At 41.9% G+C, this 142,685-nt stretch overlaps 5 protein-coding genes across 9 annotated transcripts; 3 read left to right on the forward strand and 2 right to left on the reverse strand.

The window, feature by feature from the left end:
• Positions 1-13,413: 13,413 nt before the first annotated feature.
• Positions 13,414-36,762, forward strand: DHX32 (DEAH-box helicase 32 (putative)). Its single transcript, XM_054277308.1, has 11 exons — positions 13,414-13,683; positions 16,544-16,734; positions 18,890-19,262; positions 21,705-21,950; positions 24,126-24,225; positions 24,342-24,500; positions 31,499-31,690; positions 33,139-33,288; positions 34,641-34,831; positions 35,653-35,834; positions 36,570-36,762. The coding sequence occupies exons 1-11, from the start codon at positions 13,414-13,416 to the stop codon at positions 36,760-36,762; spliced, it is 2,247 nt and encodes a 748-aa protein (XP_054133283.1).
• A 225-nt stretch (positions 36,763-36,987) lies between these two features.
• BCCIP (BRCA2 and CDKN1A interacting protein) lies at positions 36,988-45,249 on the reverse strand. The gene is made up of 7 exons (XM_054276997.1): positions 44,992-45,249; positions 43,069-43,143; positions 42,507-42,587; positions 41,702-41,794; positions 40,778-40,965; positions 39,442-39,619; positions 36,988-37,352 (listed from the first exon to the last, which is right to left on the reverse strand). The coding sequence occupies exons 1-7, from the start codon at positions 45,127-45,129 to the stop codon at positions 37,182-37,184; spliced, it is 924 nt and encodes a 307-aa protein (XP_054132972.1). The 5' UTR covers positions 45,130-45,249; the 3' UTR covers positions 36,988-37,181.
• A 55-nt stretch (positions 45,250-45,304) lies between these two features.
• UROS (uroporphyrinogen III synthase) lies at positions 45,305-54,676 on the forward strand. 3 transcript variants are annotated; one of them, XM_054277207.1, is made up of 10 exons: positions 45,305-45,531; positions 46,884-46,973; positions 47,711-47,794; positions 48,147-48,243; positions 49,455-49,529; positions 49,995-50,069; positions 52,517-52,600; positions 52,889-52,974; positions 53,514-53,612; positions 54,203-54,676. In XM_054277207.1, exons 2-10 carry the CDS (start codon positions 46,911-46,913, stop codon positions 54,341-54,343), a joined length of 804 nt encoding a protein of 267 aa, XP_054133182.1. In that variant the 5' UTR covers positions 45,305-45,531; positions 46,884-46,910; the 3' UTR covers positions 54,344-54,676. The 3 variants fall into 3 exon arrangements, with proteins under 3 accessions (XP_054133182.1, XP_054133183.1, XP_054133184.1); XM_054277208.1 differs by lacking the exon at positions 49,455-49,529; XM_054277209.1 differs by lacking the exon at positions 47,711-47,794.
• A 1,864-nt stretch (positions 54,677-56,540) lies between these two features.
• EDRF1 (erythroid differentiation regulatory factor 1) lies at positions 56,541-77,597 on the reverse strand. Of its 3 annotated transcripts, none has more exons than XM_054276999.1 (25): positions 77,508-77,597; positions 76,051-76,259; positions 74,568-74,634; positions 73,328-73,453; positions 72,715-72,839; positions 72,213-72,372; positions 70,882-70,983; positions 70,494-70,615; positions 69,654-69,765; positions 68,843-68,990; positions 68,660-68,768; positions 68,240-68,351; positions 67,062-67,322; positions 66,688-66,759; positions 66,426-66,576; positions 64,397-64,585; positions 63,159-63,359; positions 62,592-62,810; positions 62,052-62,275; positions 61,559-61,717; positions 60,964-61,113; positions 60,593-60,746; positions 59,823-59,938; positions 59,084-59,247; positions 56,541-56,722 (listed from the first exon to the last, which is right to left on the reverse strand). In XM_054276999.1, exons 1-25 carry the CDS (start codon positions 77,571-77,573, stop codon positions 56,566-56,568), a joined length of 3,675 nt encoding a protein of 1,224 aa, XP_054132974.1. In that variant the 5' UTR covers positions 77,574-77,597; the 3' UTR covers positions 56,541-56,565. The 3 variants fall into 3 exon arrangements, with proteins under 3 accessions (XP_054132974.1, XP_054132975.1, XP_054132976.1); XM_054277000.1 differs by having other exon boundaries at positions 62,052-62,271; positions 62,588-62,810; XM_054277001.1 differs by lacking the exon at positions 70,882-70,983.
• A 1,561-nt stretch (positions 77,598-79,158) lies between these two features.
• Positions 79,159-83,658, forward strand: TEX36 (testis expressed 36). The gene is made up of 4 exons (XM_054277377.1): positions 79,159-79,225; positions 80,084-80,215; positions 81,881-81,961; positions 83,266-83,658. The coding sequence occupies exons 1-4, from the start codon at positions 79,178-79,180 to the stop codon at positions 83,611-83,613; spliced, it is 609 nt and encodes a 202-aa protein (XP_054133352.1). The 5' UTR covers positions 79,159-79,177; the 3' UTR covers positions 83,614-83,658.
• The last annotated feature ends 59,027 nt before the right edge of the window (positions 83,659-142,685 follow it).

Below are 142,685 nucleotides of genomic sequence, written 5' to 3' on the forward strand. Positions count from 1 at the left end.
AACATCCAGAGCTGTTGATTGGATTTTACATTTTGTAAATGCAAAATATTTAGATTTGACATCTTTATGGTTCTGTTTATCAGCCAGATAAAGGAAATATTAACCCAATATCAACCCAAAGGAAATATTTTCAGGTAAAACCCAGCACTGGAACAGTCCCAGGATGATGTGGAGAGCCCCAAACAGCCACACCACGGATGGAGAGGGGAAATGAGGACAAGGAAGGCTCAAAGAAACAAACTGCAAAAGCAAAATACAAAGAACAAACCTAGAGGCAAGGGCAAAACAAAAGATAAGAACAGAACAAGTGAGCACAGCTGCTGCAAAAATTACTTACAAGCAGGATAAAAGGAAAGGGGATACAGGAGGGAACAAGAGTGGAGAGAAAAGGGAGGAAAGGAGAATAAATCCTTTGTCAAGTTGAAGTTTTGTGTTTCACTCCTGTATTTCCCCGGAAGAGTTTGCAACTCCACTGCAAATGATCAGTCAGAAAAGAGGGAGAAGGGCAAAATCCCAACCCAAAAGTGGAGCTGTGAATGAAAGTAACAGAGAGGCTGTGGAAAATAAAGAGAAATAATGAGGGGTTCTGGAGGAGAGGAAGGAAGGAGATGATGGAGAGACTCTTCCCCAGGTGCACAGTGAAGGACAGATGGAAATCACCCTGGAAGGTGGGAAATTCTGACTTGCTGTAAGAAAACAATTTATTTTACCATGAAGGACAAAAATCTGGAACACAGAGAAGCTCTAAAACTCAACAAGACCTGGAGCTGGATCCATCTGAGCCAAAGGCTGGACCCAGGGACCCCTGAGGGTCCCTTGCAGCCCACAGGAACCTGTGGTTCTACCCCAGAACCCTCTGGAAATCTCCAGAGCTTGGCATCACTCCTAACAAGAAATGAATCTTTCAGCCAGAGGGATTAAATTTGTTTTTCCCTTGGTTTGACACAAGAGATGTGACCTTTCAAAGGAAATGTGATTATTAGATGAAAACAATGAAGCTGGGAGGGTGAAGGTCACATCTCTGTCTCTTGGAATAAATTCTTCATGTACAGTCTGAGCTGCTCAGTCCCAAAGGTGCAGGCAGTGCTACTGCAGGGTGCCCACACCTTTATTTCAGCATTGAAGGCAGTGAATAAATGATGAGTCCAATGGTGGAGACATTCACCAATTAACCAGCAGCAGCTGTTTGTCTTCTTTTCTTAGGGTACAATTGATTAAAATTGCATGCTTCATTGAAACAGAATTCTCTTGTTCTTCACCAAAGGGGGAGAGCAAACTTCTCTTCTGATTTATAGAACATTTTTCCAACTGAATACAAATTAGAAACCTATTCTGCCTTGTTGTTTATAATGTGCAGACATGATTTGAAAAAGCAGAGGTAAAATATTTTGAGTGTTAATCAGACATTGACTGTAACAAAGCCCAGTTGGGGCAAGAAGTTATTTCAGGCTTGAAACATCCTTCTTTTCCTGCTTATTCCATGTGTGGATTTACACAGACCCACACACCATTCATATGGGATTTATGGATATATGAGATATCCACAGCCAAACTATTGAACGTATTCATATGGGATATATGAATATATGAGATATCTACAGCCAAATTATGTAAGGTATTTATATGGGATATATGGATATATGAGATACCTACAGCCAAATTATTTAAGGTATTTATATGGGATATATGGATATATGAGATATCTACAGCCAAATTATGTAAGGTATTTAAGACACGTGCTGGTATGAGATATAAAAGCTCAAATGCAGTTGAAAAGTGTCCAAAGAGGGGCAAAATCTGGTGCAGAGCCCTGAGTCCTTCAGTGCAAAGCAGGGCAGAGATGCATTGACTGAGCTGGAACAGAGGAGATTCATCCCTGCAATCATTTCCCTTCCACTGCAGCCGTGAGCAGGAATTTGTAAAAAAACCCCCAATTTTAGGTTGTGGCAGAGGTGAGGTGATGCCTGGGATGGTCTGAGCAATATGTCCAATATTTCTCAACTAAAAAATCATTTTAGCCAAGCTCTGATTACTTGTGAAGCTGAAGGTTTGTAGCAAATGCATGAAAAAATAAATCTCAGCTTTGCAAGTTCTGCTTCAAAACAAATGAATCTACTTAAGTTTTCCTTATTTCATCTAAGTCTCAAATATTCCATAAAACACCATCAGTTTAAAGTATCTCTACAAACAGATATTCACATTTTAGGAGAGCTCTCCTTCACTGTGGGAAAAACTGCAATTCCAACTTGGAGATTCAATGAAAAAGCTCTTGGTAAAATCTGATTCCTGAAGTCACTGCAGGTGTTACCTAAAAATATGTAAAACTGAAAAACTTGAGAGTGAGCTGGCTGTTTTCAAGCAGATGTTATTCAAGCCTAAGAATGTCTTTTTTGGGGGAGAAAAAAGGCATTTATAACTTTCATTGTCAATGATACTCACATTGTCCTGGTTGCTGAGCATCCCCCAACGCAGAAGTTACTCTGGGTGCCAAACTCCTCCTGTAATTGATCCCATCCCACTGGGCACCTCCAGCACCCTTTGTTCACAACTTCCAAAGTTCTTAAAAACATATCCAAGGCAAAATCTTCACTGACCCATGACTCAGACAGCTGAAAAGAAATGCAAATATAGTCTCACTAAAATATTCTGAGAACATGCACGTCTGTACTTCCACTGCTAGAAACCCGGGATCACAACCATGCTCTTCCTCAAGCCACACAAAATCCAGACTTGCTTCTGCACCTGCTTACCTTGGACAACCAGCAGTTGGCTGAAGAAAAAATGCTATTTTAAATCATTAAAAAAATAAAATAAAGGAAATTAAGTAACATTTTATTCATTATTTTAAGAACTATGTCAGGCAGCACATTGGAGAATTTTACAACTATAATTTAAACAACAGAATATTTTTAGTCCATATTAGTTTACCTGAGTGTTAAAGTAAAATCATATTATTTTCCTCCTGCCTGCTCAGACACACTTCTTTAACTTTTTTTTAAATTTAAACCTATATAAGGAAGCCTTGAATTAGTAATTTCATTATAATTTAAAATCTGGGCTATTTTCTACACAGGGATAACTGGACCATAGTGAGGGATCCTTTAGGGCTGGTGACCTGTGGGACACTCTTGGCTCACAACCTGTAGCACATCCCTGAAAATGAAATTGAAGTTGTTCCTTCAAATATCTCAGAGATTTCAGCACACAGCAAATGATCAGGGATGTCTCTCTAATTTTTTCTCAAACATTTGTTTTATCCCTCAAAAGAAAATCTCCTCAGGTTCTGCCTGGCTGCTCCATCTGTCAAATCCAGGCACCAAAATATTCCAGGATTGGAACTCCAGGATTGTTTGGATGGAATAAATAGAGAGCAGAATGAAAATGCCAATTACAGCAGTGTTTTTCCAGTTTTACCCATGTCCCCAACCAGAGAGATTTCAAATTGGCCCACACAGGAAAAATCTGATTTGTAACATCTCTAACTGGGGCTGGGAATTGGGGGTTCTCAAAGGAAAAATGGCATTTAGAGCCAAAAAAGAGCCATTTTCACAATAAATACCTCATTTGCACATGTGGGTAAAGCAGTATTTGAATATTAGACACCTTTGGAAAACCAACATGTTTTTATTTACACATCATTACAAATTTGAGTAGTAAAATACTTCTAATGCTCTATCAAAAATGAGCAGGTTTTATATTAAAGGGAATATTGATAATAAATAAATAAATATTTCAGTGATTCTGGAGTCCAGCATGGTATACCTGCTATTAAAAAAAAAACCTCATTAAAAAGCATTGCGTTTATTAGACTTCATTGTAATTTATTAGAATTTGTTGTAATTTATTAGAATTTATTGTAGCATTTAGATGTTTTGAATGCTGGGTATAATCAAAGGGGTATTTAGGGAACAAAGATAAGTGGATAAATCCTCAGCAGTGCTGGCACTAATACAGTCTGATCCTGCCACCTAGTGACAAATTTGCCTTGGAAAAATCACAATATTTCCCCAGAAACTGCATTTTCCTGCAGGAAAGCAACCAAAGTGTGGAGCCTTTATAACCAAACTCTGAATTTTGCCACCACTTCGTGTTTAAATCAAAGGACAGGCAAACAGACTCAGGAATTATTTGGAACAGAAGCTAAAAAGTGAAATATTTAAGCATTTAAGTGAATTATTTAAATTATCTATTTACTTATAGAAAATACTGGTTTGGTACAAGTGGCTCTGGAGTTGTCGAGAGCTTATTGTGAGAAGAAATTTTATCTAACTTTACATTTTACCTCTGAAATATGCATTTACAGCAAATAGTCACCATTTCAATCCCTCCCAGCTATAAATTGCTTTACAAATCTGAAGAGAGTTCCACATTAATTTTGCACTTCCATAATATTGGACTCCCTTAGGATGCACCACTGGAGCTCCTGGAATATCAGAATTATTTTCCTTATCAGCCTCTTTATCTGCTTTGGAGCCCAAAGCAGCTGAATATGGGGCTGCAACAATTCTGTAACAACAGGATGTGGTTTGTTGGTGAGTCTTTTCCCTAAAAATAAATAGGTTTTAAAACTAATTTTATAATATATTTTATATATTTAGAAATATTTTATATTTCTAGAAATATTTTAATGTATTTTAGTATATACTTTATATATTATATTTTTATTATATATTTTATTATGTATTATAAATTTTATTATATTTTTATTTGTATATAATATATATGAGAAGATGGATTTTGAACATTGAATAAATTATGTTATTGTTTGATGTAGCCCTTGGAGAACAAACTACACAGAAATACACACAGAAAATATTTTGCATCTATATCTAAGTAACAGAATCAACTTTGCAATTCACTGTTTCGTGGAGGAATTATATTTAAAGTGATTTTATTGAAGAGTTTTATGGTTTTCACACTGAGCAGTCAGCTTTAGTGCAGCCTCTCTTTTTCACTGTAAATCTTTCTGTGCACAGCATAAAAAGATTGATAGGGAAAAGAAATTCAGTAAACTCTGAAATTTCTTTTCATCAAATCTTAGATGCTACAGGCAGGTTTTGGGCTGCTGCATGGATATAAATGTAAAAATAAAAATGAATACAAATATAAAATATAAATATAAAACTATAAATATAGCTACAACTGTAAATATATACATACATGTAGCTTGAGTCACAAAGCAAGAAAATCTAGGAAACAACAAAAAAAAAAGAACAACACAGAAAAAAGACCAAAATTTTGAAATAAGACTTCAGAAGCTCCCCTCTCTTCTTCTAATTTCTTTAAAAGTATATAAAATGAATATTAAAAATTAATAAATAAATACATATTTAAAATCTGGACAAAAGAAACATATTTGGATTATATACTTTTAATTGCTACGGCTACCTTTTATTCTTTTATTTTCTTTAAAAATATGTTTACCTATAAAATATAATAAATAAATGAATACATATATTTAAAATATGGACAAAATTAACATATTTGGATTATATTATATATTCTTAATTGCTGCTTGATTAACCAATAACTGCTCAACTACAAATACTGAATTTCCAGCCTGTACACAAGGAAAATTCATGTAATAAATAAAATAAAACTCAGTTTTACAGACAAACACCAAAAGTGAGGACTGCAAAAATTAGAATAATTATTAATTATTTATTCTATAAAAATTATAATTAATTCAATTAAATAATAAAAATAAAGCAGGAATTTTTCTTAATCAACACATGAAATTATTTTTGTTTTCTTTTAGAGGTGAAGAGAAATTTAAGGGCAGGAGTTACCTTGGCTGTGGAATTACCTAATGGCTGTAGAATTTTTTCCATCCGCTCTGCCCAGGGTGAGAGCCAAAGCTGGGGGGGTCACAGGGGATAACGAGGCTCAGCAGCCCCCAGAGGGCATTAATTAACCAATTCCATGTTCTCTGCCCAGGTGGCACCAATGCCTCCAGCAGGTTTTCATCCCCTCTATGCCAAACTTTCCTTTTCCTGGGCACATTTGAGAGAACACTTTGGTTTTCCTGGTGGAAATTTCATTGCAAAGCCATGAGCAGTGTTTAGAGCAGGGAGAGGTTGGGGTGGGAAGGGACCTTAAATTTCATCTTCTTCCACCCATCAACCTGGCCTTGGGCACTTCCATCACTGCCACCCCCTCTAGGAAACCAAATTCTACCTAAAGCCACTGAAAAATTCAGTATTTCCTGAAGGATTTTCAAATCCGTATTTGTGTGACATAATCCAAGTTCCCCATCCAAAAACCCAAATCCAGGTTTCCAGGAATGGGATTTTATTCTTCCACCCATCAACCTGGCCTTGGGCACTTCCATCACTGCCACCCCCTCTAGGAAACCAAATTCTACCTAAAGCCACTGAAAAATTCAGTATTTCCTGAAGGATTTTCAAATCCGTATTTGTGTGACATAATCCAAGTTCCCCATCCAAAAACCCAAAGCTTATCTGCACTCAGGTTTCCAGGAGTGGGATTTTATTGTTTTAACTATTATTTCTTAAAAGCTTTTCCCCATCACCCCTTGACTTGCATCCCATTTGTCTCCTGTTACTGGTGTTTCATCAAACACTGTTGCTCTTCATTAAGCAGAAAAGCACAACAGAGTGTTTATTAATTGATATATTTTACCTACAGAGAAAGAAACAAACAAAAACCTCCCCTTTATAACTTCCTAGAACCAAACTGTGATTTATGGTCCCACTTGTACAAGGTTGTTCTTAATGATTTATTCAATAAAGGCCATGACTGGAAGTAACTGAAGAGTAGGTGAATTTGAATATTCAACACCTCATCCAAAGCTCATGAAAACCTCTGTAGTCATTAAAAATAAACAACCTCATTTATCCCATCCAATTACAATCCAAAGTGTAAAACAAAATGCACTTACAGAAGGTGAAGATATTTTCTTCCCTCCAAACCCCCCATTTCAGTGGCCCTAAAATGTTTTAAATCTCATTATTTATTATTAAAAGGTTTCAGGTTTCATTCATAACCAGGTTTTGTTCCCATGACCATAAAGCCCCTCCTAACACATTACAAAAGGTTTTAGTGATGCAGTTTGCTTTAGCACAGAAAAAGCAAAATCAAAATTATCTTTCAGGAGACTGAAAGTGAAGGTGAAATAAATGGAGAAGTGGATTCAGAAGAAACAACAGTTACTGGGAATGAAGAAAAAAACAATAAAGCAGAAATTTTTCTTAATCAAGATGTAAAATTATTTTTGCTTTGTTTTAGAGCAGAAATTTAAGCTCAAGAGATGGCTTCTTATCTACCATTTACTTTTTTACTTGCAGCTGAAAACTCTAACAAAGCTTGACCCCACACTAAGGGTTATACTACCTTGATAAAATAAACTGCATTTCCAGAGTTCTTTAATACGTCCCAGACATATTAACAACACTTTCTGAAAGAAAATCTAGGTTGATATAAACCAGATTTTAAAATCTGGTTTGATTTCTATGAATGCAAAGATTCCTGTTTTTTTTTTTTTTTTTAATTAAAATTAGAACTAATTAAAAATTAGTTCTGCATCTGTATTGGAGCAGATTTCCATCCTATTATCTGCACATATCCCAACAGGCAGGGCTGGAACTGGCACAGCACAGCCCTGCCAGCTCACATTGGCTCCCCTGATTTTCTGCCTTGAAGGTAAAAGCCAAAAATGGAGACTGACTTCACTTCTGTCTGCATCAAAACTCTCACTGCCCTGGCCAGGGATGGAATATTGTAATAAAAAAGGTGTCCAAAGGCTCAGGGTGGGATTTTCTGGGTGTTGTGTTGATGGTGACATTGTGACAACAGGTGAACCCAATGGTGACAGTGCCAAATGCACAGAGGGACACTGAGCCAGGGCAGTGTCACATGAGACATCTCCAGTGGCCAAACAAACCAAAATGTTATTTCAGAGCACACTGAGCTGTGCCAGCTCCCTGGGACAGAGAACAGCCCTGGCATCAGCAGCTCACTTCAAACAGTAAAGGTAAAAAATGGCCAAGCCCAGCAGGAACAGTCCATCCTCCTAAAGGCAAAGTGCTCATCCTCCTAAAGGAAAATTCTCCTCCTTCCTAAAGGCAAAGTGCTCATCCTCCGAAAAAAAAAGTTCTTACCCTTCCTAAAGGCATCCTTCCAAAGGCAAAATTCTCCTCCTTCCTAAGGTCAAAGTTCTCACCCTTCCTAAAGTCAAAATGCTCATCCTCCTAAAGGCAAAGTTCTCATCCTTCCTAAAGTCAAAGTTCTCATCCTCCTAAAGACAAAATTCTCATCCTCCTAAAGTCAAAATTCTCATCCTTCCTAAAGGTAAAATTCTCACCCTTCCTAAAGGCAAAGTCCTCATCTTCTTCAAGACAAAATTCTTCTCCTTCCTACAGGCAAAATTCTCATCCTCCGAAAGGCAAAGTTCTCCTCCTTCTCCCCCCATTTTTATTTGCAGCCCTGTCTTGTACAGGATTTGTTTATCAGAAACATCTCTAATGTGTAACATTTTCACATCTCATGCTCCATTAGGTAAGTTATTAAGTTACAAGTTCCTTAAAAGTTAGCATGGATAAAAAACCACTGCTCAGTGAACCTTGTGGGTCCCTTCCAGTTCAGCATATTTTGTGATTCTTTAAGAAATAAAAATCTTTGGAACGTGAGAGAAATCAATAGCATTTGTACTTACAATAAAGGAGCCACAAAATTTTTTTTATATATAATAATAAATAAAATAAATTACCTTTCTGCACGTTTTTCCATTCTGCAGGATCTAAAGCATCAGGAATCCATACCCACAGAGAAAGGAATAAAGCTCAGTGCAGAGGAAGGCAGACACCTGTGCCATAAAAACACTTGGGGGGCGTGTGTAATATATTTTATTGGGCAAATATAAAAAGCAGTCACATCAATCAAAGCCTAAAGAGGCATTTGGAAGACCTTAGAACACAGAAAAATAATTCTGGAGTGCAGAGGCATCTCACTCCAGCATCCATCAGAGCAGCAATGAGCACTCTCAGAGTTCCATGACTGCTGCCAGCAGCTGTAAAGAAAACTGAAGCTATGAATTCCCCAAACAACAGCTGAGCCCTGCTGCTCTCCTCTTTCACTTCCCCCTTTCCCCAAAATCCACAAATTCACCTGCTCAACCCTCCTTTATTTCCCCAAAATCCACAAATTCATATTCCAGGCTGTGAAAATATTTCTGCCTGCACAGAAATCCATCACCACATCAGCAGAACTTTCACAAATACAGTTCCTACTTGTACCAGGAACCTTCCAGAGAATATTTCTCACCAGTTTTTCAAGCAGCTCTCTCAGACAGCCCAATGTCTCTCTACTCCCCACAGTTTTTGTTGCTGCCCCATCAGACATTTTGGCCCCCACCCAAACTCCTCATCCCTCGTTGCTGTCATGTGGAAAAAACTGTACTAATACCATCCTAGCTGACTCTTCATCTCCTTTTAATCCAAATTTAAAATGTTTTTTATTCTCTTCCCAATGAATTATCTTTATTTCTCCCTCCTCCTGCAGCTCTGGAAAGTGTTAACTCGCTAGCACAAATGAATATTGTACTTATGAACTGAAAACAAAGCTGGTCTTGCTTTTCTAAACAACAGAAAGAGAATAGAAAACAGATTAAGATATCCCATTACATTTTAAAAAAAAAGCAACAATAAATTAGAATAAAATCTCATTTAGGCCTCCTATCATCTGTCTTAAGCTGTCTTGGTGTTTAAATTATCCTTAAAGCCATTTTCTGAAACAGCCAAGGAAAAAATGTACTTGCAAAAGGCAGAGAGAGATAGGATAGGAGTTTGCTTTTGATGTCATCATGCAAATGGAGAATAAAAGCCCAGATCTGCTGTAGGGCTGACAGTTCTGTGGGTACTGTCCTAGCCCAGCTCTACAGCAGATAATGAGATAAGCAATGGTTTTATTAAGCAAATGCTGCTGAGGAATATGGTAATACACAAAGAAAACTTGGTTTGAGCTGTCTTTTGTTTCTGATTATGAACACTCAGGGCGTTCAGACAGTGCTCCACACCAAACCAGTCCATCCCAGTCCTTTCCTGGGCTGACCTGGGATTGAATAACACCCCAGCCATGTATATTGGATAAACATGCACAATTTCAGCTCAATTCTCATAGCATTTCCATCCAACACTGGGCAACCACTGAGGTAAAATTAGATATTTATTTCTTTTTTATATCCTGACTTGAAACACTGTTCTGCATCAATCTATCACTGGCTGTCAGTACTTTTAAGAGCACTAATGCAAAATATTTTACCAGACAGCAGGACCTTAAGTGGGAATTAAAACACAATAGAAGTGTGAGACATCTGTGCTGCTGGTATCTCTCTCACTGGTGAAAATTCTCTGCTTTAGTTTTACACTTTGCTCAATAAACTGTAATTTAGTTACAGTATAAGCAAGGTTAAATGCTGCTGTCTGTGGGCCAAGAGAGAAGTAACAGAGTCTTCAAATGAGAGGGGTTTTTTCACATTTATTTGCTGTCTCTTGGCCAGGCACCAAGCTTTCATATTCATAGCAGCATAAAGAGCAACCAAAACAACAACAAGAACTCCTGCTGAGACTATTAAAGTGTCATTTTCAGCAGCAGGACTCCATAAATCACAGAGACATCCTCCCCTCAGGTTCTGCCCTGCAGTCACTGCAGCTGCTTTGCTCACACAGGTGACTGCATCAGCTTTATGTACAAGGAGACCCCTGTCCCATGCCCTGCTTTTAGCTCAGGAAACATCTTCCATGAGGATTTCCTGTGCCAAAATGCAGCTCTCACCCAGCTTTCCCCCTTGCATGCCCAGCCTTGGGCTGTGCACGATGAGCTGCAGCTCCAGCCCAGCCTGGGCTCACAGCCCTGCAACCCAGCGGTCTCAGATCATGGAAAAACAGAGGCTCAGCAGGATCATCCAGTCCCAGGGAATAACTCGGGTGTTTGTCAGGTAAAACACAGCCCTCATCGGGAAAAACACAGTTCAGGTTAATTGCCAGCTCCAGATCTGGAGTGCAGGGGAGACATCAGGTCACAGATCAGCCACACAAAGAGAAAGCGGAAATATCAAAATACACCAGCACACATCTTTGTGTTAAAAGGGAAAATTATCAAAGCCTTCAGGATTAAAATAATTCAAGGTTAGGAGCAGCCCCTCCACTTGCAGCTGCAAAGATGCTGCTCCACATCCCACTGGAGGGATTTGGCATCAAAGAGTCTGGGCTGGGAAATAGGATGGAAGGAGGAACTGCTCTGGACAGCATCTGCTGGTTCTCATTTAACAACAATAAACCCTAATTCTGATGTTAACAGGCAGGATGTCTCACCTTCACATTTCACAGGCTTTATTCACTACATTATAAAGTGAATTTAATCTAAAGCCCCTCTATTTAAACAACATTCTTGGGGTAAGAAAAAATAAGTGACACCCTTAAATTCCCACTGCTATTGCAAAATATTTCTGCTGAAATGGGGGAGGAAAAATGTGGAAGAAAGATCTCTGTAATGCCACTGATAGCACAGATCAAGTTCTTTTAAATCACACACAGAAAATCCTCCTCTCCTGAAAGATTTAATAGCAAAGCTGCAAGGAGTAGCTGTGTATTAAGGAGTCTTTATTAAATATCCAGAATATGTTCTGTGGTATTTATTCCTTTCCTGCAGTGCATTATCATCAGCACTTGCACAATAATATATAATTTATATCAATAGCAAAGTTCTCATTGATATCTTTGAAAGCAGCTTATACCTAATTTACTAAAAGCACTCATCTGCAGAGAGTGTTTTGTTGTTTATTAGAATTAATTAAATCCTTCTGCATTATGTTAAAACACACATCTTGTAAGTCCTTGAAGGCCTGGCTGAAAGGAAAAATAGTTTTACAGGCTCTATTTTAGCAGAGATAAATAAAGTCAATCAGTCAACAACCTAGTCTGTTAAAACATGATCACAAAAGGAAAACTAGTTTCAAAATATTTCATTTTCAAATAGTAAAATGTTCTTCTTGATTTGGTAACATTTTAATCTGCTTTCTTGTATTACACATACCAAAAAGGGATAACAAAAAAAAATTGCTGTGGTATGACAATTCAAATTTGTTCAGTGAACCAGGAATATTGCTGTCCAATTGTCAGTGTTTAGAAGATGAGCCTGCACTGCAAATGAGGAAATCAGAGTGCTACTGCTGCTAAATATGTGAAAAACAAGGAAAATGCAGGATAATAGCAAATCATGTGTTTGCTTCAAGATGTTTTAATATTAATTTTACCCTAAAAAATCCTTAATGTTGTTTTAAGATTACTTTTACCAAAAAAAACCCTTTGTGGGATTGAACTCCCAATCCCCTCCTGACATTTCTGCCTTATTGAGTAATTTGGGGCCCATTTGGCAGAGGCAGAGACCCCAAAGGTAGGGGCTTTGTAACAACAAGCAGGGAGGGATGGAACACAAAATCAGACAAACAGGGTGGATTAGAGGGACCCATGAAGGTCAGAGGAAAAGTGGAATCCAAATGCAGCAGAACAGCCTAACTGAGCATGAAAACTGGACATTATCAGCACCCTGGTGATAACTGCTCTCTGGAGCTAAAATAAAAAGTGTTATTTCATATTTGTCTTACAGCACAGCTCAGCCAAGATTAGGAAGCTATTTTGCTACTTTTGAGTCCTCAGAGTTGGAGTTACTTTACATCAATAATGTTTTTTCTTCCACCACCTTCCAAGGCCACTTCTGGTGTCCTTGAAGAATTATAACTGGGATTTTTTCATGTATTAAGTGTATTTTAACTGCAGCAAAAGCTGCTAAAGCCTCCCAAGACCTCCGGGCTCATCCACAGAGTGCAATAAAAAGAGTTTTTGCTGCTGTGACTCACTGAGCCCAGCACAGAGCATAAAGGCAGAGCCCTGCCCGTGGCTGCAGCACCCAGGGGTGCAGCTTTGTGCAGGGATTATCTCCCACATGCCAGCCCTGCAATCACAGCCAGAGCTCCAGAGCCTCCCCCAGCAGCCACAAAGGTCAGGCTCAGCTGCTGTGCCCAATTATTCCCCAGCCTGGACAAGAGCAAGCACTGGGACTCGTGGGCTGGACTCAATGCTGAACTGCAAAATCTGCTCAGCTTCTCTTTCTGCTTCCATTGCTGCCATTTGGAAGATTTTTGGGTGATTATTTTTTTAAAATGTATTTTCTCCAGGCTCACTGGGGTTGTTAAACCACCCAGAGTGAGACAAGCAGACCACAAAGGCAGCTGGACACCGAGCCTGGACTTTTAAACCCAAGAGCTGTGAAATACTAATCCTGGAGCGAGGAAAAATGGATTTGCTCAGGTTTAGGGGGCCAAAATGATCAATCAGCACACAAAGGACTCCTTCCATCACTAATGTGCTTTTGCTGGGAATAATATATGCAAGAAAAATGGAGTTTTTAACCTTTTCTGCAGAGAACCACTGCTTCTCAGAATTACTCGACGGCAGCGACGGGGATGAAGAGGAAATTCTTGTCTGTGGAGAAGATTTAGAGCTTAATCCTTTTGATGGCTTGCCTTACTCCTCCCGTTACTACAGACTGATGAAGGAGAGAGAAGAGCTTCCAATATGGCAAGAAAAATGTACTTTCATGGAAACTTTGCTTCATAATCAAATTGTGATTGTGTCAGGAGATGCTAAGACTGGCAAGAGCTCCCAGGTCAGTACAACAGACTTGGTTGGGGTTTTTAAATGTACTTTTAGAACATTTAATGAGGTGTGAATTTCAGAGTCACTATAACTATTGTAATCCAAGTATTAAGGCCAGAAAGGGAAAGTGAAATGCAGAAGGTGAATAAAGATTAATGCAGTCAAGTACAGATTTAAAATATATTAAACATTTTAATAACTTTCTTCAAGCACTCAAAAAAAAAAATTGAAGTTACTCTGTGTTTTGGTTCTGGTTAGTGCTGTATCAGGAAAGAAATACAGGGGATTTGTCATAAGAGAAAGTGACAAAACATTCCCAGGGAATGAAGGATTGAAATCAGCAGGGCTGATTCTCAGGGAGAATTAATGGTCTTTCCCCCTCTTCAGCCAGGAGCAAATGTTCTCTCCAACAGCACAAAATTACTTTACAAAACTCCTGTTAAAAGAAACCACTGAAGCCACAATCTCAGCTGAGTCTAAGCTCACAAGTATCAGTCAGACTATGAAATTCTGCTTTACCAATATATAACAAGCCAGGTCTGTTGTCACAGAGAGCAGAAAAAAATTTCAAGTAAGTGCTATCAGCCAAAATACTGTTGTTTATGACTGGGATCAGGAGAAAAATTTCTTGCAGGTAGAGCTGCAGGATAATTACTGTTTCAGGGCATCTCATATATCCTACAGACTTCAATGCTGGACACTTCTAGAGATCACATTTTAAACTAGACACATCACACCTCTCCCTGAAAACTCCTATGTTCCCATAAAAATGATTCACACCCAAATAATTTTTGGAGTGCCAAGTTTTTACCCCTTGTTATTGCCTGTAATTTACACACAAAAAACTTGTGTAATAGTAAACAACTTGCTAAGAAATGTTAGCTTTTACATTGTCGTTTAACAAGGCAAATTTTATGGAACCTTCAATAAGATGTAGCACATTGCTGGTTGGTTTTTAAACATTTCTAGTAATGTGTATAACTATACAGAAATAAATTATATGTGGCTGATGCACCTAGGTTTAGATGTTGATTCAATGAAGGATTTAAAACCTAATACATCCATTAAATAATATTTTTAGTGCAATATTAATTTCTCATAACAACAATACATGGATATTTTCCAGTGCTGCTGTTAGTAAACATATCAACTAAGGAGCTGCTGGGTAAGTTCCTGGAGTGGTTCATCTGTTTGCAGAGTAATTAATCTGAAATGACAGATATTGGCTGTGGCATTTGTCAGTTTGAAATCCAGGGATATGTTCTCCATGGATATGATCCAGCAGGGGCAGGTTTGCTGCTGAGCCAGCCCTGAACACAACTGCACTGACCTCGCTGTGATGCCTCAGGTTCAGCTTTTATATTTTTCGGATTATATTCTGCTTTAGTGTGTGGGTCTGAGCTTCACATCAGGGGATGGTGAGCTCTGCACAGAGCAGGGAGACAAAACAATTCCTGCTCCAGCTGGGCACCAAGGACAAATGATCCAAATCTCAGCCCCAAGAGCACAAACACCGTGGGCTGGAGAGAGAAAAACAAGATGGGACTTCATAATCTAAAGCTGTAATTGAACAATGAACTCCAAGATGCAAATGGAGCAGAACTGACCAAAGTGAGAGACCCTGTGACCTGTTGTCCATTTTGTGGCTATTTTGGGTTGTGCTGCCCAAGGTGGATCTATCTGAGGCCTCTTAATAAATCCCTACTTTATTCTTTAGCTCTGTCCAGCCTCTGCTCTAGGGCAGCCTTCCCAAGGCATCAGCTGCATCCATCAGCTTGCAGTGCCCCTGCTGCCACCTCCTCCCCAGATGCCCCTTCTGCAGCAAATTCCAACCAACTTGAGTCCAGCTGAGTAATTCTCTGTACAAACCTTCTAATCTGTGTTGAAAATTCAAGAGATTCCAAGAGCTGATATGGGTAATTCCCATGCATGGTGCAGGCCCTGTGAGCAGTGAGCTCTCAGCTTGGTTTCGCTGTTCCACGCTGCTGAGAACATTCCAGTTGTTCAGAATTCCAGTCCTGGAATGAGCTCCTAACAGCAATTAGCCTACGGGAAATTAGACTAATAATAATTAGCCCTGTATAATCTAATCAAATACAAACCCCACAGTTTATACACCTCACCCTCTTTAAAATAAACATGTGTTTAGTCCAGAAAATACTTATTAGTCTTGGGATAATGGGATAAATCCATTATCCCAATTTAAAGGATTGGAAAAGGTTATCATTGGCTTTGCAGTATATTCACTTTAATTTTCTTTACTAGGCTCTTTCATAGAATTCACAGAATGACCAGGTTGGAAGAGACCTTCAAGATCAGAGTCCAGCCCAAGCCCAACCCCTCAACTGAACCCTGGCCCCCAGTGCCACATCCAGGCCTTGTTAAACACACCCAGGGATGGGGACTGCACCACCTCCCCAGGCAGCCATTCCAGAACTTTATCACTCTATTTTTCCTGATATCCAGCCTGCATTTCCCTTGAGGCTGTGTGCTCTGGCTGTGTCAGTGCTGCTGGAGAAAGAGTCCAGCCCCAGCTGAGCACAGGCACCTTTCAGGAGCTGTGAGAGTGATGGGGGCAGCCCTGAGTCTCCTTTTCTCCAGGCTGAGCACCCCCAGCTCCTTCAGACGTTCCTCTTTACAAAATAAAAATGACGGGGAAAAAAAGATTAAATTCATGAAGCACTTTTGACAACATTGATTCGCTCAGCTCATAGCTTTGGTTTCCAAAGGAGCTGAGCAGCGTGCTGATGACGGCGGTGCTGTGCTGTCCCCGCAGGTTCCTCAGTGCCGAGCACTGCCGGGCCCTGCAGCCCCGCGGGGGTTCCAAGAGCCCATCCAGCCCTCACCCTGGTGCTGTGCTGTCCCCGCAGGTCCCTCAGTGGTGTGCCGAGCACTGCCTGGCCCTGCAGCCCCGCGGGGCCGTGGTGTGCACGCAGGTGCTGCCCCGGGCCGCCGTGGCGTTGGCCCTGCGTGTGGCCGATCAGATGGAGCTCGGCGTGGGCCATGAGGTGGGGTACTGCGTGCCCTTCGAGAGCTGCTGCGCGCCCGACACCATCCTCAGGTTGGTGCCAATCCCTTGCTTCTGAAAATTTAAAAGTAATAAAATGGTTATAAAAATAGTCATACAATTAGAGTAGTGATAATTCAGACGATTTGAATTAGGACAATATGAGACAATAGAAACAAACAGTTATGAATGTCCGGGTACCTTTTTCTGGGCAGCGTAAGCCCCAAACAGGACCCCCGTTAACAGAGGATTAACCCTTAAAAACAATAACCTGTTGCATATTCATACACCTCATACATGATGCTTAAATTCCATTCAAACACAGGATTCTGTCTGGTCATCGTCAGTTTCTTCCTCATAATCCTAACAGCGTCATCCTGCCCGAGCGAGGCAGGAAGAAGTTCATTTCTCCTGATAATGGAGCAATAAATTCTCGTTCTCTGAAAGATTCAGGTGTCCTGTGGCTGCTATCTCGGAGTCCTTTCTTTAGAAAATAAAGTATCCTACATAGCATAGTTTCTGCTTTAACATTTTGTTATAACCTAAAACTGTATTTAACACATTACTTAAGAGAATTAATACAGCATAACTTTCTAACACAACACATACAATATTAATTTTAATATTTGCAAAAAGCCAGTCATAAAATACACATTTTTCACAGTGCCTTTGGAGGCCTTCGGGACAAGGTGTGGCTGGAGAAGCTGGCAGCACTGCAGATTTTATAAATAAAATCAAAGCTCATTTGCAAAGTTGTAGAATTTTAAAATCACGGTGTATTGAGGTAGAAGGGACCCCACAGGGATCAGCCAGTGCAGCACAGACACCCCAACAATCCCATCCTGGACATCCCTGGAGTGTTGTCCAAACTCCTGGACAACTCCTCAGGGCCATGCCCATTCCCGGCACCCTCTGAGGAAGAACCTTTCCCTAAATCCAACCTGAGCCCCTCCAGCCATTCATTCCCTCAGTCCTGGGCACCCCAAGCTCTGATCAGAGCCTGCCCTGCTCCTTCCCTCACTCACATGGAAGTTTCAGACTGCAATGAATGAGCTCTCTCCTCTCTTCTGCAGAGATTTTGTGATTAATCAATCACTAAAAGGTTTGAAGGAGGCATTCTGGGATAAATCATAGCAGAGATTTAACTGGGCAAGGTTACTGACCATGCAAAACTTCATTAAGCGCCTCAGTCACCTCTTTTTCTTTTCCTCTACTTTTATTTTTTTTTCTATTTTCCAGTTCAGGAGTGTTCATTACGAGAAGAGAACAGGGGATAACTTTTCCCAAAGTAAAGTTTAAATTCAAAAGCAATCAAAAAACATGGCTAGAAGGGGATATATCCATCAACAAGAGGAAAATAGCATTCAGGGGGATTTTTGGGAGATAACAAATGCACTTAATGTAACAAGTACAGGCAGGTGACAGCAGGAACATAGGGATTCAGCTTTTGAGCCTCTCAGAAAGTTATGAGGGTTATTTTCTTTGGTTCCTTAATATGGGAGGCACAAAGTATCATATCTAGACCACAAGTTTTTTTCTCAGCCCCTGGGTTCAAGTGAAGAAGAGGATACTCACCACTTCTGAAAATCAATTTCCACCACTCTTCCTCTTGCCTGTCCTTTGTCTGTGGAGAACTCCTTAAACCTCATCCTGCAGCAGAACTCCCTGCAGCTGCTCCTGTTGAGAGGGAGATGAATCTCTTCCTCTCACACATCAAAACCTGCTTCAAGAATTCCAAGTCCTGCTGAGCAGCACAACAAAAACAATATCCTTTAAAAAACCTGTCAGTAGCAGGGATAGAAGTGAGGAGGGCCTTATGGCATAAATTAATTGCTCATCTTGGTTCTGGCTCTGCCTCAAGTGCATCTTCCTTTCCTTATCCAAAGGGATTTTTCCTAGCTCAGGAATTGTTTATGGCATGTGATGGAAGATGAACAGATGATTTCAGGGCAGGAAGATTTCTGCTTTTGCCTGGAGCATCCTTTCCACCATGGTGCTCTGAGTGTCATTGAATCACATCAGGTTTGTAGCTGCTAAAGGAAGGATTTGAACATGTAACTGAGACTAAAAATACTCCCTGTTCCTATCAAACCAAAAAGAACAAAGCTGCCCCCAAGACACCGAATTAATTTCTTACAATAATAGTCCAAGGCTTTTGGTACTTTTTTGGTACTCTGTTGGTGGAGTGTTGTGTGTGTGTGTGTTGCAGGTACTGCACAGATGAGATGCTGCAGAGGGAGATGATGTCCGCGCCCCTGCTGAGCTGCTACAGCGTCATCGTCCTGGACGACGTGCACCAAAGGACTGTGGCCACAGATGCCCTGCTGGGCCTCCTGAAGGGGGTCCTGGCAGCCAGGGCAGAGCTGAGGCTGGTGCTGCTCACTGCCCCCCACATGAGCAGCGCCCTGCAGGGCTTCTGTGGCGGCGTGCCCGTGCTGCGCGTGCGGGGCAGGCACCGCGCCCAGGCCGTGTTCTCCTGCAGCCCCCACAGGGACCCCTTCCTGCCCGCCCTCAGGCTGCTCCTGGAGATCCACCACGCCAGGGAGAGGGGGGACATCGTCATCTTCCTGGCATCTGAGCAGGTGGGTTGTTCAACTGATGCCTTAAGGTTTAGCTTTCTTGTTTTCCACGTAGGAAATAACTCTGAACTTCATATAAAGTGTTAGCAGTTCACCTCACAGCTCAGTCACACAAAACAATCTTTTTCCAGGCCTAAAAAGTGCAAACAGCAAACTGGGGAGAGCAGTCTGGGAGGATGAGACTTCATAACCTGGAGCTGGAATTGGACAATTAACCCCAGTATGGAAATGGACCAAAACTCATAAAAGTGTGAAAACTTGTGACACGCCGTCCATCTTGGGTCCATCTACATTAGAAATAGAATCAATATTGTCTCCTACATTTAAGCAAAAATAGTGCAGAAAGAATCTTTGATTAAACTCCTGGCTGTCCATTCCAGTCAGATATTCTGAAAGCAACAACATGTCAACATTAACCCCCGTATGGAAATGGAAAAAAACTTATAAAAGTGTGAAAACTCTTGACATGCCGTCCATCTTGGGTGGAGCCTTGGCTGGGCTTCTGTACTGCCCAAGGTGTATCCTGTGAAGGCCTTTAATAAATCCGTGTTTTATTCCTTTAACTCTGTCTAGCCTCTGTCCTAGGTAGCCTCTCTAGGAATCAAACCTGTTCTCTTTCTGATTTTAATCAGAAAATGTGTTTTTTTAATCTGACCCATAAATACCTTGCTAAGGTATTTGTAAGTCAGATTAAAAAACTGCTGTCTTAGTAGCTAAGACAGCAGATGTGCCACCAGGTTTTATAATTTCAGGGTTTTCCTTGAAAGAAGTCATGGCATACATAACACTGTGTTTTATACACATAAAATATCTATATAACACATAAATATTGTGTAGAAAATATCTGTTTTTTCTGTAGGTTTAAAGAAAGGCCACCATCTTTTTGTGTGATGCAAAAAGCTGTAGAAGCAGCACAAGGGCCGGGATTCAACAACCTGTCCCCACAGTTTGTGTTATCCCTGTTGGGTAGGAATGGACACACGGACACAGGTCCAGCCTCATCAGTGCCCTACAGCACAGGGGTGTTTTTACCTTCAGCCTCCCAAGGAGATTTTTCCATTTGGATTCTTCTTCCCAACTGTTGTGTGCACAACAGCAGGAGGGAAATGTCACTCCAGAGGTGTGACAGAAAATCCAGGAATCTGCACAGGCTTGGCCATTCTAAATAGTGACACCTTTCAATCTCTGTAGACAGCAGTGGTTCCCTGAATTCACTGCACCAGCAAGTCCTTTATAGCTGTCAAAGTAACCTCACAATCAAATAAATATTGCAGTATTTGTGATTATTATTATTATTTTCTTGATAATGATCCCCAATCTTCCACTGTGTGTCATTAAATCTGCTTTAGAACAACAGACTCCCCAGGAAATAATGACTTTTCACAGCAAAGATAATTTACCACAAGCTACCCAGGTAGTGTTTGTTGCTTTTTGCTGTTAAAAGAGGGATGGATATGAAACACTTTTAATAATGTCAATAATCAGTTTTAAACCTTATAGACACCAATTTTACAAATGACAAAGTGGTGAATTCTCTGTATTAGTCTCCATATTTACAGTAGATTATGTCAGAGAAAAAACACACTCTCTTTCCACTTCAAAAGTTTCATTTCTGCCTAAAAGGTTTTTTTTTTTGACAGGTAAATTCCCCACAAAACTAGAATAGGAATTTCTTTCTTGCCAAGAAGAGATCACTCATTTTCCTCTCTCTCAATGAACAGAACACTCATTATGAACCAGAACATCCCATGAATTCTTGTTTAACTGTGATTTGAAGTTTCATAGTGGTAATGGCTCACTGTTCCCAAGCACTCAGCTGTCTTTTAAACTAAACAAAAATATGAATTAACCAAGAACATCAGGATTTATGAGCTGCCCTGCTGCCAGCCTTGCTCTTAGATGTCACTCTTGTATCTTTATAACAATTTTTATGGAGCACTTTCAACCTATAACTGCTGGAAATGTGGTGTCGCTCTCAAAGAGAAACTCAGTCTGGCTTTTCAATTTTGCAAAACCTTTGCTAATAAAAATGCTTTTAAAAAAATTCCCTTTCAGACTGAGGAAGGCCATGAATTATTTTTGTATGCCTTTCAAAAAATGGTGCAGAACATAAATGGTTTCTTATTAATCCCCCCAACAAAAAAACACTAGAACAGCAAAAAGCTTTTACAATTCATATCCAACCTCTGGATCTGTGAACTATTTTAAAGGTGATGTTCCATCAGCACAAGTTAGGAACATTTTATTGACTTTATTAAATCTTTATAAGGTTTATTAATCATTGGGGGGAAAAAATTCAAACCTTTACAATAATTACATCTTCTCAAACATAATAATTAAGGCCAAGTAGGGAGGTTTCTACATATTTTGATCATTTTATGTGTTGCAATCGGGCTAAGAATATAACAAATTTGTAAGGAAAAAATGTATTTCTCTTGATTCCAGGAAATTGAAAAAGCTTATCAGATGATCAGACAGGAACAGCCCAATTTAAACCCTGACCTTGGAGAACTCATCCCCATCCCTCTGTACCCCACAAAACAAGACCTGACTCCCAAACTCATTCAAAACAAGCAGAAATGCTGCCAAAAATACAGGAGGAAAGTGTTGCTCACCACCAGCTCTGGAGAACCTCTGGTCTGGACTAAAAACGTGACTTTTGTCATCGATGTGGGTGTGGAGACAAGAAAGGTCAGTGAAGGGAAGCAGAGGCACTTTGTGCAAAATAAACTCTGCAAAAGGGCTTTTCAGGGCAGGGGAGAGGGAGTTGTGCAGCTCAGATTAATGCAAATAATCTCTAGAGGATCATGTGGCTCTCTCTTCTTTCACAGCACAGGTTCTATGATATTTTTAACAGACAAATTAATAGAATTTCAATCATTTTCATGGACATCTCATGTAAAAACCAAGCAAGAAATCACAGTTATTTCCCAAATTCAATCATAAATTGGATTTTTGAAGTTTCTAAAAGCAGATGAACACTTCCAGTTGAAATTGCCACTCATTTGGGCACCAAACCCATGACAGGTTGTTCGCAAAATAAATCTCCCCTGAGTCTGGCCTATCAGTCATGAATCTCTCTTCAGTATTTTATACATAAAGCAAAATAAAATCACTTCTTAGACACCTGTTGGTAGATCTGGTTTAGGAGATTATTCTTATCCCTTATTTAATTATTTAGTCATTGCCCTCACAGGGAATCTCTATTTTTTCAAGCTGCTTGTGCTCCTCCTGGACATGTGCTCCCATCCAAATGCTGCAATTTATCTAATTGCATTAGAAATAATTAGATAAACTAACTAATTTATCTAATTGATTTATTTAATTCATACTTGACCTTTTCCAGTTCATTCTAAGTTTGACCTCATTTTTTTGTTTTCCACCCTGGGAAGGATTAGTGCAGCTGCAAAAAAAATTTAAAAGAAAATTAAAAAAAAAAATCTCGTTTGTTTTATTTCTACAAAACTGAAGTCCTAAGGGATGAGTAACTGTGTAGGAACATGAACTGGAGAGCTGCACCACTACAGGTTTTGTAACTGTCCTGGTTAAAATAAAAATTCCAGTAAGAGGCAAAAGAAACAATGTAATACATTTCCTTTCTATAGTACAAGGTGGAATAACCAAAATTGGAGTTAAGTGTTCCTAACATTTTAGAGCAGGGATCATTAATCCTGATTGGCCTTGCAAGTATTTCAGGGAAAAGCTTGTGAACTACCAGTACTTTTCATTTCCATTGCAAAAATCTGTCATTTTAAAAGGTTTTTAACTGGGAATTATGAACTAACTCAGTCTCAAGGCAGGTTTAAAAAAATTACAGTTTTTTGTGCCAGGAAGAAGAGCCCAAAAGCAGTTTTCAATTAGACCATGCCTATTTCTTAAACTTATTCCTACAACTGCAGTTTTCTTGGATGGCAGAAATTAATTTTACTGCCATGGTCATCTGAAGCCCAAAGTACAATTCAACAAATTTTGTGAATTTAAAATACAAATCAGTGGGAACAAACCAGATCCAACAGTCCTGATGTTTATCAAATCACCTCCATCAGTGATGCAATTTTTACCTTTAATTCAATTCTTTTGTTCAGTCCTGTGATATTCCTCCCTCACCAGTTCAAATTCCCTTCAGCCAAAGCCAGCTGAGCACAGAGGGAGCAGGAAAAGTTCAGTACAGAGCAAAATCCCACCTGATCCTTACAGCTGGGGTAAATCAGCAATTCACCTGCAGGAAAGGAAATTTGTGCCCTGCACTGAAGGATTTTTTTTTTTTTAATTTTTATCATTTTTGTCTGCTTAAAGCAGATAGTGTTGACTCAGAAGGCAGGAGTAGAGAGCTGCCTTATCCTGGCAGTTTTATGTCTTGCTGGACACCACAGGCTTGTGGCCAGAGCAGGGAGTGAATCAGCTCCTCAGCCTAATCCAAATAAAGCATAATTAGGATAACTATAAAACATGGCATCATATATCTCCAATGCAGCCCTCATCTCCTGTAATTTCAGTATTAAGACAAAAATGTGGAGTTAGGGAGCAAAATGCTGTCAGAAAAGGTTGGGATTCTGTCACTGCAAGAAACAAATAATATTTTCTGATGTTTTTCTTGATGATAGCATTTTCTGCTTCAGTAAGGTACTTTTCTTCAGGGGGGAAAAGAAGACATTTATCTCAGAGCACACTTAGAGTGACTTTAGAACATCTGTCAGTTTGTCAGGGTGCTGAGTGCTCTCCTTCCCAAGCTGCTGAAACAAACAGAAATGAAAACTGTTACTACCCTTTCTGTGAAATGACCTAGAGAGAAATTGAGTACAGACCATTCGTATTTTTGCAGCCCTTGTGTACTTGTCTGATGCTTGGTGTCTCTTTCATTTAAAGGTGTACAATCCTAGAATCAGAGCAGACTCTGTTCTAACCCAGCCTATCAGCCAAAGTCAAGCAGAGGTGCATAAACAAATTCTGGGCATGTCTCCATCAGGTAGAAATATTAGCTCAAAATTTCAATCCATTAGCTGAAATTAATTAATACAACCAACGTGGCAACGTGAGGATGAAGCATTTTAAAAAAGGTAATTTTCCTGAATTCTCTTCCAGGGAAAATCTTCTGCTTGTACCCTGAAGAATTTACACACGAGGAAATGAAGGCAGAAATTCCAGCTAAAGTTCAGGAATCCAACCTCACCAGCTTGGTCCTGTTCCTGAAGAGGATGGACATAGCAGGCTTTGCACACTGTGACTTCATCAGCAGCCCAGGTAAGAGGATTCACCAATTTCTCATTTTTTTAATTTTATTATTTTAGAAGTTTTTTCCAGGTTAATTTTACCCTGTCACTCACAGGATTGTTTTTTTTATTTAAAGACTTGTAATAATATCACCCTGCTTTTCCCACTTACCTGCTACAGCAGTTCTCAGCTCAATAGCACTTAGAAAAAAGACCATAAAGTATCTGAATGGAATTGGAATGCTAAAAAAAAAATCAATATTCCAAGTATCTTCTCATCTAGGTTACATATTATTTTCCTGTAACCCACAGAGAAAATTTGTGCCCTGTTGTACAAGGTATTGTACAGATATCCAATGAAATACATTCCTTTAATCAAAAGTTTACAAGCCAAATAAAGCACTGCTGTTACCTGGGGGATGTGTGTGGAGGAAATGAGCTTCCTCCTTATCCTGCAGCATCTCCCACCTCAAATTTACAATGGGCTGTTCCTTAGGGCAATATTCCTTATAAAATAAACCCAAATACACTTTCAATACTAGCCAGGGAAAACACTGAATTTGAGGTAAGAGAATAAAGGAAGTTGCTTTTTTTTTTTTTTTCCCTGACTATAATTGAGGTTTTTTTCTATAGGATATTTTCCTCTGTTCTGGCTTATCACAAACCCCAAATGCCACTGCAGGTTCTTTGAAACCCATTAAAGTGAGGGAAATAGCCCTGATTTCAGCTTTGGGGATTTCTGGCTTCATTCTTGAAAATTTTCCAGAACAAACAGGAAAATTTCTTATATTATCTTGCCTTTCCTCATGCACATACACAAAATTGGAATGATCTCTTCTACGTTATTTACTGTAATTAATCAGTAATAAAGTGCTAATTCTCACTGTTGGATGTTGCAAGAGATGGTTAAGTGGAATTTTAAAGAAAAATTTATTCTATTTTGCCCTTGTGTGTTGTTTAGCAGAAACATGCCTAAAAGAAGTACGAAGAAAACATGGTCAGTCTGATGGTAATTGATTCAAAACCAATGAGAATTGGAGTATTTTGGCCTTGTGTCATCTCCTGTGCTGAACCCACAAAATCTGCATGGAAAATGCTTATGGAACAGTTTGCTCCCACTCAAATTTAAAACATATTTTACTATTTAAAAATATACTAAAACATTTTAATGCTTTTCCTGAATATGAAGAAATTTGGTCTTGAACTGTAGAAGGAATTAGTAGAGTTATATGAGGGAAAGCACTCAGCATTTTTGGACTTAAAGGGGACAGCATTCAGAGAGAATGAAATGCTAAAGGCACATAGGGTTTCACAGATACAGGAATTCTAAGTTTTAGCTGTATTTTTGGATAATGCAGCTGAAGAAAGATGTGTGAAAATTGTGAAGGTATTTGGTGAGTGAAAGAATTGGCTTTACTTGGATGGACATCACATATGACAGAGCTTTTGCTGATTAAATCAAGAGTGTCAGGTGCAGGTACTGAACAGTTTTAGGAATTACTGAATTATTGTCCACTGAGTACAGTGGACAAACTGCTTGAACAAAGGAAAAATCCCACAAACACTGCAGGGGTGCTCTGAAAGGAGAGGAGAAATTCTGCACAATTTCCTTGTTTGCTTCCTGCCTTACACAGTTCAACATTTGAGACACAGCTTTGGTGATCCAGCACAGCTCTTCCTTTAACCAGGACACATCTCACATTGACTTTCTTTGAGCAGACAGGGAACTTTTTTCCTACCAGCACTTGGACTGATCCCTACAGAACCCTCCAGAGATGTGTGCAAAGCTCCCACAGTCAGAACACAGAGTTTGGAGTGCCTGCTGTGAAATTCTCTGAAAGAAACTGGAGCACCCAAGGGATAAATTTGTCAGGGGAGTCGGTTCTTGTGTTGGAACAGCTCACAGAACTCAAAACACATCAGGCTTTCAAGCACACAAACCCAAGGATGGTTTGGGCTGGAAGGGACCTTAAAGATCACCCAGTTCCATCCCTGCCATGGGTTTGGCTCTTCCATGGCTCTTCCCCTCCTCGGAGCTGAGTTCCCTTGGAGCAAAAGGAGTAAAAACATTGCAGCATCCCCTGGGTGCCACAGGCTTCCCCTGCTCTGTTTCTGTCCAACATTCTCACCTTGTCTTGGCAGCTGAAACACAGGGAGGCTTTCGGGGTTTTAGGTGAATTTCTCCTAAACAAAGTCAAGTTTTCACTGAGATAACTGTTGAACAAACAAATCAGAAGGACACTGAAATCCATAGCAAGAAGTTCTTCTCAATCTGTCTCCTGCACATGGAGAACGTGCAGCAGATAAGAGACAAAAAATACATCAGTAAAACATTTTATTTCTGCTCAGCAACAATGTACACAAGGGATTTTTTTTTCTCTGCTGCTCTTTGAGGAGAAATAAAAGCCTGGATTAGGTCTGACTCATTACTGCATTATGAAAGCAACAAACATGTCAGGCTTACAGCTGCTGCATTTAATTCATGCCATAATGGAGAGCAGCAAATGCAGCAGAGCTCGTTCCCCTTTCTGGAATTCATGAGCCAGAGGAAAATGAACCTGGCACTGCAGCTCCAAAGGGCATCAGAGGGATTCCTGTGCCCCTAGAACAGGGATGTGATTACATTCTGATCAGGAAATCAGGATTTCTGTGCCACTAGAACAGGGATGTGATTACATTCTGATAGGAAATCAGGATTCCTGTACCCCTAGAACAGGGTTGTGATTACATTGTGATCAGGAAATCAGGATTTCTGTGCCCCTAGAACAGGGATGTGATTACAAGAACAGGGATGTGATTACACTCTGATCAGGAAATCAGGATTCCTGTACCCCTAGAACAGAGATGTGATTACATTGTGATCAGGAAACCAGGATTCCTGTGCCCCTAGAACAGGGTTGTGATTACACTCTGATCAGGAAATCAGATAGATCTTTGCTGGGGTTTATAAAGGGACAAAAGAATTCCAGTCCCATAGATTGCAGCAAGGTTGAGGACTTTTGTAAATCACTGGAAAATCCTTATTTAAGCTAAGTGAATCATTAGAAAGATGAAGCCATGTAAAATTTCTCTGTGGGATCAAGGGGAAAGCATTTGCAGATTCTGCATTCATTCAGAATTTCCCTAAACAATTTTCAGATTAAAGAATATCAATGGTCATGACCATAACAATTGAGAGCTATGCTTTCACAACCCCCTGGAGAATATATTTCTGGAAAATCGAGAACAACAAGAGTTGTATAAATTTACATAATTCCAAACTGTTTCAGAAAAATTTATTGTTGGCATATTTTCACTGGAGACTGTCAAAGACAGAAACTCAATCCACCACGTAAGCTCTGCTCAGCAGAGATCACTTCAGGGCAGATTTATTATCTTAGATTTACTTGTTAATTCTTTGTTGTATTAAATTCTGGATTTCATCAATTAAATGATGTGTGCAGATGTTTTTCAGTAAATTCTGTCAGGACAGGGCAGGTCAGGCCCTTCCTGGCAGAAAAGCACAGCAGGGACCATCACCAGCCAGGCTGGAGGAGTGATGAAGCAGCATGAGGGGGAATGGAAATACTGCAAAGGATGAGCTTGGGGAGGTAATTTTTAATGATCAACTATCATTTCAAAATAATAGTTATAACTGGTGGCTTCAGAGCAGAACAGACACATAAAAATGATTCAGAAGGTACAGGGGGAAAAGGATAATCAGGACAGAGAAACCTGTGCTTGCAGAAGGAAAATCTTTGCATAATTTGAGGAAAACTTGGCACAGACTCCTCCTTGTTCTCAGTTTGCTGTCCAAGGAGCAGTGTTGGAAAGCAGGAACAGCAAACACCCTTCCCAGGACTGCTCTCCCTGCAGGAGTTACTTTGGCAGTTCTTTCTGCTCTTCAGCCCAACAGAACCTGCAAACCTGGGGTGTGCCAGGCAGAGCATCAGCTCCTTATGTGCAACATCCCTTCACCTGACAGCCATGGCAGCTCTAACTTTTTAAATTATTCCTCTGGAAGTAAAAGATTTATCAAAAAAAGGTATTTTACATCCTCAGCATTTGCAGAGTAGGAGACCAGAACACAGGAGCTGTGGATCTCCAGAGAAGCACAAGAGAGCAGTTAAACAGACTATTAAAATCACAAAATTTAAGTTTCATTCCTATCTTTATTATCCATTTATTACAGACCAAATCCCTAAATCACTTGCTTCCTGAAGCAACAAGGATAATACTTTTTAATTTATTTGCTCACACCTTGAGCACTTGCATTTCAGCCAGCTGGGATGTGGTGCTGAGGACTACAGGTGTAGCTGCCTTTAGAGACAGAATTTACTCTGTTCACTTCAAAGTTACAGAAATACAAAACCAAGAATTTAATTTAAAGTAGCTTGAAACTCTCAGATAAACGATTCCAGTGCTGACAATAACATTAAGTTATGTATTTGCTTTCCTAAGCCTAAGAAGGATCAAAAGCAGGATCTGTATTTACATAAAACTGGTCAGATTTCCTGAAATGAGTCCAGAGCAGCCAAAGAACACGGAGCAGGGAAAGAAAATCTCAGATTGGGAAATACCTTTTAAAATTCCAGAGATGTGACAGCTTCTTGTTGAAAGCCCAGGACACATCTTGAGAGGTTTTTTGAGCTTTGCTGCTGTGAAAGCAGCACTGGAGTCACAAATCCTCGTGGTTCACACCTCAAGGCAGCAGTGGCTGCTGCTGGCAAGAAGCCCTAAAAAGCCCTACTCTGGTTTTTTTCTTTTTGCTTTTTTTACTGTTCCTTCACCTGCTCTAATCCACCTTTACTGTCTTGTCCTTTTTTAGAGCAATAAAACTCCAGGAATATTTTTTTTCTTTTTATTTTTTTTTTCCCAGAACACTCATAGCAAGACAGGGAAGTAATTTGTGCTTATAAATCTCAAGACAACTAACTCTAGGGCATAAAAATGCAAATTACTGATGCCATCAGGGGGTTGAAATTGGCTGCGATATAACCATGTATTTTGTGAGCTCTAGCACAAACTGCTTTGTTGAATTCTGGAAAACAGCTTTCCATGATCTCCTAGTAATTACTGCACATCTGAGTGACCCTTTTACTATCCCTGATTTTCAATCACTGATTTTTATTTCCTGTCACTGACTCATATTCATCATCAGCTGCTACTTCTCATTTCTTTAAAACTACTAAGTATTTTCTTCTCAGATACTTCCATTTTTGCAAGGGCTTATTGTTTATCCCACTAAACCCCATATTTTTTATAATAAATGTCTTCTCTGGATAGAGTTGTACAGACAGAGGGAGGAACTCTGAGACTGAAATGAAGCAGTTTCAAAAGGAATTTGCAGGTTCCTGAGATAATTTGTCTGAAAACTGGGTGGTTTGACCTTAACCAAAGTCACATTAGCAGGTTGAGATGATGGAAAAGAACATGTAAGGGGAATGAATAAATGATTTTCCCCCTTCAGACATAACAGAATGAGGTTAAAAGCAACAGGTGCTTGTTTACTTCCCATTTTACTTTTACTGGTTAATTCCAGAGAGATGGCAATAAACAATTCACTCCCAATGAAGTCAAAACCTGACCTCAAGATTTTCTTGCAGAATGTATGGGGAAAATATGGCTAAATGTGACCAAGCAGCTATTACAGTCTTTTAGTCTTGGTGATGTCATTCCCACTCTTAATGAGTGCAAGAAATTATTTCTGGTCATCTGCTAATGAAGATCCAAGTGCAGATGCACCCCCTGCCTGTGTGGGCAGCTGTGCTTGTGGCTGGATATTTTATTTAGGGATTTTTCCCATTAATGGACAGACTGACAGCAGCTGACAAATGGCCAGTGCAGCTGCCCAGGGCTGGGGGTGAGGCCAAGTCCTGCTGCAGTGGAACTTCTGCCACCAGCTTCAAATTTAACTTGTTTTCCGTAAAACTGAGAAAATATCAAGCAGATCCTTAGGCTGGAGTGAGGAGAAAGTTTCTGCAGTGGTTGGAGAGCAGTTGTGAATGTGAATGAACTGCTAACCCTGACAGATATTGAGCATTCAATATAACCTGGAATCGAAATCTACCTTGGAAAAGAGCTGGGAGGAAAGAACCTTAAAGAACCTTCACACTTCAGGAGTTCCCAAATTTCCACCCATGGTTTTCATGCTCTGGAAACAATTTTTTGGGGTGTAGGCCTGACAATTTCAACTTGAGGGTCCCTTTTTCAACCCTCACAACTGGAGCAACATAAAGCTCTTCTGTGCTTGTTTGACCTCCTTTTATCACCATCAGCTTTCCTTTCAGACCTGCTCAATTCCTGATTTTAAGTGTTGATTTGTTTAATCCTGTCCTCTCAGGACATTTTCTTATTTCCCTCATTATTTTTGCTGCCTCACTGTTCTCACTTCTACCTATGGAGGTTGTAAGGAAGTTAGCACCCACACTAAGGGAAAAGTGAGCATTGAATTTTGTGGAGTGAGAAAGTACAGCCAGTTGTTAGGGAGACATTTGCTTTTATCACATTTCCATTTTTCTTCTGGTATTATGAGAATCTATGTAAAAAAAGTATAATAATTAAAAAGGCAACCAAGAGACCTCCAAATACCTGCAAGAATGAAAGTTATAACTTCTGTAAATATCAGAACATCTCCTCTGGTTAAAAAAGATCTTTCCTAGACCTGTTTTGTATCTCAGCACCCCTCACATGTAACCACCCCTCTTAAAAAAGAATAAACATGAAAAAATCCACCTGAAATCTGCCAATAATGGAAGGAGTTTTGACAGAGTCTAGGGGTATTGAGGATTGTGTCTGAGCTTCTGACAAATATTGTTCTGACATTAAAAGTATCAAAAAAGTGATTTACAGCTTATGATTGTTACCTCTTCTTCCTCCAGAATTTTCTTAGCCTTTGATTCATCCATTACTTTTTGTTCCTAATCACTTATTTTTGTTCAAATAAAAGAAGTATCGTTTTCCCTCAGCTGAAATATTACAATGAGAGTTCAGACATTCATTCCTGTATACCACTCTCAAGAACTGGAATTCTCTTCCCTTTTTCCTTAGCTCCTGAAAGCCTGATGCAGGCTTTGGAAGATCTGGATTATCTGGCAGCACTGGACAACGATGGGAACCTCTCTGAATTTGGGATTATTATGTCAGAATTCCCCCTGGATCCTCAGCTGTCCAAGTCACTGCTGGCTTCCTGTGAATTTGAGTGTGTGGATGAGATGCTCACCATTGCAGCCATGGTCACAGGTACTGCTGGATCAGCTCTCACTGCAGGCCTTGTGCCACCTTCCAAATCTATCCACAAAAGCAATTTTTTGTTACTCACATCCTGCTTATTTCAAGTAAATTAATATATTTGCCTGTTCAAGTTTTAACTGTAAGGATACAATGGAAGCTAAGTAAAGAATTCCCACAGACAAATCCATTTCCAGGCTTCAGCTGCCCATTGGCTTTCTCCCTTTTGTAAGAAACATCCCTTCAAAATGAAACATTCTTATTTTAATCTATATTTGTGACAGATCAGTGCAGCAAAAGAAAGAAAATTCTAATTATAAAACATTGAACTGTTTACCTAGAAAGAATTACTTTGTGATCTTGTCTCTCTGACATAACCTTGGAGTCTTGGGCAGCAAACACATGAACCACAGGCTATCAGTCTGCATGAGTTGTTCTCCTTGTAGGACAACTTTTTATGGCCAAACTGGGTTGATTTTTAACTTGTGATGGTTTTTCTAAAGTACATATAACAAATGTAAATGTTTGAGCATAGGCACAATTCAATTTTAGAAAAGCTCAAAAGACACAAAAGTAAAATGCACTGGAAGCAGAAATTTCAACATAGAAGAGCAAATTAAGGCATTAAATCAAAAGATGTCTTTTTGTAATAAAGAAACCATTTGTTGGATTCTGGTTGCATTAGGTTGTCACATTAGGAAGCTTTTTTGGCATCAGTCTGGGAGAAAACTGCTCTTTTGTATTTGCAATACATATTAACTAAACAATATCATTGCTGCCTCTAGAAATGAAGGGATGGGGCAATTTTCAGGCTAAGAATGATTTACTGCTCAGACAAACATCAGTCTCAGAGTCCCTGAGATTTCAGAGGAGCAGGCATTCTGCCATAGCTCAGAGCAGTCACAAGTTCTTTGTTACAAGGCAATCTAGAACTTTCTAAGCCCATGGACAGCTGCCACAGGGTTTATTTTGCTTTTCTGACCCATCACCTTTACTCACTTCTCCTGCACGGAGGATGCTTTTGTCCAATGGGCTCTGTCTCACAGGCACACATCTGCTTCTGTTCTAACTTCTGAACTCTCAGCTCATTCCATACAGCTGTGCAGTTTCTCACTTACTTCAGGCATATTCTTACTTACAACTATAGAAATAAGAGTTTATGGTTTTTCTGCTTAATATCTGTGTATTTTATTTTTATCAATCCAAGCTTCTTCCAAGGCTGCAGATCAAACCCTTCAGTGTCTGCGGGAGTTTCTGTTTTTCTGATTCCCACAAAACAAGACTGGAAGGACACCCACAAAATGAACGCTTAGTGAATGCAGCAGGTTCAGTTCTTCAGCACCAATCCAATACTGGGGGTTAAATTCAACTGAAGAAGGAAAAACTCAAAAATACCCAAAAATAGTGGAATTTTGTGCATGCACCTCTGTGTTTTCACCACTGGCCTGGTTTTCCCTCAGCTCCCAGCTGCTTCCTGCTCACCCCTCCTGGCACAGAGGAGATCGCTCGGAGCCGCTGGCGCCGCTTCTCCCACCCTGCAGGAGATCACTGCACCCTCATCAACGTCTTCAACGCCTTCAGGGCAGCCACTGCCAGCCCCACACACACAGGCAAGTGTGCCCGAGCCAACATCAGCTGGCTGATGGGAAAAAACAACCCTAAAAATCTGGTGATTGTTTCTAGAATTGCTGGTATGCAGGGAGAAACCTATGGGAGTAGCTATTGCTGATGAATATTAATTTACTAATTAATTCAAAACGTCCTAGGACAGCATCTCTTACCCAACAGGGATCCATAACCACTATTCCAACTGTCCTTTGAAGTGGCACTGTGCAAAGCCAGAATGATGGTTCCTCCGGTAGAAGCACAAAATCCAAGTTTAGGGTGAATAAAAGCTATTGAGGAGGGCTTCAGTTCCCCCAACAGCCCAACAATTCTGGTGGGGTTTTGATAGCTGTGAACTGAAAGGAAAAGTTAAAGGAAAACTGGAAAGTAGTAAATGTGATGGTGTTTGCAGGGGTCTTAGGATGAGGGAAGAGACAAGAATGTTGACTCCATGTTTCAGAAGGCTTGATTTATTATTTTATTATATATATTATATTAAAACTATACTAAAAGAATAGAAGAAAGGATTTCATCAGAAGGGTAACTAAGAATAGAAAAGGAATGGAAATGATAACATGATAACAAAGGCTTGTGACTGACCAAGACAGTCTGGACAGCAGGACTGTGATTGGCCATTAATTAGAAACAACCACATGAGACCAATCCCAGATGCACCTGTTGCATCCCACAGTAGCAGATAACCATTGTTTGCATTTTGTTCCTGAGGCCTCTCAGCTTCTCAGAAGAAAAAAATCCTAAGGAAAGGATTTTTCATAAAACATGTCTGTGACAAGTGAAGTCCACATTTGAGGGAACACAAATAAAAGCCAGGAGACTGCAGAGCAGCAGAAGCTCTTCACTGCATTTTCCCCTGCTCCAGTTCATTTAGCCCCAGTCCAGTGCTCAGACAGCAGAGGGATAAATTTGCCCTCACTGAGTAAAAACCTGGGACAGGGAAGCAGGATTGTCTCCTGTTCATGTGGAATGCTGAAGGGAGCTCCAGGAGCTCCAGTCCTTTACCAGAGTGCAGCATCAGCACTACAGGTGTGATTTGAACTCCATATCCTGGCCTAAATCTACAAGGCCTGAAAAAGAGAATTGCTGCTCATTCTGTGGTAAGCTTTATTCATAACAGAGCAAAGAAGGGATTAGATTGAGGAAGAAATAGCTGCAACTCTATAAAACTAACTGAGGGTATCAAGTATTGCCCACCTCCTTTGTGAGCTGAGCTGTCTGCATGGCTCATTACCAGAACTTTGGACATCTCTGCAGCAGTGCAAGAGCATTTACTGCACAGAGCAGCACCTGTGCAGCAGTGGCATTCTGCTTGAAGCCAAACCATTGTTTTTCCCCACAGAGCTGAGCAGGGAGCAGTGGTGCTGTGAGTGTTTCCTGAGCTGCTCTGCCCTGAGCATGGCAGAGATGATCAGAGCTGAGCTGGTGGAGATCATGAAGCGCATTGAGCTGCCCATCTCAGAACCAGACTTTGGATCAGAAGCAAATCTGCTGAGCATTAAGAAAGCTCTTTTATCTGGTTACTTCATGCATGTAAGGAAAAACTCTGTGGTTTCATGTTCCTGCACTGTTAAATTATGTAGAATGCTTTCAGAAAACTTAAGTTCATTAGTGAAATCTCTTGATTACCATAAAAGCCATTTTTTTTTTTCCCAGTGAATCAAACACTTCTCATTTCAGCCTTTTCTGTGGGGTTCATCTCTCACTGCATGGAGTTCACACTCTCCATAGCAAGAAAAAAACTGCCAATATGCCTTTCACTCAAAGAACTTCACCTCAAAAAAACCTCTTGAAATTGCAATATTCTCTCAGGAATTATCTCCTTTTTGAAGGTGAAAATTGCCTGGAAATAGAGAAATACTTGGATATATTTAGGTGTGCATAGCAGACAGCTTGCCTCATCTCAGGAAGGCACTCGAACTGTAATTGTAAATGTAAACGAGATTGATTTATTCCCACTTGAATCCCCAGGCCTTCCTTCACATCCCTGTGCAGTCTCCACACCAAAATTACCTCTCCCAACTGCAAAATTCATGGCCTGACACTTTGTATTTAAAGTCTATGAAAAGTAAATGTGCTAAAGAATACATGTTTGTATGTCTCCACACAGACCTGCAAAGCCAAACCCAGATAGTTTTGTACTTAGTTGTTGCAGCTTCCTTTCAAACACACAAATGAACATTTTCTTTTAGTCTCATTTCATGGTATCCACTCCCAAGCTTTCCCACACAAGCTTGGGAAGTGGCTCCAGTTGAAAGTATCTGAAGGAAATTTTAATTTCTGGTTAAAATCTAAAAGGCACTGATCAATTAAATAATGGCTAACTCTCCACATTGTTTTTTTTTTTTTTTTAGATTGCTCGTGATGTGGATGGCTCAGGGAACTATTTAATGCTAACACACAAACAAGTGGCCCAGCTCCACCCCTTCTCATCCTATTGCAACACCAGGAGGATTCCAGAGTGGGTTTTGTTCCATGAGTTCAGCATCTCGGAGGGCAATTCCATCAGAGTTGTCTCTGAGATCTCCCCCCACCTGTAAGTGACCTGTGGTGCAACCCTCCTTCACTCCTAAACCCACAAAAATCATCACTTTGGGAGGATAATAAAAATAAAAAGGGAAGATGTGTGATCTCAGGCCCTCTCTATTCTCAGTAGTTGCCACTGTAACTGTAATCAATTGAAAAAGCCACATTATGAGCTGCAAAATTTCTTACAAGGTAAAATATATAGAAAAAAATTTCAAGCAGAGTTCACAGAGCAGTGTACTCACACATGAATCCAGCTGGAAAGGTCTTTGCTCCCTGAAAAGCTATTTTCCAGCAAATCCTTTTATTTAAATATTTTCTGCACCCAGCCAGCTGAATCATGGCCTGTTTATGGATTCAGGCAGAGAGCAGAGTGCTCCTCCTGCAAAAATCTCTTTACACAAAGAATATCCATTTCACTCTCCCATCTTTTCCATTTACCATGTTTATAGGAGAGCTTTTTTCATAATGTTATTGAACCACTCTGCTCCAAAGCAGGGAAATTCCTATTTAATGCAGCCTGCAGCACTGGGAACTGCACTGCAGCTCAAGTGCAGGCTGAGGATTTTCAGTGCTACCAAAAGCACAAACTCCTACTACATCTTGCAGAGAATCTTGGATTCTTGCAGAGTTTTGGGCTTAAATATCAACTTTGTAGCTTCTTTTAGATATGCCTGGAAACTATTGTTCAAATACTTGAAAATTGAATAAAAAGGAATAATGTTTTGTGTGATTTCCTCCCCAGATTTGCAGAGCTGGTACCTCAGTATTATTTCAGCAATCTTCCTCCAAGTGAAAGCAAGGATATTCTGCAGGAAGTGATCAATCACTTGGCACCTGTTTCAGCCACAAAGGAGGAACAGCAAACTGCCAGTGACAGCAAAGAAAATGAGGAATTTCCCCAAACTCCCACTGAGCAGAGATGTGTTATTCAGTGAATTCAGACTGACCCATCACAAACTGGACAATAAATAAAAGCAATATATCCAAACCACATCCCCTCCTTAACCTAGTAATTATTTCAAACTTTTGACATAAATACATTTAACAGAAGAAATAAAGAAAAAGCACTTTTCTTAACAAAAGGAGATGCAGGCATTGCTTTGGAACAAACCCACATGATTTAGCTTTGGTTAAAAACACATTGAGCAGATATTCAGGTTTTCTCTTGACACTGGGTTTTTATTGACTGCTTCATGATGATATCAAAGTAAAATAAGATCCAGTATTTAAAAATATTCATTTGGTGGATATTTTTAGTTGTACAAAACCGTTGACCCAACAGCAGTTCTGCAAATATTCTGAGCTCACAGTCCTGCATGGCTGCTCTGTAAAAACCTGGGGTTTGTAGGGGAGCTCAGAGGGAGAGATAATCTTTGAGTTTTTCCATAATTCCAGGGATTCCATCAGCTGGAACTACAATAACTGTCCTCAGAGGCTTCATGGGCACATCATCAAAGGACCATCTGCCACCCAGACAGGTGTCACTTTCCTCTTGCACAGAGTAGCTGAATTTCAGAAGGGCTTTCTGAACAACAGAAACAAAAGCATTCAGATTAAAATGTTTAATTACCATGAAGATAATTCATCATCCAAACAAAGTGAAAATAATGAATCTATTATGCCCATGCTTATTAAGAATATTTTTTCCCCTCATGAAGTGTCCACCAAAAAGAACAACCAAAAACTCCACTATCTGAAGTATTTTAAACAAATATTATATTTTCACAGAATTCATATCTTTCATATTAAATTCTGTAATGATTGCTACCATTATAGTTTGGGATGAGAGAAATAACCTAGGAGGGAGGGGGAAAAAAGAAAAAATCAATGTTCTGAGGCTCTCCTGCTTTCAGGAGAGCCTCAGAGACTTGAGGCTTCTCTTGAAACTGCCCAAAGTCCTAAAAATTAAGAAATCTGTAAGAATATGAGTAGAAATCAAATATTAAGGGGATGGGCACCAAATGAATCCTGAGGAAAATTTCAGAAAGCTCTTGAAAAGGTTCCAGATGGCTGCAGCAACTGGAAGATCTACTTATGCCTCTCCAAACAGGCAGGTGTCTGGAACGTGCAGCATTTCTTTTCAGGATATAAACCCCATACAGAAAGTCCCTTCTCATCAGCTTTCCTAGACAAAATTCCTGATCTGAAAAATAACCTAATGAATGTTTCAAGTTCTCACACAAGTCAGATGAAGAACTCTGAGCTGAACCATCAAGAAGAACTTACCTGATTCCTTCCCTTTGAAGGAAAATTAAGATCCACTCAATATAACAAGGCTTTAAATCTCATTTTGGATGAATTAGCACACGAACTGAGTGGCTTTGCTCAAGAACAATCTGAGCACCTTTAATCACTTCCAAATCTGGTTCTAAGAGATTTTCTGGTTATAATTTCAAGGAGCAGAATGGAGGCCAGGGCAGTGCCAGGTGCAGGAAAAGGCTGCTCTCAGTTTGATATGCTCCAGGTGCCTCACCACATTTAATGCTGTTTGATGGCAATCTAATTAACATTGTGTGTGGTCAGGGAGGACAGACAGCACTAATTTAACACACACACATTATTAAGTACAGAGAGACATTTCATTTAATACCCTACATAATGTTTAAAATGATTTCTTTAAGCACTGGAAAGACTGTTAAAAATAAAAACATGCTCAGTTTGAGCTGGGAATTACTGGAGTTGTGATGAAAGCACACAATTAGCCTTTAATAATTAACAAAACTGAGATAAATAAATACAAAATGGCCCTTCTACAACACAACACCCATGGACACATGAGCTCCACAGGCTTCTCCCCAGCAGCTTTTCAATAACATTTTACACAGAATTCAGCTTCAGCATTTTCAGCTGCTGTGGCACGAACACAAAAACAAAATCCACAACCTGCTACAACACAATTCCCTACAGCTACCAGTGAATTCCCCCACTTACATTTCTCTCACTCTCAAAAATTAAAATTACAGCCCTATCAGAGCCTCTGTCAGAATGATTCCACACAGGAACCTTTGCCATTAACCACCCCATGCATGTGCAAGTCCTCTGCCCTGCAGGCACTGCCAGAAATGAAAAATAACAGCCTCTTGACAAAGTAATGATATTGTAGAATAGTGGTTTTAAAGCTTTGGGAACAAAAAAAAAGGAGGAAAAAAAGAAGCCATGAAAAATTCTTTGCATTTCAAAGCACATCCTAAATTTAATTTCCTGCATTTTGCCCTCACCTGATCTGGCTTGGGACCAGCAGAATTGTGTGGCCAGGCTGCCTTAGGAAATGGGAAGTTATATTTTCATCTCAGTGTTTCACCACTTTTTATTAATGTACTTGCCCTGAGTAGAATAGAGACAGGAAAGAGAAGCAAGAGCCACCTCTCAGGACCTCCATTAGTTTTTATTCTGAGCATTTTTTGCAAGTAACAGGTACCCAGGAGGGAACAGATAAATCAATACACACAAAGAGCTTGATTGCTCCGCTCTCAACACTACTCCAAAACACTCTTGATTTAATTTCAAAATATTTGTGATCACCTTGATAAAAGCTCCCCTTGAATTTAAGGTGAAACATCTCTTGTTGATGATATGAAGAAAAAGAAGCATTTTGAATTAAATAATGATGTTACCTCATGAAAGAATTCTTCCTCTGCATTTGCAAACATTAATTCCTCCTTTGGCTGATTCTTCCCTTCTTTCCTCTTAGAATTGCTCTTTGTGGCTTCTGCAAAGGTCTTGCTGATAAGGAGGTAATAGTGGCACTTCCCACAGGGTTTGTTTGTCCTCTGTGCCTCAGTCAGCTCCTTCCTGAAGAGGAAGAAACGTTCCCACAACTTAAATCCTAAACAAGCACATAACCAAACCTTGTCATGTGGTGGCATAGAAAGGATACTCAAATTGCAGCCTATTCTTTTATGACACCTCAGAAAATCAATTTTGCAGATGCATTCCTGGTACTTAAACACACTATTTGTACTTTAAACTACAAAAACATGGATGTTTTTCCACAGCTCACAGCATAACCCTTTTTTCCCAGAATCCTGTTCATGGTAGTGTCTGTACAATGATTCTCAGTGCAACTCTCCTTAAAAATGCATCACATTATCACTCCTTGAGGACTGTAAGTGAAAAGACAGAAAATACTCCTGCTCACCCTTGTGTTCAACATGTTGTCACTCCAAAACCTTGAGACAAAGAGGCTGAGATCTGAATTTGAGCTGTGACAACTGCTGAATTGGGGTGACCTCAACCTGACTTCTAATCTGATCTCACATGGGAGGAAAGAAGGCAAAAATGAAAGAAGAAATAAAGATGATCTCCATTCTATTACTGGTGCCTTATCCAACAAAACTGCCTTGTTCCCTGTTCTCAGTGTGACACTAGAATAATGTAATGCTGTGTTTCAGTGGATTCATTTATTTACATTCACCCAGCTTTTGAAACAACCCATGAATTAGCAGAGATCAAGCAGCACTTCACCTGCTTTTTCATTACCTGAAACTAATCAAAACACTGCATATTTACATGGGTCAAAACAAATTCACCTTTTAATCCTTTCCCTCAGCCCAAATCTCCCATTCCTGAGCCAGACATTAACACAGCAACCAAACACCCAAGCTGCTAAAAGAGTCCTCATTTTTAAATCTTCCTAGATCAGATTGAAAATAATCTGCAAAAAAAGGATAAACTGCAACATAGATAGAGCTATTTCTATTTCTAGATAGATAGAACAGCACATGTTCTCAAATTATATTTGCTATAGAATTTGAGAAAGTTTTGTATGTTTATAAAGATATAAAAGTATTTTTAAAATTAACTAATGACCATATATGAGATAATATTTTTTTTTTGTTCATGCTTTACTCATATCTATAGCATCAATTGTCTGAGCACTATATACATAAGAGTTCTGAAAAATATGATGAAAAATACCATTCAGCAAGAAAAAAAAATAAACAAACTTACTGGAGCTGCTGGTGCATGGGCAGAGCAATCTGAGGGGGGACATTGATGAACCTCTCACTCAGGATGAGCCCCACAGGCTTGGTGCTGTCACTGAGGAGTTTGCTGAGCTGCTCCAGCACCTGCTGCTCACAGCTCTGCTCACAGCGCCTCAGGAGCAGCTCTTTGATCTGCTCAGCACACTGGGTGCCCTGCAAGCAAAGGGTGCATTTTATTTACCTGACACAACAGCTGTTTACACAAAAAAACCCCTTGAGTGTCACCTGAGTGTCACCTTGGAGGGAAATTCCTACAGGCCTGGTGGCAATTTCCCTCAGCAGCCCCTAAAGCACTGCACCATTGCTGTGAAATCATTCTCCAGCCTAAAGCTGAGGGCAAACAGAGCTTGTGGAGTGATGGCAACAAGGAACTGCAGCACCACAGCAAAACTCCAAACTGCACAAGATCAAGGGGAGGAACTACAAGAGACTGACAGCTCATTTGTGCTGGAATTACTAGGCTCAGTTTTAACTCCCTGTTCCATTGTCTGCTTCATGTTTGACCCAAAAAGCAAAGCCACTTCAAGTTTTATCACCCCAAAAAGTTAAGCCACTTCAAGTTTTATAACCCCAAAAAGTTAAGCCACTTCAAGTTCTATAACCCCAAAAAGCTAATCCACTTCAAGTTTTATCGCCCCAAAAAGCAAAGCCCCTTCAAGTTTTATAACCCCAAAAAAGCTAATCCACTTCAAGTTTTATCACCCCAAAAAGCAAAGCCACTTCAAGTTTTATAACCCCAAAGAGTTAAGCCACTTCAAGTTTTATCGCCCCAGTCCTCCAGAGTGGAATTCCAAATCCTGTCCAGCTGTCCAGGCTTGTTACACAGGATGCAGTCTCATTTATTACTGATGGTAATATTTATAACCAGATGTTACTGAGGAATACCAACCTTCCTTTCTGTTAAGTTCAAGCAGCTTATAAAACCAAATACTTCATCATCATCATCTTCATCATCAGAACTGTCTTCCTGCACTTCTGCTTGCTGTTGGATGAAAGGAAAAGCAACAACTCATACTGACATTCTATTTCCAGTCTGTAGCAAAAGATGTTTTTCTTTCCAGGTGGTGTCAGCAGATGAAAACCACAGAGGAATCTGTACAAGCACACACTGCACATTGTGCTGCACCACTGGACACCTCAGTGTGCTCAGAGGCAGCTTTAGGGGCCAGGCCATGCATCTGCCACAGCACAGTCCTCTGAAAGGCACTGAAGGTTGATGGCTCACATTTGATAAGCAGCATCTCAGCCCAGGGAATGGCAGTATCTTAAACAAAACCAATTTCCTTCAGTGTCTGATGCAGTAAACCTGGAGTGTCTTGACAAGCACAGAGCAATAAAGCTTTGATAGGGAGGGGACAAAGAGCTGTGTCTTTGTAGGAAAGTCAAAGCTCCTATTTATTATGCAGATGGAGACAAACCTCTCCATTGCATTTTCAGCATTACCACACTGAAATTCAGGGAGGGAAAAGCTTTCTATATGTAAAAATAAACCAGCAATAACAACACATTAAATTAATTCTTTGCCTGAAAGCAGGCATGGAAAATATCAGTTCCCATAGAAAAATTACTCTTAAAGCAGAAAAAGCAAGAAAGCAGACAAATAACAGACAGGATCCCCTTCTGAAATACAGAAATAATGTCATTTTAACAAAGAAAGCATTGTACTTCAGTCACAAATATCATATCTGTCTTACCTTGATAATACTCCCAATATGGTTCTGTTGTATTAATATATCTGTTAATTCAGCAGTGTCAACAGGAGCTTTTAGAAACAACTGGAAGACAGGAAACAAGTATTAAATTTCAGGCACTGAGAGTAACTCCTGGACCACTTAATAGAAAATTAAGTGAGATTTTTATTTATCTTCCTTCATTATGATACTGCAAAAACTAGCAATCAGCTGCTGGAGGTGCTTGCTCCTGCACCTTCCACATGCTGATATTTCCCCACTGGTACCCTCTGGAGTTTGGTATGATCTGAAAGCTGTGGCTGTTCCATCCCTGGAAGTGTCCAAGGGCAGGCTGGAGCAATCTGGGATAGTGGGAGGTGTCCCTAACCGAGTCAGGAGGTGGCACTGGATGGCCTTTAAAGTCCCTTCAGACCCAAACTGATCTGGGATCATCTAATAAAAGGAAGCAAAGTAATATATAAAAGCTATAAACCAACACAGAGAATGTGAAGTGATGCCGTTGCACAACTCCTTAGATATTATTTATAAATGCACTATCAGCCAAGCTGACAAGTAGCCACAGTACCTGCTGTAGTAATTTCTTTATCCCATTATAGTCATTGTCTGATATGGAATGTGCTTCAAATTCAACATTCACCTCCTGTGGAGTAAAACAGAGAATATCACACACACTTGGCAGAGGTTATATCAGAACAAAGCTAAACTGTAAGAAACTTGAAGGCAATAAAGGCAAAGAGCAGAAACAGAACTTATTTCCACCTTGCAGTAATCTCAGCAATTGTTATCATTTCTCCTGTGACCTTTAGAGAACATCTGTGAAAGTAACTTTTTAAAACTGACCCACCAATGGTGTCATGAACAAACCTCTAATGCTTTGCTCCTGCCATCTGGTTCACACAATTACAGCTGTTGTAGCCACAGACTGTTCCTGGAGAGAGGCTGACCCAGGCACTTAAACCCTGGCAACTTCAGCACTGGGGTCTAACACCTCAGCTGCAGATTGCTGCAGACATTTAAATATTTACATCCAAACCCACACTTCTGCTATTTCCCCAAATCCTCCTGGCATCATTAACCCCACTGTGGAACTCTGCAAATGATGAGACCCAAGCACTGCAGCAGCCACAATGGGACCTGCTGCTTCTCCTTCCAGAACAAATGCTGTGTGTCTACCAACATTCTTATTGGTATTCAAAATTAAAAATCACACCTGCCAAGGTTACTCTGCCCACCTTTTCCACTGTTCAAGATCGTTCTACTTTTAATTGCCAGTTTCAACTACACCTCCTGAGTAACCACAACAACTCAGCCTCACTTTTGCCACCATTCAGCCCCAGAACTCTCTCCAATTCCACATAGAGGTCATGGCTTTTGCTGTCCACTGGAAGAACAGTGTTAAAGATCTGTCTGCAAAGTAGAAAACAGGCACACAGTCCCTTGGGAGGCAGCAAAAATCCAGGCTGCCCCTGGATCCCTGCAAGTGCCCAAGGCCAGGTTGGACAGGGCTTGGAAAACCCTGGGACAGTGCAAGGTGGCCCTGCCAAGGCAGGGGGTGAAACTGGATGAGCTTTAATGTCCTTTCCAAACCAAACTATTCTGGGATTCTACAATAAAAGGAAACAAATATATTTGTATAACAATAAACCATAGCAGAAAATAATAAAAGAGCTAATGCTCTGTGCTGACAGCACCATTTCCAAGCAGCCGCCTCCAGCCCCACACCTGAGCAGACACACCAAGAGCCAGGGGGGTGTACAGCTGAGACCTCGGGACCCCAACACTTGGAAAACAGCTAAAAAATCAAAAACTTTCAACAACAACACAGTGAACACACTTTGGATCACTGGCCCACAGGGACGCGTTCCCTGCACTGCCACAGGACACGCACCCAGCACCTGCTGGGCCTGGCAGGGCCCTTCCCCAGTACAGTATTTTCAGGGAACCCCCGATGAGGGGAGAAAAATGAGGCATCTGATTCCATGCTATCAGAAGGCTCATTAATTATTTTATTATACTACATTATTCTATACTATATTACATTACCTCTAAACTGAATTTGCCAAGCACTCAACTCTGCACACACTGCACAGAACTCATGACTGTCACCCTCAGTCCCGACACACACACTCACACACCTGGCCCTGACAGGCCAAGTAAACAAAACACCAAACAAACAATCTCCATATTGCATTCTACTTTAGCACAAACACAGGCACTGCGAACGATAAGAATTGTTTTTCCTTTCTCTGAGGTTCAGCGAATGGGAAACCCAGAAATATTCTTGGGAAGAATTGTGCCTTGGTTTTCTCCGTGAAGAGAAACGTGGCGACCCCCGAACATCCCCTGACACCCTTCCCAATCCCTTCCTGAACATCCCCTGACAGTCCCTACCCGAATATCCCCTGACAAAATCCCTTCCCAATCCCTTCCCCAGCACCCCCTGCCAACCCCAGCCGCGCCGGGGCCATGCGGGGCCGGTCCCGCTCACCTCCGCGATGGGCTCGTCCGAGTCGGAGCACGCCGAGCTCTCGGAGCCGCTGTCGGAGCCCTCGGAGCTGCCGGAGCCGCTGTGGGATCCTTGCTCCCCGGCGGGGCCCCGCGCCCGGCGCTTGGCCGGCGTGGCCATGGCACGGAGGGGCGGTGTGGCCGCGGGATGTCGCTGAATGTCGCCGAAAGTCGCGACAGAGAGCGGCAGGCAGCGCCCGCTGAGCGCGGAGCAGCCGCGGAGCCTGAAGGGGGAAGCCCGGCCCGCCTCTGTCCCCGTGAACCCGGATTTCCTCTCGGTGCTGTGGTGTCACTTCCTTGCGAAGGGAATTCCTTGCAGAAATGGCTGTCAGGGATTAAATCCGCCTGCCCAGGGCGGTTTGGAGTCCCCGTCCCTGCAGGAAGGGCTGGAGGTGGCTCCAGGGCTGGGGACGCGGTGGGGATCGGGCACTGCTCGGGCTCGGTGACCCTGGAGGCGTCCCCAGCCTCAGGGATTCTGTGCTTTAAAAGTGTCTGAGCATCTCCGACAGTTGCAAAAATTACTGTAAGTAAAAACCAGCGTTAGTAAAAACTGCCGATTAAAGCAGGAATCAGGCTGCTCGCTCTAGAAATCGTGTCCCGGCTTCCCCCGACCCAAATTCCCTGGATAATTCCAGACAAATCACAGAGAACGGTGACAGGGACAGCGCAGTAAGCACAACGTGATTCTGGGCTGTATAAAAACGCCAGTCGGGAAAACGCGTTCAGATGCCCTAAACACTGAAAGAATGCTCATTAATGATCAAGTCACATGCAACGTGTTCCATTGAACGCTTTGTGTCTAATTAATGAAGAAATGAGCTGTTAATGAGGCCGTGGGAAGAAGAGCATTGGGCACTCGCTGTTGCCAGCCAGGGGAAATGCAAGGCGCAGAGCCCTGGGATGTAATTCCAGCTTTATAAACGTGCTTCAAGTAGGCTCAAATTTTCATCTTCCCTTTAAAGCCTCAAACGCATCTGTGGGGTTTTAAATTTTGTTTTCGTTTGGGGTTTTTTGTTTGGTTGGGTTTTGTGTTTGTTTGGTGTTTTGTTTGTTTGTTTGTTTGGGTTTTTTTGTTTTGTTTTTTAAGCTATGTTTGCTCTGGGAGCAATTAGCTCATTGCCAAAATTCGAATACTGATATCCAGGGAAAGAATGTAGAGGAAGATGGAATTTTCCCATGTGTGTGATCTGTCAGGAAAATACCACACTGGTAATTGGGGTAAATATGCACTTAGAGAAGGGATTTCTCTCTAAAAATTGTATTATTTATGTATTTGCTTATGTTTTGTGACTTTGAGGTTAGCACCAAAGCTTGTAAGGAACTGAGAAGTCTCATCTTTTTTCTTCAATTTTTATGGCAGAATAGATGTTTTCAGTCCTGCCTTGTTTGCTAGACTATCAGAGCAGGCATATGAATATTATCTATATTATTATAGATGTATAAATATGTGCATATAGACACATATATTAAATAAAATCAATCTTTGCATGCTCATTTTGCTGAGCAGAGGGTGCATGGAAATTAATAGAATAAATAATCTTTTTGTAGCTAGGAGCTGATTCAATTGCAGAACGTGGTGGCATTGTAGGACCTGCTGCTGCTTTTACAAAATATTCTTTCAAATGTGTTCCCCTTGATGAGTTTAGCAGAGCCTCTCCTTTGAGCAATGTTATCTAAAGGCAGCATATTCTTTTCTGTCCTTATCAGGGTGGGTGTTCCTGCCTGGAGAATGCACAAATAGCTGTTTACTCCTTGTGTAAGGAGCAGTACAACTGCTAGCAACCCACTCCTTGGAGCTGCTAAAGTCACTGTTAGAGTCAAAAACTCCTCCAGAAATTAGATATAATTAAGATAAATTCCATTCTTGTGTTTCAGGGTTCTGCTGTGCCTCCTTGGTGAACAATGAAGGTTCTGCTGCTGAAGGATCCCAAAGACAAAGGTTCAGGACCAGATCCTTATATTGAAGTGAGTAAAAGTTGAGAAAATTAAAAAAGAAGTGTCACTTCTTCATTAAATATGAATGCAATTGTTTCAAGTCAAACATAATAAAAATTAGGAGTGTCTTTCTGAAATTATGCTGAGAGAAAAAGTATCTTGGAAAATAGCCCTTCATGCAAAAAAATGTATTAATTATGGGATATTTATACTGAATTCATTGTAAAGCTCTCAGCAAAGTACTGATATTAAACCAGCTTCATTTGCATTAATTAGTATTGATTATGTTCATTTGGACAGAATAGAGATTACAGAAATTCTTTGTGTTTTTACTGGGAATGTGATGGGAAATAGAGGTTACCTGTTGCTGGGGTCCCTTCTGCTCCTGCCCTTGGTCCTGTGAGTAAATCTCACTGACAAGAGTCGGAATTCCTGATAAAGGAGGATTATTTCTTCAGAAGAAACCTACTGACAGAGTTACAGAAATGCACAGCGATATTCACAGGACTGGGTGGGCACTTGGGGACTTCAGAGTTTTGTGCTGGTGTCTCTTGTACCTCAGAAGGTCCCACAGCTGATTGTTTAATTAAATATTGTAATTATAAATAATTAACAAATTCAAACTAGATTTACCAGGGAAAAGAAATAAAATGCCTTTTAATTTTGCTTTAGCAAAGACAAATGCTTGTGCTGACTTAGCCAGCTCTGTGAAAAAGCAAAAATGCTGTTTGGAATTTATTTCAGAGCTGCAAACCTTTTCTTGATAGGAATTAGGATCATACAACTTGGAAGCAACGTTGATCCCAGCTTTGTCATTTGAATTCACCTCTCTTGACAGCTTATTTGAGAAGGTAAGTTTGAAATTCTTTCAGTTGTCTTATTTCCAACAGGATTTGGTTGCCAAGATCCCATTTAACCATTCTCTGTGTGGTACAAATAACTCTCTGGTTGTACAGTAAATTTCATGTACAGTGAATTTCATGTACAGCAATCAAGGAGCTTGCCCTTGCTTCTTAAAGAATTAAATTGTTCAGACAGAATTCACATTTAAATTGTGAATTGTCACAAGTGTTGGGGCATTTCAGGCAGTTATTGAAGCTGTTCTGCTTGCCACAAGGTTATAAATAAGTGATCAGCTGATTTTTAAAATTAATTTATAATTAATTTTTTTTTTTACTTCTTAAATTTACTGTTTCTAAACAGCTTTCCCATCCAGAGTGTTATGGAGGCCTGGTTTTTACCAGCCCAAGAGCATTAGAAGCCATCAAGATATGTTTAAAAGAGAAGAGTAAAAAAGAGGGTAAGTACATATTGATATTCCTTGGTCTTTTTCTTCCAACATCTTGTGAAGTTTGGATTTTAATGAATTTTATTTCACCCACCAGTAGATATTTGGAGCATGATTTTTTAAAAAAAACCCCTGAATTTCATAATTCTTTTAGAATCATAAAGGGTTCATGCTACACTGAGCTTTTCAGGGTTGTGTTTTCCACACTGAAAAATGAAGGAAAGGAGCTTTTGGTGCAAATTACCAATTAGTGAGAGCTTTGCCAGCTCTGGTTCTCTCTTGCAGAAGGAATATTTTTTGCCTGGTTGATTGCTGACTGCTTTCCTCCTTAAAGAGAAGATCATCTCACAAAAACTGGCCATCCCTTCTGTGCCTGTATAATTCAAATGAAATGCTGCAGAAAAAGGGAGCTCTCTGTTTTGAATAAGAAATTTCTCAAGTGAATTAATTATTAGCTAAAAAATGATGAATTTCTCAAGTGAATTAATTATTAGCTAAAAAATGGTGAAGTGCTGAGGCATCGAAGCCAGGAGATGAGGAGTGAGGAAGAATCCTGCTAAACAGAAATACCCATCACAATGAAATGCCAAATCCTTATAAACTCTTCCAAATTCTTATCTTGGGTGATTCTGGCATGGAGTTTCTACTTTACCTGCTCCATTTTTGGGCTGTAGACAACTCAATGTCCTGTGAGTAAGGTTACACCCTTGAGTAAGCAGCAAATGCACTGAGACCCTCAGCTATTGTAGCATTTGTAGCAGTAGAGAGCAATATATTAAGATTTTAGGTCAAAAAGTATCTCTAAATTCCATCCCTAACCTTGATTAGGACTTTTGGAAAATAAATATTTCAATAATAAAAATGAGTCTGTAGTTCCTATTTGGGTTCCTCTCAATGGCAATAAATCCTTGAGTTTTTTCTTCTGATTTTTATTTTTACTGTTGTAGTTTGTGTTTCTTTTTTCACCCCAGTAGTCCCAGAAAAAACTCAGTGTCCTGTGCTGCTGTGATTAAAACAAGACAATAAAAAATTTGGAGTATCTATTTTTGATCCTGTAGGATTTGTACATCCAGATTTGCTGAATGTGTAGTGGAATTTTAGCTATTATTATCATTTTGCTGTATTTGTGGATTAAACAAAAGCCCAAAAAGTCATTTATCATTCACATTCTGTTGCCATGTGCTTAAATTCCATTTAATTTAGTATAATTTAATGTTTTTCAGCCTGGTCAAAATCTCTTAAACAAATGTGGAATATCAAACCAACATATGTGGTAGGAAAAGCTACAGCCTCTTTAGGTAAGCTGGGGTTTAAAACAAGAAAAATTGGCTAAATCTGACTTGTAAGTACAATTTTTGGAGGAAGAGCTGTTATTCAATGGTGCTGAGAAAGAAATTTAAGTTTTAAAGTGGTTAATTTGGAAGAGGGGGAATTATGTAAACATTGGAATTATCCATGCTCCAGCCAAGGATATCCATGGGTCTGATCCAGCCTCTGGATTTCTGCTCCTTCTGTTGTAATCTGATGGCCACTGCCTGAAAAATTGGGTCAAAACAGGAAAAAACCCCTTTGTTCTTAATGTGAATGTGGTTTTGTCATTGCTTTTGGAAGTGAAATTGGATGAAAGGGATTCTAACCTTGCAGAATTTATTTGTACACAAATTATTTGTGTGCCTCCCTTTCCATCCCAGGGTTCTGTGGCAGGAAATCTGAATTGTTCTCATTGTTTTTCATGGTTTTTTCTTTGCTGCTTTTGGTTCTAGTGGAAGAAATTGGTCTTGTTGCACAAGGAGAAATGGCTGGAAATGCTGAGAAATTAGCTGAATATATTTGTTCAAGTAAGTGGTTAAAATGTTGGAGTTAAATTAAAGTAATCCTAAATAAATTAAGGTCCTTTCCATCATTTCAGAATTTCCTTGAGGCAAAATCAAGTGCACTGTGAGACAAAAATACTTCAAAATACATAATACAAGATATTAATCTACATGTAATTTAGACCCTCTAGTTAATTAATAAATACTATATGAACCAGCAGGAAAAAGTTTATTTTTACTGCAAGATCAGAGCTGTAATGACTGGAAATTGCTGCTAAATGAGAAGATTTGATTGCTGGTGACTTTCCCCAAAATTACCCTGTGGTTTCAGACAGATCTGCTTTTCAGCACCAAAACTGAGTGGTTTTGAAGAAATTAAATTGATGCTTTAAGTTTTGTTTAACCATTTTGTTATGGTTAAATCTGTAACTCTTAGCCTATTATCAGATTATTGGGGAATTTTAAAAGTCTGTTTGCTGACTTCTGTTTTTACTCTAAGTTGTTAAAATTTCCAGTAGCAACAAGGACGATTTTTAGACTCAGGAGCTGTTTATTTTTTGAGTGGATGGCTCAGTAGGAGCAGTGAAAAAAAGAGTTTTTGTACAGATGTGAGGCTGCTGAGCAAAGTCAGCCCAGTAGCAGAGATTTATAGGGAAAAGAAAAATGGGATGGGAGCTGGAAAGGATTGGTTTTGCTGGGCACAGTGCTCCCTAATTCACTGGCACATAAAATACTTCAGCTCTAGGGAATATTTAATGGTAAAAATGGGAGTTGCCAGCACAAGATCAAATAATAAATTCTGAAAATTAAAAATGCAACGCGAATATGTCGTGAGTGAAGAATAACCCATCTCCTCTCTTCTAATAGCAAATGTATTAAAGCAAATAAAGGGTTCAGCTGACTTTTAGTGCTGCAAATCTACTTCTGGCAGTGAATTAATATTTGCCAGGGATTCTTTTGAGCAGAAAGACAAGAGAAATACCTGTTTATTGTGTTGTATGAAGGTGAAAAAAATTACCCAAGCAGTGAATTTCAGTCGCTGGAGCCTGTTTGTTGTTGAGACATAGAAACATCCTTCAGAATTTATTGGGCTCTGCATATTTAAATGCTCTCAGCTGATCAAGAGCTTTAGAACAACCTTGGAAGTACAGATTAAATTATCTCATGTTCCCTGTTATGTATAAATTAATTTCTGTTTGTGCATGAAGAAGTAAATGAAAAGAATAGCTCTGAATTTCCTGTATCATGAGAGGTTATTGCCAGAATAAAAATAAAAGCCGAAATAATGAGATTTTTTGTCACCACCTTTTGTGCTCTGGTACCCAATTCAGTTTAAGGAATGGGAAATAAAGGAATTTACTCTTCTCAAGGCAAATATTTGGCTACAGAAGCAGGAGATCCCAGTCCTTGTTGTGTTGTTCAGGCCTACCAAGGAATTTTTCTGTACCAAAAGAATTGGTGTTTGCTTACAGGTATCACACTGACACTTCAAATAACTGCCATGACTTGCAGGAGGATTGATGCTGGAACATTCCAATTTCATCTAATTTTAAAATCTTTTTTACATTCTGAGCCAAGTGCATTCTTCCTCTAATTTTTAATTTTAATTTAAGAATATCTGGTTTCTAAAGAAACCTCAGTGTGCAGTCAGAGCACTCAGGTGTGTCTGGGTTGACTCCTACAGGGGTCTTTCCCTTTGATTTTCACCCTGCTGCCCTTTTTGTAATCCCTGAAGAATGTCTGCTTGCATAAACCAACATCTCCTTCCAGCACTTAAAGACATTTCTTCTCCAGTAATTGTCTCCATAAAATGTATTAACAAATCTGAATTAGTAATAAAATAATTTCATTTCTTTGGAAAGCTGAATGTAAAGCTGTATCAATCTGTGTAGAATTTAATATTGAAATTTTCTCTATGTTTCTTATCTATAGAAAAGGCAAAAGCTGTGCAAAGCAAGTCTGCTGTTAAATTCCTGATTTGACAAAAGCAAGTGAGGATATCCACTCCCACCCCAGCACTGCAACCAGAATCCTTTTTCCCTGGGGAATTAAGAAAATGGAATTGCAGATAGACCAAAACTTTCCAGCACAGTGTTGTCCTGTCTTTGTCTGCCTGAGTATTCTTTTATGGAGAGCTCTGGCATTTATTGAGTGGGACAGATTTGAAATATGCAATTGAGGCAGGTTGTGCTGAGGAGGAGATAAAGTGCATTTCTGTTCCCCTTGCCCTTGTGCAAAGAAAGTTATCTTTTCAGCCAATATTCATATTCTAGTTATGGAATATTTTTAATGTTCCTGCTAAGTAGCCTGTCCTGTGAATTGGGGCTGCAGATGATTTCAGTTACCTCCGAGCTGTGTCTGTGGTGAGGCATTTGATAAATCAGCATTTGATACCTTTAAAATGTATTAAATCACATTTACTCTTTATTAAAGGCCTGAGTTAATTAAAGTTCTTGTTTGTGTGTTTACAGGAGAGAAACCCAATTCCTCAGCTCTCCTGTTTCCTTGTGGAGCCCTGAAAAGAGAAGTACTTCCTACAGCGCTTAGAGAAAAAGGTTGAACTTCCCCTGGAGATCCATTTTAATTAGTCAGTGATGAGAAAAGTTGTATCTAAAGCTTGTGAACCAAATTGGAAGAGGTAAAAGTGGAACTTGCTGAGGAGAGTACAGGAGTAAACACGGGGAGCTTGGCTGGCTGCCCACAGCTTTGGGACCTGCAAATCCTCCACAGAACTTTCATGTGTCTTTTTAGCCTAAATAGTTACACTTCAGTGCAGGTAGGATGTTGTGAGTGCTGAACTGAAATAATAGAAAGTAATGAATTAATTAATGTCCTGATTGCAGGCATACCCCTGGAAAGCCTCACAGTTTATCAAACAGCCCAGCACCCTGATCTGCAGGAATCTTTGAGCAGTTACTTCTCCCAACAGGTACTGGACACTGGGGTAGTTTGGGATTTTCTGAGGGAGGTGACAATGCCTCCCAGAATATTCCTGTTTTTTTTTTAAAGTAGTGTAACTGAAATATCACTGGGCATCTTTGCTGTGCATCACAAATCAGAATCCAGGAGCAATCTGCCCTACATAGTTTGTGTAACAATAATCATTGCTTTCATTTTACAATATTGGCTTTCTGGTTTTCCATGTTAGGAGCCTCCATCATAGAATTACAGAATCATGGAATGGTTTTGCTGGGAAGGGAACTTAAAGCTCATCCAGTGCCACCCCTGCCATGGCAGGGACACCTCCCACTGTCCCAGGCTGCTCCAAACGTGTCCAACCTGGCTTTGGGCACTGCCAGGGATCCAGGGGCAGCCACAGCTGCTCTGGGAACAATTCCTAATTCCCAAAATCCCATCCATCCCTGCCCTCTGGGCTAAAGCCATTCCCTGTGTGCTGTGCCCATGTGCCACGGCACTGCTGGCACACTGCTGGAGTGAGCTGTGCCAACCTCTGCCTCTTTCACCCAGGGGATCCCTGCCAGCATCGTGTTCTTCAGCCCCTCTGGTGTCAAATTCTGCCTCCAGCACATCCAGAAGCTTTCAGGGGATTTGATCAACCAAGTCAAGGTATCTTCTCTTACAAATGGTGGAATACGAGAGGCAGTAAATTTGGGGTGGGCAAATGAGATAGAAAGGCTGTTGGAAACACTGCAAACCTTATCTTTGGTTTGTGTTTATTTCTCTGACGAAAACCCCAGTTTATAGCAAATACAAATGATATTATATAGATTTATAGAATTCCAGAAAGGGTTGGGTTGGAAGGGACCTTAAAACCCATCTTGTTGCATATAGGCAGGGACACGTTCCACTACACCAGGTTGCTCCAGCCCCATCCAACCTGGCCTTGGGTGGATTTTAAAAACAAAATTGTTTTCCCCAACCAATTCCCCCATCTCCACTGGGATAGACTTCATTTTCCCTGAGTGATGCCATGGTGTGAGGAGTTGTTGCCTGCATCAGGCTGCAGCTGATTAAAATTCCTCTCACTTTTCCCTGTTCCGTGGGACTCGGAGCTTTCAGTGTTTGTAATGGTGAGATAAATACTCATCTCCCTGAGTCACTGCTGAGCAGCTGCATTGATGGGTGCCTGTTAATGCTGCAAATCCCCATGGTGAGCTGCAGAGCTGAGCCCTGACAGTGCAGTGCTGTCCCTGCAGTTTGCTGCCATCGGCCCCAGCACAGCAAAGGCGCTGCGAGACGCCGGCGTCGCCGTGAGCTGCACTGCAGGGAGCCCCACGGCCCAGGACCTGGCTGCTGCCCTGCACACAGCCCTGCAGCCTCACAACTGCTGCCTCTGACAGCCCAGCCTGCCCAGCAGGGCACTCCAGGAGAGCTTTTCCAACCTGCAGACCTGTGGGTTTTAGGATTATGAAGCACTATCCTGGTCAGGGATGGCTGTGAGAAGGTTGCACTGAAATATCTTAAGATATCTGGGATCTGTCCAGCATCCTTAAAGCATCCAGCTCTTCCCCCTTCCTCCTGTGTGCACTGTGAATATTTTATCCTTGAAAAGCAGCTGTGAATACTGAGAAACTGCAATCGGCCCCAGACCTCACCTCAGGTATCCCCCAGCACACAGCTCAGGTTGGATTTCTCTGTATGATCAGTTTTATTTGCACATCTTCTGTAGGAAAAACTAGTGAAGTATTTTCTTTTGTAAACTTGTTTGCTTGTTATTCTACTTGTTTTCAACTATTTGTATAAAAATGTGAATTGTAGATTCTTTGTGGAACAGGAGAATTCTTGCTGTGAAGTTGCTCTGTGTGGGGCTGCTGTCAGTTCAGGTCAGCTGTTGCCTCTTGTTACCCAACCAGGGTGTTCAGAATTAGCTTTTGGTTTCTGTTCCTGTAATGAAGGATTTATTAACAGGGTAATAAACTGGCTTATCAGAGTTAATAATGGTGTTAGAGTTGTCTGTTCTGGATGTGGTTTATGCTTTAATTGTTTATCTCTGGAAGGGGAAAAATAATCCTATTTAGCACTAACGCTCCCTCCAGCTAATGCCAGGGGCTTCACAGGAGATTTGAACCATAATATTCTCATTTATAATCCTCCTGAAAGTCATTTGTGCTGTTAGCAGTGCTGAGGTTCCTGGGATAACAGAAAGCCTCGTTTGCTGCACAGTTCAGGTCAAGTCTGAGGATGGGGCCTGAATTTCCATCCCTGAGAGGCTCCACAGCTGGAACAAGAGGGAAAGCAAATCTGTTCCTGTTACCTGAGTAATTCCAGTGTGGAGGCAGCACTGGGCACAGCAGGACAGTGTTTGGCCTATCAAACACTTCCCTGTCTCAGGATAAAATGGGATCTCTGAGGGTACAAACTGTTGGAAGATCCCAGGCTGGTTTGGGTTGGAAGGGACCTTAAAAAGCTCATCTAATTCCAGATGAATTCATGTAAAACCCATTCCTACCTTTCTGAAAAGTGGTTTACACTGTTATTATGCAATAAAGAACCACGTTTATTTGTAGAAGAATATCAGGACATCAGATGTTATATTCTGGATAATTTTATCTTCAAATAATACATATTAGCAAAAAACCCCAGAGTCCTCACATGCTGAGTAAGACCCCACTCAGTGTTTGATTGGAGATTACAGATCTTTCTCAAAAAAATTCAAAATTTGTCTTTCAAATAATTTTAATTCTGTTTTAATTGCTGCTCTGAAGAGGGTCACAACCAAGAAAAACAAGGCAGACTGATGTGTTTATATTTAATAAATAAATTTTTATTTAAAAATATCCTCTCATTTATTCACAGTTTCAAGTCTGAAAAAGATAATACTATTCTTGATCAATTCCAACATAGCTGAAACCATTCACTTTCCAAAACAAAATCCCAGAGATGGCTGATAAACTGCAAGAGTCACATCAGAGCTAGAAAGGCACAGGTTTTTGTGCAGGATCCTCCCTGGGATTAAGAAGTGCATCCAGAAATCTCCTGGTACAGCTTGGGCTGCCTTTAGCAGTGCAAGTGTTGCAGTGCAGCCCTGCTTACAAAACACATTTCAATAAATACCAAACCAGAGCAGCTGTGAGGTTACATCTTTATGCAAAACACAGATCTCACTGCAAGAGAAAAACCAGGAGTTTCCCCATGGTGCAAAAGTTCCATTTCATCTCCAGAACTCCAAGCTGGCATTTCAAACAACGAAACACCGCGAGCAGAACGAGGAGAGAGGAGAGCTCTGTGGGGACAGAAGGAATCCCTGTGCTTTCCAAGGGAACAACAGTGAGAGAGCTCACCCTCAGTGAGCACAACCCCCACGGGAACACCCCAGTGCTCCCAGCAAGGCACTGGTGCTGCAGCTGTGCAGGGCAGCCCTCACTGCAGCTGTGCAGGGAGCCCTCAGTGCAGGCCAGGGCAGCCCTCAGTGCAGCTCTGCCCTCACTGCAGCCCTGCCCTCACTCACTGCAGCTCTGCAGGGCTGCCCTCACTGCAGGCCAGGGCTGCCTTCACTGCAGGCCAGGGCTGCCCTCACTCACTGCAGCTCTGCAGGGCAGCCCTCACTGCAGCCCTGCCCTCACTGCAGGCCAGGGCTGCCCTCCAGCTGCTCCAGCAGGCTCAGCAGGAGCTCGCAGCGCTCCAGCAGCGACAGCCCCTTGTTGGCAGTGGCACGCAGCAGCAGGGAGTAAACCTGCTTGTTGGTCCTCAGAGCTGCTTCCTCCTCACTGCTGCCCCTGCAAAGAGAGCACAGAGCCCAGCTCAGACCACAGCTTTGCATTCTGCACATCATCAACAGCATAATTCAACAATGTTAATAACAGCATTAAATGTGAGTGTCCCAACTCGTCAGAATTCAGCACATCCCTCTGGCTGTCCTGGATTGCCCAAACCCCTGCCAGGGGGCTCAGAGACCCTGGCACAGAGCCCAGGGTGCCCCTGTGGGTTTGATTATGACCCATGGAGCAAATTACAATCCTTATATGAAGAATTACAAGCCACAACAGTTTAAGTAGAATGATAGTGAATTTATCACAGGGTGAAAAATAGATTTTTGGGGTTTTTAGAATGGGGGTCCAGGGGGCAAGACGGAGGAATCTGGGCATGTCCAGCCTTTCTCCTCCTTCTGCTGTGATGTTGGCACTTTTGGATTGGTTTAGAGTAGAAGCTCACTGTCTAACACAGGTGACAGGTATTGGGAAGTAATGGTAAATATTGTACAAGTAGTTTTTAGTATAAAAAGATAACACAGCCTGGGGCAGGCAGAGTGCCTGGGCTGTCCTGCTGAACGAACCTCAGCTGGACAGGAGAAAGAATTTTATAGATAAGGAACAATAAACAACCTTGAGACTGAGAAATGAAGAGCCCTGACTCCTTCAAGCTCCAGGCTGGGAAAAAGAGACTTTCTAACCCATCTCAGGGTCACTGTGAGCAGTGAGAGTCCCTGAGACCAATGGATACTGAGTATCCCAGCAGGATAACTGGGGACACCCTCAGCCCCCACCACTCCCTGCACTGCAGTCAGTGCATTCTGTTTGTACTGCAGGCAGGAACATAAAACATAAATATAATAAAATATAAAATGTACACGCAACAGTCAGGTTAATTGCAAGTGCTTCAGGAATGACTGAGAAAGGCTGAAGCAAATTAAATTCATCACACACTAGGCAGGAATCAGGTTCATTTATTAAACAGAACAGGTAGTCAATAAAAAGCCACTGAAATGCAAAGTATTTCTGGGATAAGTTACAAGTATTCCCAGAACAAAGAATTACTTTCAATTACTTTTCCCCTCCAATTTGCACAGCCAAGTTCTCTTCTGCTTGTGATTCCACTTTGGGAGGGTGCAACTGATTTCATCCATTCTGACTGCCAGGCTGCAAGTTTCACTATCCAACACTGCATTTCCTACACATTCTCCTGGTTTTTGTCAAAGTGCACCTGAGACTCTGAAGCAGCATTTGAGCTCCAATTTCCCCCCTTTTCACCCCATAATCAAAGCAGAGGGCAGAACTTCCCCTCTGCAGAGCAGAAGGGAGGAAATGCACACGGGATGCACAGAAGGCACAGAAAGGTTAAATCAAAGGTAGTTTCAAGCTTGGCCTCAAAGTTTCAAGGAGCTGAGGAGATTTTTTAAGAGTCCCTTTGCACAGCATTCAAACTGTAACTGAAGTTCCCTGTGTGGAAACTTCAGTGCAAAACCCCACAATGATGCCAAGGTAAATGTGGGGGCAAAACCCCTCCAAAACAAAAAATGAGGAGTTACTCATGTTATGAGACAACAGAACGAATCCATTTACTCAGTTAGCTGTGACATCTGCTTGGTAACACAAATTATCCTGTAAAAATCCTCTGTGTTTCACATAATCAGATTGCCACCTTGTGGATGCTCTTTTTTAGGAGGTGAAAGCTCCTAACACTGCCTGAAAAACAGCTAAAAACACACCCAGGCTGTGTTCTCTTGTTTTTTATTTACCAGTCTCCCACTTTCAACTTCCTGGGCACAATGAACTCATTTCACAGTTTACTTTTAGCAAAACAGCTCTTCCATCAGCAGGGCTTCAATCCCCAAAACTATTAACCCAACTTCCAAGCCTAAAAGAATCCTCTCAAACTAAAGCCACATTTTCAGAACTGCATTTTATGTAACGTTAGGAGCAGCTCCTGCAGTCACACACTTGCTGCAGGGGGAGTAAAAGGAATCTTCTGAGTCCCAAAAGGAACACCACACACATTCAGATCAAAGCAACAGAAGGAGTGAGGGAAGGAATTTGCTGCCACACCAAAGCTCAACATCTCTTCAAAGTCAGCACAAAAAGAACTCAGGTTTGTCCTGAATGCCAGCAGCAGGACAGAAGACTCCATTAGGAATCAGTGAATTTTCTGACCCCCATATCCATCCCTCTCCTTGCAGCATTACTGATGTGCCTGAATTTCTGCTCAGGAGTTCTGCTTGCCCAACTCCACTGACACTTTATCAGCAAGATGCATCAAGAGACCAGCAGCACCCAGCAGCTGCTCCCCCAGAGCAGCAACTCTGCTCAGTCACACACCAATCTCACCACACTCAGGACAAAGAACACCAAGTTCCAACTTACCCAAGCTTCTTTTTGCTTGAAGTTAACAATTTAATGGATTGGAGGAGAAGGAAAGACATCCTGGACTCAAAAATCCCGAGCAGTTTCAAGACTTCCTCTTTGTTGAGGCCTGCAGAGGAATCACTCACTGACACGCTCTCAGCAGGGCTTCTATCCTTGCTGATCTACAGGAGACAAACAGCCCAAAACAATTCCACTGAATTCCACCTCTTAAATACAGGGAGTGGTTTAAAAACCCCTCCTGTAGGTGAGCTGACTTTTATATGTGTTACCCAAACTGCCAGCAAGGGACACACACATCAGCACAGCCTGAAGGAATTCTTGTCTGAGGCATCAGGAACATAACTCACACTGGCTACAGACAGCCCTGCACGTTTTAATATTTAATATTTAAATATACTAGAGAGAAAGAACTTTTTTTATTATACACAGATTCTGAAGTTCTTAGAGAAGACTTTTAAGGGATAGGAGAATTGCACAAAAAGAAGTCCATTCACACAGTCAGGCAGTCCACATCTGCACAGAAGTATGTTTTAATCCATCTCTGGATCATTTCTAAAGGAATTTCTTTAATCCACTTCCAGGTTAAGGGAGAGCTGCAATACATCTAACTCTGCCCACACTCTTTAAGCCACTATGGAACAGTAACCAAGGAATATTTTAACTGCCAAATGCCCCCTCATTTGTGGAGGCACAAGCCAGAAGGGAGCAGGTATCACAGCACTTGAAGCTCCTTTACCTGTTCAGTTTCTGCCACAAGCTCCTTCCTGATGAGCTGAAATGCACCCTTGGTTTTGGTCATTATATCAAGGGCTCCAGACAGAGTCTTTAATTTCCCAGCACTGCTGTTCTGACCTAAAAAAATGAATACAAAAGGCTGATGTTACAGACTGTATTTTTCTTCCACCCAAAGATTTCAAGAGTCAGGAAGAAAACCCTCACTGCCCCAGTCAGCTGCAAAGCAGCAAGATAAAAGTGCCTTGTCTCCTCTCTTGAGGAAAATTGTCGCAGACATTTTTTCACAGAAATCTTTTCTTTGAGATTTGTGCATCTTCTGGGAAGCAAAGGCCCCAGAAGAAGAATGTAAACAATTGTTATCAACTGCTGTAGAATGCAATAGGATGCACCTGTGATTGGTTCATGTTCTATGTTTATAATTAAAGGCCAATCACAGGAGCAAGCTGGGGACAGAGTCCCTAGACACAGAACTTTGTTATAGATTCTTTTCTATTCTATTCTTAGCTCAGCAAGCCTCTGCAACTTCTCTCCTTATTCCTATTAGTATAGTCACAATGTATTATATATTACATATCAATAAATCCAACCTTCTGACCATCAAACAAGATTCTCATCCTTCTCTCACGCCAGCGACCTCCTCAAGTCGCTGTAATAGAAAATTCTATTCTGAGCAGCAGCTTGCTCCTGCTCTCATATAAATTTAGTCATCTAAAAATGAAACTAAGTGGGCAGGGGTGCTTTGGGAAGCTGTGAAGGCAGAGCTGCACTTACTGGCCATCTGGAACTCTGCAAAGGCCACTCTCTCCAGCTGCACCCGCAGCAGCTCACAGGGGGCGTCCTTGAGGAGCTGGAAGAGCCGCACGGCCTTGCTGTAGTGGAGATCAGCCAGGACCCGGTGCTGCTTCCTCAGGTGCTCATCTCCAACCTGCACCACAGCAGGGCACAGTAAATCCCCTCTGCATGGCCAGGAGCAGCCACTGCAAGGGTTCACTTGGACAGCGTTGGGAAACAGCACTGGTATCTTTGGTTAAGTAACTGAAATAAATATATCCCAGCTACAGGTAGAAGGATGAATATCAGTGCCACACATACTGAGCATGTTAAGCATGGAAGGTAGAAAATGAAAGAGCCTGGAGCAATACCTGGTTCCTGAGGCAGCTGTGGTACATGGAAGCCAGCCTGTGGTGGATGGTGGCAGCTCGGTACTGGCACAGGGGCTGCCGTTCACACACTGTGTCAATGTCACAGTGCTTCAAGGACTTCATCATGGCTTCACTGACTTCCTTCTCTATCTACAACACAAATAAATACAAATGTAAGGGAAAAAATCCCTGAAGAGGGGCTTGTCACAAGAGCATCTCATGTAAGACAAAGGGGAATCAACCTTAAGAGAGAGAGGGAAAGGGAAGGGAAAGGGAAAGGGAAGACTTAGATGGGATTTTAGGCAGGAATTGTTCCCTGTGAGGGTGGGCAGGCCCTGGCACAGGTGCCCAGAGCAGCTGTGGCTCTCCTGGATCCCTGGCAGTGCCCAAGGCCAGGCTGGATGGGGCTTGGAGCAGCCTGGGACAGTGGAAGGTGTCACTGCCCAGGACAGGAGTGGAACAAGATGGGTTTTAAGGTATTTTCCAACCCAAACCATTGTATGATTCTACAATTCCAGTACCAACTTTGCTCCCTGTTCAGTTTTCCAGGATGCCAACAATGCATTTTCCAGACACAATGAATGCCCTCTGTTACCTGCTCCTGAGCCTTCCTGGATAAGGGAGCATAATCCTGCTGCAGAGTTGCCATGGTGAAATAGGTTGTGGACAGCTCCCAGTTCACAGAATCCCAAACAGCTGGATGCACATCCCTCTTCCCCAGAGACCTCAGGGCCTTCAGGTAGTAATCAATAGCCTACAAATGACAAAATCACACACACAGTTACTGCCTGCATTTCTAACAGCTATGAATCAGCTTTCCTTTACTCAAAATATCTCCCTGAGCCTTTTTCTGTATTTCCCATTTGATAATCACTTCAATTCTGACCGTGCAATTCTTCTCCCTTGTGTGTGTGTTCAATATCAGCATGTGAACGTCACAGCAATCAAACCTCAGCAACACCACCAAAGCCCTCACAGCAAGGATTAGGGTAGTATGGAAGCACCCAGATTATTCCACCCAAATTTAAATATATTTACCAAAGTGTTCACAAATACCTCAGTAGGAGGAATTCTGGGGTCTGGGTTACCTTATTGTAATAAAGGGCCTCTTCTGGGGAGAACTCCCTTTTGAAGTCCCCTTCAGCTGCACAGTGGGCCTGGGCACAGATCCTCATCAGCCTCCCCGTGTTGCACAGCAGAAGGGCAGCATTGGTGGCATCATCAATGGACTCAAAATTCTGAATTCCTTCTTCAAAGCAGGAGAAACTTTTCTTCCAGAGCTGCTGCTCTGTTGTTGAGACGTTTTTACTCACTGGGGTGAAACACAAGGTTTAGAGACTCAAATTCCTCAGTTTGAAGTTTTCCCTGATGGCTTTTTGAGATCATTCTACACATTTAAAGGAATTTCTCCAAACTGTACATTCCATTATTCAGTTTAGGCTCAATTAACTACAGTTTACAAGCCACAGTGATCTACTGTAAACAAATAATCACAGCGGACATTAAAAAACTACAAAGTCATTTAAATGCCCTCTTTATAAACAGAAATAGATTTTTTCATACAATCAGTGAACTTGATCACTGCTGTAGCTCCATGAAACGGTCAGGAATGGGAAAAGGATACTTGCCCACTCTCTCAGTCTGCACTGCAGCTGCCTGGTTCATGTAGAACACTCCAATCTCATTCCTGATATTGCCCATCCTCTTCAGCACCTGGATGTGCTGCTCTGGGTTTTGGCTTTTTAAGTTACTGAAGAGGAGGATTTCATAAGCTGCTTCATAGCATTTACAGCTGACAGAAAGCTGGTATTCCAAGTCTGTGGATAAATCTGTAGCCCAGGCAAACACTGGAAAACAAAATGCCAAGCCTTTGAGTCAAACAGGATTTCTCTAATTTAAGTCTAGGGGAAATTGCCCAGAGAAAGTACAAGACTCCTGTCAGGTAGATTTTGTTTATCACTGAAGCAGATACAGCCTTTAGTTGTTACACAGCTTCAGGCCATGTCATACAACACCCTGACAACCCCCTTCTGTGTGACAGGCAGGATGAGCCTTCTCTGAAGGAAGCAGAAGTGAAGAGCAATAACCCCTCTGCCACAGGCTCTCCTGGTGCATGGCTTTGAGGAAACCCAGTGGAATTATTTATGTCTGCCACATATCCAAAGTCTGGCACTTCTCCTGAGTCAGGATCATACCTTGGCACCTGGATTCTCTGTGAAGGCTGTGTAATATCTCCTGATCTTCTTTAGTCTGGTAATTATATTCTTCAAGGTAGGCTGCTCTGTTGTTTGCATTCTGAGCCAGCATTAACTGGATATCCCCACAAAGGGTTAAGCACTGGCACAGGAACCCCAGCACCTCGGGCAGCATGCTGCCACACAGACAGCAGTAGGTATCTGGTGGGGAAAAAACAACATGGATCAGGGAGGGGGAAAGAGAATCACACATCAAAAGGCTTGACACAGACTGACAAGATAATTGGGTTTTGTGTTGCCTGTCTGCAGACAGAGAATAAGTGTGACAATGTGTTATCCTCAGAAGAAATATCCTATTTTAAAGTCACAGTTGCTCTGCACGGCTGATGGTTTAAAAAGAGCCCCAATGCTGTGCAAGATGAGCAGTCACTCTGGTAATTACAAATGATAACCTCAGATTTGACCAAGGGAAAGCTGACTTTTTGCAGATTGACTCAAGGGAAATACAGCCTGAAAAGCTAATTTCCAAAAGGTGGAGTTTATAAAAGACTATAAAAGACTGAAAGCTGCTAAGTCCTGTGAGTTATTGAGAGGTCTATTGATGCTTTGTGCTAAGATCAAGTGGGTTTGCTTTATAAATCTCCTCCTGCCCTAAGACAGGAGCCTTCCCTTATGGCAGGGAAATAGCAGCACTTTAGCACTAAGCTACTGGCATTTCCCAGTTGGTTACTCTCATTATGGCAGTATTAGTCTAAACAACCTGATTTTACTTTTTTCCTATTCCTCAGTAATACTTCAAGATGTATTCTATTCTATTTTAGCATCCAATTCAGCTGCTGAAGAGGTTTAGTATTTCTCAAGGATATATTTAAATAACATGGGAACCACCAGGGAATAAACACCAGCTTGCAGCAGCATCTGTGGAGCACAGAACACTGTCTTGGCCTTGGCACCAGGACAGACTCTCACAAATTCAACTGCCCTGGAGCTCCAATGTGCCCTCAAGTTCCCAGCCTGTCCAAATGGGATCATCTTTCCTTTCTATTGATCAGTGACAGAAGTTATCCTCACTTCAGACTTCTGCCCTGAATACTGAGATGGACACTGAGTCCAGTTAAACACGAGCTTGTCACACTTGTCACTGCACACCACAGGGAAAACCATGCCCAGCAGTGTGTGATGTGGTGGCAGGTCTCTCCAGGCAGTGGCACAGGTGACAGATCACTCAAGGAACTCACCATGGCACTGCAAGGCCAGCTTGATGTAGCGCAGCGCCCGCCCGTACTTCTGCAGGACCATGGCAGCATCAGACAGCACATAGTAAGCTCTTGATGATTTCAGGATGAGCTGGAGTTTCATTTTGTACTGCCAGGATCCAGGAATCATCCCTGACTGACTGCAGTGCTTCCCCTTCTGGAAGGAGCCCACTGTGAGAGGAACAGGACCCCATCAGTGACTCTCCCCTCTAACACATGCCAGAGGCACAGCAGCACAGGCAGGATGGGAACTGCCTGATCCCAGCCCTGCCCAGGCAGAGCTCTGCACTCCATGTCACCTGCAAAACAACCCAACACGTGGCACTTGTCCATCACTGCTCCTGGGAATGCAGTGGGACAGTGACAGTGCCTCCCTGAGCTCAGACAGCTGGTGGAACACAGGAGCAGAGGCCAACGCTTCTCCCTCAGGGAGCAACAGAAAAACCACAAAAAAGTCACAGGCAGAATTTGTCACGTTCTCTACCACATCTTTAAGATAAATGCTCAGTTTCTGTTGAACAGAACCACAAGAAAGTCACAGGCAGAATTTGTCATGTTCTCTACCATATCCCTAAGATAAATGCTCAGTCTCTGTATGAACAGCCTCAGTGAGAAAGCTTCCATGTGTGGGTTTAGCCTCCAGCACACAAGAACCTGGATGACCTGGTCCTTCCCACAAGGAAAACCAAGCACTTTCTCACACTTATTTCAGGATATCCTCTGCATAAAGTTATGAAGCTTTTCTTTGATGCTGCAGTGGTTATGGAGCCAGCAAGAACAGGTCACTGTTCCTGATTTAAGGCCTGTCCCCACCAAGGGACAGAATTTTGCCCTGACAGTATTCACACACAGAAATGTGTCTCTTGCTTAAGGTGGAGTTACAAGGCCTGGCTTGCAAACCCACTATCTTACCACATTATATAAATACACAGTAAGTAAATATAATAAATCCTTAAGCAGTTCACGTTCCACTAGGACAAAACTAATGTAAAACAGTAACACCCCAGCCCACACTGCACATACCCTGTATCCATCCACTGTTCAAGGTAGGTGTCTTGAAGTTACAAATTCCAGGATTTAGAGCACTTATCCTTTCCATATGTACATAAATATGTACATGTAGCAGAGAAAAGACATAATTCACATCACAGAAAAACTCAGGGACTGGGAAACAGAAGTGAGCAAGCAGTTCTGCTGCTGCTTCAGGGATGGACTCAACACAGATCCAGGAATCTGTGTGTGAGTAACTCAAAATTGAACTGGCTTCTTGTTCAGAGATTTTTTCAAAGGCAGAAAGGAGGAGAAAGGAAAGAATAAAGAACTGCCAAAGTAGGCAAGATAAATTTTTTTCTGGGCTATGCTTACAGGGCTCCTTGCCCTGCAGAGAACTCCACTACTTTCAAACAAAAAGTCTTTCCTGGAACTTTTTATGTTGCTCCAGAACAAAATAAAATAGTGAGACTGTAGCCTGAAACTTCAGGAGTTTGAGCATTTCAGCAAACAAAACATCTTTTATTTGCTGCTTCTTTTCACAACTGTAGAGGTACAGGAAAAAACCCCAAAATCCTAGTTAACATTTTATATGCAAGTCAAGCACCTGATGTAGGAACAAAACCTGCCAGAAGGGAAAAATTCTTCCAGAAAACATCCAGGCCACACACACATAAAGAAATTAGGGCTATTTTTAAATCAACCCACAAAACTTATGGTGCTGCACATACCAAACCTCAAAATACCAAGCCTTTATGGAAGTCATCTGAAAGCCACATCTAAATAGAGTCCAGTAAAATCATGTGTTGACTAATAAAAGATTCTTTGCTATGCAAAATAACTCAAATGAGCTCCTCTGTTCATATTTAAAAAGGAACAGACTGTTCTCCAATTTTCAGTGCACTTTTCCTTAGGCAATGCTGTAATTAGTGATTTAAGCACTGTTTTGACAATCAAAATAAAGCAGCAGCAGTTTGTGTTGGCACTGGAAAGGTCCTATTTGCACAACAATACAACTTACTTTTGTCTAGAAACAAGGCCATCTGTTTTTCCAGAGACTCAGGACCACCACTGGTGGATTCATCCTCATATTTCAACGGGATTGGAGTGCTGGGGTCAGCTGCAGGAAGGTCACCTTCCTTTTTCACACTGCTGTCAACAGACTTCAAACCCTGCAGAAGGGAGAAATCCTTTCCTTCACCTTGAGAGCAATATTTAGCAAACAGCAGATGAAGGATGGGGTGGGAGGTGAAGCATCCTGAGGAAGCTGGCACTGCACTCACCTCCAGGACGTGGTTGAGCACCAGCCTGCAGCGCTCCTCGGTGCCATGGCACACAGGGAAAGCACAGCTGGGCTTCAGGGGGCACCAGGGAGGGAACAGAAGAAATGGTCAGCACAGGAAATATAAAATCACTGGTCAGAAGATGCAAATGAGAGGTAACAGCAAGACAAAGTGGAATATGGTAAGGGAAAAAAAAACCTACATGAAGCTTTTACCATAAAATTCAAACACCTCAGATTTTATGAGCAGCTCATGAACTGTTTTTCTTTGCCCACTTCAGTTCACCTGAAGGCAAAACTACCAGGGAACTGAATTCCACCACCCATGAACTGAACCAGCCAGGAAATCCCTTGAACACCCCCAGTGCCACTTACACGTATTCGATGCACAGACTTGTACTTTTCTGGCACTGACAACTCCCCGACAGATTTGATGATTGCCACTGCTTTATTGTCATCTGGGGGATCAGAACTGTTGCTGTAGGAACCATTTTCATCACTGTCTGGCATCTCTTCCTCTTCCTCACTGTAACTTTCATCAGAATTGCCATTTATAGGGAAGTCTGCACTGTCTTCTTTTTTAGGTTCATCCAGCTGAAAAAGCTCTGATAACATGTAGTTTGCTGAAGCAATAATCTTTGCAAAGAAGAGAAAAAAATTATTCATTCTCAAGTTCAATTTTTCTTTTGAGAGGCAAGAATATAAATGATCTTACAATAAGCAGGACAGAGGACATGCAAAGAGGTGTTTGATAACCTGCAAACAGAGCCTGAGCAAATTCCCTGGAAGGGAAAAGGATCCAAGCTGATCAAGTTTAGAGGAGAATAAAAACCAGAGAACAAGTACTGCCTGTTCTGACAGCTTGCAGATCCACAGGAGACAACACAAGGGTCTTATGCAAGCAAAAAAAAAAAAATAAACTGAAGAGATCCCATTGGGATTTTGAAAACCTTTCACAACTCTACAAGGAATCCACATTTCCACATTCTTATTAGTTTCATGTGTCCCTCATCTCCTCTCCATTCTAAACATGACTCAGATTTTTCACACCACATTTTTGGGATTTATTTTCAGTTGAAAACAGCTTAAATCATTTAGAGACTCTCTAGCCCAACCCACTTATCAAGGCAGGTTGCTCAGAACTGTGTCCAGCTGGGCTTTGGGTATCTGAAAAGATGGAGACTGCAACTTCTCTGGTTGGCCCGACCCAGTTTTCAGCCATTCTCAGAGTAAAAATGTTCATATATTCACATTTTACACTTTTTCTCCAGGATCTGCTCCCAAAGGGCTCTCTGGCAGCAAGAACAGACTGAATGTAACGAGAAGTTCCTTTTTAGAGCAGGACAGAAGACTTGTGCTGTAATGAGGGGCAGTAAAAAATACTGATTTTAAAAAATAGCATGGGATTCTTTAAAAATAAAATCAATGTTTAAGTTTGTTTATAAATTTAAATTCTCTCCTTTCAGAGGAAGAAGTAACACACTATTTATTACAAGGCTTATTATGATTACAGCATATTTACACAAAAGTGCAAGAAAACTTTGAATTCTCACTTGGGGATGTCTGCCATTGTCCAACAACTTGAGACAATTCAGGAGCAATGTTCTGATTGTGCCATAGTGCTTCTTGTTCTGGTTTTTCTTCAACATCATATTGCAAGCAACTCTAAAGAGAAAGTTGAACAAAACAGTGAAATCCCTGGATAATATCTTTGGTTTAGGAAAAAAAAAAAGAAGTTTTAAACAATATTCTACAGCTGTTGATGTTCCAAACTGTGTGATGAGTCTACAAGACTTTATCAGCAAAGAAGTTTACATGGAGAAATGGTGAAAAGGAAAAGTCAGTTTTGATCTAGCGGGGCTAAGATTTAGCAAGTTTGTGTATAATTGTCATTTGATCATGATTTTTGGGCTGTGTTCTGAATAGAACTGCACCAAGAATGAAGTACTGCAATAAAAATGATAAAAACTCACTTGTACAGCAGAATTGCCACTGGCATTGTAAAAGGGTTTTGGTATTTGTCTTCAGTCTCTTCACAAAGCGTGGTGAGGTCATAGAGCTTTACTATGTCACTCCCACTTGCTGAAAAGGAAAATCTTTCATTAATTAACATCACATTAACATCAAACTTTTCAAACTGATCTAAACCTTCTTACCTTTAAACAGCCAATAGGTGTGTCCTTCTTTGGTGCAATTCGATTTCAGAAAAGATAAGATATTTTGAGCAATATCTTTTATCACTTTGGTAGAAAAATTGGAGTTTTCCAAATTGGGAATATCTTCAGTCTTGATCATTTCATATTTCTGCAAAGAACAGAAATTAAGACTCAAGCTCAGGAGGGTTTTGTGACACCAAAATTAATACAGCAGTGTCGCCATCAGCAGCTAAAACAGAGGCTGCTATTATGATAAACTGAGTTAATTTCTATGATTTACTTTAAGCAAGCACATCTTGATGACACCACTCAAACAAAGCTTTAAGAAGGATCCATTTCTGTCACAAACATGGCAAATGGAGAACAAAAGATAGGAAAAATAAGGGGGAGAAGGTACAACACCTAAAACCTAGTCAGCCTAGGAAAGAACTCCAGGCTACCAGGTAGAACAAACACAGCTGGTTCACAGTAAAACAGCAGAAACATTCAGAAGCTTGCATCTGTCTTGGCAAGGGAGCATTGCAGATTTCAAGATGTAAGAAACTGATTTCTGCTGTTGCATTTTTTATTTTTGCCTTCACTCAAGCACTAGAGGAAGAAGGAATCTTGCATGCATGAAAGGGAGGGGAAGAAAGAATACACTATTTTTAGATGACTGCTGCAAGCTGTCTAAGATGCTTCTCCTTCTGCACCACAGGATTTTTGTCATCTCTGCTCAGAACAGTGTGAAGGATCTGTGATAACTGAGGCAATTTTAGAAGATGAAGAATGAATTATTATTTTAAGGCATAATGCAAAGAGCCAGACCTACCTGAACAATTCCATTGACATGAAAGCACATCACAAGCTCTGGTACGTTGCATATTAAATTGTCCAACCAATAGTCAATCCCTGTCAGCACATTTATTGGCTTGTTGTTATCCCTAAAATAAAATAATTCTAGGGTTACTTAAATCTTTGTTTACCCTTCAGGAAACATTAGGAAATTAGGAACATTAGGAACACATCCAGGAAATATTAGGGATGTTTAAAATGGAATTTAGGTTTAAGTCACCTGAGAGTGGATGAAGACTAAAACAATGATTTGTGAATTGTTGTATTAATAATGAGTTATAACAAAACAGATGTGCTGATCTCTCCAGTGGAACATGCTCACATTCCATCAGCAGTTGGGAGTTTTTGCCCACGTTTAACAGGCTTCAGATGTCACACCATTACCAAGATAATCAGTACCTCAGGAGTTCTAAAGGAATAGCACTTTTAGCTGCAACTAATTATAGCACAAACCTACTCTCGGGCCTTCCAAAGCTCCTTGCAGAGCAAGGTACTGTTAACTCCTAAATGTGTCTTAAAAAATGACAAATACACCAAATCAGCTTCAAGTTTTTGTTCTTTGCCTATTTAGAGGCAGCAACAGGATGAGTGGTAATGAAGGGATTGACATTAAATTGGGACTGGAATGGTTCTGTCTCACTGCTCAATAACATTTTAAGTGCTTATGCCCAACAAGCAGCTACTGAAAGTCAGACTCCCAGGAAGATAAATTTTACTGCTCTCTTTTATAAAAATAGCAAAAAATGCAGATAGCTAACTAGGAAGCAGAGTAACAACAAGGCTGCTATAAATAATATCTGTGAATTTCTAAGCTCACCTGAGACGCAGGCTCACAGCAGGGTATCTCCCACCTCCAAATATTGGCATATTTGATCCCACCAACATGTGGATATCTTCAAAGGTCCACAGGATATTACGAACAAAGTCATTTTTCAGTCCCTTCATTAGGAGAAAACAGAATTAACCAGTAAATCAGTGGCATAAAACTCATTCTCCATGACAGTCTGCGGAATTATGAGACAGCAAGAAGCCAAAGCAGCAAATAAAAGCCAGCACATGACAAACCCAGCACGTTCACAGGAACTTAAAACTGCAGATGCCACAAAAGCTGCAGCTACAGGGACTGAGGTTTGGCCTTGGCTCCAGCTCAGCCTGGCCTGGAGGCGCTGGTTTAACCTGGGGTGCAGCTCTCACACACAGCATACCTGACTGCTCTCCCCGTCACTGAACAAAGGAGACAGGTTTTGCTCTCTGGGGGCTGAGGCCACGTGCCCCACTAGATAAGAGGGCTCAAGAGGAACATTTCCCTGTGAAGAGCACAAGGATAACCAGTGATTCTGCTGCTGAGGTCAAGTCAGCTATTTAGAAAGATATGAACAACAAAAGCATGTAAGGGAAAACCTTTACCTCCAACATCTTTAAATAAATCTGCATAAAACTGCAAAAAGCCTCTAGGCAGTGACTAGAATGCTGCTTTTCTACAGTTAGTGCCAAAATGTTGTGTTTTGTAGCATTTTCAGAGGCTCTGGGAAGAAACCAGGAAGTATTTACAAGAGCTCCTTGTTAACCCAGGGTCAACACCACATTATCAGTGTCCAGAAGCAAAACCTCTATCCTGCTGGTTTATTTATGAACTAAAGAAAATGGCACTGTGCAAATGCACAACAGCTTCTTTATGATAAACAGTCTGCTGAATGGGGCCATGGTTCCTCAAGAGGTGGAAGAGAGAAGAGTCCTTTTTCTAAAAGCTTTCAAGCACTGAAGCATCTCTCCACTTCACACAACACATGCAGTTACAATTTTATGGCCAATGTGGGTTAGAAACCCCCTAAATTTGGCAGCTCAGTTGGTAACATTGTGCAAGCACAACTGCAGCATCATTATTATATTAATGCAGACTGAAGACAGCAGACCTTTCAACCTCTCCAAAATTTAATCAATTCTGGTTTACATTACTCACAAAAACCACAGGAATGAACAGTTTTCATAAATGTTTAGCCAGAATAGAAACCCTGAATTAGGGCCTGATACTAATCATAGCTTGTTGCATAATTGCTGTAAACATCTCCCCTTTCACTTGTGTAATCTCATGGCAAGTATTTTTAAGTACTGCTTAACTATTTTCCATTTTCAGAAATTTTCATTTTCCTCTTCCCCTAAAGAATTCAGGGCCACCAGAAAATGGATTTTAATGGCAGATTTAAAAAGAAAGGCCAGAACTTTAAGCTTCCAAACACATCTTCTGATTATGAGCATTTTCCCACTCTTAGGTAAAGGCAGGGATGAATACTCTTAGCCAAAGGATTTGTTTCTCAAGGATACTGGGATAAACAGCAATTTAGCACTGCAGTGACAGAACAAATATCTGAATTTTGGAGCTCTGAATCACTGGCAAATCTGGAAGTTCTCCAAGCTCTCTTCATGCCTTAGCTCAGCTCTCTCAGCACAGGGAGCTGCAGCAGCACTGCTGAGAACCCTTCCCCACCCGTGGCTCTACAAACTCTGTGGTGCCATGTAAAACATTCTTCACACCAACCTGGTTGGAGGCACCTGGATCTTCAGAGAGTGAGGAAGGCATTTCAAAAGGAGCTGGCCAGGAGGCCCTTCCTGCCTCATCACTCTCACCTGCAACAGGACCCTCCTGGTGCTGCTTGGAAGCGGAAGGAACAGGCTGAGCAGCTCCATCTCCATTGATGCTGACAAGGAAACATTTACAAGTTCAGCTGACAAGATGCAAACAGATCCATTTTTAGAGTTGTTATGTTTGGTGCACCCTCGCCAACAAATGACTTGGCTGATATGCACTTAATTAAGTCATGCTGTTTATTTTATTCTTTAGTATTTCAATTTTAAAGTAAAATACTTCGAATTCCATGAAAACATTTCATGTTATTTCCTGACCTCACCCCTCAATTCCCTCTGTTTAAGGAAAAAGCAGTAAACAAATCAGACCATAATGGAATTTTAACATTTACTCCAAGACCAAAAACCAAGGAGAAGTGGTGCAGAATTCAAGTTTCATGCAGACAAAAGGTTACCTGTAATATAAAAACTTAGAAAGTATTGCCTTCTGGTACCAATGTTCTTTACTCTTCTTTTTTCTTTGCCATTTCTGATCAATCAGCCTTTGATAAAACTCTTTCAGCCATGTCCAGTCCCCTGTCTGGGCAACAGAAGAAATATAAAAATAATGTCAAGAAGCATCTGCAAAGTAAACCAAGTTCCTTATAAACTTACAAATACTCCTCCACAGGAAAAAACTGAGAAAATAACATCAGAGTTGAAGTCCTGAATTGGTCATTTATTGAAAATACAGCTTTTAGGAAAGCTATGTTCTTATTGATAATCTGACCTAATTAGAAAATCAGATATATAAGAGGCTACATAGTAAGAAATACATATTGCTTATAAAATCAATCAAATGGTGTAACAATACTGAAGTAATTACACAGGAGTGAGACACAGAATATTAACCCTACAATGCCATGAACACAGGACAGCAGCGTAGTTTGTGGGCAAACTGCTGCAGAACAGAAACCCTTGGCACCCACATATGATTTTTAGGGATTTCCAGACATTTTCTTGCTACTCCATTCCTGAAATAATGCATTTTGCCCACATTGCACAGTTATCAAGAACCAAGTAGTTCACCTGAGATGATCTCATGAAGAGCTCCTGGATATCCAACTCATCCAGCAGGAGTGTCCTCCCAATCCTGTGCACTGCCATGCTCACATGGGACTTGCTGTAAGGGATCTTCAGGAGTTTTTTGATGTTCTTGCAGAAGGAAAGTGAAAAGAGAGAGTATTTAATATAATTACACTGCCTGGGATGACAACTGTCAGGAAACCAATGCTCCATCATGTGTGAGTGACTTGGGGAGATTCCAAGCCTAAACTCCACCACTCCAAACATCCCCCCCTTCCTTCCTTTCCCCCTTCCTCCTTCTTCCCCCAGCCCCCTCTGGTCATTTCCATGCACTTCCCACCTGGGAAGCAGGAAAAGCCCTGGCTCTGTGTAAGCCCTGCCCAGCAACACCACACACATCTCTATCATCAACCTGTGCTCAGGACAATCCAAAGCAGCCCCTTACCAGTCACTGGGAAGAAAATCAATGCCACCCCAGCCCACATGGTCAAATAAAGCCTGACAGTGCCAGGGATCTGTAAACCATCCCACAAGAAAATGCATTTGCTGAGGGCAGAGAACACCCATGACAGTGATAAAGAGACCAAATCACCCATAAGAACAAGAGAAGTGGCTTAAACACATTCTGTGATTGGATCACCATGACCAGGTACCAACAAAACTGACAAAAAAATCCAAGGGCATGATTTGGATTGTAAATCTTTATTTTCACAGCATCAATACCAATTCCTTGCCAGGTGTCCAAAGCAATCCAAACAGAGATCTAAAGCTGAATAAAAATCTGACAAATATTAACATGAGCATGTTTCCTCTTCTGAGCAGCCTCATCTGAATTCTACAGATATTACCAGCACCAAAAGTGTTGACAAACTGACAAAAATCAAATGAAAGGAGAAGCTGGAGGGGAGCTCTCTCTTCTACATAAGAATAGGGGAAAAAAACATCTTGAGAGTAACAGTTTGCATCAAAATAACTGATTTCAAACACACAAGACAACTACCTTGCAAGGCTGATGTGCTGCATTCACTAAACTGCACACTTCAGCTGCAGATTATCTGTAGAACTCCAGAGGAAATATGATTTTTCTCTCTACATTTCTTATTCAGTGACCAAAATTCCTTGGTGATCCGTGATTCATTAAGGGATTTTTCCTTTTCCCCAAAGGACACAAAACTGCCTGAAGCCATCACAGTATCTTAAAATGAAAGTTTATGCAATGTAAGAATTTAGGATGTGTCCATACCTCTGAATCAGATACAACATCCACATCATTTCCAACTGAGTCAATGAAGTCATAGGCCATCCCAAAGCTATCAAAAAAACATTACAAGTTAAGACAGTTCCAGTGTGACATTACAGACCTGGCTTTTATATCTATTAAATCTTTGAATGGCTTCATAAAATAAGAAAAGAATTACCCAGCTAAACATCCCCTAGTGTAATGAGACTTAAAATTACCAAAGTAATTTCATCTCCATATTCTCCAAGTTTTTCAAATATATCTTTCAAAGTGCTTAGATCTAATTCCAGGACATTCTATAACACTTAAAGTTTTGTGGAAATCAAGAAAAATCAGAGAAAATGAAGAATTCTTTCTAACACTGAAAATAAGAAGAGTTCTTCAAGGAGTTTCTCTTTACAGTATTAAGCATATTAAAGACTTTAATTTTAGTAGCTGTAATTGAATTTTACCCCTTATTCACATTTTCCAGAACTGCCCTACATGTTAGAACAGACACATTGTCTCTTCCTCCACCCTTGTTAAGGAAATTACAAGCTGGAATATTTCAATGTACAGATCATTCTTTAGAACAAATCCAGATACCACTAAAATCCAAAACATACATGATGTGCAAGTTATACTTTTGTTATCAGCTTTTTAATACTGACACTAGAGAAAGAGATTGAACTGCCAGCCTCTGTTTGACAATGAGAGTATCTAAAACAAACATGAAAAATTCATAAAGCCCTGAAAAATATGTTACTCTGCCCTGAAAAATGCAGCTCCTAAAAGAGATAATGAGGATATAAACACAGACCTTGAACAAACTGTTAAATTTCACTGACTGACTGACTGACTTGGTGTGAATTTGCTTGTTCAGCACAGGAATTGAGCCTCCTGTTTATGAACACTCTGAACTCAACTCATTCACCAATTCAGCAAATATCCACACTGAAAGGCAACACTTCTGCTTGGGTGTGCCCCTCATTTCACCTATGGTGTGACAGAAACATGAAATCCTGAATTCATAATCCTTAATAAATATGAAATTTCATTTGTATTAGTCAGGTCCAGTTTCTAAAGGTCCAGAAGAGCCATAAATTGGTTTCCAAGGGGAACCAACCACAAGTCCCATTTCACCTGTTATCAAAGGCACAAGGGCTGGCTGAACCAGTCCAGTTTGATCTGGGCCAACTAGGGAGGAACAAAAAGTCAGTTTGACTGTCTGAGGCAAGGTGTCAACATGCACGTGAACCAATAAACCAACCCATCTCTGTGTGTTATGTAAATAATCAACATCAGCAATCATTTACTAATGAGACAAGATCAGACCATAGAGGCAACAACTCAAGATAAAAAAGCAGAGGGAGAAGGGTTAAGACAAAGCAATATGAAGTTGCTATGGTAAAACCTGTACTTTCTACTTTAAATGACACAGGATCCACATTCACAATCAGAATTATTCTTAAAGGCCTGGAAAAAAACAGGGGCTGCTGTTCTTTACCTTGAGAAGGGTTTACTCTTTTTGCTGTTGCCCAGAATGGTTGTCCCTGCAGGTCCCAGCTTGGCACTTTCCCGTAGCCAGTTGGCAGGAGGCAGCTTCAGGTCTGTTTTCTCCTGCAGCCGGGCAAAGGCTGCCTGAGGAGGGGCTGAGGAGTATTTCACCACAGCACAGCTCTTCACCTCACTGCCTCCGAGGAACAGCACCGAGCCCTGCTTTCCAGAGAGAAATTAAACCTTCTACTTAATAGCTGGCAATTAAAACCATCAGGCTTGTTCTGTGATAAGTTATTTTTAAGGCTAAGTGAGCAAAATCCAGTCCTATATTCACTTACCTTTCCCCAGCACATACAATTTTCCAGTTATCCCAATTCTATTTCATGTCAAGCATAAGCTTCACTTTAGGAATTATCACAGAATCATTTAGGTTGGAAAAGACTTCCAAGATTATCAAGTCCAATCTGTGATGGACCACTGAACAACACATCCAGTCCTTCCTTGGACACCTCCGGGGATGGGGACTCAGTCAGTCTATTCCAAGGCTTGACAACCATTTCCATGAAGGAATTCTTCCTGGTGTCCACCCTGAGGCCGTTCCCTCTGCTCGTGTCCCTGTTCCCTGGAGCAGAGCCCGATCCCCGTGGCTGTCCCCTCCTGGCAGGAGCTGCGCAGAGCACAAGGGCCCCCTGAGCCTCCTTTGCTCCAGGCTGAGCCCCTTCCCAGTTCCCTCAGCCCCTCCTGGGGCTCCAGACCCTTCCCTGCACACACTCCAGCCCCTCAATGTCTTTCCTGACATAAAGCCCCAGAACCAAGCCCAGAATGTGAGGCTGGACCTCAGCAATGGGACACACAAGGGGACAACCCCTGTGCTGGTCTGTGGCCACACTGTGGCTGATCCAAGCAGGTGACAGTGACTCTTCGTGCTCACCTGAGACACAAGAACGAAGTGCCACTAAGGTCAGCTGCCCACACAACACACAATCAGCCAGAAAGGCTAAAACGAACACGACTCCTCCCACTGAAGTTTGTGAAAGTAGGTGGTTATTAACACCAAGTGTTCCCTAACACCAATATTAAAGCCGAATAGGCTTCCACCTTATTATTATTAAATAATAATAAATTAAATAAGCTTGGTGTTTGCCTATTTCTTTTCAAACACGCAGCTGTCACCCGTGTGAGAGGAGCTTTGAACTAACACATGTCGCGGGAAAAACAGCTCCACAGTACACCACTTACGTAAATACAATGCACTTAGGCATAACAACAGCAACACCGCTCGCAATTAACGCTTAATCATAATTAGCGTGTCCCCTACAGCACTCCGGCCCTGACAAACTGGAAAGAGGATCAAAAACACCGCTTCAATTAAAACACCACTAGGGGATGTGTCTGTAGATACCGCTCGACCCCTCCTCAGCCCCTCTACCTCACCCAGCACGGCCCCCACTCAGCGCCGCTCACCTGCTTGGGCTCCTCGGCGTCTCCCCTCAGCGGGGCAGCGGCGCCCGCGCCGCAGGGCTCCTCCATGGTCGGGGAATGGAACAGGAATGGAGCCGGGAATGGAACGGGAATGGAACCGGGAAGGGGCGGCGAGAGCGGAGCCGCTTCCCGGGGGCGTCCGGCCGGGAACCGCTGGCTCTCGCGAGACTTTTCGAGAAGGCGCGGGAAGGGCGGGCTCGGAGGGCGGCGCCGTGAGGGGCGGGAGGCGGCGGCGGCTACGTGAGGCCGGGTGTGGCGCTCTCAGCCGGGTCAGGGAGGCTTTGAGGTCGGAAAAACACTTGGCTAATCTGTGAGCCCTCCCTGCTTTGTCAATTACACCGAAGCACGGAATGTCACGCCAGTCGTTCCTTAAGCACCTCCAGGGATGGGACTCCACTGCCTCCCTTGGCAGCCCCTTCCAATTCTTGGCCACCCTTTCCATGAATAAATTTTCCCGAATCTCCCATATAGATCTCCCCTGGCACAGGTTGAGGCCATTCACAGCTGAGCCAGAACGTCCCCCCGAGCCTCCCTTTCTCCAGGCTTGTCTGACTTTCCTTGATAACCGGGACCTTAATGAAACAAGCGAAAACTTGGTCGTGGGGTACCTCAGCATGGGAGCGGATTGAAAATTGCAGTGTCCTGCCCTCTGTACACTGAGTTCAACCAAAGCTAAGCTCACATGGCTTTAGTAAGCAAGTAATTCCTAAATAGTGCCCATGGGACTTTTAATATTTATTATTTTCCGTGTAGATTGTATTCTTCATTCTCTAAACCACAAGAGGCAGTACGCTTCATGATTGGTCAGGGAGTACAAATGCTGATTGCCTCTTAAATTACATCTATATCTATATTTATAGCCACATATAACTTTTAATATATATATACACACACACACACATAGATATAGATCATGGAATCACAGAATTGTTTAGGCTGGAAGGGAATTTAAAGATCATCCAGTTCTACCTCAGCCATGGGCTGCAGCTTCTCTAGGCACCCTGTGCCAGGAATTCCTCACCCTCCCAGGGAACAATTTCTTCCTAATATCCAATCTAAACCTAGTTTCTGTTAGTTTGAAGACAAAAAGAACACAAGTGTCATCTTCCTTCCAGTCTGTCAAGGCCAAGGAGGCAAAGTTTGTGCTACAGTGGCCAAGTGTGCTGCAGTTAAATAGCTGGGATGTTTCCAAGCCAGCGCTTAAACTCAAATGAAAAAAAAAAATCCTTCGGACGCAGCAGGGTTTTCTGTAAATATTGGGCGCGTGTTTCAATTAAAATGTGTGTATGTGGAAAGCCATTTTCAAAAGAGCAGGAAGTTACATCTTAAAAAATTCTTTCTCTAACATCCTTTGGGTTTTCCTCAAAACCAGCTCTCCCTTCCCCACCCATTCCCATTCAGGCAGTAAAGTGTCACTGAAGCGATTGTGCAGAACTGATTTGTTTCCAACATTCAATCCTTTGAGGAGCTGTAATTCCCCTCTCCCCTGCAGCAGCGGAGCGGGAGCAGCGCTGCTCGGGGTTGTGCGGAGCTCCGGGAGCGCTCTGAGGTCACAGGGGAGGAGGTTCCACAGCCCGGCCGCCCCCCGAGCGCGTCTCCAGGGAACGGCGGTGGCGCTGGCAGAGTGGCCGCAGCGGCAGTGACATCGAGCCATGGCTAAGGACGGGTCAGAGCACAGCGGGGGGCACAGTAGCGACTGGGTAAGGGCCGAGCAGGAGCTCCCCTGTCCCCCACAGGGCTTCTTGATCCCTAAACTCGCCGTGAAAAAGCGCCGTGCTAAGGGTGACTTTGTCCTTCAGTCAGGAATGAGTCTTCCCGTTCCGGAGGTTTACGAGGAAGGTGTCCTACGTATTCAGTGTGCGAAAGTTCTGGCTTGTTAATCAACCCTGGCTGGATTTCCCCCCCATGCCGCCCAGTTTTCCAGCAATGCTGGAGGTCTCATATTTGATAGTTAGCCCTGGTTGATCTTCCTTCTCTTCTGGAGAGTTCCAGCCAAGGTTTGCCTCAGTTCTCGCCTCCAGGAGAACACTCTGACCCCATCAGAAACGCTGGGCTGGGACATCTTGGTATTCCGGGGCACTGTGACACTGCTGGCACAGGCTGCTCCTCACTCTCTGAGCCCTTTGGCCTGATGTTGGGTTGGGCTGTTCCCAAAAGTTTTGTGCTTTCAAACTTGTGCTACAGCAGGAGTAGCATGGGGGAAGGGGGGTTAGAAGGTCGTTCTTTTCCTTGGTGGTTATTGCTGTGTAAACAGTTTTCAGAAAGTTCCTGGACATTCTTGTCTTGAAGATTCCTAAAATTCTTGTCTGGTTGTTTTATCTACGTTTGAACGTCTTTATGGTCGGGTTTGTGTTGTGTGTGTGGGAGCCTCCTCATTTTTCCAGGCGCCACTAGGTGCTGCTGCAATCCAAGTAATAAAAAATAAACGGGAAAATACCATTATGCTCACATTTCTGATCAGATTTAATTGTTATTTGGGTTTGGTTGTGTGTTTGTTTGGTTTTTTTTTCCCCCGTTGGCTTTTATTTTAAAGGCTCATAATCTTCATTATTTTCTAGTTCACTCACGATGGACTGGAGCTGGGCGAGCTGGAATCAGTAACAAGCTCTTCACTAAAGCATGTCCTGAACTCCGTAGCCGCTGTGGGCCAGGAACACAGAATGCCGCTGCAGTACAAAGCTCGGGTGCAGGTGAGCTCCTGTGCAGCACAGCCCACTTTCGGAGCTCTTGTGCGAGTTGTCACTCGCTGAGTTGTGAGTAAGAGCAGCGCTCGGGGTCCTTAGCGGAGCAGTCACAGCGGGCTGGCAGACTTTGTGCCTCAGGGGATGCAGTGATTGCTGCCTGTGCTGCGGAAGAAACATATTTCCCTGTTACTTACTCACTCATAATTTTAGTAGCTCCGAGTCCTGCTGTATTACTGCTGATTTTCTCTTTTATTATTGAGACACCGAATACATTATGATCAATCTCAGCCCACAGCCTGTGTGTAAAGAAGGTTTAATGGAAATCTGATCAGCTGTTTGGCCATGAATGTTGGAAATTCAGTATATTCACACAAGGGAGTGTTCTTTTTGATCCTTAAAAAGTTAGAAGCTCCTCATTTCAAACATTTTTAAGGCTTGATTAAAAATGGGATTTGTTAAAAAATTTTATGATGAAAGGAAATACAGTATTTTTAAAAATCACAAGTATTTAAAAAGTTGCAGTGCTGTAAGCACCTTTTCATGTCCTTATTTTCTCATCACTGGGCTTTGCTTTACCCGCCTGCTTTCGGTAAAGAACATTTTCTATTTTCATTTTCTGTAAGCACAGCAATTACAGTGGGTTCATTTCACTGGTTTTGCTATAGTGAAGGGCAGAAATGAAGGGCTTGGAAGGAATAATTAAAAGGGAAGCTTGGAATTATGAAAAGGAGATTATACTGTAACATGAGTATACACTGTGTTAATATTACATCCACCTTTCTGTGGAACATCTGGCCTTAGCCACTGCCAGAAAAGGGTAGCTTTTATCAGCTGATAAATATACCTAAAAAAAGGAAGAGAATCTGCCTGGTAAACCAATTATCCTGAGATCTGACCATGGAGCTGATCCTGTGCAGGCACATTTTGTGTCTGGTGAATCTTCTTGCTGGATCAGGCCTCCAGTCACACTGATCTTTAGAACTCATTCAGGTTCCCTTATTCTTGAAACACTTGTTTTAGACTGGGTTACATTAAAACTTCCTTTTCTGTTTGGAGTGGAATATCACAGTTGGGATATTTCACTGATAACCTTTAGAAAGTCAGATATGTTCAGTATTTCTAAAATAGCGCTTTTTGCAGTTGTCTTTTTTTTTCTTCTGAAACTCTGGTTTCATTTAGAGACTGCATGAACATCATGTTAAAGAATGAGATTATAAATTAGTTAAGCAATTAATACCTCTTCAACTTCCCCTGCAACAAGCAGCGTCCATGACATTCAGTTCATAAATCACAGACTAATTCAGTTTTGAGGTCCCTTTTGTAGTTTATTTTAATTAGCTCTAGGCCTACTCTAAATCAAGAAAGGCAATTCTGACATATACCTAGCATTTTGCTGCTTTGCAGACAGAATGTATAATTTCTTATTTGAAAATTTGTACTTCTATATTAATCATGTATATATTCAGCAAATCCTCCTGGTCATTTTATTAAAAAAAATTAAAAGTCCACATTACCCCTATAAAATCATGTTGAGGTGAATATTTAACACAGGAATACGACTTCTGTGCTAGAACAAAGGCAGCTGTAATCTCACAGTATAAGAACAAAGACTAATAGACTCCAAACAGAGTTTAATTTTTTGGTTTTTTGCTATAATTTCTTTTTTTGCAGAAAGCAGGAAACAACAATTTCCCATTCTCTTCTCATGACAACAGACATGACATATGCAATGCAGTCGAGTATTTTGACCTGGTGAGTACCCAACACTGAGACAAATCAAGCAACTTCAGATCTACTGGTCTGCCAGAGATTAAACACAGCATCTTTTCTGTCCCCTAAAAAAAGAAAAAAAAAAGAAAAAAAAAGAGAAAATCGATGCTAAAACTGTGAGAAGAGAAAAATGTAAATAGCAAAGAAAAATACACTTTTTATTAGTAGAGGGCTGAAACCTGCGTTTCAGGGACTGTCATTGAGAATGGTATGATTCAAAGGGAAGCAAACAGCCAAGATTTGGGTCTCTAACATTTTCTAATATTTTCTAATATTCCTGTTTTGGATTTGTACCCAGTTAAATGTCCTATTAGTCTGCTCTAAGTGATTTGCCTTGCAATAAATTTTTGCAGATATCTCAGCAACTTCTAATTTGCAGTCCCAAATATTCGGACTCGTCTTTATCATAAATGTAAGCAAAATCCATAGGATACCCACAAGATATCTCAAAAACTAATTCTTTGAATTCTTTACAATACACATGTTTAAATGCATGCTACAGAAGCCTCAACTTTGACTAGAATTAAATTTTTTTGGGGCTTTTCTCTGTGGGCAACAGTTTCATGTTCTTCCATTCCCCTTACATCGTTGGTATTATTCCAGGCAGCGAAAGAAATAGTGCAGTTCACAGGGTAATGAGTAAAGGAGGAAGCAGTGAATTGTGATATAGGGAGTTTGTCTGATTTTGGGCTCTGTCAGCCCTAGACTTTTTGGAATTCATTATTCACTGAGCAACCTCAATTTCTGTGCACTTTGGGCAGTGTCTCATTGTTGTAGAGATACTGCTCAACCATAATTCCAGCTAAATTTCCTGCGAGCTGTGGAGTGTGAAAATCAGGCTCTGTCTCTCTGTGTTTGGACACACAAGGGATAGCACTGAAGATTCAGATTTCATGGTCTGTCTCAATTTCTTTATTGCACTCCAAACCTGGAATTATTAACCTATTTCTTTGGGTGCCTCTGAAGATTAATTTAGCCAAGTGTAGCTAAATAGCCTTGAGTAGCTGGTGTGCTACAGAAATGCAGAGTAAAAGTGGTTTATTAGCTCTGAGAGGTGGAAGGTCAGCAGATTTCCCATTATATATGCAACCAAAAATGTTCATACAGGCGAGTCTGACAATATTATTTTTAACTTGCTAAAGGTCGACCGTGAGTTCTTGCAATCACTGTGGTAACAGCTTCGTTCACTTCCCAGTGGGGTAGCGACTGCTACAAGATTCATCTGTGAAGCTGTGACTGGAAGTCATATGGTTGCATGAATTTTAGTTTCCTGTTTTTTCCCGTAGGGCATGGGCGTGAGGAAGTTGGATCCAGAGAAGCAGAGACAGAACTCCCATAACTTCTTTGAGTGGTCTCGCGCGCCGGGCCGCAGCAGCCGCGAGGGCTTCGTCACCGTGTACCAGAGCACGTTTGTGTCGGGTCAGAGCCCTGAAAATGACGAGCAGTGTCACAGGCGCTACCCCAAACACCACTGCCAGAGCCACAGCGACCAGGAAACACGCTCCAGCACACCTGCTACTGAGGATGAGACGGCCCTGAAGCCATCTGAGACATCTGAGACACCCGAGACACCCGATACATCCGAGACATCTTCACCAGCAAACACCTCTGGAACACCCACCGAGCAAGTGTGAACTGTTCACTACTCAAACCAATGGTGGAGGAATAAACATTGAGTAAAATGCACCTGGCAGTACCTTGAGAGTTCATTACCTTGCCTTGCTCTGAATACATACACTTCTAGAAAAGCTTTACTAAATACTCTGAATACATACATTTCTAGAAAAGCTTTAAAGAAGAGGAGCACCACCATCCCTGGGCAGCCATTCCAGAACTTTATCACCCTTTCTGTAAAACATTTTTTTCCTAATATCCAACCTAAATTTCCCTTGGTGCAGCTTGAGGCTGTGTCCTCTGGTTCTGTCAGTGCTGCCTGGAGAAAGAGCCCAAGCCCAGCTGAGCACAGGCACCTTTCAGGAGCTGTAGAGAGTGATGAGGGCACCCCTGAATCTTTTTTTCCAGGCTGAGCATCCCCAGCTCCCTCCCTTCCCTCTGAGCAGCAGCTCAGTGTTTCCAGTGCCTCCAGCCATGGGCAGTGGGTGGGGCTGAGGCCCTTCCCAGTTATAAGGAAAAACAGGATTGTGCATATTTTTAGACTTATGTCTGCTAGGGAAACACAGACAGGGATTGTGCTTGTGTTACCTGATTGTGCTTGTGTTACGTGATACTGGGTGACCCTCATCTTGATGCAAAAGCTCCTTCAGCTTCTGAGTCAGTGGCAGGGCTGTACCTCAGGCAGCTGACAGCACCTGTACTGACACAGGAGCATAAGGGACCTGGATCCTTGAGGGATTACCAGCAGGGAGCCAAACCCCTGTGTGTTCAGGCAAGAGAGAAACATTTCGGAAAGGTTTCATGGCTGAGAAGGCAGGTGACCTGCCATTAGAGAAAGTAGATAAAAAAGAAGCTGTGCATTAGATTGCTGTGCACAATCAGTGTCCTGTTTGGTAAAAGCACAGCAGTTGTAGAAGTGAGAAAAGAAAGAGTGTTGTGAACATTTGTGCACTCAAAAATTTGATTCATGGCTGTAAGGGGGAAAAATCTTGAGCTGAAGTGAAAGGCTACATGGAGGCTTGAGTTTGGGGTGGACTGGATCTTAAAAAGAGCTCATGATTTTATAGTTACATGTCCCCAAGGAAGATAATTCAAACCCAGTCCTCCAAGCACTCTGCTCCCAGAACATTCACTGGTGTTAGGATGTGGCAGGCAGTTGAGTCACACCTCGAGTCAGACCTCCAGATGATGTGTTTTCCTCTTCTGGATCTTTTCCATTAATATCAATAAAATAATAAGCTAAGCTATGTGTCTTGAAATATCCTACAAATAAGCTTGTTGCTATGCAAAATAATGTTGACTAAAAAAAATCATAAGTTTATGAGATAATTTCCTTTTTTTACAAGATAAATGGAAAAATAAACCCTTGACCCTTAGAATTCCCTGCATTGTAAGAGCTGCCTTGAACATGAGCTCAGTTACAAAATGGCATTTCTGCCTTTCAGTGAACAGATGCATTTTTTGCTATCAGCAGGCAGTGGCTGAGGGCCTTTTTGTGTGCCATCAAAATAGATGGGATTAGATTCCCCAAATGTGTAGCATGTTTATTAGCACATGTTGAAATAATAAACTCATTTTTTAAATGGAGTTCCCCCTGTTAGAGTTCTTGGGGTGCTGCACAATACATCAAAATCCAAAACATCAATGAACAATGTAAAACCAAATAAAAAGCCAAGTGACATAGTGCTATTAAAAAGAATTGCATTTTCTCAAAGTAAAGACAGCCTGCCTGACAGCTCCAGAGTCAGAATTTCCAGAGCTTTAGCCAACAGTTTCATCCCCAGACTGATTGAGAACTGAAGTGTGTGCCAATCACATGGTGAATGAAGTGCCCCATGCTGCTTGGCAAACTCCAAAGGGCAATTTTGGACCTTCATCAGAAGGAAGGAACACATTCTTGTTCCATTAGTAATGTTTATCTGTGGTTTAGCATTACAACTGGATGTGGTGAAATAAATTGCTGGAGTTTGTTATGCCTTAAGATACCAACAGAAACACTCTAGATTTCTTTTTCTCCCCTATTTTTCTTTTTATTTTTTCTTCCCATTTTTGGTTAAAATGTGGCTTTAAAAAAAGAAAAAAATGTACCTGTGGATTATTGCATCTTTTCAACAATATTGTAATAAAGATTGCAGTGGAGAAACTGAAGAGATCATGAATCCCTTATAAACTGAAATAAACTGTGGTGGGTTGAATAAAGCAGGTGATTCCCACACATCTCATGCTCTGCCAGTGTTTCTTGGGTAAATAACAGGAGACAAAATGTTTCTTGGGTAAATTCAGGAGACTGAATTTGGAAATGAATAATGAATTCCTAAGATAAATTTGTGTGCTTTGGATAGAAACCATCAGTTTGTTTACTCTTGTGATAATACTGTCTCTGTGAGGAAGGTCCTGTTGAGTTAAAACATTTTTGAACACGCATTTTCTTTTGTTTGTTTCTTTGGGAATGGAAGAAATTGAAATAAGGCTGATAACTCCCCTGAAGTTTTCAGGTCAGTGCAGGACAGTGCTGTTGGCTGGGAGCTCATTGGGATCAGATGGGTGTAGGTGGGCTCAGCAGAATGATCACACTGTGGGTTAAATCAGCCAAATAGTGTTCTAAGTGCTGCTGATAAGGATGGACTTATTTTGTGCATTGTTATATTTAAAAAATCAAACCCAAACACCCTCTTTACAGAAACAGCAGCCTCATCCTCCAATCCTTTCCAAGGAGTATTGGTGTCCTCTGTTTTTTCTCCTGGGCATGCATCAATGTAGGGACTGCCTATGCAGCATTTTTAGGAAATCTTTTTTGGGTTAATTTAAAAGAGTTTCAGTGTGTTACTTAAATTCACAGAACTGAAACAAAATCAATTTTAAAAAGTTGAACCAGAGGGCTGCCCAGGCTCCCCAGGGAATGGGCACAGCCCCAGGGCTGCACAGCTCCAGGAGGGTTTGGACAGCACTCCCAGGCACAGGGTGGGATTGTGGGGTGTCTGCAGGGCCAGGAGCTGCACTGAGGATCCTGTGGGACCTTCCCCTCAGGACATTCTGTGATTTTGTGATTACAGAGCTGAGCTGAAGAGTAACACCTTTGCCACTTTGCTTTTTCAGCTGTTTCCATGCCCAGCTGAAGCCCCTTGGTTCCCAGGTGGCCTCTGGAGCTGTGCTGGGTGACAGTCTGTGCCCGTGTCTGCAGTGTTACAGTCACTGCTTTAAACTGTGCTTGGTTTTCTTTGCCTTCTTTCCATCCTGCTTGCTGATAAGGAGATGTGAGGACATGGTCTCACTCAAAGCTCAACCTGTGATGCCCCTGGTAAGCTGGATGTCCCCTTTGATAGCTGTGTCACTTGTGAGGTGTTGTGACCAATGAAAAGCTGTTTACAGTCATTAGAGACCTTTGGTTCAATTGGAGGCAAAATAGAAATTTTGTCTTTTGTTTACTTGGTGTCTAAAGACTTAAAAGTCCTTAAAGCTGGGACTGTGGGGAGCACTGCAAGGGGGAGTTCTGCTGCTGCTGGAGCTGCTAATTCAGTGGGGATGCAGCAGTTTGACTTCCAAGTCATCTGCTATTAATCTAATCACTATGTTCATAATCTCATCACTCCATGTAGCTGAAATGTTGTTGCTTAGCTTGTACTCTCAAGGCTAGAGTGAAGAAACTTCATGTGGATGTGGCACTGGAGGTGAGTCCATTTCCTTCCCTGTGCTGCATTTACACAGTGACAACTCTGTCCCAGCTCTGCCTAAGCCCAAAGATGATGCCCATTTATTTACAGTGATAGAGTTCATGTGTGGATGATATTAAGCTTCTTTAAATACTCTTTTACAGATGTAAGCTTCTTTAAATACTCTTTTACAGGTGTAACATTTCCCTAACTGAGGAAAATATTGGTGTTACTGTGGTGGTGCTGATCTTGAACCAAGAGTACAGACAGGCCTGTATCTAATGGAAGTGTTTATGTTGATACACTGGCCACGCTGGTTGGCAAGAAATGAAATTTCTGAAATTAATTAGAAACTTCTTAGGCATCTCTATCTTCAAGCCACAGTACACTATTATTATTATTGTTATTGTTATTGTTATTGTTATTGTTATTGTTGTTATTATTGTTGTTGTTGTTGTTGTTGTTATTAATTTTCCTTAAGACTCTCCTGCTGCTGATACCTTATCTGAAGAGCAGTAGATGGCAAGGACAGACCCCCATTCCACTCTGGAATGGGAAAGAACTATACAGAGCTGCCTCATCCCAAATTTCTTGGTTTATTCCTGCTTCCCCAACAAAGTAATAAAATAACTAGATGTAAAACATTGTCTGTGGAATATCTAATTAAAGGGAAATCTGTTCAACAGGGAAGCAATCACAACTGACCTTAAATTGGGTGCTTAGCCATAGTGGGTGTGAGTGAACCAATAAAGCCCTCAATTTATGATTTGGACAGCTGCTTTTATGAAGATCATGTTGCCTCTTGTGTGGTCAAGCGTGTTATTCTTCAGTATATTCACCTGAAAGTGAAAAATTTCATATTGTCATTTTTGAAATGTGGTGTACAGAAAAAATGTACTTTGAAGCAGGTCAGTTTAATTCAAACAGAAGGAAAGAAGTGCTCAGAGGAGACCTCTGGGACTGCAGGGACTGGATCTCAGGAATTCAGGAATGCCTGCTCACAGGTCAGTGCCCAGCCCCCTGAACCAGGGAAAACCCTGGTGCTTTCTCACAAGACCAGTGTTTAACTGCTGCAAACAAAATGCAGCAGCTCTGGCAGACCAGGTAGAGGGTGGTGGTTTTCCAGGTTGCCTGAACCAGTTCAGAAAATCAGAAGAGTCTTAGGAATTTTTATTCCTTTTCATTTAATTCCTCCCTTGCTGTGGGATCTGTAGAAACAGTGCTCACAGAGCACTACTCTAATAGCAATGAGTATGTATTTTTGTGATCCTTTTCAATAGTCCATGGAATGACAGATTTTGTAACAGAAACAGTTCTATGAAAACAGATTGAAAATGAAGGTCTCCTGTCCCTCTCTCACCCCACCATCCCCAAAAAGGAAGGTTGTGTTTAGGCTGCCCAGTGCATTCCAGCACCTACAAATGGCAATGGTAACGTGCAAACAGAGCAGCACAAGTGCCAAGTCCTGTGCCCAGATGTAAACTGTTGTGGGCTCAGACCCTATGGTATTAAGCAGACACTCCAATGGCATTGGAGGCATGCATTAATGACCCTGAGTGACCCTCCTCATCTTGCTGCTTAATTAATCAATGCCCAGTGGCTCATTGGCTGGGCTCTTTTTGAAGCTGTGTCTCCCCTCACTGGGAAATCAGATGCTATATGGCTCTGTCTGCTTATGGGAAAGGCAAACCCAATAAATAAAGTGTAATTTCCTGATTCCCCTGGGATATAGGGATTCTTTTAAACAATGCTTCTTCAGCTGAATTGAAATTAAAACCCAGCCTGACCAACATATTGCAGAATATTTCATGGGCCGAGTTAAGCACCAGGTTCAGAGACTTAAAAAAGAAAGAGGACTGGAGGGGGAGACTGTTGATGCAGAAGCACAATATTTTCCAACAAAAATGCCTAATCCTGTCTTTGTTCCTGGTGTTAATCTCCACACTTCCAGCTTTACATCATTGCTATGAAGACTTCCAGTGCATGTGGGATGTTAATTTTCATTCTGAATTAAACGTGCTATCATTGAGACGAAAATGAACATTTGATCTTCCAACTCTTTTGTGACCTGCAGTGCAGCTTGGTTCCATAGGAGGGCAGATGTGTAGAACGGCTTGATTTTAATATGTGTTATATCAGTGGAAGAGCTACAGTTGGGAGTTGAATTATCAGATTTATACTGATATCAGTGAGCTCTCAAATTATGTCAGGGATATGCAACAACTTGATTCCAGTATAAATAGAGATATCTCATGGGGTTTGATGCTTACAAAGTTCAAAGGTTTTTCAATAATTATTTATTTTATTTTGTCTCAGAGAGCCTATAATCTGGTTACTTATTTAATCACCAACAGTGTCCAGCAAATTCAAACAATTGGTTTTTTGGTTTACTACTTGGATTTAAACCAACGTTTTATTTCTCTAGCATCAAGTTTTCAATATGTGCTAATTTATGCTAGAGTTTTCTTTATGCTTCAAGCTAAATTCAGTCTTAAATATAAAACAGCTTTAGCCTTTGGGTTAAATAATTCCTTACAAAATTTGAAATTTCAAACCATATTTGCCTTTTCAAGTGAGTTGAAAAACAAGTGAAACTTGTTTTTTTGGAGGCAGAAATGTGTGTGTGCCCTCATGGCTTGGCTGATCCCTTCTTGCAGAGCACCTGGGAGGGAAGCAGCAGTTCCTGTGCCCTGTGCTCAGGAAATAGCAGAGATCTCCCCAGTCTGTCCTGACTCCCATTCCTGACCTGAGCAATTCCAGAGGGGATCCCAGAGGAGCCCCGCAGCCTGGGAATGCTCATTCTGTCAGTGCTGGCCAGCAAAGGCTTTCCATGGGCAAAGCCATTTCTTCTGACACTGGAGAAAAGTTCCCAGCAGCTGGAGCTGAAAGAGCAGGGTGAACATTTCATCTATTTCATGTACCAAAGTCCTTGAAGTGAAGAGGGGTTATTAACCAGTGAAGACATTAAGAGCCCAAATTTCCCAGAGAAATGCAGTTCTCCAGCTGCAGGAATGGGGGTGAGGCAGCCTGACCTTTCCTTGCTGTGCAGCTGACCCCTCCTCTTCCCTCTGAGCTGGACTGGGCTCTCTCCAAACACACAGGAGCGCCTGGAGGAGGGATTAAACCAGATTTCCTGCATGGAGCAGCTCTGAACTGCTGTGGAAGCAAATACTCAGAGTCAGCGGAGGAGGACAGGAAGGGTGGTGTTCTCTTGGTGTTCTCTTGGTGTTCCATAGGTGTTCTCTTGGTGTTCTCTTGCTGTTCTGTTGGTGTTCTCTTGGTGTTCTCTTGGTGTTCCATGGGTGTTCTCTTGGTGTTCTCTTGGTGTTCTCTTGGTGTTCCATTAGTGTTCTGTTGGTGTTCTCTTGGTGTTCCATAAGTGTTCTCTTGGTGTTCTGTTGTCCTAAGCCCCCACAGCCCACAGAAGGCAAACCAACCCCACTGTCCTTCAGAAAGAAGCTGTCAGAAGGTCTCTGAGCAGATGGGTCAGCCTTGCTTGCGGATGGGGACACTTTTATTCCATATCCTTCTCCTACAACACACCTTTGGACTACTAAGTTGTCAAAAAAGAGTGTTTGGGAGTTATAACTTAAGGAGGAGGGTTTTCCTCACCTCCACTCCCTCACTTATTCTCAGGTTGCTCTTCTGTTCAGACTCCAGATTCTGACCTTGCTGCCAAAGCAGATATCAGAGGCCAATATGGCAGCTGTCATACAGGCAAAGATCCTGCTGAGATTTGTGAGATAATTCATGTGTCAGAACGCAGGCCAACTGATAATTTTATTTGTCTTGATGTGCAGATGTCTGGTTGGATAAATTCAGAATCATTTCAGTCCACTGCCCAGTGGATGGTCTAAGTGCTGGTAACTAAGGCAGGAGTAGAATCTGTCACAACTCTTGATGTCCTTAGGACATGACACATTGGGAGTCTGTCCTCACATTTTCCTTGCACTCTGATAATGAATATCTACAGCTGCTTTGTCTGGTGGAAGCCTCTCTCCCCCTTTCTGGACTGGAGGCAAACATGCCAACATTGCTTTTCCAGAAATGCAAAAACTTTTCCAGCCAGCTCCAGATTGTTTTTTGTTTTTCACTTCTCCCTAGTCCCCTTGAACTTCCCCCAGCAGGATTTTTGCAGTCCATTTCTAGAAATATTGCATTCACTCTGACACAAAACAATATCTTTGGCTGTGATAATAAATTAGGCTCAGTGGGAATTGAAGCTTGTTCCTTTGTCCAAGGTGATATAATGGGAGCCATTCATAATGAAGAAAAAAGTAATTGTTATGCGGCATTTTTGTATTAAACATGCCTCCCCAAATTATCCAGAGTATAAAAGAGAATGTTTGGAGAGCTTTGTTACAACCATGCTTGAGCAAAATGCATGTGAATGTGCTCTTATTTGCATAAATAGGATTTCTTAAAATACAAAACATTTGTATTGCACTGAGCTCCCTCAAGCCCTGCTACCTTACAAGAAGGATCATAGTTTTATCATTAATCAAAACAAAGCCAAAATCAATAGACATGCATAATCAGGACTCTCTGATTCCAGTATGCAAATACACTACATATTGATGAAATGCTTCTGAATCTAAAATAGTTTTACTCTCTTTTTTCCCCTCAGAAGTCCCTAAGCCTTTTAATTTTAATATTTTATGCACCGCAATGCAAACAGTATAAGAAAGAGTTTGTGTATCAGAGATAACAAGTTAAAAGATAAATGTTGGATGAATCTCCTAATAGTTTTTGCTTGCTCTGCTGGCTTTAAAGGCAGTTTATGCCTCCGAAGGGCTGGTAATTACTTGACCTTTCAGGTCCCAAACCTGCCAGAGCAGTTGCTCTGCCGTGCTCCTTCCAGCCGGCACCGGAGCAGCCGGGGCTGGGCCCTGTGCCAAGGCTGTTTGTTAATTAGTGAAAATCATTTGTTCCTCGTGTTTGGGGTGATGGAAGGGTTACCTTGCAGGGGATGGAAATGGCTTCAGGCAGGACGAGTTTGTGTCCTTGGTGCGTGGCTGAGGTGGTGGTCAGCACCTGCAGCTCCTCACCCCTGGCAGAGCCCAGCTCCCCTCACGCACACGGAGCATGAGGATAATTCCTGATGCACATTTACTGCTGCCTCCTGCAGTTATAAATTCCTTATCACACTCACATACACTGTGGCACAAGGCACAATATCATCTGATGCTTCCAAAGGTAAACATTGCACCAAGAGTGTCAGGAATTCCAGAATGTATTCGTTGCACTGCCACAGTTAAGAACCTCTAACAGTGCATGGCTGAAATTAATGCTGCAAATTCCTTTACTTTGAATCACAAATTTCTAACAAGTGAGCTGTGATGGGGGTGAATCTTATCAGCAACTGCACTTACTCAGAAGCTGTGCATATCTGTAGCAGGTATGAAACAGATCCAAGAAATGGGCACATCAACAACCAAAGAATTAAAATAAAAAAAAATTCTATGAAGGCCATAGTTAAAGGAAAATAAGGATGAAAAAGATCAGCATTAGAATAGCTAGGCTGCAATTAAGTTGAAGAAATTCCTTGTTTGCTAGTCAAATAATAAGCCATGTCAGAGCTCTAGAATTGGCTATTCCAGCATAATTGCATCTCTTGTGTATCTGTGGGACTCTGCTAACCACAGGCACGATCCTCTCGTGAGAGTCATCCCCTCCTTGCTGATTTATCAGCCCTGGGAAAAGTTTAAAGGTGTGATGTTTATTTTAAATCATCATAAGCTAAATGTGGCAGCCATCATAGATTAGGAAGCCCAATTTCAAACTGTGAGAGTCTTTTAGGCTGATTAATTTGCTGGGGGGGGGTTTCACAGTGAGTCTGTCTGTTTCCCAAGCCATGCTTATTTACATTTGCTCAGTACTTGCTTCCACAACCATGGAGTGTCTAAATAAATAAATAAATACATTTCTATAGGTAGAAATAGGTGCTCACCTGAAGAGAAATGGTAGATCCTGTGTGCAACTGAACTACTTAGAATCATCCCCAGCAAAGTCAAGAGTGTCGTGGGTTTGTAGCATAGATACAAATAAATGTGTTGGGTGAGAGGTGCAGTGAGCTCCTCAAAGTTACTGCTTGATTTTCATTTACTGTGCAGGTGTTCTCCAGGAAACTTTGTACTTTTGCTTTTTTAATTGATTCTTCAGTGATCTGAACGGAAACATTTCTTTTAACAATAGGATGGGGGTTTAGTTTTCATGGCAGGCACTTGCACAAAGGTACTTGCCAAAGGGAAGAGTGAAGGTTGCTGCAGAAATGGGTTGATGATAGGAGGAACTGATGTTCCTCAGCATCTCCCTCACTGCTCAATTTCCCAAACCAGCAAAAAGAGTGAGGATTGTTTCTCTTTGTTTGAACCTGTGCTTGCACAGCCTGAAAGAGAATTTAGCCTCTGCCCTTTTCTTTGCAGATTTTGGTAGTTGCAGTGCATTGCTGCTGGACTGTCACAGTGTTAAGGTGGCTGTGGCCGATTTGTTACTGCACTCCATCCATGAGATGTAATGGCAAATCTTCTACCTGTGCTGCTTGTTGATTTTAGCTGTAACTTGTCATTTTGGCAGGTCTACGGCTAGTGAGTAATTGATATGACCTGGTGTATCAAAACAAGTCTGACATTAAATCTTTTTCTACTCAGTTATTTTCGAAAAGGAGAAAGAAACTGAAATCTCTCTGATTTTGGCAAGAATGGCAAAGGAAAATACAACTGAGGCCATTTCCTTATTGCTTGTGGAAGGTGTTCAAATAAATAAGAACCTGGACAGAATGCCAGTAGTGATGTGAGGAATTAATATTTTTAAAGCTCTTGGGTTTCTTTGGCTCAGCCTTTCTGCAGAAGGGTGGAGTGTTTACATGAACCACCAGCATCCATCTCCAGGGGTGCCAGCCTGGCACCTCACTCTGTTTTGCATTAAAAAGGAGAGGGAAAAACTGAGCTGGTGATCCTGCAGGAGCACTGAGGAGGGTCACAGGCTGGTGTGAAGGACAGCATGATCTTTCCTGCAGGTCTGAGGGCTGCAAGTTTTAATGTCACCGTGTGCTGATCCTCCTTGCGTTATTAATCTCTGGCTCCATGGGCTGCCATTTGCATTTAGAGCCTTGCAACGTTTTGTGTTTTCAAAATATTTTTCACATGAGACTTGTGAAGTGCATTGAAGAAAACAAATGGAGCTCTCTCCACCCACGGGGTGTAATTGACTGCTTGGCACAGCCAGGACTGCAACGACAGAAACCCCCTCGCCTTCATCTCCTTACCCTGCTCTAAACATTTTCATGACCTTTTTTGGAGAAGTCTGGCAAAAGAAATATCAAACAGGGGACTTTTTTCCCATGTCCTCCTCTGTTTTGTTGCACAGTGTGGTCTGTTTTAAATAAGCTCCACAGTGCAGTCATTTAAGGGAATGAAGATATTTCATAGCACGCTTAGCATTTGCATTTGAATATAGGCCACCCTGCTGTTTGATTAAACTGGAGTTTAAGAAAACTATAAGAATTGAGGTTCATGTGCAGTGCAGTACTTCACACTCGGATTGCAAAGGTTGTTGAAGGAAAAAAAAATGATAATATCCTTGGAAGTACATGACTAATGAGAATATATATAGCACTTCTGAGACAGCTCAAATATATAATTATTGTGAGGATTTCACAGACACATAAATATAATGATCTTCAGCTAAGTAAATTGCTACCTACCAATGAAATAAATATGGTCCCTTCAGAATTTGAAATAATTCAGTGCTGTAGGTGGTGGGAAATGATTCACCTTAGCTGTTATCTCTGGAACAGTAATATAGAAATATATCTGCCAGTACTGTTACATTTACATTGTTCTTCATATCCTGTGGAGTTTGTCAGAAGATCTGCAGTCCCTGCTGGGTTTCACCCCCTTATTTTGATAAGGCTCCTCACAGCATGGCTCAGCCATGGGTTGGAGCAGCTAATATTGTTTACCACAGCAGGCATCCCAGCCATAATATTTTTCCAAGAAACACTGATGTGTTTAAAGGTCAGGTTGATACTGATTTGACTGCTAAACATGAATTCATTTTTCTGGGAGTAAAGGGGTGTACATGCCTTGGGATAAAGGTTAAACTGTTGTTTATGCACTCGATAGGTGGAAAACACAAGGCTTTAATACACAAATCATAATAGCCTGGTCGGTCAGGCAGGGAGATGTGGTGCTTTACATGGAAATGGAAGCTTGGAATCCACAGGCTTTTCTGACTGTTGCTGTAGAAAAAAAATCTCACTGATAACTTCGAGGCTTGCCTAGAATTTGTAACGAGTTCAAACTCTTTTTTGGGCACAGCAGGCCAGAATTCATCCAGGTCTTTTGGCAGCGCTGATAAAATTGAATTTTGCTACCCCTGATGAGGTGTCAGGGACTGGATCCTGCTCCTACAGCGCAGGGAGGGAAAGGAAGGTGGGTGGGAGAGATGGACAGTCCCACACATTTGGATTTGCTGTTTTGCCATCTCTGGTGGGGTGGGAGTGATGTGGTAGTGTCTGCTTTTGCCAAAGGCCGCTGCTCTTCTCCCCTTAGCTGCCCCCTGTCCTCCAGGTGCCTTGGAGGGCTGGCTCAGCCTCAGACACGTCCAGCAGGCAGCTGAAGCAAACATCTGGATTTTAAGGAGGGTGTGATGGGCTCTGAGAGCTTTGCCTGAGCTCCCCAGGGAGCAAACCTCAGCCAGGACCTGCCCAGCTCCCATTTCCTAGAGGGGAAGCTGAGAACTCAGAGCTGAGCTGAGCTCTGCCTGCAGAGCCCTCTGCTCTCCTGCAATGGTGCCTCCAGGCAGCTGAGATCCCACAGCTGAGAGGAACTCAGAGACCAAGGATATCTGAGCACCCTTATCTGGCTTCTGTCTGCCAGGTGCTTGTTCTTATTGAAGTCCCATTCCTTCCAGTCTGTGGACAAATGATGCAGCTCCCAAGGGAGATTGAAAAATGATGCAGCTCCCGACCTCACACTCAGTTTTGTGGGAAGTGTTTTTGCTTCCACCAAAGCATGCTCTTTGCCAACACCTTCCTTAGTTCCTTGCACTGTGTCCATGTCAATCACCTCCTCCTTTCCCATTCCTCTCCTGTTCCCTTTTCCAGCCTCTCAGAGCCTGAGTCACCTCCCTCACCCATCCTGTAAATGCCTTCCTTTCCAGCTTTCTCCTCTCTTTCTGTGTTAAGGAAATCTTTATTCTCAGGTTACAAGGAGTGGCTGCAGCCATGTAGGATCACATTATATATTTTCTTAACAACACTTTTAGATATTTTGGGCTTTTGGAGCCCTCAAAGCCCATCCAGGGCTGTTCCTGTTGAATTATCTTATATTTTCTAGATTTGCTGTTGTATTTATTTCTACAGATTTTGCCTCTGCAAAGACTCCAGTCCTGGCCCAGCAGCTCAGGTCACTCCTTTGATGTAGTTTTCAGTGGGATGTTCTGACACCTTGACCATCTTGGCATTTGCTTTGAGAACAGATGGAGGAAACAGTCCATAATACTCCTGTTGGCCTAAAAGCAGAGACTCCAGTAGTGCCACGAGCAGCTGGCTGACATCAATAGCACAGGATGTGTGTTTGATTAGCTTTGCTCTCACAAGAAGGACCCACTGTATTGTTTTGAAGAATGTGTTCAGTTGTTTTAGCAAACTTAAAAATCCCCCGTTGCTCCAGAAATAGAACATTCAAGTGAAATGTCTCCCATGGCAGGGATAAAAAGCCTTGCAAAATGTTTTGTCTACAGATCACCCTTAATCCTGAAGCTGTATCAGTTCAGAAAAACTTCAGGATTTCTTTTTTTTTCCCCCAATCTCCTGAAGACACATAAATCTAGAAACCCTGCAGGAGGATTTCTATCTTAGCAAACAGTGCTTGGCTGCATTTTGGGTTGGTATTTCAGCTCAACATTACAAATACTTGTGTCAAAGATCTTGGCTGGAATCCTGGAATTATTTCAGATGCGATGGTGTGATAATAAGAAAAAAATCCTCGCTAGGCTTTCGTGCCTGCCTCTTATTTCTGCCAGGTTGCCATTGCTCTCTTACTGAAGAGGAAAAGCTGTAAAAATTGCATTGTATTCCTGAGCTTTCTCACAGGAAAATGATTCCTGTGGATGTTTGTAAGAAAACTACTTTGCTGTTTTTTCAAAGCAAAATGTGGTGCAGAATAAAGGAGGTTTGTTTGAGGAAAATCCAGCAGTGACTGGAAAGGAGAATTCTCATTTCCTCTCTGTTTTTCTGCTTCCACCCCCGTTCCTCACACTCAGGACTCCCATGCCTTGTTTTCCAACCTCATTATTAATCATTCCTCTGCATTGATAACTTCTAATTGCTTTTGTGGAGAGCCACCTCTTTGACTTCCTTGTATTTGGTGCTTTATCCCTTAAACATCTAGCAGGAGTCACTTGTTAGCTTAATCTACTTCCAGGTAGATACTTTTACAGGGGTAAGTCCATATTCCTTTAATATTTTAATAAATATAGTATTCCTTTAATATTTTAATAAATATTGCATTCCTTTAATATTTTAATAAATATAGTAGTCTTTTAATATTTTAATAATGATAATAGTATTTTAATACTATAAAAATAGATTTTGTCTTTATTATCTATACTTGTTTGTGCAAAGAACTTAAGTGAACATTTATATGTGGCTGATATTTCAGCAATATAATCCCACAGATTTTTCTAGAAATCATAAAATTGAATTAAAACTCCAAGGGTTTTTGCAAGAATAGCACAAACCAAACCTGTAACTATGAGATAGCTCATATTTGAATAGTTTATATTTAGATAGTTTATATTTAAATGACTATGAGATAGTTTATATTTAAATAGTCCTTAAACTTGCCTGAGCAAGTTTAAGGCCTATTTAAATGTAAAAGGACAACAAACATCTCAGTATTTAAAAAAAAAAAAGAAAAGAAAAAAGGGGTTCTTGTTAATAGTAAAAGGCAAGGGCTGTGGACACCTTCAGATTAGAAAAGGCAATTAATATTTATTTCATATCAAAGTAGATTGCTAATTAGGGCTGTGCTCTTCCCATCCCCCAGGGAAATAATCAGGCAGCGAATCTCATCTGGAAAGTTCATGTATGGCAATGAGGAGCTCATCAAAAGCCAGCTCAGACCTGGCCGAGCTGATGAAATGCTCAGGCTGCCTCACAGGCTGTGCTCTCTAATGGGGTCTAAAAGACCTGGTATTAGAGAATTTATTTTCTGGTCTTCTAAAAGGCCATGATTATATATAGCTCAGTCACTTGTCAGTGTCCTTTCATTAACGTGCCTAAAGAATCTTAATTGCTCAATCAGCAGCACAGATTTTTGGTCTGCTGGTGCAGTTTAAGGGGTTATCCAAGCCAAACAGAGAAAATGGAAATCCTGCCCGAATGGATCCTACAGAAAGAACAAACCATTACAGGAAAAAGTCAAGCAAGACTAAGAAGGGAATTTGAAGAGCAAACAGCTGAAGATGGAAAGATAAACAAGAAATTATTTCAAATATACCCAAATCAAGAGTGGCAGGGAATAAAGGAACAAAGGCAGGGCTGGGTGTTGGTGTGTCAAAAAATGACAGAGCTGAAATAAACCAAAAAAATTGAAAAACAACAGATAAGCTAAACTAGATGGAATTCTTTGAACTATTAAATAACACTTCCATTTTGACAAAATCTTGTCTATATCCAATGGAAAATTTCAGTTCTTGTCAGCCTTCCCAGCAGCATTATCAAGGTCCTCTCTGTTGAAAATTGAATGGTTGGGGTTTGGATGAAGAGTTAATATCTTAATTAAAAAATAAAAAAAAAGAAGATGATGGGGGAAATTCCTGTTTCCAACCAGATCTAATCTTTACTGTGCTTTAAGGTTCTTATTGGAAAATTATAGCTAGTATGAAAACCATGCCTTTCTGTTCTAGTAGAATTTTTTTGTTATGGTTCACTAGTTCAGATAAAAAATTTGGATTTTCAAATGTCTCTTGTAAGCTGAGCAAGTGAATTGTCAGGAGAGAGCTAATTTTTCTTCAGTTTTGTAATTACTTTTTAACCTGAAAAAAAACTCCTCAAAACATCAGAACAGTCAACTGCTAATGTGACAAACAATTCCAGAAATGTATCCCAAGAATTATTATTGCACTTCATTCAATCTTTCAAGAGTAAGGATACAGCATGAACAAAAACATGTTAAAATTTACAGAGGAAACTAATGCTGAAGAGAGGTGGATTAAATGAGGAAACCAGTTTGTGTTGGTGTTTGGACATCATGAAAGAAATGAAATTATGTGTTAAAGTTGCGTCAAAGCATATTTGAGAGAATGATTTTAACTCCCCACATGGATGCAACACTGATAGTTTCTAAATTCTTTCCAGACCCTCAGGAAAAAAAAAAAATCCAGAAGTTCCTGTAAGAAGATAATGGATAACCTTTCAGATGGATAAGTTTCAGGAGTTAAATGAAAGACTATTTTCAGAAATGCATAAAAGGGAACTATTTTACTGCCTTGTGTTGCTTCTGTGCAGAACAGCAGCTGAATTGCTTTCCCTGAGTCTGATCAAGCTGTATTAGAAAGGGTTTAGTGGGGATGGAACAGCTAACACAGATGATTACAGCAATTGGGAAAAACTTCCCCAAAGAATTTAAACAATGAATAATAAACTCAAGCAAAAAGCCTCCAAGATAGTTCAAATAAAACCTGGGAAATTTAGTAAAAGATCTGTGCAATTTTCATTATGTTTTCCTGTCTGGATGTGCATTTAAACTTCTTCAAACTGATTCTTTGATGTTTTGTAGATTGTGATGTGCTTTGAGGTATTTGCGTGAGGAAAGGGGAACAGCCAGGATTTTTCTGTCCCTTCTTTAAATGCCCTGTTTGCTATTTCAGATTTAACTGAAAGGTAGGGGTTGTCTCCTAGAAGCTTAATGTTATTAAATCAGGAGCAAGATGTCTGACATGGTTTGCCATTATTCCTAAAAAAATAATTAGCCAGTGTAGTGGAGTCAACCCCAGTGGAGCACAGGTAACTCTGCTTCATAACCTTCAAGACATGAGCCTTAATTACACCCGGGCAGAGTCACTTTAACACTCGAGTCCATTTTGCTGCATGTTGACATTACTAAATTATCTCATGTTCAAAATGCAAAGTAGCTGATTTTTTCCTAAATGCATTTCTTGGCAACCAAGAGATAAATTGGTCTGGTTCCATTTTTAAGAAGGGCTTTGTCCTTTAATGGTCCTTAAATTAATCCTGGTAATTCCACCTGAGAGGATGGCACTTCTAGAAAGCACAGAACAAAATTGTGCATTGTATTGCCCGCATGCATTTACAAATATTCTGTAGTCTGTTCACACTGAAAAGAGATTTCTACAGTTATTTAAGAAGTGAGATATAAATAGATGAATGTCATTAAAGATCAGCCTCCCTGCCTTTGAATTTAATGGCAGGCTTTAGATGAAGTGAAGGACAGTTTGTCCTAGAAGATTGTGAGTTCATTTTGAACAGAACTAAAGCCCTTAAATTAGGAGATGGGCACATATTTATACATATACAGCATAAGAATGTTTAATGTATCTCCTACATTTCTTAGTTCATCTAAATTATTTGACTGATCTTTTGGAATAAGAGGCTGTCAGTAATTGTTTTATTTAGTGAAGCACTAAGGATCAGTGTTTGGGAATCTACATCCTATTGCCTTTGCTCCTTCACAATAAGACATTATTTCAGGCACAGAATTTCAGTGTTTGTTCTGTGATTTTTTTTTGAAAGGGCGTTTAGGGGGGGCAGAGTAGAACCCAAGCCTGTCACACATTTCCAAGGTCTCTCTGGAGTTTTGTTTTAAATCTGTGATCTCGTAGGGCTTTACAAGTATTGCTTTGGAGAGAAGGGGATCCTGAATTCACCAGAAGGGAAATCAGAGCACAAGAATCTGAAGAACCAAATGTGTGAGGTGCCAATGCTGAGCTGGGCTGGATGTTCCACACAATCCACTCATTTCAGTAATCACTATGGGTTTCTCTGGGCCTGGATTGAAGGCACTTGAGACAGTAGTTCATGTTCACACTCAGGTGTTTATTATTTCTTATCAGTAAAACAGCCTCACTGCTGTGAGTTTGGCAGCTTTTCATTAGAAGGCACAAAATGGCCAACAATCTCTTGTTCCAAGGTCTTTTAAGACTAAACTGTCCAATCAAGAGCTGACACCTGGATTATTTTCCCTTTTAACCCAATAACTGAACCCAGAGAGCCCCCAGTGGGGACTTTTCTGCCCAATTACAAAATGACACCCAAACCCATGGAGAAGGATGAAGAAGAAGCATGAAGAAGAAACCCAGGATGACACCCTTTGCCCTCCATCTTGCTGCCATCCACAACATACTAAAAACCCCAAACCCTCAATTTCTCACCAGGTCATACACCTTCACTGCTCTCTGTAATCTATTTCACACTTTAGTGGATTCCAGTCTATCTTGAAGTCTGGGAAACTTTCTCCATGGATGAGGGTCAGAGTCAGTGCTGCCCTGGGGGTCAGGGCACCCCAGAGCAGACACAGAGATATTCCCTCGGTTTGCACAACCATCTGTGTTAGCTCTTCCATTCCCACTGAACCCTTTCTAACACAGCTTGATCACACTGAAGGAAAGCAATTCAGGTGCTGCCCTGCACAGAAGCAAGCAGCCCCAGGCCTTTCCTTTCCTCTTGGGGCACAGGGACCCAGCCAAGCACACCCCCAGCCCTCAGCTGCTCCTCAGGGCCTCCCAAGGCCCTTCTCCATCTGTGGGAGTGACAGGGGTGGGATGGTTGGGATGGATGGAGACGAGAGATCTCTGCAGCCAGGTTGTGGAATTTGGGGGTTATTGCAAAGGGCCTGGGTGCAGGGCCCTGCTGGGAGCTGCCAGCCACAGCTCAGAGCAGAGAAGTAAAGAGAGTGGGAAAGAGAGAGAGAAGGCAAGAGAGTGGTAAAGAGGATGAGAGAGTGAGGTTCCCATTACAATATCATAAATCTTCTTCTGTTCTGAATATTCTGATTCTCACTAACCAATCTAGTACAAGATACAAATCCTATTGCATTTACATGCAGCCTGTAAGAATCTTTACATTGCTACACTGTTACATTTTAAACCCTAAAAACTCCTCTTTGGGCCCCTTCTGCCAAGCTATAGGGTCTGCTCTGACCCTTGGGCCTGTCTGCAAGCAGAGGGTGTTGTTCCATCAAGAGGGGATTACCTTCAGCTGGCCACACCATTGTTTTCCAGTTGTTCAGTAACTGAGGTATCTCAAAGCTTGCTTTAATTTCAATCTCTATTATAATTTCTATATTATCAAAATCTTTTGCCAGGCAATCATATTTATAAGGCTTTCCTGTTTCATCTTCCCCAACATCCATGCTCATTGCCCTCCTCTGGACACTCTGATAGTTTGATATCTTTATTGTATTGTGGGCACTCCGGGGACTGGAGGCGCGGGGATCTTTGTCCCTCCGGGCATCGCGGAGCGGTGTCGCTGCTTGGGACCGTGTCAGAGCTTCTCCTTCCCCGCTTGCGACCGTGTCAGAGCTTCTCGTTCCCTTCCGAGTCCCGGGAAGGGCTGTGCGTGTGAGGGAGCCGGGGGATTCCGGCAGATGGTGCTGCTGCGAACCGTGAGGAGCCGCGCTCCCCTCAGCCCTCAGCCCTGAGCCCTCAGCCCTCGGGCCCGCAGCGAGGGCGGCCTGTGCCTCCACACGCGGGCTTGGGCACGGGTGTTCATCGCGAATGTCCCAAAGAGGCTTTTCCGGATGAAAATACTCCAGAAAAAAAAATTAAAAAAAATCTCACTTTACTTAGCATAGCATAATGTGGTTTAAACACCCTAATTATAGCTACATATGGCAATTCATAAATAAAACAATGCGAGAAGTTGTTCAGCCATGTACCAGCTCCATTATTTAAGACCAGGGAGATATCAGGCTTGGTACCTTCAAAGAAAGAATTTTTTTACCGACTAAAAATACAAAAAACAAAATCAATATAAACTATTAATAAATCTGTAACAGTGTATCAGAGTAAAGATAGGAGTCTGCCTGCTCCGTTTGGCTTGGTTGTGGTGTTGGAAAATCAGTATTTTGTGGTGTACAAAATAAATAACAAAAATAGAGGACTTGAAGGGTCTTTCAATCCTTTTTGGTAAAGTAGAGGACTTGAAGGGTCTGTACTTACAATCCTTTTTGGTAAAGGTGATTACTTAAAATTCTGGATTCTAGGCTAAGACAAAAAAGTGAGGTTAACAACAGTAGTTCAAACCCTCTTCCAAATGCTTTTTCTCTAAAAATTCAAATAGAAAATTTCCATCTTGGCCAGAGAAGTAATGAGGGAGGAAAGAGCTTTTAGAAGAGTTGAACTTTCGATTCAGTATCTGAACCTTCCTCTGAAAATCTAGGCCAGGGACTGGAGGTGTTAACACTGTCTTTAATCAGCAGGATCCTGTTCCTTCAAGAGGCCTCAGAGAATTTGGATTTGAAACAAGGAAGTATTTATCAGTTCAAAGATTAGTAGCAGATAAAGTGTCCCCTGTATCTGACTTTGCAGGTGCTGCAGATGAAGTTAGCCCAATATGCTACTTTTAAATGGATACAGCCAAAGTCCCACCATCCCTCTCTTTGAACAAACCTCCTGTCAGCAACAGAGCTGGACTTTCCCTCTCTCCTGCCATGCCCATTGCAGTGAGGGCAATTCAGGGAAAAGCAAAAGCCACAAGATTATTTTCACCTTTGTCTTTCCTGATTTAAAGTTCTGCATTGGTTCCCGTGGGAATGAGAGATTTTGTATGGAATGACACCATGACCTGCAATAACACACAGAGATGGGCAGAGTGGATGCTCCAGAGAGAGACTTTTGTGTGTGTTTGAGTCTTCCTACCTGCCTTTGATGGGATGGAGACAATATTATAAAGTAGCTCAGAATGTATTGTGCAACTGAATTAAGTTTAAGTCTGAGATGCTGCCAAAAGGAGGGTCCAGGCTTTCTCCTGGTTCTCAGACTCATGGTCCTGGGGTGTCCCAGCACTGGCAGTGGTGCTTGAGGGATTTTGGAATCACTCAGATCAGCAAGGTGATGCTGCTGAAAGCACACTCATTAGGGAAAGAACTTTAGTTTAGTTAGATTCTTGCATGGGCCACTAAAGCTGAATCTGAACAAGAACAGAAGCACTCAGGATGGAGATGTCAGGATCACCCCTCCTAGAGTTCACATAGTCTTAAGTACCCTTCAGCTGGCTGCCACACTGTGCCATGAATATTAAGTAAAATTTGCTGCCTAACCCAAAAATGGAGTTGCCAAAAATTTCAACCTCCTGGCTATGTGGACCTGAAGATGTCCAAGCCTTAAGTGCTCCTGTTCCTTACCCGTGTTTGCCAACTGCCTGAGAATCCTCCTCAGGCTGAGTACCAGCTTTGACAAGACCAAGTGAAGAGCTCCAGGCAGAGCTCAGAGCGGATCCCCAGAACTGTCAGAGCTGTAGCTGGGGAGGGATGGGAGGACAGCAGGAGGAGAAGTGAGCTGAACACTGAAATCCTTTTGAATAGCTATGATCAGACAGCTATTGTACTTACACAGGGAAATGTAATCTGTTGCATAAACAGATGTATGTTCCATCTCCTCCTTTGAATAATGAAATTCAAATCTCATCTCTCAGGTGAATTGAGTTCTAGATGGGTGGGGCAGGAAGCCTTACTAATTTTCCCCTTTGGTCCAGTGAACAGCAGTAGGAGGAGTCAACAACCAGTACATGGAATACTCCGTTTGAAAGGGAAGGGGATGAGTGGGATCTGTCTTGGATCCAGTGACTGTTTGCTTTGGCATACAGGGGAGGGATGCTCTAAAGCAAATCTGAAACCTATTATGTATTGACTTGCAGCATCTCTGGGAAGTTATCAAGTCCTATTAATCCTAAAATCAGGCCTTAATGTAATTTATTGAGGGAGCAACTTGTGCATTTATCTGCTTGTCAGACTGTGTGCAATACAGAGCTCAGTCTTTTTATGACCCTCAGTATTGTCTGACTGAGAATGTGGTGAGCCCCTGGACAAAAGGACTGCTGTAGGTGAAATCTCTGCTGCTGTGTGGGAGTGTTTATGCTGCAGATGAATTCCCCACCTACCAGGACAGGGGACCTCTGGAAATCTCAAGTTTCAGGCAACCCGTGTGAGAAGAGAGTGCAAATGGTTTTGGTTGATTCTGCTGAAAGATTGGTTCAGATTGAACTGTGCCTTTTTAAAGACCAAATGTGCTTTGGAAACATTACCTCAGAGACTGAGGTTAGAGGGTGGTGGGGTTTATTTATGTGGGGTAAAGACAAAGGAGATTTTGGAGGGAATGACTCTATGTGCATAATGACATTGATTTGAGTAAAAACAGACTCTGCCTCCACTTCTGGAAGATAACAAAAAATTGGACTTTTCTCCCATAATCGTGATTAAATAACTGCCCTGTGGCTGCTTTTCTGGTGTCAAAATTAACTAAATATATTTTGCATTGCTTTTATTGCAACTGGCAAGTGAGCAAGTCACTAATAGTAGCAGAGCCGTTGTGTAATCAAGGCTAATCCTTACTCATGGTAGGAATCAGAGCCAAAAGCCTATAATCCTACTCTAGGCCACATTCCTCTGCAGTTTTCCTCTTAATATATCTTGCTTTTTGTTCCTTGACAACTGTTTTCTGTATTTTTGGGTTAGATTCTTGACTTAAATTTTGTATTACTTCTTTTGAGGTTTTTCCTTTCATGGGGAAAGTGTTCATTGATTTTGCCTCAGTGCCCTCTTCACTGCACTGCAGCCTGCCTTGATGTCTCCAAAGGCAGCACTGCTGCATTGCTCACATTCCAGATTTTTATATTTCTGCTTTATTTATGAGACTCTCAGATTTTATGTAATAAAAAAGAGGAAATAAAGTCTTTGTGGCTGTGGAGAAAGGTCTACCATAAACCATTTCTCTCTGTAACAGAGAGAAAAACAAAAGACCTTCTGATTTGGTCCTCTGGTTTTGGAGACCTGACTCAGAAGTTTTGAATAATTCCAGATGAATGTCTTCATGTTTGTTTTCCACTGGACTGTGGTAAGAGGGACATGGTGCACATGCACACATAGGTGTTTGCAAAGGTTTCTTTGCCTCTGTTGAACAAGTTCTGGAGTCCTGTTCTCTAAACTGCTTCTGATGGCAGTTGCTGGAGATTTAATTATAACTCTAGTACCTGTATATGCCAATTTCCTGATGCAGTGGGTTTATTGTAATTAACAACTGACAGTTCTGTGGCTTCTTGCGCGGAGTTATTTTGTTGGAATAACTTGGATCAGTTGTTGCTCCCAACTTTCATCTACAGCTTTGGCCCGTGGATCCATCCAGTTTGCTAACAGCTATTCTCCCAAACTGCAGGAAACTCCCAGGGTATTCCCCAGCTCTGTGGGAAAATTCTGCTCTGAGACCTGTGGGTGATCATCTTACAACCTGGAGCATGGGAGTGAACAGTCCCTTTTATCTGGCTTTGAATGGGCCCCAGCTCTGTCAGAGCCCTCCCTGCCTGTGTGCTGGCCTGTGCCAGGAGGGCTCTTTGGGAAACAGGATCCCAGGAAACCGTGCACAGCAGCCAGCCCAGGTGGGTCCCACTGCACTCTGCTGGCAGGGGATGCCTGCTGTGGAGAGATGGGGGTGATAAAGGGGAGAATTAGCCAGGAAAAGCATTGGCTAAACTGAACATTTTCCACACAATTTTTTTCTCCTTGCTTTCTCTGTCTGTGCATCCCTGACTGATGGAGGTACCAGGAGATACCAGACCCAAAGTGGCAGCACATCAGCAGCAGCAGAGTCATGAAGCAGCTGAGGCAGGAGGTGCCTTTGGAGCCTCGGTAGATCCGATCCCACTCATCTATCAGATCCCCTCTCCCATGCCCGGAGCTGCCCCTGGAGGGGGTTCTGCTCCAAAGCACTCTGATGAGCCTTTTCCAGCTGGGAGGGAGATCCCTGGAGAGGACCCTTTGTGCAGGGCTCCATTCCTGCCTCTGGAGGCTTTGGCTGCTGTCATTGTTCCATTTGCTGGACCTTGTTCTGTGGGAAGGGCTCGAGTGCCACTCAGGTTACCCCATCGCCCTGGAAGTTCCCAGGTGAGCTTTGAGCAAGAACTCATGGATCATTGATCATGGCTCTAGGCAATGCCTTCTAAAATCACCAAAAATCAATTTATTGTTTTCCCCTCCTGCCTTTCTCTGTTTTCCTCATAAACTACTTAGAATTGCCCATTTTCAGGTATTTTTCCTCTCTGAATTTTTATATAATTCTTGCAAATATAATCTTGGGAATTGAAGGACAGCAAAAGGAATCCCAAATTCCTTTCTAGCCAAAGAAGAGCCAGCACAGGAAACAAAGCTGTGTTAAGATCTTTTTTTCTGCCTAAGATAAAAATATGTTTTAAACTGAGGGGAGATTGCAATGCTATCAATTATGAATTGAATGAGGAATTTTGTAGCTGGACATGTACTGGTCATTAATTCAATCAGAAAGCAAGATTTATGACCAGTCTGCAATGTACTCATCCTGCTTTAAACTGTATTGAAATGATGTAATTTTGTATTAAATTTATGTAATGCTGGTAGAACCAAGATCAATATCTGTTTCAAGTTTGTTGTTTTTCTTCCAGTTGTTTTAGGTGGAAGTGAAGAGTAGAAAATAATTTATTTATGAAGTTTTGTGCCTGTTAGAGCTGCAGGCACCAAACTCCCCATTGGATACAGTGCCATCCTCATTCCTTCACCTGCAACAATCAACACTTCATTATCACTTTATAATCTGGAAACTTAATTACTGTCATTAATTACTACCACTGCACAACAATTTCCCACCAATGCATGTACTAAACTCTGTGCACAATGTAGGAACTAGGTAAACATATTCCATGGAGTGTCAGGCAGTTATTTGGGATTTGTGTGGTCATTAGAAGTGTCTGGAATGCTGTGTAGTGTTATCTGTCACCTCTTCTGTTTCCAAATAAACTGTGCTAGTGAAGTGTGAAACCAAAACCACTTGATCCTTTGCATCTTGAAGTCACAGGGAATTAAAATGAATTAAAATGAAAAGTTTCATTGTCTAGCAAAGAATTCTTATTGCTTGTCATCAGCAGCAATGAATTTCTTCCTTGTTTTTGGAGTTTGCAAATCTCTGCCTGTCCACAGCCATGAATGAAGAGTTTTTACACAGAGCAGTTCTTTTTTTCTTTTTTTTCATTGATAGGAGTTTTATCTGTTTTTAAATGCAAGACTTGAAGCTTTGTTTTAAATCATCTTAAATCTAGAGGGGTTTTCCAGGACAAGAGCTGGCAAGGTTTTGAAATAGCTCTTACAGACAGGTTGTGGTGTCTCCATCTGAGGAGGTGGGCTGGCCTCAGAAGTCATTGGGTGTCAAGATCCTGTTTGTGCCATGGGTTGAACCACAAGACCTCAAAAAGTGCCTCAAAATTCTATTATTTTGTGATTAAGCAGGAAATTTCCAAAGTTTGCTCTCACATTTATCTTGTATAAATGCAGCTCACTCCACTCTGATGAGATTTATTCCAGGAAGTTTCAGAAGCAGATTAGGAAGCCGTGGAAGAATCCAATGACAGTTGTCTCTTCTGGCACCACATTTGTTTTTTGACTCCATAATCCTAAGAGGCAATGAAAAAAAAACTAGAAGACACAGAGCTATAAATAGAAAGACATCAGAGGAAGGACTCAGTGGATGAGTGTAATGAATGGCAAAAGATGGGTCACAGGGAGGAAATGTCAGCATTTATTGCACAGAGGGGACAAATAGCTTCCCAAAATCTACAGTTTATTTTGCTGAGCTTTCCTCATGGCAAACATGCAAGCTGAAGGATCAAAAGGAGTCAGGATGCACTTCATTTCTGGTGGTCTCTGCTAATAAAGATTGAGTTGGTGAACATTAGGGTGAGTCTCCACCAGTCCAGCTCACTGCTTGTCCTGCCCCACATACCCATTTCCTAAAGTGTAGCAATTCACTCTTGTGATCCTGAGCAATCCCTTTCTCCTGGATGTTTAAATACTAACCAGGGTTACATAGAATCCATCTTTTGTGCAAGAGGAGCAAGAAACATCATTTTCCTGCTGTCAGGGCCCTGTGATCTGTCTTTGCCCTGTAACTGCTGTGCTCTTTTGGGGCTGGGGATGGAAATTGGTGTTTGCCAACTCCCAGGGAAGCTCCAGGACCCAACAGAAAACGAGAGCTCCACAGAGGCTCTGCAGCATTTTGCACACTTTTGGCAGTGCAGGATGTTTTTTTTTTCTTTTCCAGCTTTCAAGAAGTGCCTGAAAAGTAATTTTTTGTTTAAACTAAGTAGATATTTTAAACCAGCTAAACCACTTTATCTGTGAACATTTGTGCCTCCTGTCCAGCCTTGCCCTCCAATGGACTTGCAATTTCCTGTTAGCTATCACACCTTTGCAGCAGGTACAGGCTCCATCTGCTACATCTGCCAAATCTTTCCCTAGATTCAAGCCAGAAAGGGTCATTCAATCTAGTTTAGTCCTGCAGGTAACATCTACTCCAAGATTTCACCTGGCTATTTTATTTTTGAGTGCAATCCTTTTTCATTGAGCAGAAGGAATCTGAGTTTCATTTATTAAAAGAGTCTTTGTTCTCTTGTAGGAGGAGAATGTAGTCAGAGATAATCTTTATCGCCCAGTCTCCTGATAATACAGAAAAGCAGCTATCTTGAGAGCTGGCTTTCAAGTAGAATGGAAAAACCAGGGTTTTTTTCCTTGTGAAATTTCATTTTTAATTTTAAGTAATTGAAAAACAGGAACAAAAAAATAATTGGCACGGTCCCTGCATTTGAGATTACTGCAAATAAACTTTAAATAAATTACAGATGGCTCTTTTATTTACAAAATGCTCAAAATGCCTCAATTGACAAATATATTTAGCTGGAGTGTATGATGAAGTGATAAGCAAGTCAACAAAGCAAACCAAAAATAAGAAATTATTCTCTTTTTCGAGGATGCCCACAAATGGCGAGTGTTGATAGAGAAGCACAGTCATCAGAACCAGGGGATTAATCTGCACATAATGAGGACTAGGCTCAAGCAGGAGGAGAAGTTTCAATAACAACAATGGGAGCATTGTTGGGAAAAAAACTGCGGCAAACCCATCTGCTGGAGCCATGTGACAGAGTCCCACACAGAAAGGCAGAGCAGAGCTGAGCATCTCAGGAAAATCTGGTGCTCAGCTGAGAGGAGATCCGAGCCGGAGCTGCCTGGACCTGCCTTCGGAGCACCTTTCTGATGGGGACAGAAAATAACAGCACGCTGCAAAGAAATTTCAAATAAAAAGTTCACACTCGCCCAGTTGATGGAGTGACCTTTCCAGAAACTCTTACAAATTTCCAGCCTCTGAGTCCTGGGTTTGAAATATGAATTTAAAAGGGAGGGGGGTCGGTGGGAGAGGGAAGATGTAGAAGGGTAGTGTGTCATTTCTTTTGGTATTTTGTTTCCAGCTCTATCCTTTGATCTCTGCAGCAGTGTAGTTCAGACAATCTGTAGAAATATTGCTAAACCAAGTTACTTTGTTATATTTTACTTCAGCCATTTGTCAGCATATGCCATAAAAATTTTAGTTTTCTCTCTTGATCTTTATCAGAGATTGCTGTTTCTCTTTGATGTCCCCCTCCTTATTTGACATTTGGATCTGGTTTCCCATTTAATTATCTAACTCTCTATTGCTATTTTAGTTTAAAAGTTCACTGCAATATTTCACTCCTCCTGTTTCTCAGTCCATTCCTCTGTGCTCCAGCTGAGACACAAGAAAATGATGAAGCTATTTGCTTTCTTAGGGGGATTTGTGCCCAAGTCCTCCTGTGAACAGAGGGGAGCACAAGCTGTGGTCAGTGAGTGTGGGCAGCAAACATGATGCTGGGGCATGCTGGATCTCCTAAATAAAAATATTCAGAAGCCATTCTTTGATTAAATGGTAAATATAGTCTTGTAGGTTTGAGAGTCTGAAATGTAAACAGCCATGCAGTCAAAATAGCTGTAAAATGTCATTTAATACAGTCCCAGTTCCCACAAACCATCTTGTGAAAACACCATTCTCACTGCTTATCTGTATCAGAAAACAGAAGGAATTCCTCACATTTTGTAGCCCAGAGGAGGAGATTTGCTCTCCAGGGAGACAAGCTGAAGCACAGAGGAAATTTTACCTCCTTAGTCCAGAAAGTTTCTCCTGATCCTGGAAGCTCCTCAGGACAGCTGGTTCTTGGGATGTTCCACAAGCCACCAGCCCCTGGACGAGGTGGGGATGAGCAGAGAATGGCCAGGGTGGTTTGAGTGGTTTACTGAGTGGCTGCACAGTGTGGAGATGTCCCTGGGATGCAGGAGGGGCTCTGGCATGGCTGGAGAAATGGGAACCTGTGAGGTACCTGTGCCACATCACTGATGGGATGAAATCCTGCCGAACTCCCACAGGAACACAGATTTCAGCTTCATCCAAAACCCAACTAGATGGAAGGGGAGAAGTCTGGGCACTACTTCTTGCTCTGGAGTTCAGGGCAGGTTAGAAGAACCTCCCTGTGGGTGCTCTGAGACAAAGGATCCAAACTTTTCCATGGGTTGTTGTTCAGAGCAGAACTGGAGGCAAGCACAGCCACGGGTGAGTCCTGGCATATGGCTGAGGGGCTTCAGTGGAGGGTGTGCAGCTCCATCTGGCAGCCCCAAGGGAGCAGATCCACTGGAAGCCACAGCAGACTGAACATATTGTGCTTCTGGCTGGGTGACCTCCTCCCCCAGCCCAAATTTGGCAGCCAGACTAAAACCGTGGAGGAAAATACAACATTTGATCAAGCCACTCTTTTTTTTTTCTTTCTTTTGGTTTTTTTTTTTTTTTTTTTTTTTTTTTTTTGCTTTACTTCCACTTTTCAAATGGAATCTTTGAAAGCAAAGAGGAAACCAGGGAAGTGGTGATCCCAACCTGCCTCTGTTCAAGAGTCAGATGCTTGTCTAGCATGAAATCATTAAGCAGACCTAGGTTCAACCCCCTCTTCTGCCTGGGAAATCTGGAATTTGCATTCCTCACCACTAAGAAAAATAACCCAGCTGCTGAGATATGGAGAGATGTATTTGGGTATATGAAGACATGTCTGTGGTTTTTGCCATGCATGTTTTCTGTGAAGCCAGTTCCTCTTTGCAGGCAGTACGCAAATATTGATGGAGCAGAAGAGAAGGACTGTGAGAGGGACTACCTGGTTTAACATTTCCAGCCAAAAATATGGAGGTAATTTGCTTCATTTTCTGCTCTTTGCACTGCAATAGCTATTTTTGCCTGCCAGATAAGGCACTTCCCAAAGGATGGTGCTTGGAAATGTGCTCCTTTGAAGACAGGCAGAAAATATTCTTTCACCTCTGGATTCCCTGGATATAACCAAGGTTTGAAACCCCCATGTACCACGTTTGAAGCCTGTTGTGAGTAAATTTGCTGCCTGCATGGAGATGAGGCTCTGAATTTGTCTACCTTGCCCTGATTCACCTTATCTCCCAATGGGAACTGGGATTTAAGAGCAAAACAAATAAAATGCTTAAAGCCCAGACTAGATTTTTGGCAACAAAACCTAAGTAAAATAAGAAATTGTATGATCCTGCTTGGTAATTGAGAGGAAGCTGTTCCCAAATCTTCCCTCTGTGTTTTTGTGGATATTTCAGATAAGTTTATCTCCTTGGGTAGTACAAGGACCTTGATCCCAAGGCATTGGATTTGAAGGACAGTCCTCTTGTCTTCCCATGAAGTTTTATTCTAGCTGAAGTAATTCAAGATTTCTTGGGCAGTTTCCAGCTTACTCTTCAGTTCAGGGGCTGGGGAGCAGAGTTGCCTCCGTGAATTAGGAAGAGGTCAGGATTTTACTGAGCATTTTTTTAAATACAGGAAGGAGCTTGGATACTGGAAGAGATGATTTAGAGTAATATTTTTTGGTTTTGGTATTATTTTCTTTTCCTCGGTGTAATTCTGTTCAAGTCTACTTTCAGCACATATAAAACCCCTCATCTCTACTGGGCAGTGCCAGTGATACACCAAGGACTTGAGAAAACCCTGCCAGGTCCCTGGCTCTGCCTTTGGCAGTTCCCTCAGCGTGCTCCAACAGCCGGCACAGAAAGAATGAAACCACAGAATCACAGAATGGTTTGGGTGGGAAGGAACCTTCAAACTCCTCTCATTTCACCTCCTGCCCTGGTAGGGACACCTTCCGCTGTCCCAGGTTCTTCCAAATCCCAACCAAACTTGGACACTTCCAGGGATGGGACAGCCACAGATTTTCTGGGCACCCTGTGCCAGGGCCTCACCCCCTCACAGGGAACAATTCCTTCCCAATATCCCATCTAACCCCACTCTCTTTGAGATACTTCAGCTCCATGGTTGTATTTACTTCCCTTGTGTTTCTGCATGGAAAAGAGAGTTTTTGTTTGATTTCTAGCCATGCACTGATTTAAAAAGACCACTAATATGTTTCTAAGTTTCCTTTCAAAGTTTTACAGGGTAAAAAAGAGAGCTAAGGCATTAAGAGCTTTACATGCTCAGAAGGACAGCAGCAGAAAAACAAAGGCACTTAATCTGGGATACACAAAGCAGGAAGGGGGGCAGCATGATGTAGCTGTAATGAGAGACGGCGAGATTGACGTGGAAAAGATGGGACAGGCAGCAGAGTATAAATAGAGCTGCAGTTTATTTGTAACTTTCATTTTTAGGTGGGGATGATTGACACATGGATGGGCTGGATGAAGGTAACCTCCCTGATCTTTAACTTGCAGGTCACATGGAGAAAACTTTGAGAAAATACTCCAACATGTAGATGTCAGATTGAGTGACAGCCGCGTGTGAGGTGAATTGCATTTCCTGGCTTTTTTACATGCATCACTTCACAGAAATGATGGCTGCCATCGGAACAAAAAGACGTCCTTCCCGACCGGGGTCAACAAACTGACAGTGCCCACCCATTAATAGAAAACACTGTCATTTAAAATAAAATGCTATGGAGAAAACTTCAAAAATCTATTAGCCAACACAGCAGATAGTATCAGTTTCTGCCCGTGAATTACTGTATCCCGTTCCAGTGTTAATGTACAGCGCAGTGTGTGGTACGATTTTCATCTGTAACAATATATATAGAATGCCATATGGCTGACAGCATGCACTACACATGTCAGGCTCTTCTGTTTTCTAGCTCTGTACATCTTATTTGCTTCTGTCTAATTATCTTGTTCTGTGGAGGGGAGGGAGTGAAAATAAGAAAAGCCAATGGGAATTCAAAAATCAGGGGCAACAAATAGTGCCAGTTACTTAATTCCATTGTTAATGTGTTCTTGTGTTTCTTAAAATGCAATGCTTTTTAAAGGGTGCAGTTGCACGTCCATTGCTCGAGGTGGAATGTGGGGCTGTAATAAAAGCCCTATGTGTGGCATTTCAAAAAAAACCCCAAAAAAACAAATCAGAAAGAACAGCCCTGCTTTATGCTGTCCATTTATATTGGTTAATTCTAGGCATAATTTTTCCAGCTGCTAGAATGTGCCCATATTGCTTTCCTATTCCTGTCTGTCTAAAAGAAGTGTCTGTTTTTTGGTTTTTTTCCCAACAGAAACAAAATAGTGCTGAAAAAAATCTCTCTAAAACTGGACCCCTGGATCTGAAATGGTCTAAAGAGCTCTTCAGTTTAGCCTTGATTTTATTTTTTTTTTTTTTCTGAGGGATTTGGTATTGTTTAAAGGTCAGAGCCCCAAGATTTGTCTTCAGAGATTTAGTCCTGGCTTATCTGTCAGTCACTTTCCCCCCTGTAAAGGCCAGAGGCGATTGTCAGCACTTCCCTTGCTGTGCTCCCCTCTTCTTGAGCACTTGATCCACAGGGAATCAGGGAACCTGGACTAGAAGGAAGCTGCCATCTCTTCTGTAATGGAAAGTGGAGAGAGAGAAGGGGAAATTTGGGCTGGCACCTATATTCCAGGATCCTAAATGGGGCAGAGCTCCTATGAGTGCTGCAGCCTTCAAGCTTTGTGTCCCTGCAGGGCTGAGAGTCAAAACCCTTCAGTCCAAGGGTGGAAGGGATTGGTTGGCCCACCATGAGCCTAAAATAGTGTCATTTTTGGGTCATTAACTTTTCCTGGCTGCTGCTCTGGAAATGAAGCTCAGTGCCATGCTGAAAACTCAATACAGCTAGATAGGAATTGTAAAATTGGTCAGGAAAAGCAAACGGCACAAATGAGTGCCTTGGTGCAGCCGTGGGCTGGCAGAGGCTACACAGGAGTGTTAACATTGGTCTGCCTTTATAACAGTTCAGGAGTGAGGGGCACAAAGTGAACTCTGGTTTTAACCTGCACTGCATGGTCCTCCATCAGGAAAAGAAGATTTGATCCGTGAATGTGGTGTTCAGAACCACCCTGATGCAGTACCTGTGCTCTGTGGAAGTGGGATGTTCCAAAAGGGGGCATTCTTTGATCAGGAAGGCAGTTTTTCCTTAATGTTTGCAACGGCAAAATGATTTTTATAGAAGAGATCTCATTGAAAATTCAGGAAGCAGCCAAAGTTAACAGCAGTCTGCTCTGTTGTGTGAGGATCCCTTGCCATATTTGCTCTTAAACCTAATTAAACATGACCATCCATTTAGGAAAAGACCCTCTAGTATAATTTTCCAAAAAGTTTTCTTAATTCAATACATTATCACTTTATACCATGACATTTTGCTCGGCGATGGGGCCATTTCTGCTAAAATTGTGGTGTGATTGCAGCTGGAGTTTGCTGTGTGTTCTTCCTGTGAGCTCTCATGATCTCTGTATGAATTCCAAATACATGATATTTCATTAACACACATTTCTTCTTGTTGATATTTCTGTTGATTGTGTCAAATTCCTTCTGCACAAATTCCATGGCAGTTTTGAAGAGGGAGCATGTTCCATGCTCTCTTTTTGGTGTGAAACCTGTTCCAGCAAATGGTATTTGATTCTTCTCTCCCAGTTCAAGTGGAGTTTTCATTTTCACACCAGAGGTGTCTGAAATTCCAGAACAGGGACATAGTGCAGCAAGGCAGAAATAGAAAACTTTTAACAGGGAAAATACAAATTTAATACAGTGAAAACCAAAAAACTGAAACTCTTAAAATACCTCTCTGAGCAGTGTTTGAGTAGTTTTTGCAAAGCTGAGAAAGAGATCCCAACAGCTTTGGGGGAAGGAATGGCCTTGGGCAGAAAAGTGAGGCCAGGGTGGCCCTGGAGCTGCAGAAAGAGAATTGAGCTGTGCTCTCCCATGTGTGTGCTCACTCCAGAACATGAACAGGATTGGTTTTGCTCTACACTTCTATGTTTCTCCCCCAAAAAATAAGGCTATTTAGAAAAACAAAAGTATTAGTACATGTTTGAGTCTGAGCATCTTACTGGAAAGCCACGTTGTTATATACATACTTCTATAAATCTTATATACCATGAGTTAATTTCAGCTTTCACCCTTAGTCACAGAGATTCAGCCTTTCCAAAAAGAGCTGTTAACAGAGATGTGGTATGAATGGGAAAAAATAGCTCATTTATCCATGGCAAATTACAGGACAAAGTTCTCCCATGTTTCATTAGTGCAATCCATAGTACTTCACTTATTTGACCATCATTTGTCTGGCTTTCTACGAGGGCAACAAAAGCCATGGAGCATCTAATGTCTGTCAGACTGATCAGTCTGAGGAGGTTTTTGCTATTGAATACATTTTTTTTATGGCATCTTGACAATAGCACTGAGTTCTGTTCCCCTCCAGGCTCAGACAAACGAGACAGTTGCCTGGAGCAGATGAAGTGAAATGGCCGTGGCCCTTTCCCAGTGCTGCAGCAAAACCCCTGCATGGCCAGAGCAGCTCCTGCTGCTGGGCAGAGCATCATCCTGGAGGGAAAAGATGGCAGGTACAGCCAGCAGGAACAGGGAGAGGGAGCCTGCCCAACAGCAGCAGGAAATCCCTTCCTTTTCCATCCCATGGTCAGCAGAGAGCCACACACACTCTGCAGGTTCCTTGCTCCCCTTCTTACCCTTTTCCTTCTGCCTTGCTCCTCTCAGCCATGGCTCAGCTGAGCTCTGGCCAAACCCTGAGCTCCTGTTTTGGGGATACAAACATTCCATACTGCTGTGCTGCTGGGAAAACTGGCATCCACCTGTGATGGCCAGGATGTCTGCTCAATGGCCATGGGTGTCACTTTGAGATAGCAATATCTCACTGAACAGATGTGCAGGAATAATAAATACCTCCAGTGCCTCTCCTGGAGCTTACACACATTCCTCTTGTAGTGAACACTAAATATTGCCCACCTGCATTTTCCGTCCTGGTTAACTGATCCCACTGGGTTCCTCCTTCCCCTCAGTCTGCTGCTGTGAAGAGACTTTACAGGGCATCTCTGTTCCTGTTTGAGAAAATGACTCTGTGTGGTGGTGTTTGGCTTAGGACTGGCTTCTGGGTAGTATTAATCATTAATTCTAATAAACTTTGAGGTTTCGGCCCCATTTTCGTGTTAAAGTTTTACAAAGAACATTTACATTCTTAGTATGAAAGGCCCAGAATAAATGTGAGGTAAAATTGTACTGGGTTTGAAGAGCTCATGTATTGAAACCAGCATGAGTGATTAGCTTTGCCTGTTTGGTCATTAATTTTGGCTACAGGCACACTTTAAAGAAAGCAGAAAGCCCATGGAGAAGTCACACCAGGTCTTTACATCTGCCCTTTCCACCAGAAAAAGCATTCCTGTTTCCTCTCCTGTGTGACCCTGGGGGCCATCCTGTGCTCCTCACTTGTGCCAGAGTGTCCCCATTCCCTGGAGCCAAACTCCAGGTGAGCAGTGGGCTCCATGCTGGGACCTCTCTCTTGTGTTGTCTCCTCTTGGCTTTGGTTGCATGTGAAAATTCAGCTCTCTCTGGTTTACTCCCACAGGGACTTGGATCTGTTTGGGGACAGGAGGTGTATTTAATTCCCTTTATCCAAATACCACTGTGTTTCTTCTCCTTTTGCTAACTTTTAACCTGCTGTTGGATCTGCCTATCCCATGGTAATATTTCCAGCCTTGTGTATCTGGCTAGTCAGTGGGGAGGACAGTTCCCAGAGCAACTGCTGCAGTAAATGCTTTTTGGCATCCAGATGTGTATTCTGTCATTTCCCATGCCGTGCGTGCGCTGTCTCTCGCATCCATGGATCAACAAGTGTGGACAGCTCTGGAGGCATCTGGTGCTGTTATTTCTGCTCTCTCTGTTTCTGGTGCTGTTATTTCATTGCTGACACTGAGGAGGTGCTTCCTCACAAGAAACAAACCCACTCCTGTGTGACACCTGTGCTGTTACAAAAGGACCTCAGCAAAGTCAGCTGCAAATCTGCTTTTCCCTTCAAGTTTGACTGGCTTGCAAGTGGGCAATTTATTCTTCATTTCAGCCTCAGAGGTTGTAGCTAAAGAGGTTGTTTGGATGCACTATTTAAGAGCACAGTTCCCAGACACGTACTCCAGGATGGGAAGCTGATCCTGCCCTGACAAGCCCAAGTTGTCATTAATCCTGCTCTGTGTTGGATCTCTCTTCCAGAGTTGCCCTGGGTGACAGAAAGTGAATGCACAGGAGATCTGGGATTCTTGGTGCTGCTTTATGCCTTGCTCCTATAACTGCAGAAAACATTTAATCCATTTTATTCCAGCAAAATGAAATTTAGATACACAATTAAGAAAAATGCCTCCCATGGGATTTCCTGTAGCCCTAATAGCTGGATTTGCTTTCTGCCATTATGAAGAAATTGTACAAAGGATCTACAAATTCAGAAGCTATAATGGGTAACTTTCAGCTCTTTGAATTATTTAATTATTCTTCTTCTATCTGTACCATATGCTAAATAATGCTGTTAAATTCGACTGGGATTTTTATTGTTTTACAGTCTTGAAACATCATAATCTTGGCTAATCCTAAAAGTGTTTGCTTAGGACCCTTATTCATTATTTAGGCCAAAATATTCAAAAATGTCTGTTGTCTCTGGGGCATTGCTTTTTTCTGAGTTTTAGTTGGGTTTTCTGAACTTGTTTCTGCAGCAGTGCAGAGCATCCCCCTTCCACTGGTGAGAGCAGAAGTTTTAGAGGAATATTTCTGCTTCCTTCAGAGGAATATCTCTGTGCTGCACTGAGGAGCAGGTGCATGGTGAGACCTTTCTGTAGGAGGAGTGGTTTCTGGTGATTGCTGGACACTGGGCTGGACTTTAATGAAAAAAATAAACTTTAGAGATGTGGAGGGAAGGGGGTGACACACAGGCAGGGTGAGTGGCACTGTGGCACCAAAGAGTGTCTCACTCTATGGCTGTGGAGTGCTCTGAGCAGAAGTGGGGCTGAACACCAAAGAAAGGGCAGAGAGCAGAGGACAAGTGAGGGAAGGAGAGAGCTGAGCCTGGGTCTGCAGGAGAACATTGGAAGTGAACCCCAGAGAGCAGTAAGAGCCCTCCTGCCTGTCTCAGAGTGCTGTGGCAAGGAGAAGCTGCTGCTGCTGGAGCTCTAGAGCTGCACGTGGAGGAGCAGGAGTGTTTCAGTGCAGGACATGCAGCAGTGCTGCTCCTCACCTCTCCCGTGGTACCTGGTTCCTTTTGCCAGCACAGCTCTGCACTGCAGCCCCTGGGCTGAGGTGTCCATGTGCTTTCCTTCCCCTGCAGAACCTCCTGCAGAACATCTCCCTGTGCCGTTGGGATGTGAGGTGCTGCCATGTGTTCCCAACGCTGTAGATTAATAAACCTGAATAAGCACAGCCTCTAATGACAGCAATCTGACCAACCAACCAGCTTTGGGAAGCAAGCTGCATTTGCTTCCCATGCTCAGCTCAAAGTGTAGCAGTGATCCTTGGCATTAATTATACAGACTTTCACACAGCACATGTACTTGCAGAGAAAGGACATCTACTACAAAACTTGTGCACAGCCAAGCCTTCCCATGCTGGTGATGAATATTTATGCCAAGAATGTGGAGTACAAGGTGGCATCTTCCTTGATGAATTGGGGGCTAGATGCTATGACTACATTATTTAGACCACTTTATTATAAGGGTTACAGTTTTTATTGCCTGTTGCAAAGCAGAGAGATACAGTAGATCTTCCCAAAGATCAAAGTGTGTCTCTAGGGCAGCCAGTAAATTAGTGGAGATTATAAATGAGTGCATAGTCATTGATGTCTTGAGAGCTCGGCTCAAGAGATCAGAGAGTATTCTTTCCCCCTTTCTGTTCATAAGTGTCTTTCCAGAACAGATTACTTTTTTTTACACTTAAAAGCAATATTCATGGACTTCATAAGAACAAGCATTTCAGTAGGACATTCTCTGATCACATCACTCCCTGTTGTATATGGACTTATTATGGACTGCTGCTTGCCTGTAATGCAGGCTCCTGGAGGCTGATGGCAGGGATGTGTGTTCGGAGGATCGTATCACTTAACTAATGTCATCATATTTTACAGCAAGCACAGCCTCTGTAGGAACTCTCTCACCAGAGTGGGAGCTCTTCAAAGCTCTGTTACGAGGTGCAAAGAGTATATGAAGCAAAATAAAAGCCAATTAGAGAACACTTCACTATCCTGAAAGGGGAAATTATAGCTATGGTGGGGAAAAGTAAATATAAACCAAATCACACTATGCCAAAAACTGCAAATAAAAACCCCCAGAATAAGCATCCATTTCATGAAGGGATTTGAAGTTAACTTTTAATATCCAAGTTGGGAGAGAAGTCAGAATTGTGTCTTTGTGCAGAAGATGGAACAGAGCTCTCATTCACTACTACAAATCTGGAGTCTGTATAGTGTAAGAACAAACTGCATCTCAAACATTTAAAAACTTTTTTTTTAAACTTTCTGCGTATCCCATAAAATAGAAAGACCCAATAAAAAATCTAAAACCATAGTTTTCTGGACCACTCAGCTTTGGAGAAATGCTTTGTGGGGAAATCACCACTGCATAAATAAGTGTGATAAATAAGAAATAAGTGAGTAGGATTACATGATCAAGTTTTTAGGCAGTTTTCTGCCTTAGTGGAGACACCAGCCTTAGGTTTTCAGGGATGGCTTTGATTAACTCATTCCTCCCAGTGCTGGTCGGAGAAGCTGAAGCCTGGTGATAGTTCCTTGTGGAAGGAAAGACTCCTAGTGCAGTATGGAAATCAATGAGCAGATCAGTCCATAGTGCTTTTCCACCTGTCCATCTGCTCCTGTAGTAAAGTGAATGACTCAGATAACATAGCAATTGTTCATTTTTCTGCCCTTGGACAGCTGAGTCAATTTTTATCAGGAATGTGCTACCTTTTCCTTCAGGTGTGTTCTGAGCCACGAGCCAAGTTCCTCTGAGTTCAGTAAAACAGATGTTCTGCCTTTGCAGTGACAGGAAATGGTGAGTGCCACTAGTTTTATTGCTTGTTTAAATGAGGATTGACCGTCATGAAAATACCATGCAAGGGGTCAGGTACAGCAAACATGGTTTTGATTGGTTTGCCAATCAGAATAGTCTGAATATCTGGTTAGGTGGAGAGGTTGGTATTGACCTTCTAGACTTGGCTTTGTGTGGTGGGGCCAGGTCCTGTGCAAGCAATGGGAGGAGGTTTTGCACGAGCTGTAGATTTCATGATTGACCACTGAAGTCTGCATGGTCACAGGGTACAATGTTACCAGCCCTCAGCACTATTTTCAAGTGACCTGTACATTCTCTTTTCTAACTTTATCCATTCCAATTACTCAAAGGAAGCCAAAGATACCACAAACATGCCATAAAACCCATTTTGACTGAGAAGAAGAAGGTGGAATGTCCACGGCAGAAGTAGCTCCTTGACAACGATCAGTTTGCCAAGATGAAACGTGCCATTGTGGCACAGTGCTGAAATGCTTCACTCCTCACTGGAGAGGCTTTGGATGTGCCTTTGCCTTTAACCTCCTCTTGCCATGACTGGTAAGACTGATGAGGACTGGCAGCCAGCACCAGCACAGCAGTGGATTTTGTTCTGAAGATCAGCCTGTCTCGGATTGTGACCAAGTCACAGATTCCTTGAGCTGAGGCAATACTACAAGTTGTAGATATCCCGTGGCCACTGTAGCTGCCACAGGAAAATTGGACATGGATGTTTAGAAAGCAACATCTCTTTGAAGATGGCACCATTCTGATGAGGAAACCCAGTCTGTAAGACATCCCTGATGAAACCTGCAGCTGTGTAAATGGCATGAAGTAAATCTCAGCCGTAAATAAAAGGGTGTGGGCTGTGTTTGCTGTGTTGGCACTGGAGCTGACCTCGATGAGTGACAAACCATGGAGTGACACAGACCATGCTGTCCCCACTGCAGCGCTGGTGCAGCTCAGATCCTGAGGGCTCAGCTTGGTTTCAGTGAGCAGCAAAGCTGTGAAACATCTGCTCACAACTGTAGCAAAAAATGATGGGATCAGTTCTTACAGAAGGAAATTCCTGCTCTCCAGGTGAATTCCTTTGGAATTTGTTTCCCCCTCTGGACACAGAGGATTTGATGAGTGACAGAATGCCATGTCAAGAACAGGTCTGATTGTTGATGCTTTTTCAGATGGAGAGGAGTGGGTTTGTTGGGGAATTTCTTTGCTTGAAATGTGTAGCTTGTTTTCTAAGATGATCCCAGAGGGATTGAATTTTTGTCGTTATGGCCTTGTGCTTTTCCACCTACCCCTACAAAATACATCAATTTTTGAAACTTGACGTGGTACTTTCTTAAATGTCAGTTTGTACCAACTTTGATGACATCTTTTGCTGCTTTCACAGAAACTCCAAACTCTCTAATTCCCTGCCTTTGTTCAGAGGCCTTGATTACCCACTTTGGTTGTTACACAGTGTAGCTGTTTGCTTTATTGTTAAGATCCATCTGAGGACAAGCGAGGTTGAATGGCCAAGGCAATGTAAACACATGTGACTAATCCCTCTGATCTGGTGCTGTTTGGGCTTTAATATTCTGGCCTGAAAGATAATGTCTGAATGCTCCTGTCAGAAGGGCTGGGAAAGAAACAAGAAACAGCTTCCTTTGGATCTGAAGAATAATCTCACAAGTCTGTAAGGTGATAAATTGAGATCTGGATCATTAAAATATGTTTAATTGTTGGGGTTTTTGGGACATGATGAGTGTCTGAGACAACCTGTCATTCAGGTTTGAGTGTTCTGGATATACTTAAATAGCTCATTTACCCCTTTCATGCTTTTGGACAGAAAAAAAATACACTTAAAACATTTTAGCTTTGAAGGTATGTGGGAAAAAATTCAGTCCCTTTCTGCTGTGATGGAAACGTGTGGGAATCTAACCTGAGTTATCTGGAATGATGTGTTTTCTCCCTGTTCCTGGATTGCTACTCTGATTTTCAGTCCTTTTGGGTGAGGAAACTTGTACATGAATCACAGATTGCTCATCAATGTTTGCCTTCCAAAAACAGGTGAATTGACTCAACAAAAAAGCATTTGGCCTCAGAAATGTAGGTGCTGCTCTACTGCAGTAAATGCTGTGAAAAGTGATGGGAAATTCAGAGATGTTTGAGTCAATGAATGGACGAATCCTTTTTGTCTGGGGAATGTAGTATTGACTAAGTTTGGGCAATGCTCTGAGACACAGGGGGGATTGTTGGGGTGTCCTACACAGGGCCAGGAGTTGGATTTGCTGGTCTTGATGGGTCCTTTTCAACTCAGCAGAACCTGTGATTCCATGACTAGTTTTCTCCTGGAACCTGAGGGAAGCGATCAAGTTCAGAGGATGTGAAACGCCGTGTTTGCAAAACAATGAGAGAACAGACAGAGCGAACAACAATGTGTTTATCTCCGTGCAGGGCGCTGCCCCTCGGACAGGTCCGTGCCCTGAGCCCGGCCGGGTTGCGCCGAGCTCCGCCGTGTCCGTGAGGGCAGATCCGGCCGGGCTGGGGTCAGCTCCGCCATGTCCGTGAGGGCAGGGCCGGCCGGGCTGTCGGGCCTCAGCTCCGCTGTGTTCGTGCGGGCACAGCCGGGCCGGGCTGGGCTCAGCTCCGCCGTGTCCGTGAGGGCAGGGCCGGCCGGGCTGTCGGGCAGAGCCGGCCGGGCTACCGGGCTCAGCTCCACCTGTCCGTGAGGGCAGAGCCGGCCGGGCTGGGCTGAGCTCGGGTCTCAGCTCCGCCGTGTCCGTGCCGGCAGGGTCAGGCTATCGGGCTGAGCTCCGCCGTGTCCATGAGGGCAGAGCCGGGCTGTCGGGCTCAGCACCGCCGCGTCCGTGAGGGCACAGCCGGGCTGTCGGGCCTCAGCTCCGCCGTGTCCGTGCGGGCAGGGCCGGCCGGGCTATCGGGCTCAGCACCGCCGCGTCCGTGAGGGCACAGCCGGACTATCGGGCCGAGCTCCGCCGTGTCCGTGCGGGCAGGGCCGGCCAGGCTGTCGGGGCAGGGCCGGTCGGGCGCATCTGCAGGGCTGATGGGCCGTGAGCTGATTGCCATTGATCGGGATGCTGCTGACACCCGCTCCGAGCGCCCGCTCCATCGCCATGGCAACCAAGAGCCCGAATACTTGTCCACATACTTTAGGAACCTCATTAAATCAGGCAGCAGGACAGCAGCTGTGGGCTCAATGTGTTAGGCTGACAGCCGGGGACTCGGTTTATGATGCTCAGGTGATTTTTGGCCCTCTCTAGGCCAAACTGTTGAGAACGCGGGGCTGGTGGGACAGATGGCAGAATAAATAAATATTGCCAATATGTTTAATGTGCACACATCTTCTGAGAGGTGCAAAGCAACCTCGCTCAGTCTTATCAACTCTGGTGATTTTAAACAAAGCATAAATAAAGCATAAAAGAGCTGAACTGAGCTGAGGGTTTTCTTAAAAATTTATTTAAGAAGGTGATTTTAAAAGCAAATGGATTGAACTGCAGGCTCGTAGCAGATCTCATAGCTCCAGGCTTGTAGCAGATCTCATAAAATGTTGCATAGATATAAGCAATTAAAGTTCTCTATCTAGACATATAATCATGGAAATTCAGCTGTGCAAGGCCCAGATCTTGAGAGGTTGATTCCATTTTCACCAACTCCATGAGACTCTGCCAGAGGTAACATCAGTGGAATAATATCCAAGATTTCTTCATCAGAGGAATTTCTCATGCTCCAGCAGAATTAAATACTCCAGTAACCCCCTCATATTTGGCTTTCATCAAGCTCTGTTGCACTCCCCTGAACTGGGGTTTGGAATTATTAGCACAAAAGGGACTTTATACCATGAGGCTAAGCTAAAGATAGATTTAGCCCAAAACCACTCTAAAATCATATACAGTGCATTTTATGTGATAATGATTGCAATTATTCCATATTCTTCATAGTTCACCTACTTTGACTTAGGGTGTTAGGAAGCAGTAAAGTCAGAATGTAATTAGACACTTCATGTATTCTGAGTTGGTCTGGGCTTTCACATTATTGCACAAATAAAATGGAAAATGGTGGCATGGAGTTCTCTTTCTTCTTTTTAATGCAGATAAAATCAGTTATATCACTGAGCAATGATTCTCTTTGGTCAAAGGTGGTCATCCAGAGAATATTTGTGATTCCAGTAATTTCCAAAAGATCAAAGAAAGCAAGGAAAACACCAAACTATGTGAAATAAGCATGTTACCATCTTGAAGATCTCAAAACTGTTATGCTCAACAAGAACTGAAACATAGTAATACTGTCATCTAGGTTCTTTAATTTTTTGTGATAGGGAATGACAGATGCCTCAGCCCCTGAACTCTAATTTGCAGATTCTAAACAAAGAACCTCAATTAGTAAAGCAATTATTAATATTGGCTGGAATCCATTCTGCCCAGGGTCTCAGACTGAACCCAGTCCAGTTGGCTGCCCAGGACTGTCTGACCTGGAACTTAAATTAATTTGATAATTCCTTACATGATTTGGAATTGCTCCGGATCCTTAACCATAGAGCCAGGACTGGGGTCTTTGTTTTGAATTTGGTTTTTTTTGGCAGCCATTGATGGTGACATTTAAAGTGATCACAGATCATGGGGCATAGGCACCAAAATGTGAAGGTTTCTACCTTCATAGCTGGTGTGTGGTGTTCAGTACGGAGGAGATTTTCTCTCCGTTGGGTAACTGTGGATGCCCACCCACAGTGCTGGGACCAAAGACCTCTCAAGCTGAGCATCTCCTGGAGAGGACTTCTTCTTGTGGGGTCAGTTTGGCTGCCCTCAATGCCCATCTCTCTTTTGTCGCCAGACTGGTTTGCAAAAGCAGAGAATGTTGCTGTTGTTAATCTGATGGATGAGCACTGCTGGAGATGAAGACACCTAGAAAACCTGGAGGAGGAAGTGGTGGAGTCACCATCTCTGGAAGTGTTTAAAAAACATGTGAATATGGCTCTTAAGGACTTGGTTTAGTGGTGCCCATGGTGGTGGTGCTGGGTTGACTGTTGGGCTTGATGATCCTAAAGGGCTTTTCCAACCTGAATGATTCTCATTCTGAGATCTGGATCTAAGGTGGAGAATGGCACCTGAAGGTTCATATTGCTTCCTATGGCCTCAAAGAAATGCATTTTCTCATGGAAAGGAAATCTAGTGAAAGATTAATAAATCCATAAAACCAACCTCATGCTCAAAGAAATGCTTTGTCTCCAAATATTTACTGGAAATAAACATTTCCAGTGGTCTGGCCACTCCAGAACAAAGCTATCTACCTGAGATGAGCCTCTAGTATCACCTCAAGCATCACCATCCTTATGTTGAACTTCCATGGATTGGATTTCTGGCTGGGGGCACAGCTGCATTTTGGATATAGCTGTTGGGAAGATGGGAATGCAGGCATGGGACAGAGTGGGTTCTCTCTGTGGTTCTGCAGGGTTTCCATTAATTGCATTAAAAATTAAGCAGTTCCATCGGATGAACCCATCTGGCCTTGCCCACTGACCCCGGTGCAAGTACCTAAAATCTCAGTCAGTCAACAATTAAGGTGCATCTGTCAGGGGGACTGTCAGGACATGTACCTTAGAATAACATTTTCAGACTGCTCCAGCCATTTTAGGAATATGATCTGTACTATGCATGGAAAATTGGATCCTTTTTTCTTTTGGCAGGTGTATTTCCTCATTCACCGTCTTTAATTCTTTTGTGTATTTGGAATTCTAAATAAGTGCATTGCTTTATATAATTCATGATCAAGGACACTTGTTATGCAGCTAATTTTATTCCATCCATTGAAAAGCAAAATGATACAAATACCTTTCTTGACTGTGTGAATAAGATGAGCGAAAAGAATCTAAATTTAATGACCAAATCTGGGTTGCTTTTCTCCTGCAGTAAACTCCAGGGAATCTGCTTAAGGAACCAACGTGCACAGAATCAGGGTTTAGATGTGGCTGTTTTACCTGGGAGAGCTGAAGGATTGACTTAGCAGCATTTTCCATGAGTCCTGCACAGGAGAGGAGAAATGCCATGGCATCTGCAGATAATATGTGACTGTCAGGTGCAGGCACTGGGTGATAAAAACAGTTTTTGGTCTCCAGCATGACCCATAAGAGCTCGAGGAAAGCTGCTGGGGCACCCCCTGCCCAGTGTTGCACAGCAGCCCTGATGAACAGCCCCTCTTGGGGCCAGCTGTGCTCTGCCAAGTGCAGCACCAAATGTCTGGGACACGGCTCTGTCAGCGCTGCTCACCTCCACTGCACAGGGCACTGGAGGCTGTGTGGGTGTTGGTCCTGGAAAAGTACATTGCAGTCCTGAGTTTTGATAGAGTGAAATTACTCTCTGAGTCATGAAGTGATTTAATGGTTAGTCTGTACAAAAAATATCCAAAGTAATGTCATACAACGGAAGGGAAAATCTTATTTATAATGGCCAGTCATTAGTAACTGACACAGAAGCTGCCCATTTCATCCCTGTAGTGACGCCTTTATTCCTTTCTCATATTCATTTTATGGGTTCTCACTTAACAGATAAATATTTGCATTGTATAATTAAAATTAATTAATTTTTAAAATGACTCATTTAAAATGACTTTTAGTAAAACCAATTAAACAGCAAATATTAGTTTTGCTTTGTATCAGTAGTTTAAAAATGGCTTTTTAAGTTGGGCAGTGAAACACAGCTCAGTGAATGCACCTGTATTTCTAATTAAGCAATCCACATAGAAAAAAATAACAAGAACACTTTCAAATGATAGCAAGTGAAAACCAATTCAGCTTCCATTTTAGTATTTATTGTGCCCAAAGATAATTCTGAAATCTCATCAACTCCTGAGACTCCAGAAAAGTTATTAAATTTCTGTCTTTACTCACAGACATTGCTGAAGAGTTGGCTTAAATTAAGGTCCATGGCAGGCAGGAGTCCCGTGGGAGTCAGCAGGGTTATATTAGCATGGGAGGAAATCAGCTGTCCTGGTAACTTTAATTTCTTTTCCCAAATCGTGTAACAAATTCCATTTCATTATGCACCATTAAAGCAGTTCCATGATGGGGCTGATAGGTTTCCTTCTCCATGTTTCAGTTGAAGAGCTGGAGACATGAGAGAGTCCACAGACCATTTTAGAAGAATTACCTAAAACTTCTTGGTCTTTTTGTCTCAGAAAGTTTTAGTTTACACTTTAATGGAAGCCCACTCTGAGATAAAGGGCATCCAGTTGGGAAGAACCATTTCCCAGGTTTTTCTGAAAGCAGATGAATTTGTGCATGCTGCAGACAGACACCTCACTTGTTCTTAAGTAGAAATGACCATTTCCTCAGTAACAAATTATATAAAAAGAAAACTGGTCAGTTTCTGTAAGACCAACCAAATTTCACACAAAAATGGTGTTTCATTCTGTATTTACAAAGCAGCTCTGATCCATTTTTCTTCTCCCATGCTGACCCCATGATGATGGCAGTGAACCATAGAAGATTCTGGTTCCTGCTGGGTCTGATGTGACTAATTCAGACACTCAGAACAACCCAACAACTCCCTGCCAAGTGTTTCAAGGTGAAATTCCCCATCACTCCTTTGGAATAGCAGAGGATAGGGTCTGAAAAGGAGTGTGTTGTGTGGGGGTTCTGCACCATGGAGAATATGTTGGATAGAGCATCTGCTCCCCTGAGACCAGGGTCATCCCACCAGGACTTCATCTTGGAGATGCTGCCTGTGAGGGACCTGTCCTCATGTGCAGGAAGGGATGAAAAGCAGGTTCAGGTTCAGTTTATCCTTTCCAGAGCTTGTGTGACTGGGTAGATGATGTGTTTGGCTCTCTGCTGGCCCAGGGCTAGTGCACATCCTATGGGAAAGGGATTGGCCACTTGGCAAAGTCCCTTTGTGAACCAGTAGATTGTCAAATAGCCTCTCCAAACCTCATTAGCAGCAGCACGTGGACTGATCTGTCCATAAATTCTGGGGAACTGGGAGGTGGAGGTGTTCTTCAGCAGCTGTATCATTGTACAGATTAGTTCTCAAGCACTGCCATACTTTGAAAATTAATCTCTTTTAAATGGAATGTTCATTTAAAAGTGATGTTTAATGATGTCTAATGTATCCTGAGATGCTGGCAGGAAAAGGTTTGTTCTGCAGCTGACAAAGGAGGGCGGGGAGCTAATTAACAAAGACAATCAAACTTTCATTAGTATTACTAAAGCCTGCACCTTAAAATGTTTTGCTGCAAACAACTGCAATTTGTGTTTCCAAACCCCATCCTTTTGTATCAGTGCTTCCTTTAAAGATGCTTTATTGTGTGGCTTTCTAGGTGACACCACATGTAATAGATTTCTTGGAAATAGGGTTTAACCATTAACCATGAGGATGTGTGTCATTATTTTCTTCAGCTAGTGCCTGAAGGTGAAGCTGAGTGAATTTAACGCATTAAGAAAGGTAATTATCAGATAATCTTGATTGCCAAGGTTCTTCCTTCTCCAGCAAAAACTGATGGTGGCATAATCTGTGTACATGCGCATCTCATTTTACCTTTCTGACGACTTTGATTTAGGTCTGACAGCATTACACAGCATTGTTTCTCTTATTTTTGTATTTTTTCTGCTAATATTTCTTCCCTATATCTCATCTGTTTCCTTGTTCACCCTCATAAATTACACTTCTTTTACCAACTCCTTTCCTTTAAGTAATAATTATATGGTCAAATTGATTGCTCTGCATTAAGGGCTAGAGGGGAAAAATTGGCAAATTTTCCAGTAACAGATTTTTTTCTCCTTTTCTGAAAGCTGAGGTGTAAGTTTGTCACAGCTTTCACAAATCTTCTTTCTCAGCAGTCATGCATCAAAGGCTTAGAACTGCAAATGAATTATTTTGATTACTGCTGCCTTGGGAAGATCTCCAGGGATGGGAGGTGGTGGGCTTAGCTACTGTCTATCCCTGCCGGGCCAAATCCTGCTCCCAGGGGAGGAGGGCATTAGGAATTTTGCCACTGACTTCAGAGGGGGCCAGGATTTAGCATGGAGAGGACATTTTAATTTGGGGGAGGAAAAAAAATCAGGCTCAGGCTCCTGTGAGATTGAGTCCCCAGATTTGGTAGAATTCAGTATTTTGCTTCCCTGTATTTTGCCAGTATTCAGGTGAATAAAAGGGAAAAGAAGACAAAATGAAGGACACTTGAGGAGACAACAAGAAATAAAATGTAAAAAAATATTCTTTCCAGATAATTGCATCATCAAAGGAAGAAACAGCTTTTCCTTCCCTGATTTTTCGCTTTTGTCTGATAGATCCTTGCAAATCTGACTTTGCCACCTCACTGTGGGAAAGATTAGAGATTAATCTATGATAAAACTAATGAGGATCTAGAGAAAATCATCAAACCCAAATAGACTTAGTGCTTTCTGCAGGATATTTTAATCAGCTCACACACCCCTGCACTACAAGGCATGTAAGGTTGGTTTCATTAGGTTTTTTTCCTCCCCTTGGCAACTGGAAAGGGAGAAAGCTGGGACAGGAGGAATTTCCAAAGCCTCATCTCTTCTCCCCCTTTCCTTTGTCCTTATCCTTAGGACAAGCAAAGCTGACAGGAGAGGGCAGCCAGGTGGGGTTGGGCTCTTCCACCTGGGAACAAGGGACAGGACAAGAGGAAATGGCCTCAGCTGTGCCAGGGGAGGTTGAGGTTGGATTTTGGGAAAAATTGCTTCACCCAAAGGTTTGTCCAGCCCTGGCACAGCCACACAGAGCAGTGGTGCAGTCCTCATCCCTGGAGGGATTTAAAGTCTGTGTGGATGTGGCACTTGGGGACATGGGTCAGTGGTGGCCTTGGCAGTGCTGGCAGAGTTGGACTCGATGGTCTGACAAGGCTTTTCCAACTTAAATGACTCTGTAATTCCATGATTCCCTCTCCTTTTGCAGTTTGGATGTCCCTGCCTCACTCACTGTGCAAGGAGCTCTGCTGTCCCCACGTTTGTCACTGCCATGGAGGCAATCCCTGCTGCACTGCCTGCTCCTCCCTGGCTGACCTGGGGATGCTCAGGCAAAGCCCAAGAGCTGGGAATCCCCAGGGGAAACTGCATCTTAAATCACAGAAAATCCATGAAAAGTATTTACATGGTGGCAGTAGTGAATTTGCCAGGTAGCATGAGGCAAAGTTCTTGTCAAGGAGAGCAGATAAAATAGTCTCTTATTTTAATTAAAGTAATTATTCATGGGAGTCCAGATGTTTAAAAAAAAGAAGAAGAACAAACCCCTTTGCCTAACAATGAATAGCAACATAAATTGCCTGAGTTCTCTGTGTCAGGACAATGGCTCCACTAATCAATATATCTCTCCAGTTTTATAAAATAATGTTAATAGCTATTGCTGTCAATACTTCTATGGGAAATAATTTAATAGAAGATTATTGTCGATCTATTACTTTTTTTTAAAATCCCATTCATTAGAATTATATCCTTCTGTGAGTTGTCTGAAAAAAAAAAGGGCTCTGAAAAGGACTCCCTGCTGTACTAAATTCTATAGGCCTTCAGAGGAAATTCCATAGAGCTGTATTACATTTCTATAGATTTAATTCCTGGTGCTTTCTGTGGGAGTTTTTCCCCAGGAGGACATATGTGAGAGATCTAATGCTCTATTTGTATGTGCTTCAGTCCTCAGTGGTTTTCATCCTTTTTTTGTTTGTGGGCTACCAAAAAATTTTCCACTAGAACATGTGGGCTCTTGTGTATTGAATTTGCACTCAGTGACCGTAGGCTTCGCTGCTTTATGTGGGAATTACTCCAGTGAATCTCTGGACAACAAATTGAGAACCACTGTTTTATTTATTTCCTTTATGCTGGCCATGGATTAGAAAATGTAACCACCACTCCATGTGTCTGGGAGCAGCTGAGAATACTCATAACACATTACTGTAATCATCACTATTGTCATTTATTAATTTACACCAATTCACATCTGCTTTTCCAAAGTGAGGATCAGGCTGGAAATACCCCTCAAGTAAGAAAACAGGAGCAGTTTTAAACTACAATGAGTATTGCTGCCATGGTGTTGGTGTTAGAGAAGCAGCATTCTGGGAATGGAGGGGATATTTGAGGAAAGAAATATACCCAGGCTGCTAGGAAACTCAAAATATGAGAGAGTGCAGTGAATAAAAAACCTACAACCATAGCAGTGAAATTTGTGTTTGTATTGTCCAGCGGTTGTTTCTCACTGATACTCATTAAAATAAAAAAATCAGTGGCCTATTCTTTCCAAGACCAGCATTTTAACCCCATTTAGGTGTTCAAAGACAAAAGCAGAGCCTTTATAATATTTGATAATTAGATTTCTTGACTTTTAGGCAGTGAGTGTTTGCTGTTGTATCCCTCTCAGTGCACAAGGCAGACAAATCTGTTGTGAAAGTGTTTCTGGCTCTGAGAAATCATACAGATGAAGGAGCAGAAGTTTTAAATTATCCTGATGTAAAACAATTCTTGAGTCAGGGTAGACTTTTTTTTAATGTTTTAGGAACTTTACAAATCCCCATGAATCAGTGCATTTGGAATCTTATGGAACAGATTCAAAAACTGTCAAAAAGGTCTATTCAATATTGAATATGCTTGCACTGTGAATAGCAGAGAGGAAAATCCAGTGTCTGCCAAAGGAATGTAAAAAGGACTGATAAAACAAGCAGAAATCAGTTTTCAACTCCACAAGGTTTTGTTTCTTTTTTCTTTCTCTCTCTCTTTTTTTTTTTTTAAGTAAAAAAAGACATAAACACAAAAGCTGCAGTTGACAGTGTCTCTTTGACAGCACTTTTGTAGCCATTTAAGCAAAACAATGCAAAGCAGCTTTCTGGAGGCCGCTGGCAGAACATACTGTAGCTCTCAAACTTCACACACACTGCTGAGAAATGAAATGTTTGACTGAGAAGCTGATGTGGGTTTGGCAACATTGCTTAATTGATAGTGTGAAAAGAAAAAGGATTCTGCTTCCACCATCTGCAACAGTAACAGGGACCAGCTCTTTGTCTGACAGCATCTGTAGCCTTCCTCCCACCTCTGCCTCACCAAAACAGGGGAATTGCAAGGAGACAGGGCAGCATGTGCTGGAGGATCAGAGTGTGGATTTCCTTTCAGGTTTAATTACTGGTCTGAAACTCCTCTTTGGTCTTCCTTATTCCTGCTGGCAGAAATGTTCTTTGGAGCAGGAGCTGGCTGTGCTGCATTGGCCCTTCCAGCTTCACAGGTTGGTGTAAAACTCACCTGAGAGGGGTGAGGGGATTTCATGTGGAATTTCCTTACTTAGGACTTCCAGGGCCACTTGTGCATTTGGGAATGGGATTGGGATCTCCTGCTAGTTACAAATTAAAAATCTTTTCCAAGCCATTCCAATCCTTTCTCCTCCTCTCTGTCGTTCCCCTTTGAGGGAGAGCATTTTCTTGGCTTTCCTTGGTGGATCAGAGCATGGCTAGATTATTGCAACAGCCTCTCTCTGGCAAAGGCCAGTGCAGGGAAAATGCAAGAAATATCACCAAGGCCAGTTAATGGGCAAGCCAGACCAGTGCAGAACACTTCTGCCCAGTATTTATAAATCATGAGCTAAACAAAGTCCTATTTTCTATGACAGAAAATTTAAATCACTCAGAAGAAACCCGAAGATTTGTTTTCAGGTAACAAGAGTGGTCTCTTGTGCAATTTTCCACACTTTTTTAGCTCCTTTCTTGTTTTCCTTTTTAATATGGCAAGGGTCCCATCTAGTCCTGATGTGGCAGAACTTAAGCAAAGAGCAAGTTTCCCAATTAAATGACTTGAGCACTTGTCAGACTTTGGAATAAAGTGCTTGATTGTCAAATTTTGATATGAAAGAGACTTGCAGAAAGTCTCTGGTAAGCATAAAAGTTTTATCACAATGGCATTTCAGTTTCTGTAATGTTTAAGAGAGGGACTGTAGGGCAGTCCCTGCTGAAGTATAATCATCTGTGAAAATAATTTCATGTGATGAGAGCATTTGTGACTAAGAAGTTGCACTGTGCCTTGCCATTATTGGCCTAATCCTCCTCTGTGTCCATCCATCTGAATTCCATTCCCAATCTGCCTTCAGGCATGTTATGTACAATTAATAAATCATCCTGACTAACTCTGTTTTTTTCCATATATGTAATTTTGGCTGAATTGTTTTCACAAAGGAGGACAATATGATGCTTGATATCCAAGGCCTGTGTTTGCAATATCTCCTTTATTTAGTAGCATTTATCATGCTGCTCAGACAAGGTTGGAATCCTAATAAATCTGTATCCAGAAGTAGGGACCATGTGTTGGTCTACCAAGCCAATGGCAGATCAAGTGAGGAATACACTGGAGATAAAAGTGAACAGCTCAAAAGCAGGAGAAAATCAGTGAAATGTATTGAAAATCTATTTTCAGGAACTTTATACCCAGTTCTTATTCGGACCCCTGAGCACAAAGCTTGTCCTCCTTGCTCTTGACAGCATTCCCATAAATATTTCCTGGCTTTCTCCTATTTACACTCTGACTGCAGTCCAGCCTCAGTGCTGGAGGGGTTCTTCCCATTTTTCATAGAATGGTTTGGGTTGGAAGGGACCTTTAAAGCTCAGGAACTCCAATCCCCCTGCAATAAGCAGGGACACCTTCCACTAGAGCAGGTTGTCCAGAGCCCCATCCAATGTGACCTTGGGTGTTTCCAGGAATGGGGCATCCACCACCTCTCTGGGCAGCCTGTGCTGGTGTTTTACCACCCTGAAAAAACCTTGATCTAACCAAAATCAACCCTCCTTCAGTTTAAAACCATTTGCCCTTGTCCTGTCACAACCAGCCCTGCCAATAAACTTGTCCCCATCTTTCTTCCAGGCCCCTATAAGTACTGAAAGGCTGCACTGAGATCTCCTTGGAGCTTTCTCTTCCCCAGGTAGAAAATCCCTGGTTTAGGTGTTACAGCTCAGAGAAGGACCAGGCTAAAAGCTGGTGAAGTGCTCTGAGTCCATCAGCAACGCTGGGAATGCTGGTTCTCTTTGGAAATGGGATGGGATTGTGGAAGGAGAGAATCCCAGGAAGGCTTTCACTCAGCCCACCCTCCACTCCCTGTGGGAATGAGCAGAACCTCTGGAGATGGCCAAAGCCATTCCCAGCACTCATGTCTATAGCAGAGTGAAGAAGTAACATTGTTTTATGTGTAGCATTTCAATATATGATCCTCAAATGCTAATAAATATCTCTTCATTTTTACACAGACTAGGTGCAACTCAGACTTTTCCTAAAATGCAACTTCCAAAATTCATACCTTGAAAAACCTGTTTGCTGACTCAATCTATTTATTTTTCTGGATCTGTAAATAGATAAACACATTTTCTTGTAGTGGTGCAACCCAGAGGGAGGCATTCAAATGTCCTGGCCACAGAGGGGATGACCCCTACTCTTGTGACTTGTAATTAAGAGCCTCTCATTGAAACTGCCAGGAGTGTCTGCTCATTCTGCCACTTGTTTTAACTCCAGCTGGCTAACAAGAAAAAAAGAGTTTTCTTGCAGGTTTTTATCAGCAGAAATTGCTGCAACCTGTTGTGACTGGTATAGATCTGTGAGAGAAATTATAGCAATGTTTTGATGTGTAGTGGTAATACTTCTGTCATCGACACCCGATGCTGAAGGCAGAGATAACTTCAGCAGGAGAAGGATTAGACAAAGTAATCTGCAATAAATAAATTTGGTCTGGGCTGTAAATCACTTCAGAATTCTTCACAGCGTTTTGTCTTCCTCACTGGGCTTCAGATATCTGGTGTCTTCACTGTGCTTGACAAGTGTTTGTGTCTCTTCTCTAATCAGGAATTTGAGCAGGACAGAAGTTGGGAAGGTTCTGAAATACAAGTTTAGATTTTTACAATCGAAATTTTAGGGTTTTTCCTCCCCAGAAACCTAAGAAATATTTTGGGAGTTACTTGATAATCAGTAAGGCAGAAGAAAAGGCTGCAGAGAAAGCAGAATGTGATTCAATGAAAAGCTTTCTGAAAACTTGAAAATTTGATTTTATTTTAGTAAAACAAATCTAAAGTTTTGGAAGAAAAATCCACTGAAAATAAAACTAAATTTTCTTTCCTTTCAGCTGCCAGTGTGCTGTCTTTTAGTAGACAAAATTCTGCTGCTATCGCTGCTTATGTACTGTACATGTGTGTCACTTCCCCAAGTTGTGTACTGTATTTAAAGCCATGCCTTTCTTACCACTTTGTAATAGAAGAGAGAAGAACAGTGCAGCCTCAGTGCTGAAGTGGTTATTCCCATTTTTCATAGAATGATCTGGGTTGGAAGGGACCTTTAAATCTCATGTTGGAAGGGACCTTTAAAGTTCATCACATTTTAAAGTGGGTTTTTTCCTTCCATGGGACAGAACAATGTTTCTGAAGAAGAGGTTTGTGTGTTCACGGTACCCAAGAGCTCATGAGGGGCTGTAAGGCACCAGAAGCAGCTCGAGGAGCCTGGAATGATCTGAGCTGTGCTGTTTGGAGCTGCCTGGCTCTGCCTGGCACAGGCAGCACCGTTATCACCTCCTCCAGTGATGTGCTGCCAGGGACGCTTCCTGGGGCCTGCAGCTCAGGGTGCCCGGAGCCCTCCCACAGCTCCTGAGCCAGGCAGCACCTGCCCCTCCATCCTGGGACACCCCATGGCTCTGGCCAGGCTCCCTTCCCTTCCCTTCCCTTCCCTTCCCTTCCCTTCCCTTCCCTTCCCTTCCCTTCCCTTCCCTTCCCTTCCCTTCCCTTCCCTTCCCTTCCCTTCCCTTCCCTTCCCTTCCCTTCCCTTCCCTTCCCTTCTGTGTTTTCCACTTCACACTTGGCTAAACCTCCCCTGGATACGAGCGTGTCGCCGTGCATTTCCCCACTCCTCATGTGGCATGCCTTGCAGTTAGCTCATTCTTTCTGCTGGATAGAACCTCAATACATTAAGAAAAGGATTAGTATGTGCAAAGCACAAAAAAAAAAAAATCAGAATACTGGAGAGTACTTAATTGGCCAACTGCCGTCAACCATTTCAGCACTTGCATCTTCCGAGCTGCTTGCACCGTATTGTTAGAGGAGAATAAATCATTTGACACAACTAGGTTTTCGAAAAATATGTGAAAACCATTCAGGCAAAAAATCAGTTGAAATGTATGAAATTTTCCATCTGAGTGCTCTCTGCTAAGAGAGAATATTTCAGTGAGGCACAATATTTAATCTTGTTTTAAAATAAATAGTTTACTATATAAAATCACTTGGGGTGTGATTTTTTAAAACGCAGTGTAATTTTATTTTAGTTTTAAGGTTTGTACTGAGGGATGCTGAAACATGACAAATAAGGTCTAGGCAAAGTTGTGTGTTAGAAATAATCCTGCTGCAGTGGCTTGTGTGAGGCACATGCATAGATTTAAATCTATGAAACACTTAAACTGATAGAAATCTGTGAATGTGGCTAATATAGGGCACAACCCATCCTTGCTTTTGTACAAAGTGGGACTTTGGCATCTCTACAATGCATGACTGGGGTGAGGTTTTTCCTTATCTGTTGCATTATCCTGTACTATTGGTGCATTTCACAGAACCACAGAATAGTTTGGGTTGGAAGGAACCTTAAAGCTCATCTCATTCTGCTCCCCTGCCTTGGGCATGGACATGTTCCACTATCCCAGGCTGCTCCAAGCGCCATCCAAGTGGCCTTGGACACTTCCAGGGATGGGGAGTCCACAACCTCTCTGTGCACCCTGTGCCAGGGCCTCACCACCCTCACAGGAAGAATTTCTAGCTAATATCTAATCTAAACCTTCTTTCCTTCAGCCTGAAGCCATTCCCCCTTCTCCTGTCACTCCATGCCCTTATCCAATGTCCCTCTCCAGCCTTTTTGCAAGCTCCCTTTAGGTATTGGAAGGCTCTTATAAGGTCTCCCCAGAGCCTTCTGTTCTCCAGACAGAACAGCTTTGAGAAGGAAGCAAAACCAGTAAGTGATGGACTGGAGGTCTGAGGCCATGGAGCTGCTCCCACGTTCTGCCAAAGGCTGGATGGTGCTCACTGGTCTCTGGGGCCTCTGACCCATGCTCAGAGTATGGCATAAAAGGACAAAGCTTGTGGAAGATCACTTTGTGCAAAGGTTTTATGACAAACTCCATTTTTTGGACTGAGATTTAAGTCTAGAAAGGAGTGTGTCATACCTGAAGTACCGCATTGAAAATGCCCACTACGGAACATTTAGCTAATTAAGTAGCTTATTAAAACTACAGGGGTTTTGCAACACATGCATGGGTATGAGCCAGTCATGGCTCATTAAAGTCCTAATCCTGAAAGCTGCTGAGAACAGGAGACATTTCTCTGAACTGTGCAATCTTTTGCTCTGAAGTTTTATGATCTACGGGAAAACAGTCCCGGATCCGCCGTCAATACACGGCCGATACAATCAAACCCTAAGTGGCTCCACATGCATTCTCTTAATTGTTAGCTGTCGTATTGAGATTAAATTGGGCATTAAATTAAAGAGAGATTAAATTGTGACCTGAGGTGTAGGATTCATACATGCACTTAAGTATAAATCCCATTGTTTATTGGGAATAAAAGAACTCACGTTGCTTTGTTTGCAGTGTTTGGTTTATTCTTCTTAATATAGAATAAGGAAATTTCAAAATAACTTCTCACTGTGTAAATCTGAATTTACTCTCTCAAGAGTACTCTGAAGAGTAAAAGGAAAAGGTTTAGGGTCCAGAAAGCTTTTCCATCACCCTCCAGCTGCTTCTGCAACTCTCTCCCATCCTCACAGGTTGTGATCAGCGAACCTCCTTAGAAATCCTCTGCACATAGGTGGGCATTTTCAATTTTGTGCACCTTAGAAAATGAATTTATTCTTTTTTTCTGAATGTATAGGGGAAATGTGTATTTTCTCTGACTTTGTTGTTGGAGGGAGGATTTTTTAAAATTGTTTTTATCATTGCTTTGGTGATTTGATGATCACATCTTCTTTTTTAGCAGGAGGGTTGGCAACCTATGGAGCAGGAGCTGAGTGGGGCCTGGTGGGCAGCAGGTCCACACAGGCTGAGGTTTGAGAACTGCAGCATCTTGGGGGGCTGCAGATCACAGCCCCCATTCCCTGCTGAATTTGGGACAGCAGTGGGACAGGCAGCCCTTCTGCCCCACGGCAGAAAGGCAGCATCTCTGTCTTCCAACTCCCAGCAAACCCCTACCAGTGCAAGTAACCTGCAATTGAGAGGAGAGAGCTGCAGGCTGGCACATGGCTCCTGAAAGCTGCTGATCTTCACATTAACAACCTCATCTTCATTTTGTTCCTGCTTGTGCTCTGCTTGCTCTGCTCCTCCTCTCTGTATTTTGTTATTTCCCCATGGTTCTTTGTGAACATCAGTCACTGTCCAGCTGAGATTTCCAGTGGTGACTGGGAAGATGGTAATGTACATTCATTCAAAGCATTTGGAGCTTTTTGGGACTCCTGTCCCTAAATGACTGTCTGTGAATGGCAGGCCTTGGTGCAGGAGATAGACCTGGCTCAATTTAGCTCCAAACCCAGTGTGCCATTGCCCTGCATGGAGGAGTTCCTCTGACCATGAGGCTTGGTGAATGTACAAACAGGATGATCCCACATCTGGGAACAGGAGAGAGAGCTGGGTCATGCTTAGGCTGTGCTTGGCTGAAAGTGGCAGCTGAAGATCCAACCCATTCTATTCTCTGTTTTTTGAGGCTGAGAATAGTGCTGATGTGAAATGGGCCATAAAGTTAAATAACAAAAACACAACAAATTTGGATCCTTTAAGCATTGTCAGGCAGAAGACTGACCAGCCTCAGATGAGATTAATAACTTGCCTGAGACAGCAGTCTCAAGCTGGGTCTAATCAGGAATTTCTATTGAAGGTTTCTGGCTTCCTGTCCAGTGCTCAGCTCATTAAACCACACTTCTCAGCACTTCAAATAAGCAGTTCTACAGTTTGCTCATTTTAAGCATTTTTATTCCTACTGCTCCATTTCTTATTTATAAGAATGTTAAATTAAGCACTTACCTTAAATTAAATCCTGTAAGACTATGATATACTTTTCCTTTTATGAAGTATTATGAAGTAAACCTTGTCATATAAACAATTAAACCAAAGAGGAAATTCAGACACATTCTAGACCTTGAGCTGTCAGTGAATGAATGAATGCAATGCAATGAAATGCAATTCAATTCACAGAAAAATAAATGATGAAATTACATAATTAAACCCCTTACCCAAACAGAGCCATAACAAACGAGCTGATCTATCAGAGCTCCATGAGATCAGTTCTCAGACTGTAGATCCAAAGAGAAGATGATACAATGGCTCTCACAGCAAAAACCTCCCACAAAAGGGCACGAGCTACAGGCATGAATTACTGTAATTACAATTCATTTAGCAAAATTAGGCAGCATATTACTCATAGATTTGAAAGCAGTCTGGGTGTTAAAGAGAAAAGGTGACGATCCCATGCTCAGGGGAGTGTAGAATGTTCTTGGAATTTCCTGGGATCCCCAGGACAGCTCCTGGCCATCAGATGGCTCCAGTGTGAGAGCCTGGCTTTAACTGACGTGAGGTTATTTGAGATTTAGATCATTTCTGTCAGCTTCTGAGCCAGATCCTGGGCTAATCTGAGCTTTGTGCAAATCCATGAGCTTGCAGTGTTGAAAATTAGAGCCAAATTGGATAATTTTATGCAAAAAAAGTACACGGTAGTGGGTGATGTGTACTTGTTCCCTTCACTTCTGTTGATCATGTTTTTCTGGGATCTAAATTTGCTTACTCCATCCTCCACTTAATTGCACTTGTACAGCACATAGATTACCCTGCTCCCAGTTGGTTTCTACAGCCTTCACTGAAGGTATTTTTTTCTTTCCACCTGAAGACTGAATTTCATGCTGTTTTCATAGAGGTTTTGAGGTTAAATGCTCCTATATTTCTATTGCTATTTCTGGGCTTGGAGTAAAGTTTTTCTCTGCTATTTCCTCACTGACCTTTTTAGAAATTGAAATTACTTTGAGCTCCCTGTTATGTTTGCAAAAGACTTCTGCATTCTCCCCCTCTGCAGTGGCACATTATAAATATTTCCTTTGATGTGTCTTTACTCCATTCCCTCCCACCCTCTCCTTTTCCAGAATGCTGTGCTGTTCCCTTTCCTTTTCTTCCCCACCAGGGCTGCTTATCTGCAGCCCAAAGCGAGGAGGTGGTTCCCTTTAGCATGTAAATAAAGCAACATTTATTTTTTTTTCCAGCAAGCAGCTCAGGCTGGAATTCCATGCCAGAAACTCTCCTCTACACAATGATGAGTTCAAGTTCTGCATTGTGCCAAGGGTTTTTTCTTTCACAGTAGGAAAGGTGATCAGTCTGCAATTAGTCCTCTCCTTCCCCAATCTTTTGTAACTCGGTCTTTGCTAATTTCTCATCTCCCAGGACCAAAGGCAAAGGTAACTTTTGGGAATCCATTTCATGTGACAGTGCTCCCATCATCCAGTTCTGCATAAAATTAGCCTGTCCTCCAGCTGATGGTAAATGATGTGGCATTAGAGCAATATTTGGAAAGATGTGCCTCGAGATCTCTATTCTGGTCAGATGAGCGGGGAACATGCTTTTGCATTTTAATTTGAAATTCAGTGAATATTTTGAATGCCACAGCATGTCTATAACATTATTTAAAAGATCCTGTGCACTCAGGCATGTAATGATTGACATTGGCTGTAACTTGATGCAATGTTGCACTGTTTTAATTCTTTTTGGGGCAGTGTTATCTTTGATCACTTCGTATTCACTGGAAAAATCCCACAATTGCAATCCCACATTATGTTTCAGCGAGGATGCCAAGTTCTCTATGGTGCGTAGCTATTCAAGGCACTTTGTCCACCCTCAGGCTGCTCATTAAAGTGATGGCAGTTTCTATTTTAATGAATAAGGTAGAGTGCAAATTCCCAACTTCATTCATGGACCTTGAATGGTCAAAAGGAGAGGGTTCTTTTTTCAGTTCCCAACTTCTTTGTTTTCTTGGAAATTGTGTAAATGTGTTCATAACCATGGCCACAACTCCATGTGCATGCAAAACCCATCAAAT

The sequence above is a fragment of the Melozone crissalis genome, unplaced genomic scaffold (assembly GCF_028551555.1).
Source record: "Melozone crissalis strain CALT ecotype California unplaced genomic scaffold, PUWL_Pcris_2 ptg000019l_1, whole genome shotgun sequence".
In the NCBI taxonomy this organism is placed as follows: domain Eukaryota; kingdom Metazoa; phylum Chordata; class Aves; order Passeriformes; family Passerellidae; genus Melozone; species Melozone crissalis.

Bases quoted from the DNA above. Each gene is read 5' to 3' on its own strand.
- DHX32 (XM_054277308.1), top strand. From the start codon at position 13,414: ATGGAGTTTTTAACCTTTTCTGCAGAGAACCACTGCTTCTCAGAATTA. The intron at 24,501-31,498 runs GTAAGAGGATTC...CTTTTTCCTTAG, and splicing joins TGACTTCATCAGCAGCCCAG to CTCCTGAAAGCCTGATGCAG. The intron at 35,835-36,569 runs GTAAGTGACCTG...TTTCCTCCCCAG, and splicing joins TCTGAGATCTCCCCCCACCT to ATTTGCAGAGCTGGTACCTC.
- BCCIP (XM_054276997.1), bottom strand. From the start codon at position 45,129: ATGGCCACGCCGGCCAAGCGCCGGGCGCGGGGCCCCGCCGGGGAGCAA. The intron at 43,144-44,991 runs GTGAGCGGGACC...TTTACTCCACAG, and splicing joins CGGACGAGCCCATCGCGGAG to GAGGTGAATGTTGAATTTGA. The intron at 39,620-40,777 runs GTAAGTTTGTTT...CTTCCTCTTCAG, and splicing joins CCCATGCACCAGCAGCTCCA to GAAGGAGCTGACTGAGGCAC.
- UROS (XM_054277207.1), top strand. From the start codon at position 46,911: ATGAAGGTTCTGCTGCTGAAGGATCCCAAAGACAAAGGTTCAGGACCA. The intron at 47,795-48,146 runs GTAAGTTTGAAA...GTTTCTAAACAG, and splicing joins TTGACAGCTTATTTGAGAAG to CTTTCCCATCCAGAGTGTTA. The intron at 48,244-49,454 runs GTAAGTACATAT...AATGTTTTTCAG, and splicing joins AGAGAAGAGTAAAAAAGAGG to CCTGGTCAAAATCTCTTAAA.
- EDRF1 (XM_054276999.1), bottom strand. From the start codon at position 77,573: ATGGAGGAGCCCTGCGGCGCGGGCGCCGCTGCCCCGCTGAGGGGAGAC. The intron at 61,718-62,051 runs GTAACCCAGACC...TGTCATTTGTAG, and splicing joins AGGCCCTTTATTACAATAAG to GCTATTGATTACTACCTGAA. The intron at 56,723-59,083 runs GTAAGTTGGAAC...CTCTCTTTGCAG, and splicing joins TCAAGCAAAAAGAAGCTTGG to GGGCAGCAGTGAGGAGGAAG.
- TEX36 (XM_054277377.1), top strand. From the start codon at position 79,178: ATGGCTAAGGACGGGTCAGAGCACAGCGGGGGGCACAGTAGCGACTGG. The intron at 80,216-81,880 runs GTGAGCTCCTGT...CTTTTTTTGCAG, and splicing joins AGTACAAAGCTCGGGTGCAG to AAAGCAGGAAACAACAATTT. The intron at 81,962-83,265 runs GTGAGTACCCAA...TTTTTCCCGTAG, and splicing joins CAGTCGAGTATTTTGACCTG to GGCATGGGCGTGAGGAAGTT.